This window comes from Saccostrea echinata, unplaced genomic scaffold (assembly GCF_033153115.1).
Source record: "Saccostrea echinata isolate AGI-Se365-2 ecotype Australia unplaced genomic scaffold, CSIRO_AGI_Sech_v1 ptg000054l, whole genome shotgun sequence".
NCBI classification, from domain to species: domain Eukaryota; kingdom Metazoa; phylum Mollusca; class Bivalvia; order Ostreida; family Ostreidae; genus Saccostrea; species Saccostrea echinata.
In genome coordinates, this window is record NW_026889803.1 from 56,743,352 (window position 1) to 56,870,934 (window position 127,583).

Here is a 127,583-nt window from a genome sequence, read left to right on the forward strand (position 1 = left end):
TGATTTGGGTGAATTCAAAAAAAATGACCAAACGCATATTTATCAACCCACACTAAAAATACAGGCAATGAAAATAGATTTCTATGTCTCAGCATATGTGTTTAGATAGTGTCTAAATACCTGCCAAATATCTCGTTGATATCTCAATTAACAAAAAAGTTATGCCCAAAAATGATGCTAAAATTGTCAGGAGTGCAACACCTTTTTGTGACATTTTGAAATTTCAATATTTTTTGGAGATCTGTGAAATAAAAAATAATGCTTCATGTTGAAAATAAAGACTTTACTGATAATATTCAAAGCATTGAGCTTTAAATGTGGACTGTAGTAACTTTTGTTTAATCAGGTTGTGGTCATGACTGATGTTTAAAAAAATGTTATACCATGTCAGGAGTGCAACAGAAAAAATGTAATGTTGCCAAAAAAACATCAATTGTAAAATTCTGATAGAAAATTAAGACAAAAAAGAATTTTGGAAGTGTAAAATAATAACTGATATACATTTTAAAACTTAAAAATGTTATATAAATCACAAGCAGCATTAATGAGAGTCAAGTATATGTGCATACCCCAAAATATCAGGAGTGCAACATTTGATATTTTGCTCCCAAGCATGAAAAAACTATTATCATTATATGATTTTCTGATTTTTATTTTGGAAAATAGAGACACAAAGAACATTTTTACCAAATAGATTTATCAATTACAGGATCTGTCTGTGCTTCAGATCCATATTTCTATGGTCAGGAGTGCAACACATTTTTTTTAAAGATTCAAGTTGTGTGACGAAAAGACTTCTATTCATGCTTAGAAGTATTCATTAATTAATAATGATCTTTTTGTATAATTTAATGCTAAATTATTGACAGTTTTATTATCAAAATACTTCCTTTTTCAATTTTATCAATTCAGATGTGTTTTTATCTTTTTTGTGATTTTTTTAATGAACATTAAAAATAAACACACTAAAACATTGTCATAAAATTCGAGTAATTCCTCCTCAACTTCACTGAAAACAACAGAACAAGTTCTTATGTAATTTTCACTTCACAATTCTACTTTAAAGGCCCCAGTGCTTTTGGTCAGGAGTGCAACAAATATGTTAGAACTATAAATCATCCAATAAGAATAAAAAGAAAGAAAAAATGATGAGTAGAATTTTTCTGGTGGGTTACTGTGTTTGTCTTCTAAAGGAAAATATGCTTTAAAATATATTTTATCTTCTAAATATACATTTAAGCTAGTTTTTCGGCATAAAATAGGGTATAATTCCAGATAAAATGCGAATTTTAAATATTTTCATCTGTTTTAATTATGAAGTATTGGACTATAAGTATTGCACAATTTCATTACCACTTGATGTTGCCAACACTTTATGAATTTTTGTGTTCTGTGGTTTTAATTTTAAACTTTACTGCAGTCAGGAGTGCAACAAAACTGCTTCATAATTACCGATGCTTTTTAACTATCTTTACTAAAAATTAAGTTGAAAAAAAATGCTTGATACTATTTGATGTTCAAAACACTATGTCTATCAACAAATTACAGAAATTTTACAGTCAATTCAGGGAATAGTTTTCATCATTTCACATATATTTTAAATACAATTTATATATATTACACTTTGCAAATAATCATGTTTTAAGGTCTTCAAAATATGAGAAACCTGCTGTAAACGATGAAAAATATCAACACGACAAATTGATTTACAAAGTAAAAATGGGTTATTGTGTGTTATAATTTTTAAAACAATGTTAAATAAAATACATATCAGATGTCAGGAGTGCAACACAATAATGTAACAGAGGGTTACTTCAAAATCTAGTAATTTTCGTAAGAGAACTCGTATATAACAATTCTTTTTTGGCTTAGATTTAAAGAATTGACCTGAACGGACAAGAAAGTAAATTTTGGGGAATTTTATTGCTTCATATTTTTTTCATATTAAAACTTTTCAAACCAGAATTGAAAAAATAATGTAAAATAACAATCAAAAAGCCAATTTTTTGTCACATGTGCAAGAGAAGATACTCATTCAAGGTCTAGCTTTAATCATTTATACCCCTTTTACCATTTTAAAGCATAAAAAACTATAATTTCTTGTGATTATGTATTTTAGAAAGTCTTTTAAGGTGTAATGATATTTTCTTTTTTCAAAAGAAATTTTACTAATAAAAATTCTGAAACTTTTTAATCCAACTGTCTATTCTATTGCCACTTCAGGATTTTAAACTAGAATGCATTTGCAATATGATGATATAAGTGAAAAATATGTTATAAGTAGTTGAATTTTGCCAAAAAAATTCAGTTTGGTGGTCATTTTTTTTTAATTCACCCATTTCACCGATATGTCATTGTTTGTTTATTGCAATTTTTTTCTCTTTTGAATGATTATCACAAATGACATAGATAACTGCAAATTTAACGTTATTAAAAAAGTCAACAAGCAATTAGATAAATCCTTCTAGTTGATTTTTATTGAATTTGAATTAAAATGTATTTAAAAGCCTAATTTATTTTTATTTTGTTCTATTTTGAGTATCATTACTGCTAAATTTAACTCCAATCAGCCAGATGATGTGATGAATTAAAACATCGTATAGTAAAATAAATCAGCATAATATCTTGTTGGCTAGATTTTCCTTCAAAGAGTGAAAATAAGAGTTAAAAAGGAACTGGAAAAAAGGCCTGACCTTCGATATTTCATCATTAATGAAATGATGGTAAGTATATAGATTATGGAAGATTACTCTTTATTTTTTGAAAATGAAAAGTTACCAACAGTACCAAAAATTAAAGATTACAAAAGATCTTTGTAAATCTTCAAAGAGTAATTCTGTTAAACTTGATTGTAAGTTATTTGTAGTATTAATTTCAATTTCATAATTTTTTTAAAATGTACTTCACAGAAGGAGGAAGAAGGCATTGACAAGAAAAAAGAAGTAAGTTACACTTTTTTCAGTTTAAACAAAATGAATTATTGTTATAGATTTTACTATATTTATTCCTAAACATATGTTTTTAAAATGTTTTTTTAACAGAAGGAAGAAAGCATTGACAAGAAAAAACAAGTAAGCTAAACCTTTTAAACCTGAATTTTAAAGATACATGAATACTGTAGTAATGTAAATCACTTTTTATTCGCAAGAACTTTATTTTTGCGTAAATACGTGAGACTATCCTGCTCGCGAAAATTTCATAGTCGCGTATAATTCTACTATTAAAGATTACACACAGTCATTCTACGATAAAAGGACCAATTCAGGGTATAAAACACAAAAAAATATTGTTTCAAGTAGCAAATCGAACATCATAATTCTCTAAAGGACATATCAGTGAACTTGAAAAAAAAATTGTTCACAAATCAGATATCGTTAACTTTTTACATCAATTTCAATATACCATTGATTTTAAGGTAATGTTATAGTGAATGCTTGAGCGGGTCTTATTATTTTTTAAAGAAAGCTGAATTTGAACATTTTTTGGTTTTCTGTTGTTCAGTATAGAACGTTGAAGTATGATTCTTGAAGTCTCGTATGAATCTGATATCTAGTTAAAATTTCGGGAAAAATATCGTTACGGAAGTTAATTTCCAGCGATAAAAGTTGAAATTCTCGACATTAGTTAAAATTAGAGTTTGTTTTAAGATGTTAAACAAAAGTATGAAGCATTTCGCTCCCCAAATAATAAAAATGTTTATACCTTTAATGCAAAAACATTCCTGAATTGCCGTTACAGAAGTTAATTTTTTAAAAGAAACAACTGTTTTTGTCTAATTCATCTTGTTATAACGAAATTTTAATGGTCTAAAGTATAGCTAAGTCGCAACCAGAATCGATCATACTAGGTTCCATGGTCACTTTTAGATACTTTTCAGTTCTTTTTGAAATCTGCATTCTGTGCGTTTAATTTAAAACAAAATCGTTACAGAAGTTAATTGATTTACAGCGACATGGTATGATTTCGTATGAAAGAAGATCCATGCATTTTACTTAAACTTTAAATGCATATATATATATATATATATATATATATATATATATATATATATATATATATATATATATATATATATATATATATATAAATATTTACATGTCCATGTATGTATGTTACGTCTTAGAGTTGAAATCAATCTTTAAAATTATAATTAAGATATTACAACGGTAAATGTATAAGCGACATAAAAAAGAATCTTAATTGGGCATGTTTTTGTAGAATGACTGACACAGAGCAATAACCAAAATTCGTAAAATATAAATACCAAACAAGTTTCACGATAAAAAAAGGTATCGTGAAACTTAAGTGTTCTGTAGCAATTTTGATGCTTTCGGAAAGTATACAGTGAAACACTCCAAACACCAAGAGAAATGTTTACACATTTTATCGTAATAATTCCTAAGCATGTGTTTGGTTAAGTTTTAAAGTTAAAATTTAACTTTCCCTTTAGTCAAAGACATGAGAGTATTTTCAGTATATATATACAGTTATGTCTTCTTCTTTTTTTATCTCTCCTGATTCAAAGATTAACTTGAGCTGTTCTGATTCGAGTGTGCCTGGCGTTCATCAGTTTCTGTCATGTGTTGAATGTAAACGTTTCACATTCTAGAACCGCTAGGCCAATTTCAATCTAACTTACTACAATGCATTCTTGAAAAAAAGGGGGTTCAGATCTAAGAAAGGCCATGGCCTGTTTCAAGGGCATATAATTCAGAGAAAGAAAAAAAGAGTAAAGTTGGCCTTAAGCATTATATTGTATCTAATGCAAAGTCTTGAAATCCTTGAATTTAATTTGATGACCAAAATAAGAAATTATGTACATCTACATGTATCTACCAATTTTTAGGTAAAAAAAAAGATAACTCAGGTGGGAGTTGTGGCCCATGGGCGTCTTTAAAATTCACTAGTATTTTAGAGCAGATATTTTAAGAGAATGCAAATTTAATTTTAGTTGCTGATCTTTCTTTTTATTTTTAAAAAAAGGAAGCAGCAATTACTGTTCAAGCATTCTACCGAAAATGTCAGGCACAGAAGAAATTCAAACACCTGAAGGCATGTGTTACTAAACTTCAATCTTTCATACGTGGATGCCTACTCCAAAAGCAATACATGAAAATCAAGCAGTCAGTGTGCATTATACAAAGACGATTCAGAGCATACCTTGTCATGAAACAAACTCAAAAGAAGTACCTTACTCTTAAAGAAGCTGTTATTACTATTCAAGCCTACTTGAGGGGTTACATTATGCGTCATAAATACATAAGAGAGAGGGCAGAAATTGTTAAGCTACAGTCAGCCACCAGAAAGATTCTCTGTCAGAGATATTATGCAAAATTGAAACAAACCGTCATTGAAGTTCAAAGACGATACCGTCAAAAAGTGTGTGTTTCAAGAGTGAAAGAGGAACACTTGACTACCAAGGGTGCAGCCATTACCATTCAGACAAGCTACAGAAGACATCTTCAGCAGCGAGACTACATTCAACGGTCAGTTGTAGTTCTTCAAAGTGCTGCTAGAGGTTGGAAAGCTAGAAGACAAGTAAAACAAAGAAAACTAGCAATTGTCCATATTCAGGCTGTTGTCAGAAAGCTTATTGCTGTACAGAGGTTTCAATATTTGAAGAAATACACCAAAATTTGTCAACAGCGGTATCAAGCCAAGTTACAAGGAAAATTGGTTCATCATCAGTATATGGCCCTTCGTCAAGCAGCTGTGACAATGCAATCATACTACAGAGGAATCCAGACTAGGAAAATGATGTTGCTGAAACAAGAAAGTGCCAGAAGAATTCAGTCGTGGTACAAAGGACGAAAACAATATATATTGTACAAAGAACTGCGAAAATCAGTCCTTATCTGTCAGAAAACTTACAGATCTAGTAGGTTAGCACAGTCAGATCGAAAGAAGTTCTTGGTCCTTAAAGGAGCAGCTCTTACTATAGAGGCATTTTATAAAGGTTACAAGACAAGATGCACATACCAAAGATTGAAGCAGGCCATAGTATTGCTCCAGTCTGCTTTTAGAGGTTTTCTAGAAAGAAGGAGGCTAAAGAAACATCATGAAGCTGCGATTTTGATACAGCGAGCCTTAAGGAACCACATGCACATTAAGCTTGTCAAGGTAGGTCTTAGATTAACTTTGAAAATTTGAACTGGTGTATTAGTTCTCTTGCTGTGGTCTTCGACGACGTCTTATCAAGAAACAATAGTTATTTCCATTCATATGTCGACACGATATATCCAGTGAACTTGAAATAAAAGATACCACAGAGTCTGACACATCTGTTTCATAGTTGAATATTTTATTAGAAAAAGACGTTAATGGTAATCTAACAACAAAACTTGATGATTCACTTTTCAATCGTCGACTTCCCTTACTTATGCAGCAATATACCCTTATCACCCCATGGGTGTATATCTCTCAGTTGATTCGATACGCAAGAGCATGCTCTACGTATGAACAATTTCTAAAACAAGGTAAGTTATTGACAAACAAGTTGACGAAACAAGAATATTAACTCTCGTTTAGAGTCATCATTTCGTAAGTTCTATGGTCGATTCAATGACCTTGTCAGCAAATACAATTTATCATTAAGTCATATGCTGACTGGTATTTTGCATACTAATTGTTAGGCTATTATTTACACACTGAATTGTCGACGAATTTTCCCGTTATTTCCCGATCATAACAAGGAGCACACGGCGGGTGTGACTAGTCGGCAGGGGATGCTCACTCCTCCATGGCACCTGATCCCACCTCTGATGTTTTTGGAGGTCCGTGTTTGCTCTGCTCCCGATTTGTATTGTTTTAATGGACTTTGAGCTTGAATACTTTTCGTTATCTCCATATTTCATTGGAGCAAGTTGTAGTTATGTAATACGCATGTTGATTTGTTTGTCATTCCCATTATCTAGCATGAATGAATTTCTTTTGTAGCAGCAGGAGAAAGCAAGACGAGCATACTTGTTGCAATTCACCAGGAAGATAGAGATTCACCTGAAAGCAACAGTCATACAGAGACGCTACAGAAAACATGCATCACTTTGTGAAGCCAAGAAACAACTTCACAGTGCCCTCATAATACAGGTAATGTTTTCAGTTAATTTGTGTTAAAAGTTGTATCATCAAATTTTTTGACTGAAATATCATAGATTAATGTTGGGAGTTCGAGGGTCAAAACTTGTTGAAAAAAGTTTATTGTCTTTCCAAAAATAGGTACATATGTGCTTCTGGTATCAGACTATTGGTTCATGACATGCAAAGAAAAAGTTTGAAAAGTTTTATTTAATTAATTATTGCAGAACTGGGTAAGAGGGAGATTGTGTCGAATTCGGTTTCTAAAGCTCAGGAGGTCTGTTCATGTGATTGAATCAGCAGCATTACAGTGGAGACGCATAAGCCATGTTAAAGAAAAGAAACAGGCAGCCACCAAAATACAGGTAACAAATATCAAATATGCCAATTGTACGAGTAATTCTATTAAAATAGTACATGTATTAGAGCTTTGGATAGAGATGCGGGTGTCCTATATAGTAATCACCCTGTCCATTCAATGTGGCACAGGAACTTGAGCTGTCGTTACGTTCTTTCTAAAAACAGACTTAAATATACTATATATATGAAGGATGGCAAGTCAAGACTCTATCATTTGGAAAAGGTCAAGGTTGGAATAAAGATCCTTGCGCATTTATGTAATACAAAACCAGTGGTTTATTATTTTTTAACATATATACTTCATTTTTACCTCTCGGACGATGGTTAGCTGAAACTTGTAGATTCTGAGTGACTTGATCAGAAGTCACAATTAAAAGTGGAAATTATTATTCCCCTCCCTTGCAAGTAAAGTTATGAGTTGTGGGGGATATAGAAATTAATTTGTCCCTCTGTCCTATCTGTCTATCCATGCAATTCATCCTGAAAATAACTTTGTAATGGAAAATCTATTGAAAGTTACACAAAGTTACCTCAAAGTATGAGGATGTGTTATGACCTTGACCAAGGATCATTTGTTCAAGGCTGGAAAATGTTTAATTCTCCATTCCTGTCATGGCCCTCTCTTGTAATGGGGAAACATGGGACGCTCTTAGAAGCAAAAAAAAAAAAAAAAAAAAAAAAAAAAACCTATCTCCAGAAGGTGTGCTGACTGTGATTTGACTCAAGATCATTTTGAATTCTTCAAGGTCACTGATAGCAATGTTGTAATACGTACTTACATATATTCATCCTTGCTTAAATACTTTCCAGTTTCAGCACACACGGCCATATTTTGAAGAAAACCTATTCTTATATTTGTTATTCTATTTACATTTCTTAATTTTCAGGAGGAAGAGATAGAGGAAGAAAAGGAAAAACCAAAGAAATTAAGTGTATGTTTTGTAACTTAATTTCTTTAAATGTAAAGTAGAAAAAATATCTTTTATAGTTAAGTTTTTTTTTTAATTTTAAAATTCAGATACTCTATTATTAATTAGTTAATGATGAACTAATTAAGTATATAAAATGCTAACATCAGTTAATCATTAACTTATCAATTACAGTGTATCTGAATTTTTATTTTTTTATTTATTTTCATCTTTTATTTAGCAGTTCATGTTTTCGTTGTCACTAAAATAGCAATGCTTAAATCCAACAAATATAATATTTTGTTTTGTTATTGTTGTCACAAAGTTCAAGGTATAGAACCTTTCTAGAATATCTAAAGAATTAGACTTTAAAAGTAGTCACACATTATTTTTTTTAAGTACCTAATCGAATTATGATGCCACCAGTAAAATCCTACTTAGAGCATCTTTTGACATCTGTATTTGGGTGAAGTTGGACCTGTCAATATTTTAGGAGCTTTACTTGATCATCTTTCTACATTTCAGAAAATGAAAAGATTTAGAAAATGGCTGAAACGCACTTTCTGTTGCTCAGGATAAATGTGAGTAAATTTACTATTATATGTTGTTAGATTTTTTTCCGCTGTTGTATTAATATTACATTCTCCTTTTCTCAACTCTTTATCAATTTTTGTTCTTATCCAGATAGAAAGTTGGCAATCATGATAAGTGAAAATTCATTCACAGATCTTGATGAATTGAATCAGAAAATGAGTGTCCTTGAAAGCAAATACTAATCCAAACATTGTAATTTTAAAATAAGGCAGTCTATCAGCCATGAGTACTGATTTCAAACAAATTAAATTAGTGATTTTCTTGTCAACCCTTGGCCTTTGACTATAAAACAGTGTTTCGTTTGACACCTTTTATCTATAAACTATACCCAACTTACATTATGTAAAATTGCTAATAGAGGATATGTTTATAAAAAGTAATGTTCAGATTAATAGATTGTCCTCTTTCCATCCCAATCTCTTCATCTTTCTCTCGTTTCCGTCGCCCGCGTGGCGCAGTGGTTAGAGCGTCTGCTCTAGAGTCGCGAAGTAAGGAGTTGATCCTTACGTCGCGGGTTCGAATCCCACTGTGGGACGTGGAGACCGGTCCTTCGGATGAGACCGTATAAACCGAGATCCCGTGTCGCAGTAGGTGCTGGCACGATAAAGATCTCTCACTGCTCAATGGCCGTAAATGCCGAGCATAGGACAAAAATTTGCAGCTCTCCACCGGCAATTGGTGGCGTCTCCATATGAACAACATACAAACAAATAAACTCTTGTTTCCCCTCTTTCTCATGTATGATATGATAAATATATACAGTGTTTTATTTCTTCTTTTTTCAGATGAAAAGCGGATACTCTGTCAAGAACTAAAGAATATTTATTATCATTCTATGTAAAAGAGATCTAAATATTAATGTATATCTATTTGGAACCCAGGAGGGGACACCCGAGCTATTTTTACAGGTTTTCGTTTCTGGTTTGGCTGATAATAAACTTTTTTTCTTTTGACCTTTTTTCTCTAAATTTATATAATGTGGGCCTCATGGACAAGAGGCTCGCATTGCAAAACAGCTTATTCTAAATTTGTCTTTGGCTTTTCTTTCTGGTAACGAGGCAAGTGAGGCAGATCCCTTGCCGAGTTACCAGAGCAAAATTACTTCAACAATTTTGGAACTTTAGGTCTTTCAGGGAGACCCATTTTAACCAGGGTTTCCCTGTCTAAAAGTAAGAAATTGTAAATACATCCATTTAGAGATGTTAAAAGCTCCGTTGTCCTCTCCTGTCTAAAAACTGCTTATATATAGTTTAAATGAAAATATTTCTGTCCATACTGTATGTGCTAAAAAGTTTTCAATACTTGATGCGTCCTTTTAAATAAATAAACCAATTTTTGCATACTTATTATCGATTTTTAGTTTTAAATCATGAATTCAAAATAATTGATTCAAAGGAAACTGATATTTTCAAGAAAAAAATCCTTACAAATTTAAATAAAGTTGTGATTAAAAATGTATGTTTGACTATGTAGAATAGTTATAAACTGTGTTCTTACTTGTTCACAGGCAAAAGTGGCTTACATAAATTTTATATGAAATTCCCATGATTTTCATGTGAATTCTTTGCATGAGAAAGAGACGAAAATCAAGACAAGTGAAATTTATGTGAAAACTTCAAGCCATTTTGACCTAACTTTCATAAAAATTTTACATGAAGAGCATATTGCATAAAAATCGTGCAAAGAAAACTTCACATGAAAGTTCTAAAAAAAAAAAATATGTGAATATCATACAAACTTATTCACGTGATATTCGCATGAATAAATATTTATATAATTTTTACATGATTTTCACACAATTTTCGAATAAAAAGATAATCACATGAATATCATATAAGCCATTTTCCCAGTGGAAGTCGAGAGGATGAGAATCCATAATTATGACATACATGTATAGATATGTCAGGTTATCATTGAAGTGATATACCAGGGGTATCCTTTCTGCATGTGTTCAGCCTCTACGAAGGCATCGTTGTTGCCTCTGACAGAAATATGGGCATTGCAGTACACTATTTATTTAGAAATTCACGGCAGTAATGCATTAGAATATAAATTCAGAAGAAAACACTTGCTGTGGCCTTACTCGATATTCAGATATATCGACGATGATAAATCATTTAGCAATAGTTACTTTCATTTACATGTCGTCACGATATATCCCAGTGAACTTGAAATAAACGACACCACGGAGTCTGCCACATCTGTTTCATAGTTGGATGTTTAATTGATTATAGACGATAAGGGCCAACTAACAACTTAATTGTATGACAAACTAGATGACTTCAACTTTTTCATCGTCAGCCTGATTTATATAGTAATATTCCACTATCACCTGCATATGGTGTTTACGTCTCCCAACTTACTTGATACTCAAGAGCATGCTCTGAGTACGATCAGTTTTTTTTTAACCGAGGCAGGTTACTGACAGATAAGTTGATGTTACAGGGATTTCAACAACCTCGTTTAAAGTCAGCATTTCGTAAATTCTATGGTCATTATATAATGACCTTGTTGCAAGTTATATCCTATCACTGGTTCGTATTTTGGCTGACGTGTTTCAACTCAATTATTAGGCCTTGTTTTTATACTAAATTTTATACTAAATTTGACTATGAAATGCCCCGTCTTCCCGATCAATACTTATGGCTCACGGCGGGTGTGACAGGTCAACAGGGGATGCTTACTCCTCCTAGGCAACTGATCCCACCTCTGGAATTTCCTTGGGTTCGTGTTTTATGCCCTTTTCACAGATCTGTATTGTTTGTAGAATTTTTGAGATCGATCACTGCTTGTTAACTTCGTTCTTTTTATTACTCATTTTCCATTCAGTTCTTTTGAATATTGGTTCACTCTTGACAAATATACAAGTTCCGAAAGTTCATTTGTTATTTTGGAGATTAGACAATAACCATGGAAATAATTATAAGTTAAAGTACGTGAACACAGACTTATGTCAGATATATTACAAATTGCGAAAGGCAAGGAGTTAATGAGTTAAGAAAAAAATACTTCAAGTACCTGTGCATAAAAGTGTGCATTATCAAAATATGGAACAGAGTTTGATGGAAATAAAAAATAGTATACTAAAGTGTCATTTTTAGAGTCCACGTAGCATTAATATGTACTCGTTAAATGTCTGAAGGTAGTGTATAGTACAATTTATAAGATTATATTATACAAGCATCAGGAGTACACGGGCACCTTACCCTGTCATTTACTGAGCATTACCCCCTACAGCTGTGATTTTATATTGACCTATCAGCGATAGACGTAGAATAAATTTGATAAAGACATTGTGTAATTAGGCTGTATTGCTGTAAATTTTTTATCTTTGGTTACCACGTGTATATTCATTATAACAAGAAACCTAAATTCAGGAAGTTGTACCAAAAGTAAATAGAAATATTTTTATATGCTATGTTGCTCTTTTTAATGTACGGAAGTGGGGGTCCTCTATCTTTTCGGCAAAAACAAAAATGTGTGTATACATATATACTAACAGGAAAAGACTGTTTCCTGAAAAAGAAATACCCCCGCCCCCGATTTAATAAGCCTGTAAAAGCTTCCTTCTTCAACATCATACTGTTTGCTTGATTTTTTTAATTGTATGATGGTTTTATGTTTTCTGCAAAACAGCTCCCTTCCTTGGAAAATCTACACCTGTTAGAATAAAATACATTAGTACAGGGGACTGATTTATTTTCCTAGGCTCCTTACATGTAAAACACAACAACGGTATTAAAAGTTACTGTGATGGCATAAAATAATTTTCAGATCAACACACCCCGTTACCTGGCTTTTGTACCATCCGTGACGCAAAGGAACAGGCATTACTGGAATTAATGCTAAATGGCGTTTGATTGTATCTATACATAATTACACATTTATGTGTGTTTGCAGGATCATGCTCAGTTATGCCCGGGGGCTAGAACATAACCCACTTTTTCATCTAGTGATAAATCGCTGATGGTCTATGAAGTTCATCACTTTAAAATCACTTGAAAATCGCCAAGTATTTATTTGATGGTGATGTAAACCAGTTGACAGGAAATGAGAGAAATCACAGGATGAGAACTTTTCTTAAAAAACGAAATTCAGGGTGTTTTTTTAAATTAACACAGAGTTCAGTTTTTATCATTTTAAGGGGTTTTTTTTTGGGGGGGGGGGTGTCTTAGAATTTTTTTTTTATAAGAAATTTTCCTTGTCAAAAAGATTGAGCATTTTAAAACATGTAAAAGTAACAATTAAAAATTCATACACTTGAATATTAATGTTGAATTAACAGAATATATGTAAAAAAAAAATGTGACATTGTCATCCTGATCTGTTTGTGTGTGTGTGATTTTATAAATATATCAAATTACTCGTCATAGTGTTTAGTTTGCTTGTCGAATACATTTCTAACCCCCCCCCCCCTTTCTGTTTTATTACAACAAACAAATGAATAACCCTACTTCAAGTGTTTTGATGTTTTTGTTACAATTTTAGAAAACCAAACACTATATTTGACGTACGTAAAATTATAAACTCCCAAGTTGGCGGGCAGTTCATGAACAACTTTGTATAGAATCATAAATTAATAAATATCTGATCAGAAATGAGAAAAACAAATTGAAACATGATTACTTGTAAACATTTAGAGTTTGTATTAAGCAATTTTAAGAACTTTTTATTCGTAATTTTTATGGATTCTATCAATAAGGAATTATTCCATCAAACCATGGAAAAACTTCTGATTTCCGACATTCTAACACAACCACAAATAGATCGGCCGCTCCTGCGGCCAATAAAGAAAAAAAGCACAAAATGTTTATATGTTGTTTCTTTATTCTCAGTTTAAGTTACTTGGTAATTAATTTAATAAAAATTAATATTTTATATTTTACTATTAATTAATTATCTTAATACTTTGTATATTAATAATCTTTATACAGTCTGTATTGTTGTAATTAATATGTTGTTCACTCACACTCGAGACACGAGACAATAAACTGTATTGAACCTCAACCTTGTCGTATTTTAAGGGTCAAAAAGGAATCATCCAAGGGACCACGGACATAGGTGTTGCTGGGGGCACCTATGGCACCATCCCAGAACAATTCCCCAGGCGCCAGAAGCGCGCGGTAATACGAGACAGAAAAAAGTTCAGCTTCCCTTCATGTCAGCATCCAGTGTGTGGAAGGTGTGGAAATGTGCTTTGTTGCAACCACTATTGAAATAATGACCACTATTGAATTAAATATTTCAATAGTGGCTGAGAGTGCATTTCAAAACCCAACACACAGTGCATCCTAATGTTTTATGTTTCGCGTTCAATTAGAAGTGCTACAGATGTCACAGAATTGGACATTATTCTAGGATGTGCTTCACACAGATTAAAGTTTCAAAGCCAAAAAGTGATGACAAAGGATCAGTTGCTAATTACATATTGTATAGCAGGAAAAAGACTCGGAACATGAAACGACTGTGCAAATAATCGAAAATAAACAAATACTGCGAGAACTGCCATTGAGTTCTCTTAGAGACAATCTGTTTCATACATTATGTGATACATCGCACAATCTACGAACTGAGCTGAAAAATTTTAAATTTTAACTATGCATGTCAAATAAAAAGAAGAAGAACATGACGGTTAAATTAACAAAAGCCGAATCTGAAATCGAAAAACTTCGAAATGTTCTAAAAATTTCCTTTTTCTCGAAATCATAAACTTTTAAATAAAACTTGTCTATAATTTTAGTTAGAAAAATAAAATAATGTAAGATAAAAAGATTGATAATTATTGCATGATTAAATAAAATTGTGTCAAAATTTAAAATCATTAAAATGTGACCGTCACACAACGTTAAGAGATAAAATAATTACATGAAAATATAAATAATAGAATAGAAAGCTATTTACGCACATGTACGTATACCCCATATGTACTAAGTTCAGCAGTGTTTGTTATCCAATCGCAACGGAGATGGATATACATGTAGTAACGCACGCTTGTGAGTGTGTATGTGGCCATGTGAGTTAATATGTCCTTGTGTGCGTAACGGAAGTGACGTAATTTGCACCGGGCTCGATGTCGAATGGTGATTTGATCTGTATTTATTCATCTATTGCGTATTCTAATAAAAAATAAATAATTTTTTTTTAATTTAAACGAGGGGATAATAAAACAACAATCAGTATTTTGCTTTTTCCAAGTGTAAATATTGAGTTGTGTGCAACCTGGTTCGAAATTTTCGCCAACATCATTCATTATTCATATAGTTATCTACAGTGAAGTCGCCAATGACGGGTTGTCTCAGTTTCGTGTCACTCGTATGCATTTTATGCTTACATATAGGCGCTTGGTTTCAGGATGGTCTATTTTGTGTACTATTGGGTTTTTCTAGACGCATTAAAATAAAAATAGCTGAAATTAGCACGTTTTAAAAATATCACATTACTGTATATAAAAAGAGTGAAGGTATGACAGTTGCCATCTTGGATTTCAGGGAGTGCCACTTAATTTTAATCACTCGGAGCTCCTCGGGTGGCTCCGCTTGTACCTTGCACACTAACCTCGGACGTAAACGGTGTTCTACCACTTTGCTGATAGTGTCATGTGATCGTACTTGAAATTCCTCCAAATGTTATACCTTTGAAGTCTGAGTTACTTTGTGGCACGCCCAATGTTCTTGCTTTCAAAGACTACTAACATAATGTTGTAATTAAAACCAATATGCAAGGAAGAATGAGACAAGTTAGAAAAAAACTTTTTGAAGCGAAATATGAAATGAGTTACAAGGCAGTTTCCGGCGGAGAAATGTATCGATTTGCACGATGCATTTTCCTCCACCAATCACATCCGAGGTTTGTATGGAGCGTAGCAGAGTCAGCCGAGGATTGCCGATTGCATTTTACATAGTCAGACATCGTCACTTCTGTTGCTCTCAGTTTCAATGCTAGGTATCGAGGACGTTTTGGTTTTGGTTTCAGTCATTTTTGGAGCTAGATCTCACCCGAATAGGAAAAGTGTAGATATAGAATATTAAAATCATGTGTGAACCGAGGCATCCCCTTAAATCCACTCTTTTTACACGTATATGCAGTAATATGATATTTTTTAAAACATGCTAATTTCAGCGATTTTTGATTTTTATTTTAATGCATGTATTCAGAAAACACCTAGAAAAACACATTAAACACAAAATGCACCATCCTGAAACCAAAGCGTCTAATATGGTTCACATGACATGGAACATATCAAAACTCAACATGTTAAATATTTAAAACCCAGTGGCAACTTTGTATTTACTTAAAATTATAAAAATATTCTCAAGGCAATATATATATATATATATATATATATATATATATATATATATATATATATATATATATATATATATATATATATATATATATATATATCCAAAGTCTCTTCTTTGTAATAGAATAAAAACACTTTAAAACACTTTTTGAAATATTTCAACCGTTACCGGCCTTCATCAGTCATGAATCAAAAAGTGTTTTAAAGTGTTTTTATTATATATATATATATATATATATATATATATATATATATATATATATATATATATATATATATATATATATATATTGCCTTGAGAATATTTTTATAATTTTAAGTAAATACAAAGTTGCCACTGGGTTTTAAATATTTAACATGTTATATATATATAAAAGAAGTAAAATTGTGTTTCCCTTAAAAAAAACAAACTTTTTATCCCCTCGCAACAAAGTTGGAGGGGATATAGTGCATAACGGAAGTTACGCAAGTAATAATTCATATCAGGATCGATATATGCTCTTGTGCGAGGGGATGCTGACCGCTTTGCGCGGTGTCCTTGTTATGAGATAGACAATAAGTAGGCGTCAATGAGAACAATTTACATCCTTATTTTCTGAAAAATACAAATAATTTGCAACCTGGCGAGGATAATTTCAAACTTAGTTTATCAACTGTTAAAGGATGATAAATTCATTTTTGTGAATTTGGTGTGCCATATTTATGCCTCGAGTAGCCATTTAAAAAAAGAAAAAAAGGTGTGTCGTCATTGAAACATATCGTGCGAATTAAGTGAAGCGATAATAATCAGTACCTAGCAATCATTGGTGCTCGACTAGGAGAGAAAATACAATTTAATTATTTCTTGTTGACAAGCTAATCTGTGATATTTACAAAAACAACGTTTCTGTTCTGGCATTCCGAAATGTCTTCAATTATAAACCACAAACATCGAAGTTTAACATTTTACAAAATAAAGATTAAAAAGAGTATTGAAGATTCGCTGCTTTAATTGATTATAGCAGTTTTACAACCAGCATACATTCTGTTGTAATTGTTATTTTAACTCAGAACTAAATTCTCAGAAGTAAAATGATTTGAAATAATTTTATCTATATACAAGATTTACAATGTGCATTAAATTACCAACATTTTCAGAACTCTAAATTTGTGCACATATAAAAACGAAACACAAACTTTTCAAAAAAAAAAAAAAATAATAATAATAATAATAAAATGAAATAAATAAATAAGTAATAATTAAATAAAACAAATAATAAAAAAAAAACACAACACCCCCCCCCCCCAAAAAAAAACCCCAAAACAAAACAAAAACAAAACAAAACAAACAAACAAAAAAAAAAAAAACAAAAATACAAAACAAAAAAAAATCGAAATTAGAGCTATTTTGTCACATTAAATGAATGCAATTTTTACCTATCTGTTCTTAGAGGTACCCATGACCAAGTTTTAGACAAAAAGAAATTCATGTTAAAATGTTCGTAGTATCTATACGTATAGCCACTTACCACGATGATGTGTATGATACACACACACATGAGATGTTTTATGTTTTCATATAGAGTATATAAGCAAATTGTACATGCCGCATTTTTTCTTTCTCTTTTTTGTTTCTTTTTTTTAAAATATATATTTTTTCATTGATGTAGATGTGTTGTAATTGTTGTTTGTTTATCAAATCTTCAATGGAGGAAATAAAGATTGAATGAAAGAAAGGTGATCTCACACATTGTAACTATTTAAAAAGTGTTATTACATGAGGCTGAACTTTTGTTACAAAAAATGTCTATCAAAATGATCTGTACTCGTAGATATGTACTATAAACGTAAGACCCTGTCCTCGGCGTAATGTTTTCTCGTGTACACGGATACCGACAGCGTAATCGATGTCAAGTCGCCGTGCTGCCTCATTCATGTTTTTACTTCCTATCCGTGATACCACGGTAAGACTGGTGGACATAGAGAAGTGCGAGTGTTAAAAACCTTCCTAATGACAATGAATATTTTCATAATTTTTGGAATGTTTTTACTAGGTGAGTTTCTAAATTTTGCTGGTCATGTGTTGCAAATGACATTATCAATTGTCTTCTGGAAGATTTTTATATGGTAAATATTATTGATTTAATTTTCCATGCTTTTATCAGAGTATTGTGATATACAATATATGTAACAAGGACACGGAAAGATTGTTACTTATAATGACTAATTTAAAAATCATTTCTGAAAGCTTTCCTGTCAGTTAGTTACATGTATGTATTTAAACGGATATTGTAAAGAAATAATCGTAATTCTCTGGGGAAACAAAGTAAATTTTGTAATCGAGCAAGCTTATGTTTGCGATGTAGATTAGATAAAACATGACTGTTCTTTTATTTTATTTTATTTATTTATTATTATTATTATCATTATTATTATTTTTTTCCGAAATCGAAAAAAATCTTTTTTTATATGAACTTTAACGGAAAAAATATTATTAGTCGCTATTGCTTACCCGAATCTTAATAAGCTTCTTTTTTCACGAAAATGATTACTGTTCTCAATATGAAAGGGGAAAATAAGTCTATTTTAAAAAAAGTAAAAAAAAAATTGCATATTTAAGTTAAAAAAAAAGAGGCTTTTATAATTTTTTTTTTTTACATACAAATGTACATCCTAATTCAACCCGAATGTTCCTAGTCGTGAGAAACATATAGTTATCAGTCTGGCATCTCCGCTCTGTACCTCATCTTTTTATTTATGTAATTTTGTGTAAGACTGACAAATTTATGTATAAAATCAATAGATAAATGCTGTTTGCTCATTTACGCAATTGGTGTCCCTGGCAGGTGTCGCAGAAGGCCTCGTATGTTACACTTAATAGCCGACATGAGTTCTTACACACTGTTGGAGATCTATTGCTTTAATTAACACTCGATTTCAATTATTGATGACAATTCACTGTTTACTTGTTCTACATAAACCTAAATTACATTAATAACCTACAGTTTTCTACCGAGAATGCCCACTTCTACTTGTACATACCTCTGTACGAAGACATTTATGTATTATTTACCATATATTATTTTTTTTCTTATAAAATATAGATAAAGCGGTAAAAATTATGCTTAAATATGATCATTTTCCCAAATCGCAAGGAATTTGAATTCGTATTTAGTGCAAGCAGTAAGAAGAGCGATGTAAAATTCATCTGTCACCAAACGAGTGCCATTCATCAAGACGTCGATTAGAGCAATCAGGCCTCATTATATAGTATTACTAGCATATCATACTAAATAATCTGTCATTTTATATAGATTTCTGTGGAAAAATGATTTGAAACGAGTAATTTTATGATAAAACCTCCGATGATTGTATATGCTGGTAAATTACGAAAAACGTGCTTATGTTTCTTGCACTACTATGCAGTCAAAACCACGTGAATAATATTTCTTACCAACCACCGTTAGGTTAACTTGGTGTTTCAGTATACAATCTCTCTAATTTTAAGAAAAAGATTATGATTCGTAACCCGGGAGAGTCTGAGGATATAGTTTCCTGATGATATTCAGCTGCTCATGTTTACTCGTCCCGGCTTCCGGAGCATCCCCTTTATGCTATCGAGGGGATTTTTTGCTGTATATACATTTACTCATTACAAACAGGAAATTTCCAAGTAAAGACACTGAGCCAGAATACACCTCTTGATGAACATTTCTTTCTTGTATTTCCTATTTGCAATACGTTTAATTACGCTGTTAGAAAAATTGCTTCATTACATAAGTGGAAGGTTATAAACTCGTGTAGTTAAATTGACCCTTAAATCAACTGAAGATCCCTTGATATTTTCTTTAAAAATATTTTTTAAAACGGATGGTTTTGAAAAAAAAAAAAAATACATTCTCGTTTATGTCAAAGCAGCTACTAATGACAATAGCTTTCTTTTCATTCAATATTATAAAATGAGACTCAACACCTGCAAAACTGCGTCTTTTTCATATAAAATTCCATAATACGTCCTCTAGATCTGCTATAGTAGAGCTTTATAATTAATTATCGTTTCACTTTTGATTCTCGTGGACCTTAAGCTTTGGAAGCCTTCTCCACAGCATTCTTTTTAAATCAAGCCCTTACACATGTACTGCAGTATAAGGTTTGCAAACTTTTTGAAGGTAAAGGGACCATGAAAATATTACAAAATCTGTTAGACACTAATACATGAATTTACATCATGTAGTCTATTTTATGTTTAACTTTTTCTTTGTGTGTGTGTGTGTGTGTGTGTGTTTTTTTTTTTTTTTTTTTTTTTTTTTTTTTTTTTTTTTTTTGCAAATTCAATCAATTTAAATTGTTGCCATAAATTTTGTTCATTTTCGACAATCAAAGCAAATCGAAGCTAAAATGATTTACAATATAATATTTCAAATTTTGAAATCTGCTTTTATTTCCTAAATGGTGAATGTAATGTCGTTTTCAAGTCTATAAAATGTGATTTGGTCTTTAGTTTGTTTACCTTATCATACCCTGCAGGATCGACCGAGTACACGTGTACCTTACAATGTCATTCATTGACAGGTGACCCCTAAAGCTGTAAAAATTTATGTATGGTTAGTCAGATGCAAGTTTCAATGAAAAAATGGCTTTGGTTGAGAAAAGCCAGCTGTTCTTAAATAATATTTCAAAATTATTTAACTCTACTAGACAATGTAGACCTAGATTAATATTAAGGTTTTACAATTTTTCAAAACGAGTAAATAACTGAAAATATCGTTATTAATTTCTTTTATGCTGAATCTGACCTGAGTCCCTTTTATCACGATAAACTAACACGAGTCGTGTTAAAATTTCCCTCGATCTTTCAAAGCACACAAATATTTGAAAGAACAGAAAACCTTGCACGAGGAAAGCTGATGTAACAGAAATGTGTATTGATTTTTTTGGTTTCCCCCTTAGGCAGAAACATAAACAACTTTTGATGTTTCAAAGCCAATTAAGATGTTAAAAACTTGTCCTGATGTAAAAAGCATGCATTATCACACCGAAAAAGGTCCAGACGATTTAAGCCCGGAAATTTACATCGCACTCAATTATCTTTACAAGCGCAAAACGCTAGCACACACATGGAAGCAGATTTTAATTAGAGCATCATGGCAATATGAACAAAATCTTTCTATAGAAGCACAAAACATAAGACCCCTTTCTATTGCATATTCCATATACAAGTGAAATCACTCTTGTTAAGGGCATTTTAAATTCTCTTACAATGGCTTATTGCATTTATTTCGACAGGTGCCTTTGCAGTTGATGTGCCAGAACAGATTCACATTAGCTTTGGCGACCGTTCGGATATCATTGTGGTCATGTGGTCTTGCAAATCACACATCACATGTCACGTGGTCTTCGGTTCTTCAGCCTTTCACATGATCAATAAGTCCAACAGTGAAATATCGACATTAAATTTAGACAATTGGAATGCATTGAAAATAATTCACAGAGCTGAGCTTTGGGTAAGAATTTTTTAATTATTAAATGTTTATGTGATTTCTTGGGCTATATAGTACGTACTGGGCCATATATAGAGTCATATTTTTACATGATGATTTTGCGAAGCCTATTATAGAATACTTTGCAATCTTTTAATATTCTGCAACATCATGTATATGGTTGTTCTTCAGGGACTTTCCCCTGGCAGACGATACTTCTATCAGGTCCATTGTTCCCAGCAGAATGGAGAGAAGACAAACAGTTCGGTATTTTCTTTCAAGACTCCAGATAGCGAAACGGTAAATTATCATGTTGTAAATTTTGCATTTACCTCCACCTAGTTAGTTCAAAATTAACAAGATAAAATTTTTCTCCATTTGAGACATACACAGTATACCGTATTAGCAAATTATTTTTAGCGAGGATTCAATATTAACGAGAGTGTTGAGGTCACTTAAATTGAATATCATGAATAATTTATTATGTTTGGAGGTAAGAGGTAAAAGGTGAAAATCTAGTAAACAAAAGAACAGGGACCCCTGGAAATACCGGAGGTAGGATCTGATGACTTAGGGAAGTAAGCATCCCCTGTCGACCAGTCACACCCGCTGTGAGCCCTAGCTATGTATTGATCAGGTAGACGGACTTACTTTTCCTGACGATATAAAATCGCTAAAATTTCTGTGAAAAATCATACGTTTTTGAAAAACAAATCGTTAAATTTGCGTCTCGCTAAAAATTCCATTTCTTCTTTGCTCCTGAACTTTAGAAGACAATCTGCATGAATTTTGAGAATGCTTATAAAGTCCTCACCAAGCTGCAAAATTTTCATCACTCAAGCCCAGGCCATTTTCGGATGGGACCAAAGGGGTCATGGCCTAAGAAACCCATGATACTCAGGTGACGTCAAGGCCCATGGGCCTCTTGTGCAAAAACTGCTGGGATTGAGAGGGGGAAAACATAAAAAATATGAAATTGTTGGTTATAGAGAAAAAGGATATATACTCTCTTTATATACTCATAAAAAAATCACGATTATTATTCGTCTTTCAATAAAAACATGTTTCATGTTTCGTATTTACCTATCGATAATAAAGAAAATAAGATAATAAGAAAATTATGGAGAAAATGGCTTCTGGGTTTGTATGTCAATTCAGAATTCACAAAATTTGATTCTGGACTGGACTGCAGAAGCTTCTACCGATCATGTCATATCCTCAGTTTTCCCATCATATTGTAGAAAAGAGAAGCCAGTTTTCTCTTGTATGGTGATCTTGGAGCAGTGGGTGGTATCCCTACATTCCCCGCTCTACTGGATGACATTACAAAGAATTCCTATGATGCAGTATGGCATATTGGTGACTTTGGATACGATCTACATTCTAACGGTGGGAAGGTGTGCATTTTAAAAAAAACATAGTTGTAGCTTTAATTCAAACATGGTACATATAAGAAAAAAATCTTTTGAGATGTCAAATTGCCTACATGTATTTGCAGGTAGGGGACGATTTTATGCGTCAGTTACAAGATATAGCAGCGAGAATTCCATACATGACAGCCCCGGGCAATCATGGTCAGTGTTTCTTAATTATTGAAATACATGAGTAATTAAATAATTCTAGGATTTAAGTATATGTACAAAGTCCATTGCAAAATAAAGGGCAGTTTTTTCTCTGTTTTGTTTACTGAAAGTCTAGCGGTGTTTTTACTGAAATTGCAAGGATTAAGATTACAAAATGATTCATTAATGGTTAATTTTCAGTCGAACCTCATTATTTCGAACTCGACTAGACCAAGCTTAAACTTCGATATATCCGAGGATTCGAGATAATGAGGGTAAAAAAGGTAAAGAAAAAGTGGTTGCTCACTTCGACATATCCCTTGTATTTAAAATATGGATGTTCGAGATAACGAAGTTGAACTGTATTTAGTTGTCACTAGACAATAAATCTGTCTTAATGAAGAAAAAGTTGTTAATTAATCTAAAGTTATGAATACTCACGTTTGTTTGTTTTCCTATTCTTTCAAAAGTGACTATATATACTATATCATCAGATAGACAAAAAATTACATTCTTTAAATATGTTATAGAATTTTAAAAAAGAATCAGTTATAAAATACTATGGTATTGTTAATTATATATCCAAGTTAAATAAAATATACGATAAAAGTTAGAGGAATATGATCAACTCGGATATCAGTTTTGGCCAGATATCTAGCTGTAGCCCATAGTTTATATGAATTTCTTGCGCGATATCATTCTTGAAGTTAAACTTCTAAAGATATACAAAATAAAATAACATTTAAGAAATGACGTTTGAAAAATTCACCCAAGTAAAATATTCCCTACTAAATGTACATTATTTTTAAAATCAAAGTTTTATGGCATTTTTTGTTTCTTAACTGACAGAAAAGTGTCAGCACAGTAATTATTGTTAACTGAAGTTTTAGAGTGGATCGCAATTGCAGTTTGAGCGTTCTTTAAAGAAACATCTGATCAAGACAATCTTAATCAGAATCTAGAATGAAATAATACTCAGGATATGCGTATTGTTGAATTAGTTCATCATGATCTAACATTGCTTTGAGAGGTTATTAGACACCGGAAAACATCATATTAGATAGTTACTTCTTAAACCGGAAGGAACAGTCTTATAATAGGAAGATGATTTCAAATTCGAAGTAGCCATTGTTTTGTGGGTTAAGGATTTATGACAGTCAAGATTGATTATTCCAGTGAGCATGTAAATGCAGTAGATTTTTAACCACCACGTTAAATCAATTCAAGTTATATTTTTAAGTTAATTATTATCAATATTTAAGCTTACATTACTCACAGATAAAACTTGACTATTATCGAGATAATCTTTGCTAGTTACCTTGAAAATGCTAAAGTAGTCAAAATATAGGAGAGCTAATTATTAAAAAGTTGAAGGAATACTAGCAAATAGCAAGTCATGTTGTAATCTGTTCCTGGAAGATTGTCTGGAGTGAAAACTTCCCAGTGTGCCTTCCGAGGCGACATTGTCAGTAATCGTCAAATATAATCTCTATACAACACGAAGAAATCCATAGCTTTAATGTAGACAAAAGTCTCCAGAATTAAACATGTGCTATCGGATAACATTATGACGAGCGCTATTTAAATTTTTTTTTTTTTTTTTGCTTTAAGTGACTTAAGGATAACTTCCATCTGTGTATCTGAAATGTGTTGTGGTGTAAAAGTCTCTACTGATCAAAAGAAATTTGAACCGTGTGGGAGAATTATTCTGGCACAAAACATTCATTAATTTTCCATTTAATATATACAATGAAAGATAAAAGTACCCATCTTCCCAAGTCAAGGGTTTCTGATCCACTCCGCTACATCAGAATCCCTTGACTTCGGAAGATGAAAAGTACCATGCCCGTTATAAACTATATGAACAGCTTTAAAAACGTAATATCAAATATATATTCACTGCTTTTGAAACCAAATAATATCTTTGTGACAGAACTGGAGAAGGACATGCATCACTACCGTGTCAGGTTCTCTATGCCGCACGCTGATTGGCCGATGCGTTACGACCGACTCTGGTACAGTGTCGACATAGGCCCCGTCCATTTTATTAGGTAAAAACATTAATAGATCTACCAACTGATTTATAATTTAATGACTATTGAGCAAGATATGCCTTAAAAAATTGGTGGAGACCATCGTATTTTGTTAAAAATTGAAGATCAAGATAATCCTTTTCTTATTTGTAACATATGTATTGAATTTATTAAACAGTCAAGGTTTGATTCTTCTTTCTGATTCATTGCTTTGCTATACTTGTTTATTCAGAAGATGTTTTTTGTGATATTAATAACAAAAAACAATCTTTTTATAATAATTTCACCCATTATTGTCTTTTCTCAAGCCCGTAGCAACAGTTTCAAAAGTGGGGAGGGGGGAGCAATTTAAAAAAAAGCAAAAAATGACCAAAAAAGTTTGCGTGTGTGCGGGGGGGGGGGGGGCTTTAACTTTAACTTCCCAAAATTATCTGACAAGAAAAAAAAACTAATTGACTATCAAAATCCTAGAATTTGCAAGTGCTCGACCTTACAGCAGAAAAAGTATGTAGGTAGGGGGGGGGGGGCAGCATCTAAAGGAAAATTAACTATAACAAAATACTATTAAATACTTAGAAAAAGGGGGCTGCCCCCACACTCATCTCGCGTTCTACGGGCCTGTTTCTAGTCAAAGTTTTGCGAAATAAATTTTGTACGCAATACGCAATATTATTTCAGCTTCGTCATTAACAAAATTGTAGATTGCTACTATGGACTTATATTGTGCAATGAAACATGTATATTTTTATTTTTCTTGATAGCTATTCAACTGAAGTCTTTTTTGTTGACAATCAAGATTATGTTTGCAAGCAATATAACTGGTTGTTAGAGGATTTGAAAAAGGCCAACCAGAATCGTCATAACAGACCCTGGGTCATTGCCATGGGCCATCGCCCAATGTACTGCTCAAACAAAAACATTGATGACTGTACTGGGCGAATCCTAGGCTACTGGGTCAAATATGGGTAAGTTCAATATTTTTAGCCAAGTTTATGTGAAGCTAGTTAATTCCTGTAGATTTATATGTTAATATCTAATAATACTGCATCTGTTTGATATTTAGTTCTTTTCTATTCTAAGGTTCATTATATTTGTTCATACTAAGCTATGGTTTATATTGGGCTCTGATGAAATCAGGCTACTATTATCTGTGGTATAACTACTAGTATGTTAGATATCAAATGTTGTATACATGACAAGCTACGCTTGTTCGCGTTCGGACTTGGGACATAAATTTTCAAGATCAAGTTCACTAGATAAGTGCCAATGGCATAAAACTTTTGCTACAACCATAATAAGGATTAATTAATTATAAGAAAACATTGCAAAGTCGTGATCATTGAATGGAAGGATATTCAGAACACTTTAGAATGCCTTTTATTGTCATTAAAGCATACATTTATCTATTCAATGAATTAAATGATATTCAAGCAACGTGTCGTCAGACCTTAAGTCAGATTGACTGTGCTGACAGTGTTAGTACAACCCAATTAAAGTCGTAGCTATCGGGGAAAATGTAGTTTCCAGTAAGCACAACCATCATCAAATTCTGTGTTAATATTACAATATAAGGAAGCAAGATATATAATAAAAACTGACATGTTGGCAATGCGCAATTATCATACAGACAAAAACTGTCAAGTCGTATCAATTTTCTGCTGTAAATTTCTGTATTTCATTTGTGTGAATTAAAGTTTTAAAATTGTTTTATAAGAGGCATTATACTTGGATTTGAGTGTCCATATACGCATGTTTTTTTTTCATGAATGTACATCCACTCCAAATAATTAGTTGCTTTTATTTTTTTTTCCATTATACAATATTACTTTGTACGGTGCAGATACAATGTAAGAATCGCGACAGGTATCTCAACCACTCGAAAGTATTAAAATTTATTTTTGGCGAAATGTGTTCCCATGAGAAAGATAGCTGTGCAGATGGGTGAACTGGAAGATTGAACTTTCTTCATTCTAAAAACTACAGAAATGTAATTCAATTGAATCTTCATTTTTCTCATTAATCAAAGTTTCCCATGGTTTGCTTTGTTATCGGAAATTATGGTTATTATCTATAATCCTAGGTTCCCGCACTTGAGGGTGTTGAGGCAAATTATTCCATTAGGCAACAATCTCATTTTTGTTCATGAATGTACGAATGCACCCGGTGAACCATCGATTTGGATTTCCGTATTTTACACATTATTTAATTTTTTATTAGATATTAACTTGATATAAATTACAGCATTCCGTAAGCCTGCAACAAGATATAAAAGTACACATACCACAAAAGCAGCAAGGAAAAATACCAAGTGCCCTAATAATAGTGTGGCGTACCGCTTCGACAGAATCTACAAAGATGTCAAAACGTTAATTAAAAATCACCTCCGTCCCTAACAACACGTTTATATTCTTTGTGTGATCATGTGAGAGAGTACTGATACAAGGTTTTCAATACAGTATCATGACCAAAGAAAGGTTCAATCGAATAATCAAAATAATATAAAAGATATATTGGATGTCACATAATTAAAGCTAAAAGACGAGATAAATCGATATGGTTAATGTAAACATCAAGTATTTTGAAATATGATTTCACTGTTAACAATAATCACTTCTGCAACTTTTCCACCATAAGTTAAACAGTTCTCCGTGAATCACGAAGATCAGAAAGGATGTTAAAGAAAGGGTTTCGTTACCCATTTAGCATTTTGGAATAAAATAGCCATTTAAAACTTTGCAGAAAATGCTTCAAGTCATAATGTCCAAACTGAATGTATTAAGGAAGGGTTATAAAGGCATAAAGAATTAACATTCATTGTCTTTAATACTTGACATTTATTGTATAAACTTCGATGTCATATCACACAACTGTAAGATAATATTTTCTAATTCTCGAATGTTTTTCCATTCAATTAGACTAGAAGATCTTTTTTATGCCCAAGGTGTGGATCTTGTTTTACAAGCGCACGAACACTCGTACGAGCGTCTTTGGCCGGTGTACGATTATGAGGTGACAGCCAAGAGTTATGTAGACCCAGAAGCACCTGTCCACGTGATATCAGGGGCCGCTGGGTGTGGGGAGAATGTGGACTATATGGGAGAACCCAGTAAGACTTTCATAACGTTATATTTGTGGATGTAAACTATATAATTGTAAAAAAGTTTCATTTCCCTCTGGTAATGAAAAAGTTCACAGAAACAGTCAACATCTGAACATGATTTTTCTTTTTGGCAAGGATGTTCAAAAATAAAAGTCCAGCATCTAGAATTTTGCCAAGAAAGACTTAATGACCAAAAACGTTGAAAAAAAATCAGAGAGTTACTGTCTAGTATTTAAAGATATACATGTAAGTTCTGTTATATAAAACCTTTCAGAGTACAATTTGAATGTGTTTTTTTTATATAACATTTTGAAAACATTTACTTTCAGAGCCTTGGTCTGCCTTTAGAGCTGATACGAGAAGTAGCCATTCCTACGGGCGATTAACGGTGGTCAACGAGACCCATCTCTTGTTCGAGCAAGTATCTGTAAACCTTAACACAACCATTGATAAATTTTGGTTGACTCAGCACCATCACGGTCCTAGGATTAAGAATTGGCAGTGTAACAATGGTTATAATAATCACCATACGTGTAACTGCCCGCTGCCTTTTCATTACGTCACTGTAGCCATATTTGCAGGAGTTTTCCTTCTTATCATTATTGCCATGAGTGTCTATTTTTGTACCAAATGTTGCCGGTGTTGCCAAACAAAAAGTTGTTTTGGGTCGAGTAAATGCTGTAGGGGTTCAAATAAATGCTGTAACTATACTACGCGCTTTTCATGGTTTCGTCAGGATAAATTGAAATCTAAGGATTCATCCGGTAGGTTAAAGTTGTTATCTGAAGATGTTGACGAAGATTTTATTATATGAAATTTATTATGCTTTTATTAGTATTTGTGTAGTATTCTCACACTGTTTTCTAATAAGCACTTTGTGATAATCATTTACATGTATATAAACATCGATATGAATTAAAACTTGTATCGGGATACTAAGCGTTTTTGTAAATCTTGTATCTGGATATTAAGCGTGTTTGTAAAGCTTGTATCGGGATATTAAGCGTGTTTGTAAAACTTGCATCGGGATATTAAGCGTGTTTGTAAAACTTGCATCGGGATACAATGTACTAAGCGTGTTTTTAAAGCTTGTTGTATCTGGATATTAAGCGTGTTTATAAAGCTTGTATCGGGATATTAAGCGTGTTTGTAAAACTTGCATCGGGATACTAAGCGCGTTTGTAAAGCTTGTTGTATCGGGATATTAATCGTGTTTGTAAAGCTTGTACTGGGATACTACATGTAAATGTATTTGTAAAGCTTGTATCAGGATATCAAGCGTGTTTGTAAAGTTGTATTGGGACAGTAAGCGTGTTTGTAAAGCTTATATCGGGATACTAAGCGTGTTTGTAAAGTTTGTATCGGGATATTAAGCGTGTTTGTGATACAAATCTAAAAGATGTTCATCTTTTTATTTTATGTTGATATTTGTATTTTTAGAGAAAACTTGTTGTTTTAGAAATGTTATGTATATGGAAAAATAGTACACTTGTCAGCAAGTTACTAACCCTAAAAGTATACATGTGATTAGATGGCTGCTATGTACAAAAGTACATGTAGATTAGTTTCCAATATCCAATTGCTATACCGCTTCTTTCAGAAGTACATGTAAAATGAACTGTATGTCCACTCTAGTAAGGACTGATCATTGTACGATTATCTTGGTCCCTTTAGAACTGGTGCTATCTTAATGACAATAGAACCATTTAGAATGATTATACACTGTATACCATCTTCTTGTCCCCAGATACTTATAGTAGTAGAAGTATTAAAACAATTGTAGTATGTTATCAATTACACACTATACATGTATATATTTAAAATAATATAGTATAGAATGATATAGATATCTTTGGACTATATATTATACCGTTTTGTTGCCTTTGCTAGTATGGTATCTTGCCTTTGTTAGTTTGGCATGATACTATGCAATGGCTTTGCTACTATGGTATTTTCGTACGATCTTTTCCCCTTTGCTAGTATGAAATGATCATACTATTTCATTACCTTTAATTTGTAGTATGGAATGATCATTCTATCTTATTACCCTTTGCTAGTATGGAATGATTGATCTACTCTATTGCCCTTTGCCAGTATTGATTGAATGATCAATCTGCTGGTATGAAATTATTATATCTTATTGCCCTTTGCAAGTATGGAATGTCTATTGAATCTTGTTACCTTTTTTTTAGTATATTGTACTTATATGGAATGATTGTATTGTACATTTTTTAGTGTGGAGTGATTTTTATTGTATACATAGTCCTAACATTTAGTTAAGTATATTTATTTCTGTTACTTAAATAGATAAATTATTTTTATTTAATAACTTAAGTATCAAACTCCATTTTATCAGACATGTCCTGCATACGTTTACGTTGTATCCTCACAAAGAAAATATGTATACTTTTCAGCTTGTCCAAAATATACACCTTCTGTACTTTTTCAAACATTTACAATCCAAAATATTATTGACTGTAATCATATCTCTAAACTTGAATTATCATTATAATATGGTAGTTCGGGTCATGGATTCAAATATTTGACGCAGTACATGCATATAAAGCGGAAACAAAGGGTTTTATTTAAACACCGTTATATACGTAACTTTTGTTAATATTTCTTAAATGGTACTTCTCTGTATTTTACTTGTCTTTTCTTGTTTCTTTTTCTACAATGTTTGTTTAAAAAATTTGTATTATATATTATACTTTTCGTGTGTATTCACCTTGACCTTGATGTAGGGAGAGAGCCAATATAGGCTATATATGCCTGCTGCCCTATTCACTTTTCTGTGAGAAAATTATGTATAAATAAGAAAAAAAGTAAAAAAAATATATCGTTTAAAAAAAATACATGCCTCATTAATTCTCTCCTGAATGCAAAAGACTGAGTATAATTATGTAGCAACAATGGTCACTGTGGGTAATTAAATCTCTGATGGAATATATTATCTGTATCAAACAACGAAGATTAATGTGCAGTACATGGTTTTTGTCTTCATTATCAGAAAGTTGTACTCAACAGCAGACAAAAGTGTAAACGCAGGTGAGAGCTGAGAGAGTGTAATTTTACCTTGAGAGTGTAATTAGATATTGACTTTACTGACTGCACATCATAAATACTCTCATTGTTCGTGAATAGTGTATATTTTGATATTCTAGCTTTGTTAAAGTTCTACCAAGAATTTATTTTGTTACTTTTATAATAAAAACAATTTGCCAAACCATTAAGTTATTAAGTTGTTCCTGTATAATCTTTAAATTTTTAGATCTACTTGTACACAAGTAGACTACACTGTGTATCGGTTCTTTATTTCGATGAACGGTGTTGCCATGGTTACTAAAAAATAGAATTTTCTGTGAAATTCTTTCAAAATGCTACTCCTCCTACAGCTTTAGTCCAATTTCAATATAACTTGGTACACAAGTAGACTACACTAAGATACATAATTCTGTGCATTGTTTTTTTTTTATTTCTCTGAAAGGATTGCCATTCTTTCTCAAAATATATATTTCTGTGAAATTCTTTCAAAATGCCACTCCTCCTACAGTTTTCATCCAATTTTAATATAACTTGGTACACGAGTAGTCTACACTAAGCAACATATTTCTTTGTATCGTTTTTTGATTTCGATGAACGATGTTGCTAAGGTTACTAAAAATAGAAATTTCTGTGAAATTCTTTCAAAATGCTTCACCTCATACTGTTTTAATCTCATTACAATATAACTTGGTACAAAAGTAAACTACACCAAAATACATAATTCTCTGAAATTCTTTCAAAACGCTACTCCTCCTATAGTTTCAGTCCGATTTCTGAATAACTTGGTACACATTATTAAATTACATAATTCTGTGTACTGGTTTTTGATTTTGTTAAAGTGTTGCCATGGTTCTCTTAGTCTTTGAAGATTATATAATGTACAAATATACAGTTTTTGTACCATTTTCATTTATCTATTATTTAAAAGTCTTCCTAAACTTTAAATCTATGAAAAATACTTTTGTATTAAATATTATAAAATTTCTTGTATAATTCTTTAATTCAATTGACCTTTTCAATCACATTATGTACAGTGATAAACTATCATAGGCGAATAACAAAGGGGAATAACTTCTTTTAGTAGAAATTAAAAAATTGACCAAAGGGTACAGAATTTCAAAATCTGGTAATTACACCCTTGCTTATTACAACTTTATATACTCTGTTTGCCTCCTAGGTGCCCAGGAGCAGAAAAGATTTTCAAAGATATAATCGTTTTTCACTATATATTGAATATAGCCCCACCCTAATTCTTATACCAGAGCCCCTGGCCAAGATATTCACAATTTTGGAAGAGGCACCCTTGCTCATCATAACCATGCACTTAGTAGTATGTTTCTTTAATAACAATGGACAGAGAAGAAGATTTTCAAAAAAAATGCATTTCTACTATATATATTCAAAAGAGCCTCACCTTAAGGTAAAGATCTAGTAAATGAAAGGTGCCTACAGATTTCTCAAATTTGAGAAATAAATTCCTTTAATGATGCTTTATAATATAGCTCAGTCAAATAAGATGTTTCGGGGCATAATTTGTGGGTAAACAAGATGAAAAATCATATTTTAACTGTCATTTTCAATGAAAAATTAAGCAAAACAGTCATGAATATGGGAGTTTTTTCCATATCAGACAAAATAAATGTATCCAGATTGCCTACAGTCTCTCAGAAAACGGTAATTTATATGTTCTCGGCCTCTTCTTTAAAATAATATCAAATTTAATATAGGTATCGGGATTACTTTTCATAAGATTTCAAGTTGAATTCCATGAAAATACCTTATTTTCTACATAATTCTATTAGAGCCATAAAGTACGGGAAAAAGAAAGTTAAAATTGATTATGACGTCATAATGGATCTAGCACCAAAAAGTTAGTCTAAAGTCATTTACTAGATCTTGACCTTAATACCACAATCCCTGACCCCGGGGTTATGACTTTCAAATTTTCTGAAAAGACATCCTTGCTCATCACAACCATGTAATTAGTTTTTCTGCTAAATAACCAGGGGCAGAGAAGATTTTCAAAATAAAAAAAAATGCATTTCAATTATATATTCAATAGACCAAACACTCCCACATGAACCCCCGACCCTGGGGCCACAACTTTCACAATTTTGGAAGAGCCATCTTCGATCATCATAACCATGCACCTAGTTTATCTGCTAAATACCCATGGGCAATTTCACTAGATAATCAAAAGAGCCCTGCCCTCACATCAGAACCCCTGACCCAGGGGCCAAAATATTCACAATTTTGGAAGAGGGGCCCTTGCTCATCATAACTATAGACTTGCTTTATCTGTTAAATACCTAAGAGCAGAGAAGAAGATTTTCAAAAAAATATGCCCTTTCACTATGTATTCAATAGAGCCTCCCATTCATGCAATACCCCTCATCCTGGGGCAACAGATTTTACAATTTTGGAAGAGGCACATTTGATCATCATAACCATACACCTACATTATCTGCTTTATATACAGGGGGAGAGAAGAAGATTTTTAAAGAATTTAAGCATTTTCACTATGTAATCAATAGAGCCCCACCCTAACACCAGAATTCCTGACCCAGGGGCCAAGATATTCACCATTTTAGAAGAGGGGTCCTGCTCATTATAATTATAAACTCGATTTATCTGCTTAATACATAGGAGCAAAGAAGAAGATTTTCAAAGAAATATGCACTGTCAATATACAATCAATGGAGCCCCCTCCTCACCCTGGAGCCACAAATTTCAAAATTTTGGAAGAGGCACCCTTGATCATCATAACCATACACCTACGTAGTTTATATAGAGGGGGAGAGAAGAAGATTTTTAAAGAATTTATGCATTTTCACTATGTTATCATTATAGCATCACCCTAACTCAAGAACCCCAGACCCTGGGGCCATGAATTTCATAATTTTGATTGAGGGTTCAATGCTTATTAAAATCATGCCAACAATTTGGCTGCTTGATGTCAAGGAGTAAAGAAGAAGATTTTTAAAGATAAAACTAATTTTGATGGTTTTAGCTCCAACCCTCAGGCCCCGGGGGGGGGGGGGGGGGAAGGGACCATTAAATTTACAATTTTTGTACCCCTTCACCCATTGATGATATATGCCAAAATTGGTTGAAATTGGTTCAGTGGTACAAGAGAAGCTGAAAATGTTCAAAAGTTTACGACCGACAGATGACGCACGACGACGGACGAAAACAGATAGCAACAGGTCACCTGAGTACGGAAGCCCATTTAGGACCTATCAAAAAATATTTTTGAATTCGATATAACGAATTGTCGAATTTGTTATAACGAATTTAATTCGTTATAACAATTTCTTTGAATTCGTTATAACGAATTTAATTCGATATAACAAATTTATTGAATTCGTTATAACGAATCAAAAATTTGTTATAACGAATTAAATTCGTTTAAACGAATTTTAAAACTTGTTTTAACAAATTAAATTCATTTAAACAAATTCTAAAATTTGTTATAACAAATTAAATCCATTTAATCAAATTCAACAACCGGGGCCTATAGAAAAATATATATGAATTCTATATAATGATTTGTAGAATTCGTTTTAACGAATTTTATTTGTTATAACAAATTTTAGAATTTGTTTAAACGATTTAATTCGATATAAAAAGTTTTAGAATTCGTTTGTTATAACAAATTCGACAATTCTTTACATGTATATCGAATTCAAAAATATCTTTGATAGGTCCCAAATGGGCTTCCGTACCTGAGTGACTCAGATGACCTAAAAATAGAAATATTTGTAAAATTCTTCCAAAATGTTACTCCTAATATAGTTTTTGTCCAATTGCAATTAAACTTGACCCAGAATGAGACTAAACCAAGGATCATTATCTTATTTATGGCTGTTGCCATAGTCTTTAATCCAAGTGCTACCTTTCTCTACATTTTTTTAGTAATAAAACAGTACAGCTACATTCTCGACAGAGACTTCTGGTTAAATAAGGAATTGAATCCCTTCTACATCTGCTGATAATTTTCGAATCGTTCTTTATTCAGTACGCGACTTAATTGTGGCAAGAAGGAGACACTACAGAGCAAGAAAAAAAATTATTTCACCAAACAACAATCCCATGGACATGTTGTAGAGTAGGATTTCCCTCATACCCAGCTTTCCCCCCGAAATCTGTACTATGGAGTAGGCTTTTCCCCTGAGTGGAAATCTCACACTAAAGCCAAATTCCCCCTTACTCTTTCTCAAAGTAGGATTTTCCCTCTTTTATCATTGCTTAAATTATATTGACAATATTGTGGCAAAACGTTTTTATGAAAGTCAACTGATATTTCATGGAAATACTCTAGAATTGTCGAATTTAGCATGAAATCTTAAAGTAAGTAGTTCAAATCATTGAGTCTCAACCCAAAATTTTAACTCATGGGAAATTGTAAAATTAATCCGGAGAGAAAAATTTTAGAGGGGAAAGCCTACCCTATAAGACCAGAACAAAATTCTTACTCAACATTGGTCTAAGAGAAATGCATTGTACTTCGAAGAACGAACACGTGGACATTATCATACTTAATATTCTTGAGTATGGAACCGCTGAAAGGAAAATAAAGTATTTAGAATCGAAGTAAAATATATGGTTAATTAATGGATACAATGTATTTAAAAAAAAAAAGTCGCCGTCAGTCGGAGGTTTTTACAAAGCTTGGATCTGTATCTCTCTGGTTTATCTGTCCGATTTTTTGCAACCAGAGAGCTGCAGCTAGGTTCCTTTCATCCATTCAATTCAGTACCTGTAGGATGCTGAAGGCCCTCCAAGGAACTATGCAAGACACCATTTACAACACAATGCAAAAGTGAATTTCTATGTTTTTGATATACTTTCCCTGTACTTACACATATGTATTCATATTTTCTAATCTTTTCTTTTTATTTGTTATCAAACATTTACCTTCCCGAGGTAATGCCTGTCTCACTACTAAGAGCTTTTTGACAGTACTAAGTATTGACCATGATGTCCCATCTGCTTCAGTGCTTCTACAAACCTACTGATCTTTACACCATAATATTCCGACAGCTTTGTTTTGAGTATTAATAGTACTCCGTACTTTTCTGCACTCTCTGATAAAGGATAACTGCACTTAACGCCTGTTTTTGGGTCTTTTTCGGTTGCTTCTGTTGCTTTTATATCTAAACCTTAATTCACTTTTGTATGTTTATGAAAGAATCCTGCCAATTTGGAACCAAATTTAAATCTCAAAATGATTTTAGACTGTGATACAATAAAATGATTCAATGTTTTTTGTCCTTAGTGCTTTCCAAATATAATGAATTTACACTTACCTGCCCTTGATTGAACATTAGATATGCATGAGAGGTGGAGCTAACATTGTAAATATGGGTCTAAAATTAGACTTGATAAATAACAATGACATGTTTGAAAAAAGAACGTGATCACTCTTTCCAATCTCCCTCTCCATTCCATATGGCACAAATAGACTTCTGACAAAGGTTTCAAAACGAAACTAACAATATGAGCACGTCAATGTAATTAAAGCATTGTATATCCATGCCAGATGACTTAACGTGTTCGAACACAATGTCCTAGTTAGCACAAAACATGCTACCTTACAAGTCACGTGACGGAATTTAGTATTCACAAAGTTACCTGAGGTAGGACATCACGCGGTTAATTATAATATTCAACATGTCACAATCCTTGGTTACAACACAGAGAGCGAATGTAAGAAGAAGCAGTTTTTTTCTCTTTTTAACCATGAGCGCATGTTTGTCTATTAATCTCCTTTTGACACATTATTATTTATGCAAATATACAACTGCTGTGAAACGGAGAACAATAGACAAACATGCGCTGACTATGTATAAAGTCAGTAAAAAAGTGGGCGTCCTCATTATCGTACGGAGATTCAAGAAACTGTGATGACCCCTGCCTTTGAAAACAGATTCGAACTTCGTAAATACACACTTTTATTAAACGTAATTACATAAAGTTGCAGATTGGATGTTGGCCATTCTTGCAATGAAAAGAAAAATGCTTGTTTTGAAAGTTTATTTTGTCGCAATTTTCGCATGTCCTTAAGTGCAGTCATCCTTGTTCTGATGGTACTAATGACTTTACGCTGTCCCAGAATAACTTCTTTTATCGACTCACTGGATTAGCAATAATGTGCTCATTTTGACTTGTACCATCTTCTAGCAGTTGGGATCTTCATGTTTTAAGTCTTACTCGATTTCTTCTTTTGATATTAGCATCTGTCCATATATAATCTCGCATGGAAAAATAAAATCTTCTGGGGTTTGTCACATGTCCGGTCCTCTTCATAGCTGAATTCCTGTTGCTTGAGTGTATTTGCAATTATTTCTTCTTTAAAGAGCCCTCTCAGGCTTCGCCTTATTTCTTTCCCCACTGTTTTTCTCCATTCATTTGCTAACCGCTGCAATTTTTTTTCTTACTTAACCCCTCTTTTCTACGGAAGCCCATTAGACCTATCAAAGAATATTTTTGAAATCGATATAAAGAATTGTCGAATTTGCTATAACGAATTAAATTCGTTATAACAATTTCTTGAATTCGTAATACGAATTGAATTTGTTATAACCGATTTGTATAATTTGTTACAACGAATTCAAAAATTTATTACAACAGATTAAATTCCTTTAAACAAATTCTAAAATTTGTTATAACAAATTAAATTCCTTTGAACAAATTCTTAGGTTTGTTATAACGAATCAAATTCATTTAATCAAATTCAGTAATCATGGCCTATAGAAAAATATATATGAATTTGATATATCGATTTGTCGAATTCGTTTTAACGAATTTCATTCGTTAAAACAAACTTAAGAATTCGTTTTTAACAAATTTAATTCGTTAAGTTTTAGAATTTGTTATAACGAATTTAATTGTTATAACAAATTTTTGAATTCGTTATAACGGAATCAACAAATTTGTTTTAATGAATTAAATTCGTTATAAAAAAATCGACAATTCGTTATATCGAATTCAAAAATATTCTTGATATATTCTATATGGGCTTCCGTACTTTTCACATTGGAAATCTCTCTCTGTGTTTTTCTGCCCTACTTGTGCTGCATGTGTTTCAAGATCTTTTCCGACATTTTGTCTAGAATTGTACCTTCGGTTACTTATACTATTTTTGATATTCTCGTTGGTTTTTGTGTTGCTGTTCGGTATGCATTAAATCAGAGCTGTCCAAGACCCTTACATGTATCTGCTTGTTCCAATAATGGTAATATTTAGGAGCACTGTTAATACAGCCATCTCCCGTCTTGTCGTAAGTAGCGCGTTCTTTCTTCTATCTCGGAAGTGTAATTTTTTATCCTAGACTAGTAAGTGGCATTCCTTTACTTCTCTCATTACTCCTGTTATTTGCAATTAAACAAAACCTGACGTAAAATATTTTGTTCTTCTCTCTTTTGAAAGATTCTGAATAGGTTTTGCACTGTGTTCTACGTCATATATGGTTTGTAGTATTAATTAAAAAGATAGCATGTTTTGATGCCAACCCATCTTGCCAAAGTTCCGTATTTTCTGAATCTATCTTGTACTTTAACAACTAATGGAAGCTATAAGCCCGACCCCTTTTTTCCGAGTATAGTATGTTGCTATAGTAAATTTTCCTTTTGATGCTGGTTGCCCCCCCCCCCCTTCCCACTTTTTGATGTAGTAAGGTCGAGCAGTGGCAATTTCCAGGATTTGGACAGTAATTTTTTTTTTGCTTGTCAGATTTTTTTTTTTTGGGGGGGGGGAGTCCCCCCCCCCCCCCACTTTTGAAATCGTTGATACAGGTCTGCATGTAAATCCTAACGTACACAGTCTTGGGTTCTTGATGATACATTATACTTTCGTCAGCAGCACCCTTTGAATAGCTGTAAATATGCATTATATGCAGGTGATTGGCTCCTGTTATTCTTTCCTTATCTAACAGATGATAGCTGCTTTACTGGATCGTGTCGCGTTTCACCCGTCCGCTTGTTCATAGCCGTTGATCACCTTCCACATATTTATACCTTTCATGTCTGGCTAGCTTTTTTGCGCATATTTATCTTTCAACTCTCAAGCATGCGCGGATCTTAAAGGAGGGGGTGTTAATTGTACATAGTAAAGTAACTAAAAAAATGACGTTGGACCCCCCCCCCCCCCCCTTCATTGAAAACGCAGACCCCTGTTGAGTTGGTAGGAAGAGTCAAACAAGTGAAGGAAAGCGGCTCACCTGGGTCAGTATCGATTGACATGAATTAAACAAGTGCTCTTGTGACTCAGTCCTTACTTCCCAAAACTATCTTGGTGCTGACAAAAGGCATCGCTTATGCAAAAAAGAAAATGCTGCAAAGCAGTAACTCAACCATGCATATATTGACTTATGTACCGGTATTTCATACAAATTGTTAGGCCATGGCATTATTTCCATACTTTACGCCATTAAACACAATCAAGACAAAAGGCACATGACAGGTGTGATCGGTCGACAGGGGATGTTTACTCCTCCATTGCATCTGATCCCACCTCTGATGTATTCATATGTCTGTTTTTGTTCTGCTCTCAAATAAATATTGTTTTAGTGGACTTTGAGCACATTTACTGCTCGTTATCTACACATTTCATTGTGCAATGATCGCACAAGGAAGAGTAGCTTTTGAATTCCCATTTCCACACCTTACATGTTAGAATGTGTGTTCGAGACCCCCCCCCCCCCCCTAGATTTACTACTTACGCACTATTTGGTACTTCCTATAAAAGGTTAAACTTCAGTAGCATTAGTGTCCGGCCTCTTTGAAACTAGAAGGAATGGAAGATTACTTTTCCCAGTGCGTCGACCGCGTGGCGCAGTGGTTAAAGCGTTCGCTCTAGAGTCGCGGAGTAAGGAGTTTATCCTTATGTCGCGGGTTCGAATCCCACTGTGGGACGTGGATGAGACCGTATAAACCGAGGTCCCGTGTCGCAGTAGGTGCTGGCGAAAAAGATCCCTCACTGCTCAATGGCCCTGAGTGCCAAGTATAGGTCAAAATTTGCAGCTCTCCATCGGCAAGTGGTGGCGTCTCCATACGAGTGAAAAATTCTCGAGAGGGACGTTAAACAATAAAAAAAACAAACAAAAACTTTTCTCAGTACAAATTTTCCCAAGAGTACCAAGAATTAATTTCAAAGCAACAATATCCCCTCCTAAATGTAACTTAATTACGACTTCAATAATATAATGTTGCTAATAAGCAACTGTATAATGAACGCAGATCATTAAATTTACTTTGTGTTGTGACAATGCATTTCCTCCAGAAATACAAATACAGAAATACAAAGGATGGTATGAAAACTACATGTAGTACGGCACCAACAGGTTGAATGCCCTACCTTAGAACCAATCCTGAATCGTATTGGCCTAAGGTTACCTTTTTTGTGGTTATATCCTAATACCTTATTGATTTTACCGAGTAAATGCCGTTAATGTGGTTTTTATCCTTGAAATAGTTCATTTTTATGTACATATCCTTTAGTGTGGTTATATAAAGTACTCTTATTGTTAAATCTGGCATCATTAAAAAAAACAAACACACAGTTGTTCTTTGATTTAAAAAGTTAAATATTTAATCTTATAGGTGTACGTGATGAAGATATTAAATTTGAGTAGAATATACTCAGTAATTTAAAAGGGTATTTTTCAGAAATGGACAAAATTTAATTTTTCTCTGAGGATATGCAATTAAGGAAAACTTGTCAGGCTAATTTATTTTAGGCACTTTTTTTTTTTTTTTTTTTTTTACAAAATAGACTTCATCTTTATTGCATCTTAGTGGAAGAAAAGTCCATTTGATTTAAAACCTCGTTCTTTTTGCATATTTGGCGTCAGTAAATTCAGTTTCGAAAAGGTTATAGGATGACATATTATTATGTCAAACAACAAACAAAAATTCAAAATATTCATGTTATCATTTATTAGCAGCATATCTATTTCTTTCTATAGTTTAATATAGTTTATTGTGGTGCCAAATTTTCTAATGTTAATCGCGTTGCTGCGTGTGTGTTTCTTCGGCACATTCAAAGGCATGAACTCATGAAATATAGGGAATACAAAGCAAACTAAGTATATGTAGCCCTGAAGCATTTCTCGTTTCAGCATGCGCCTTTCATTAAATGAATTTGCTGATTTATTTATAATATTCTGGCGATAAGGTGTCATAAAGATATAGATGTCGTTGTTATTTGCATTGTCTGTCAGCAAAATATCTTCAATATCTATTTTTAATTAACCCTACATTCACAGCAATGTCATCTGTGTACTGTGACCTGATATTCACACTGTATGCTACTCATATTTTATGAAAAATTAAACCCATGAAAATGAAGTTAATATTGCTAATAATCCTAATATCCTGAGATTTGATGAAGACCTTTCATTTCAAAGTCATCAAAAATAATGTTTATCGACCCAAGTTCTATTCACTACCTAGCAACACAACTTTTATATTTACGGCTAATATTGGGTTGATTCTTTTTCTATCTGTTCAAGATGCGTTTCTGGAGGTTACAGTACCGCAATCACAAAACCAATCCCTTTTCTTAATTTCTAGCTTTCATTCTCCTCTTGACTGTACGTACAACATTCTTTATTCAAAATTTCGCAATTATAAATTGAAATTGGTATTCATTACCCCTTCTATGAAACAGGTCATATGAAAGACAGGGGATTTGGGTGGGAATACAATATCATATTCACCTATACGTAATAAATATTAATTTAAATAAATATAAAGATTTGAAAGCACATGTGATCTGCATTGACTAAAGTGTGACAGAAGACTAGGATTTTCTTGTATCAAGATAAAAGCAATCCTGGAATTTGTCCTTCCAACATATTAGTATCTATTGCTCCTCCACCGTAATCCGAGAAAGTAACCTCGCCGTCTTTGAAAGGCACAGAGTGGTGGCCATTCTTTCCTTTCCACGACCAATCGGTGTCACCTAGCGTCAAACAGACGCGGTATTGACGGTCTGGCTGGATTTCCACAGCTTTTTGAAATTTGACCTCGTAATGCTTGGTTTCAGCATCGGATTCGAAACAAAAGTCTTCAAGAACTATTGTATTATCATCCTGATCAATAAGTTTGACATAAATTGTAACTTTGCTACTTTCATGGCTTAATCCATATGTAACGATTCCATGCATTACGCATTCTACAGAAGACTCAAAGACGATTATATGTTCTAGATCGTCTAGTACCATTTCTTCTTCACATTCTTCCATTCTCATTACTCTCTGGCAAACATTTCTTGGTTTGTGTTTAAACATTCTGTGAGATAAAGTCCTGCCAATGTCTCTCCAGGCTGGGGTTCTTACTTCTCTTTTCTCATCCTCTGTCAAAATACGTCTCTTTTCAATTGATGACTGAAAAAAACGAGCATCCATATTTTGAAATCGTATCTCGTACAAAATACCCGAATCTTTCAGAACCTTGCGGATCTCCTCGTCATTTTCCTTTAAACCTCTTCTTTTGCACTCTTCCTCACACCACCTCATAACGCTTCTATAAATAGTTTCCTCCTTTACCTGATGGTGGTGGTCATCTGCGATTATTCTTCGAACACACTCTGGTGGAAGCGTCAGGAAGTAGTCAGATTGTAGACACTGTTCCGTTCCTTGATTGATTATTTTCATGCTATCTGCCATCAGATCTTTCAAATCAAACAAAAAAGCTTGGTGATATATTTCTATAGCGTTTTCTGCTTCCATGAGGTTTGCCTTCGTTATAAACGTCTGGCAATTGTCAGAAAGAGTCTGAACTATATATTTTCTGGCTAAATACAGTATTGCCATGACATTATTTGCCGTCGGTTTAACGTCGTCTGTGTATAAATATCTATAAATTGAAGATACAAAAAAGAAATTATATACCCGTATGTACTACAATGTACATTGACTTGTACAATCCCTGAAAAACTGCACAGTGAGAATAAAAATGTAAGTGATCGAACCTGAGAAAACATTGAACAATTTCTACTTCCACCTCTGGTAAGGACACTATCGCTCTCCCTTCTTGGTCTCGCTCAGTCATCGGGCTCATCAACATAGCTTCAAACACGTGACTTCGTGCAATCAGAACAAAACTGTGACAACTAACTTCATCTAAATTCTCCCCAACAAGAAATTTGACGTCACAGGAAATCTCCTGCTTCAGCATGTGGAGAAGTGCATCTTTTAAGGACAGTGAATCTTGCCAAGATGAGGTTGCCATTCTATCAAATTAATAAATCAATTAAGTTAACGTCTTACCAAGAATAAGTTTTCCCCTTTTTTAAAAATAAGAAAATTCGGTTAACTGCAATTTAAAACTTCAGAAAAGAATGGAAACGTACAAGGCGAGGACAATCTCCTGCTCCGAGACAAGATATGTCTCAATTCTAAAATGCCATGGAAAAGTTTCATTTTTCAAAAATTGTGTTGACAATATCATCATTTAATTTCTTTATTTTATTGAATTATTGATAAATACTTCATTTTTCATAAAAGTTTTTAAGGTATGTGAAAAGAAAAAAAAAGTGCCTCACACACGATTCGAACACTCTGCAAAGCCTGGCAGTAATGCATAATTAAACGCATTAACCACTGTGCTACGGAGTCTTTTTATGAATGATGTGTGTCAGTATGGTTTACATAAACAAGTTTGTTGGAAGATAACTTTTTTCAGAAATGTTCGATTTTCATATAGAATGGGTTCAAACTCCATTTATTTTCTACATAAAAAAGATTTCTCATTCATTTTCCCGTCATTTATATGTAATGTAGAATGGAGACTTGACCCATTCATATTAGAAAATCATTTTTTATGGCTCCAGTAAATGCATTTTCCTTAAATATCAGGCCCGTAGGAAGCAATTTCACTTTGAGGGGCACAAACATACATTTTCGGTTGGGGGGGGGGGGGCACTATCAACAAAATTCCAAAAGAAGCAAAAAAAAGGTCATCAGACATTATTATTGAGGGGGCACAAGCATATAGTAGCTATGTTTTCTATAGTATTCTAGAACCCCCCCCCCCCCCTCCGGTTCCTACGGCCATGAATATGCTTAATTATAAACTTTTGGTTTTGAGAACTATTTAAGATCAATTAAAAACTTTGAACATAGAAGAAATTTAACATGCTTTCGTATATCAGCCCATAGACTCCAAATTGAAAGGGGACGATACCAAAACATTCCTCAACATGAAAGGTTTTGTCAGAGATGTAACAACAATTCAGTTGATGATGAAAAACATTTTTTATTCTGCTGTAGTCATGTTAAAGAAGAAAGGGCCATTTTGTATAAGATGATAGAAAAATATTGTAAGAATTTTGATAAGATGGACAATGACCAAAAACTCATATGGCTAATGACCAATGAAAATGTTGACAATCTTACTCAAATCTGTAAAATGATTCAGAACAATGGAATATGATTCCTGAAGAATTGTATCGTTATGCATTACATTTCAAGTTATATAACAGGATCTTTTATAAGCTGTCTTGGCTACCTTGGGTACAAGACTGACAGTCCATACCATCAGACTGTTCAAAAAGCACCGTCCCTTGGTACCCAAGGTAGTCAGGCCAACAAGTTAAGTTTTCCTTCTGTAAGCTGCCTTGGTTGCTTGGGGTACAAGACCGAGCAAGCTGGTTCTTCTGAAATACATATTGCCAGACTGTTCAAAAGGCATCATCCCTTGGTACCCTATGCTGCCAGGCCAGCAATATATATATTCCCCACTTCTCCATATATAATTTGTAGAGCCACAAACTGATCTGCTTTGTTATACTTTCATTATGACAGTAATTTTATGATTACTTGCTTACTGTAACTACTGCTTCTTAATCTAGTCTGTTCATTGAAGTGTACAGCAGTTTGGTTTTCCTTTATATTGCATGTGATGCTTATATTTCATTGTATGAACCATACCAGTAATTTAATTTAATTGTAAGTTGAGAACACTTGCAAGTGAGGATCAGGTCAATACTGCACCCAATGCTGCCATTACTTGTTATAATCATGATTGTATTGTTTTTAATTGTACATGCCCCTTGAGGGCCCTTCATTGGTGAATAAACATTTATATATATATATATATATATATATATATATATATATATATATATATATATATATATATATATATATATATATATATATATATATATATATATACATAATGTAAACTTCGAAACACAAATTGTCAATCAATTTATTTAATAAAATAAATAAACCTAATGTGTTCATAAAGATAACATTACTGACAACATAATTTTTGAAAAATATAACTTTTCCATGAACTTTGAAAAATTGATATTATATATTGTCTCAGAGCAAAGAATTGTCTCATCCTTGCAGGCCCTCAATCTTTAATGTACAATTGCAAAAATAATCCTATCTTATTTTTTGTTTATCTATTAGATAAGCATTTTTTAAACCACTGCATGTGCATAAGTAATGATGATAAGTCTTTTCTCAAACAACACAGGATTTTGTTGTACATATCAATTTCTAAAATTGCTTTATCATGAAAATATTTCTGGAAAATACCTTGACATTGTTTTTATTTTCCTATTCTTTTCCTTTTCACCAAGTATGATACAGACTACTGCAAATGTTATTATTTTACCTCGACAATTTCACTTTTTTTCTTTTTAAATGTGTGCAAAACGAGAACACACTAATCAACCCCCTATCTTCCCTTTCCTTCTATTGATCGCCGAGATTACCTTAGGCCAAACAAAAAATGTGTGGTTCCGGTTACACTTCCAAAAAAATTGGGGTAGGTAGGTAGGGATTTTTTTTTTTTTTTAACAAAATGATTTTCTTAATTTTTTCTAAATAATACAATGTACCTATCACTGCTTTGCAAATTGCATTTAGATGTGGTGTGATAATATACTAGTCAATATTGGTAGGGGACACCTACATGCTAGCTTGCTTTGGATTTAACACCATTAAACACTTGCACTATGTTTTGCAAGGAGGCCGTCATTGCTGAAACTAAAACTTAAACTGGAGCCATTGATGGAAATTGGGGGAAATTCCGGAAAAAATATGAAAATTGCCAGAAAAAAGTTTAGGGTTGGGGTATAAAATAGGGAAGGTCGGGTAACCGGAACCACACATATTTTTTTTTTATTTGGCCTTAGTATACATTTATTACAGAAACAAATGTCTGTGGTTTGAGCTCTATTGAACGACACAGTATTTTACAAATAGGCTGTTTTAAAATGCATGGGAGTTGGGACAACTATTTATAGAGAGATTTGGGGGGGGGGGGGGCAGACAGAGGACAAAGTAAAAAAACGGGAATCAGAACACTGCAGAAATGGGAAGAAAATGTGAACAAACTTATATCGGAATTAAAAGGTCCTGTGGAAATGATATATTTTGTGACTTCCTTTTTAAAAAAGAATACTCACCTTTTATAAGACCTTAATTAAGAGTCTTACATAAATAAATCAACGTAAATATTTCACCCTGGTGCATTTTCATTTTAAACCTACTTTCATTTTCGGTTCATTTAGGAACGAGTTAATCAATAATCTGTACAGGTCATGTGACACATTTGTTTTCGTTTTTGGAATGGAGCAAGAAGACGAGATGTGAACGATATAATACAACATGTAGCATGCACTGAAGAATTTAAAATCAAAGAAAAGGACGGTAATAATTTATATCTAGTGTGTTTTACTCCCTGACAATTACATTGTTAGTTAATGCTCCATGATTGGTCAGTAAGCAGGTAAACACGACTGTTTTTCAGCTGGTACAGAACAATATTGTATTGCATTTGGTCAGGTGATAGTCATATGCAAGACAATTTTGCATTTTACATCTATGTGAATGATAATAATGAATATGTAGCAGTTTATATTTTATTAGCCAATTCATCACTAACCTGTAAATGATGTGTAATATTTTTAATTAAAATGTGTCTAAATAGGGTGCAATACATAGATATACTTCCTTGTGACAAGCACTAAAGCATCAGATTTTGATCTATTTCCATATAAATGACTTTTCTTTCTTTTCTTGTACATGTTTGTTTATTAATCAAGATGTGTATAACTTGTAGTTGATTGGAAAGGTTTTAAAAAAACATGATTCCTTTTGAAAAGTGCTGTCATTATTGATTGATGTTAATTAATTGCATTTATTTTTCCCCTCAAAGGTAGCCATGTCTGTGCCAATTGTGCCATTTACTGGCAGCAGGCAGCAAGTTTCCCCTTCACCTGGACCACAAATGTCCTCATCTCCAACATTGGTGTCTTACCCTCAGAATGACAAGATTATACACGACATATCAGGTAAATAGGCGACAGTATAAAAACCTATAGGAATATTATTTAGTTAATTAATGAGTGCCAGTATTAAAATTATATGAATGAAATTTGATTAATTAGCCTTAAAGAAAAGAAAAAAAGATGACCTAGTAGGTTACTTATTAAACACTCATGCATATGTAAATATTCGTTAATCAGAATGTATCGCGGATATGAAGTCGGACTTTGAAGACAATCACCAGCCGATTACAGATGACAGTCAGCAACTACAGAGATTCTGTGCCAAGCTGGAATACTTGTTAAGAGCCGATATGAAAGGTCTCTACTACCTTTTTTGAAAATGTAGAAAATCATGAGATGTAACATTTAACATTCTTTCACTGACTTAGGATTTGCTTTGATCTTGTTAATTTTATGCATTATGTTTTTTTTGTTTTTGTTGTTGTTTGAAGATAAATACTCAATGCTGGGGAAGAAGAAGGATTACTGGGATTATATTTGTGACTGTCTGGGATCCACCAAAGGGATCAATGATGGGATTAAGTATGTCAAAACTCTTGGAGATGTAAGTGTTTTTAAGGTTCCCTGTAATACAACATTAAAAGGGGAAGTGAAAGTGTTCATTACTTTGTTTTCATATTCTTGAAAAACCATGTTCTTTTGAAATAAAAGACAAATTACTTTCAATTCATTTTTGTATTCCATCTGTAACTTTTATGCAGTACAAGACATCGGTAGGTAAAGGAAGAGCCTTTCTGAGGTTTTGTTTGATGCACAACAGAATGGCTGACAGCATACAGGCATGTATCATGAATGGAAAAGTTACAAGGTACTACCAACCTTATATATGTGTGCAATGCACACTATTCTGTTGTATAAAGTATCATTTAAGACTTTAAAAGAGTTCATTACATACATACCTGATTTAAGTGATGGAATATCTTTAGAAAAGCTAAAACTAATTCCAGCTTTATTTAAAGCATTGGAACAAAGAAAACAGATGTTAAGAACTTATTTCAAGATGAGAACCAAGAATTTCAATCATAAATAAGTACATGTAATTTCATTGAAATCAACCATTACAGATTTAATGCTGACTTATGGACAGTTCATACATTATTTCTTTGTTAATATCATTGTATTAATTTATAGTGATTATTTCCACCCAAAGTCAATCTGGCTGAACCATGACAAAAGCAGCAGCTTAATCAGTAACCTTTATGACCTCAGTGAACTCCAGTTTGATTTGGCTCCAAGGGGATATGACCTTGACAATGCTTGGCCATCATTTGCGAAGTATTTTTTAATTGTAAAAGATGCAATAATAGATGTAATCTACTTCATAGATATTCAAATTTTTTTTTTTAATTTTCATTATATTTTGAAATATTCTGATACATTTAGGAAAACTCAACAGGGGAACCACCACTGGAATCCACCAAGTAGAGCTGATAGTATGAGCAGTCTTATCAGTATACCAATACAGGTTAGTACACATGTATTACACTTTCCAAATTCAGCTTTCTGGAGATAAAAGAAAAAAATGATGTTAGGTAATCTTTGAAGATTTTTTATTGAAATTAAAAATGTATGTTAAAATCTTTTTTTTCAGGTAAATAATATGTTTTGTCTAAAATGATGTCTACGTGTATACAGTAAAACATGTTTATAGTGAATTGCCATGGACCAACAATTTTGATTCATTATAAGCATAATTTGTTATATTCCTACAGTGCACAACAAGTTTTCAAACAATGGGGAATAAAAATCACTTCACTGTTACCGTGAATCAGCTATATCCATGATTTACTGTATATCTGTGAAACATCTATTCACACATGTTTCTCTCATTAATCTTTCAGATTAGATATCTTTTTCTATTTTTTATGATTGTCTACTGCTCCTTTGTTAGCCAAACATGACACTCTGCACCTCTCCTCTTTTCAAATATTAATGCCTCAATCTTCCAAAATGAAAAAGAAGAGAGGAGCAGATTATCACCTTTGGTCAGTAAAGATGTGTCTACTGTAGCGAAATTTAAAAAACGGGGGAAAAAAACTGAAAACATGTTTACACACAGGATCGTCGAGGTGAGTCATTCAGTGAATCATATGATGTAGAGAACAGTTTGAGGCAGGAGTATGATGACCAGATCGAGGCTCTAGAACAGCAGAAGAAAAGTCTACAGCAATCTGTAGTCCACTCTAAAACAGACCTCGAGGTCCTTCAGGGGCAGTATAGTGAAATGAAGGCACAGCACGAGGCACTTACAGCAGAAAACAAGGAACTCCAGAGGAGGTGAGGCATTACTGTAAAACACACTTTATTCAAGAGAATTTTATATCTGCATAATTACGTGAGACCATCTGCTCACAAAATTTTATTCTCATGTATATTTGTATTATGGGAGGATTCTTGAATTTTTTTTCCTAGATTATAAATACAAAAAAACTTTCTTTCAAAAATAAGGTGTTGTGAAATTGGTGATCTAGAGAATGGTGTTTGTAAGGAACCTAAGGTTTAGGATCTAAGATGATGAAATGTAGTAGATTTTGAATTCTAGTTTTCATTTTACTTGAATTGTTAACATTTTGCTGTGTTGTATTCTAGCTATGATAGGATGTGTATAGAAGTTGAATCAAAGGAAACTGAAATCACAATGAAAGAAGAGGTTCACCAAAGAGAAATAAAAAGTGTAGAGGAGGATCTAAAGAAGAAAGAAGAGGTGGAGCTATTGCTTCAGGAGAAAATTTCTAAGCTGGAGAAATCACATCAGGACAGCCTTGAGAGCCACAATTCCAAGATCAAAGAGCTCAAGAAGAATAATGGGGATCTCCAAATGCAGGTATAGATTAACTTTTGTAAGTGTCAGGCTTGTTTTAAATTTTATTTGGGCAACAAAAAAGATCACCTCCATTCAAAAAAAAATATTGCTGATTCTCTCAACAAAGCAGTTTTAATTTATTTCTTTTTAACTTAGGATGAATTTGTATAACACATTGTAACTTGGCAAATTCTAATATGAGATAGAAAATTGAAATAAGTCCTACCACCTAAAAATAAAAAATGTCTAGTAGCCAAGGGCAAACAAGCAAAATTCTGAGTTACATCCTATCGTTTTAATGTATTTTTAGCTCACCTCGACGAAGTCGAGATGAGCTTATGCTATACCCCCGGCGTTGGCGTCGGCGTCGGCGTTAGCGTCGGCGTCCCGGTTAAAGTTTTAGGAGCAAGTCCCATTCCCAAGTTACTATAAGCCCTACCTGGACCAAACTTGCATGGATGATGCATCTAGAATGGACACTGCCACACTTGCTTCGGATGCTGGATCTGACCTAGATTTTCCAGATGAGTGACCAGGTTAAAGTTTTTGGAGCAGGTCCATTCCCAAGGAACTATACGCCCCACCTGAACCAAACTTGTATGGATGATGCATCTAGGGATGGACACTACCACACTTGCTTTGGATGCTGGATCTGACCTAGATTTTCCAGATGAGTGACCAGGTTAAAGTTTTTGGAGCAGATCCATTCCCAAGTAACTATAAGCCCTACCTGGACCAAACTTGCATGGATGATGCATCTAGGGATGGACACTACCACACTTGCTTCGGATGCTGGATCTGAGCTAGATTTTCCAGATGAGTGACCAGGTTAAAGTTTTTGGAGCAGGTCCATTCCCAAGTAACTATACGCCCTACCTGGACCAAACTTGCATGGATGATGCATCTAGGGATGGACACTACACACTTGCTTCGGATGCTGAATCTGACCTAGATTTTCCAGATGAGTGACCAGGTTAAAGTTTTTGGAGCAGATCCATTCCCAAGTAACTATAAGCCCTACCTGGACCAAACTTGCATGGATGATGCATCTAGGGATGGACACTACCACACTTGCTTCGGATGCTGAATCTAATCTAGATTTTCCAGATGAGTGACCAGGTTAAAGTTTTCGGAGCAGGTCCATTCCCAAGTAACTATTGGCCCTACCTGAACCAAATTTGCATGGATGATGCATCTAGGGATGGACACTACCACACTTGCTTCGGATGCTGAATCTGACCTAGATTTTCCAGATGAGTGACCAGGTTAAAGTTTTTGGAGCAGATCCATTCCCAAGTAACTATAAGCCCTACCTGAACCAAACTTGCATGGATGATGCATATAGGGATGGACACTACCACACTTGCTTCGGATGCTGGATCTGACCTAGATTTTTCCAGATGAGTGACCAGGTTAAAGTTTTTGGAGCAGGTCCATTCCCAAGTAACTATAAGCCCTACCTGGACCAAACTTGCATGGATGATGCATCTAGGGATGGACACTACCACACTTGCTTCAGATGCTGAATCTAACCTAGATTTTCCAGATGAGTGACCAGGTTAAAGTTTTTGGAGCAGGTCCATTCCCAAGTAACTATAGGCCCTACCTGAACCAAACTTGCATGGATGATGCATCTAGGGATGGACACTACCACACTTGCTTCGGATGCTGAATCTGACCTAGATTTTCCAGATGAGTGACCAGGTTAAAGTTTTTGGAGCAGATCCATTCCCAAGTAACTATAAGCCCTACCTGAACCAAACTTGCATGGATGATGCATCTAGGGATGGACACTACCACACTTGCTTCGGATGCTGGATCTGACCTAGATTTTCCAGATGAGTGACCAGGTTAAAGTTTTTGGAGCAGGTCCATTCCCAAGTAACTATACGCCCTACCTGGACCAAACTTGCATGGATGATGCATCTAGGGATGAACACTACACACTTGCTTCGGATGCTGAATCTGACGTAGATTTTCCAGATGAGTGACCAGGTTAAAGTTTTTTGAGCAGGTCTATTTCCAAGTAATTATAAGTCCTTCTTAAACCAAACTTGTATAGATATTGATCTTGGGATGTACACTAACTAGAAAAAATATGATGTGAGATTTGCCTTACTTATAGATAACCTTCGTCGAGGTGAGCTTCGTAATCTTTGATTACCTATGTTTTCCTTTACACTGTCGTTTATTAAAAATTTAGTGTCAAAATGTTCAATGATACGTAATATGAGTAATGTTTATTACCTGCAGGTGTTTCCTTGTATTTAAATTTGTACAGGTATCATTGACAAATAAAACTCATGGACATATGTGTACATTTAGTGAAAGTTTACTGAAGGGAGTATTTTCCTTACTTGTATATGTACAATGTGTAAGAAAGATTTAGAGTACTTTTTACTGAAAACTTTTGCATGGTAGGTTCGTACACTGATGTCTGATCTGTCCACCAGCATAGAAAGTGAAACAAAAAAGTCAGAATTGATTTCTAGTCAGGACAACAAGATAAAAACACTGGAAACTAAAAATCAGGAACTGCTTCAGAAAGTGGAAAACATGATAACTACCAAAGACAGTGAGGCATCCGCAAAGATGGATTCTGTCAATCAAATGCAGGAACTGGTAGGAAATTTGAAAGAAGTGGAGGCTGAGAAACTGAGATTAGAAGTCCAGTGTGAGGAATTAAAGAAAGAGAGTGATTCAAGGAAGCTCTGGATTGAGAAAACCGAGAAAGAAAAGGCTGAAAGTGAGGAAAAATGGCAAAATAATGTGAATGACTTACAAAGACAGGTTAAAGAATTAAAAGAAAGTGCATCTTTGGAAAGAGAAAATAATGAACAAAGGGTAAAGGAATTAGGTGATAAATTGAGTGATTTTGTGACTAAATTTGATGGTGCTGTAGAAAAACTTAAGATATTAGAATATGAAAAGGCTGGTTTGGACTCTGAATTAATTAAGAAAAATTCCTCTCTGGAAGAGAAGGAGAAACAGGTATCTGAACTTAACAATCAAGCTGAACAAATGAAAAATGAACATGACTCAAAAATAGCCAACCTCAGTGAAAAAATTAAGATTCAAACAGACATTGTTAAGGAAAAAGATGAACAGTTAGATGAAAATTGTTCTAAAATATCAGGTTTGGAATCATCATTACAGGACAAATCAGACATCTGTTTAAAATTAAATGAAAAAGTATCACAGCTTTCTCATGAAAAAGATGATTTTGAACAAGTTTGTGCTAATCTAAGGACAGAACTAAAGCATGCCAATGATAAGAATGAACTGGTCAGTAATTCAAAGGAAGAAAATCAGAGGCTTGTGGAGGAAAAATTACAGGTTATTGAGGAAAAGGATAAAATGATAGAGAGTATGCTGCATTCAGTGAAATGGGTTATATCAGAGGATGGAGAAAATCAGCTAGGGAAGGTGAGATTTCTGTAATGCAAATGTTAATTGTACCTTGTACATATTCTAGATAAAGAGTACATTTTTCTCCAAATTGTGAAAATTATGTATTTTTTGAAAACTAGTCTTTAACCAAACACAAAATTTTGGTGAAAAGATTGACCTTTATAGTAATTTTTTTTTTGTCATCTGCAAAGCATCTGCCAGTTCTTCTGTATTGAATAATTAATGTCTTATGTACTATTTAATAATTAAAGGAAACTATTTAGTACTTGCATTGCCTGCCAAAGGGCCTTTTAAAAAGTACCAAAGTTGTGAAACTTGATCTTTGACCTAAATTTTAAGAATATTTAACATTCCCAAAATACATTATATCATTCCATATTGCATGTCCCAAGTCTCTTAAAAAATATACCAGAGTTTTTGACCATGCGACCTTGAACTTATTCTTTTGATTTATTTTTTCTTTGAACTCTGGTTTTATCTCTGATGGGTACAAATTTCCTCTACTGAAATATCTTTAAAAAACTGTAACCATGGTTACTGTTTTAATAATAGCATATTTTATTTTTTAATTTCTTTTCATAGGCCCCATCTGTTGATGGAAATCCTGAATTTTCTTCTGTGATTGGAACATTATGTGAACAAATAAATTCAGTAAAATGTCAGTTAAGTGAAGTTCTATCTGAAAAATCAACTGTTCAAAATAAATTGACTGAAAGCAATCAGACCCTAAAAATCCACAATGCTCAAATATCTAAACTACAGGAGGAAAAACTTAGTTTACAGGGGGTTATTGAAACCTCAAAGAGTCAGCAAGATGATCTTCAACAGAAAATATTAGAGAAGGATAGGACTTTGTCAGAAATGGAAAACAGAATTAGAGATTTACAGCAGAGACTAGGGGAATCTGAAACTACACTTCAGAAAACGATAACAAAATGTGATGAATATAATGCTCAGAACATCAAATTACAAGAGGAAATTGTATTAAAAAGTAGTGATATAACTGCTTTAAAAGAACAATCTTCAAAGACTGAAGCAGAGCTGCAGCAAAGCTGTAAAACCAATGTAGATAATATTGAAAGTAAAAAAGCTTTAGAGGAGAAAATTCAGCAACAGGAAAAGGTTGTGTCCTCCCAGTCAGAAAAAATAAGGGAATTACAAAGCAGTAAGGCAGCATTAGAAGAATGTGTGAAAAGACATGAAAATGAGGCTAGGCAGTGGAAGGAAAAGTATGATGTAACATCAACTGAACACGGACAACAGTCCAAGAAAATGGAGAAACTCCTGGAGAGAAATAAGGAACTTCAAAGAGGTACTGAGGAACTGCAGAAAGAAAAATCTCAACTAGAAGAGAAGAAGAAGGCGGTGCAGACAAAGCTGTTTGACTTGGAACGTGAATTCTCACTGGTTCAAGATGAAAAGAAGAAACAGAATAAAGAACATAAGACAGTTTTAGATCAGATGGAGAGTGAGAGGACAGACCTGAATGTGAAGCTAGAAGAGGCTCTTAGTGAACTTCATACCTTCAAAGAACAGCTGAATGACACTTCATCAGAATTAGAAACCGTGTATAGTGAAAAAGAGAAAACAGAAACTGAAAAACTCGAGTTAGAACAGCAGTTAGATAAGTTAAGAGAAGAGTTTGGACAAAGTGAAATACAAAGAGAAGGCGCTGAACATGATCTTAGGAATATTCAAGAGGAAAGTAGAAAACTTATGGAAGAAAAGGAGAAATTACTAGAGGATATGGAAAAATTGCAGCTGGAAAATTCAGAACTTGCACAAAAAATGGAAAAGCTCAGTGAATCAGAGGAGTTGCAACAAAGTAAAAATTGTGATTTACACAAAAAACTGAGTGAATTGGAAGAGGAACTGAAAAGAAACAACAGTGAATGGGAAGGTGAAAAACAGGAAGTAGAGAATAAGATTCAAGCACTGGGTAAAACGGTTTCTGAGATGGAAGTAGAACGGAACTCTCTGCAGGACAAAGTTAAGGATCTAGAAAGTGAATTAAGTGACACATCTCAGAGAATAGAACAATTAGAACACTCCTTAGAGGAAGCCATGTTAGAAAATCAGACAATGAAGCAATGTAAGGAAGAAGACACAGAAGCACAAACAAAACTAAACTCAGAGATTGAGACCATGAAGCAGGAAATCACAGCTCTTAACTTCCAGTTAAGCTCTGATCAAATTGAGCATGAGAAATCATTACAGGTAAATATTAAGTGAAAATAAGGTTACATACCGTTTGCATTCTCATTTTATACCCATATAAAACTATATTATCCTCATGCAAGTTACATGAACAGTGTGTTTCATATCAATTGAACTAATTTTACTATTTTTTCTCTCACGAATTTATGATTCTTAATTTAACTTACTGTAAAATCACTTATTTTCGTGGCATCAAATTTTCATGGTTTGAAAAAAAGATATGGGTTCCTTGGGATTTTATTTCATGGTTGAAGAAGTGTAGTAGTGTCTAAATCAAATAATATGAATTTGTAGATCTTTTCATACCACAAAAACAATGAAATTTAACCCCAAGAAAATTAGTAATTTCACAGTTGTTCATTTGTTCTATTCCCTGCATCAGAGCAATGCTGCCAAAGAAGCTGATCTAAAGAGCTTTGAGGAAAAACTTCAAGAGAAAGATGTAAAGGTGCAGGCCTTAGAGAAGGAACTAATGACACTGAAGAGGGACAGGGAAACAGAAAGTGAAAGTAGCAGGAAGCAGGTAACATTTGTTGTTTGTAACAAGGAATTTTCTCTTAGAGTTATACTACTGTGATTGAAGTCACTTCATGAGTGTTTGGAAAGCACATGAATGGACAGATGTTGTATGAATAATGACTTTAAGGTAATACCCTTGTGTAAAAAATTAAGCTATAAATCTTTAATATGCATTTCCATGTTTTACTATTCATACAGTCATTATAATCAATTTCCATTCATCAGATGAAATTTTTATTTTTATTTCTTTACAGCTTGACGACCTGAAGTCTAAGTTGATAACAATGGAAAAGGAAAAAGAGGCACTAGCTGAAGAATTAGCTGAGGTTATTATTTCAGAAATATGTCTTCACTGAGTTAATCAGAGCTTGAACATGTTGTAGAAAATGCATGCCTTTCTCATTGATTTGTTTGTTGCTGTTGTCATGCATTTGAGTGACTTGATTGTTGAAATTAAAATTTCTGTTTTGAATATTATTGAATAATGTTTTGATCTTTTTTTCAAATATAATTGAGAGTTTACTTCAAGTGTCAGTTTCAGTTATTATTGCTGTGTTTATGTTGGTTTGTGTTATTGTTCCTGCATTGTATTACATGTAATTTTTTTTTACAGAAAAGAAAAGATTTAGAAACAAAAGAGAAAACATGTGTTCAGTTAAGGGTGAGGGCAAAGGTTGCTATATGTTGATGATCGAGATTTATATAAAAGCATTTCTTTAATCTTTCAGCATGAAGTGATATCTAAAAATAGTTCAAATGGTGTAAATAAAATTCTACATATTGATTGAAAAGAGTTGCTCTTATAACATGTATTTTTCAATGTCACATTGTGTACATTTATGTTGTTGATAACTCAGAATTCAATTTCATTTCAGAAAAAAGAAGAAGAAAAGAATGATAAACTTAAATCTATAGAAGAATCTAAGGACAAAGAAATATCACAGCTGAAGAGTGACATGAAACAGTTAAAAAAGAAAATTGTACAACTTACAAAGTGAGTTGATTAATATATATTTACATCCACTGAATATTATTTCCGTTATTTAAAAAAAAAACCATTGCCAATAATCAGTCCAAAAACAACACTAAGCAAGCCACCTGCATAGATTTCTTAAGCAACAACTGTTCCATCAATTATGCATACAATGACATACACATCTATAATACATATTTAATATATTAAATTTACTTTGAATGTTATTTTTTAAAAGATATAAATAAAAACAATAAAATGTCTTTCTTTGCTTGTTAGTACAGGAATTAACGTCGCAGCTATTGCAGGAAAAATTCACATAATCTGCTTACACGGGTTATGTATTTTTTCTGCAACAGCTGTGACATTAATTCACATACTAACAACCAAAGAAAGCATTTTATTGTTTAAGTATAGTGTCTGACTTGTTACATGGTGATAGATCTGATCTAAACTGTGAGGTCAACATCTTTGATGTCTGACTTATGGTTAGCACAATTTATAGGTTTTTGCTATAAGATAGGCCCTGTAATTGTTTGTTTATTTACATAGAGAGAAAGATACTCTTTGGCAGCAGACAGATCGACTTACTTACGAACAGAAAATGCAGTCATCCGCAAAGTGGATGGATGAGAAAACAGTCACGAAATGCCTGGGCTGTAAACAAGAATTCACGTTCATGGTTAGAAAGGTGCATGTTCTGTTTATTTAAAGTTTTTATTTTAGCTGATTTCCTGTGAGTTTTAAGTCGAAACTATTTTATGAAAGTTTTGCTTTTTTCCATGAGATTAGGAAGATTTTCAATGTTCAACAAAATACAGTACAATGAATATATTTGAGCCTCTGAGGATTATTTAATTACAGTAAAACACGCTTATAACAAAGTGCCAGGGACAGATGATTTTGCTTCATTATAAACATAATTCGTTTGTATATACGTTAGTTTCAAAATATATTTTAAAATCACGGGGAATGAAAATTACTTCTTTGTAAGCGTCAATTCATTATAAGTGTGTTTAACTGTATTATATTGCTTTTAAATGCACGAACCTATGCTTCTCATACATTTGGTTTTGAGCACTATCACACTTTTGGAATGCCACAATTTTTTTTGTTTGTTTGTTTTTTTTTCACACATACATATATGTAGGTAAATATTGTTTTCTGATCTTTTTGAAGTCTGTGTTGTGTACAAAATAAAATCTTACTGCATTTTAAAAGAAAACAAGTTGACAATATGTTTGAATGTTCTATATTGTATATACGTGTAGATGAACTTGCAAGAAAAGATACTGTATAAATGTAGTTAACTGTATAATGATTCTTGATACATTAGCCACACATTTTTTTAAACTTTAATTAAATGGTTAGTTTTATTTCAGCACCACTGTAGGTTATGTGGAGGAGTCTTCTGTCACAACTGCAGTAACAATTATGTGGACTCTACTTATAGCAGGTGGGTGGTTATTACTTATGTATATGTTGACATCAGTATAAAACATGTCCGTGATTAAGAACTCGAGAAATATTTCAACTTGGATCCACCATAAATTTCAGTTTAGATTTCCCAGAATTTAACAAGTTAGTATTATATGATAATATTTTGCTGACATTTTCTTCCTTTATATATACTTTGTTAATATTTATTATTGTTCTGAGTCTGTCAAAAAATTGATTGTTACTTGTAATTTCTTCTTGGCTTGCCATTCAAAATTGAAAACTCAACATATTTATACCCCCTGCAAACAAAGTTTAGGTGATATATAGGAATCACCTTATCCATCTGTCTGTCTAACTGTTCATCTGTCTGTGCAATCGTGTCTGGGCCATAACTTAGTAATGGAGAAACATTGGAAGCTCATACGTGAGGTACAAAGATTGATGTGTCGTAACCTTGACCCAAGGTCATTCTGGCAAGTTCAAGGTCACTGGCAGAAAATTCCAGCATAGAACTCCCTAATGGAGAAACCTTGGAAGTTCATACTTTATTCAAAGATTGACTATGACCTGAAGGTGTGTCATGACCTTGACTGAAAGTCATTTGATCAAGTTCAAGGTCACTTTAACAAAAATACTTCAAATTCATCACAAGTTGACTGCAAATTCATACACAGATTACAAATTGAAATTAAAATCTAGCTCAAAGTAAAATATATATTTTAATGCATATTAAGCTTTGGACAGCCTTAACATAGCTGTGGACCTAAGATCATTGTGGATCATTCAAGGTCACTGGTAGAAAAGGTGTAAGATTTGTATCCAGTTCATAATTCTCTCATGGATAGGTATTGGAAGTTGATACTTCAAAGATTACTTGGATCTGAGGGTATATTATAACCTTTACCCAAGTCATTCTGGTAAGTCCAAGATCATTCTGGTAAGTCCAAGGTCACTGGTATAAAAAAATGTAAAATTCATGTGAGGTTCACAACTTCTTAATGGAGAAATATTTGGTGTTCATATTTCATTCAAAGATTTTAAGACCAGACAATGTCCCTTTTTTTAAATCAAGTTCATTCTGGCAAGTTGAAGAACACATTTAGAAAATTGTATCTGGGCACTTAAAATATAGTGCAGCAGGGGGTATAATTTTGTGAACTTGCTCACAGTACCTCTACTTATGTGTATATACATGTATTTATGAATGCTCTCCAATGACATGCATACATGTATCAACATATTTACATACATAAAAGGTGTATAATATATATTTGAAAAAATACTCAGTTATCATGTATATGAACATGTAGTTGTATATACATGTACAGTTGAACTTCAGTGTCTCAGATATTAAAATCTTGAATACTAAGGATATATCGATGGAATTTGAAGTCGACCAACATTTTTTTTATCTATTTTAACCTCAATATCTCTAATCTGCAGATATCTCAAATTTTTTCTCTTGGCTCCATCGAGTTTGAGATAATGATGTTTGAATATATTTGTATAAAATGCTGATCTGTAACCACACATACATTAACATAAACATATAGAAGTTTATATTTGTAAATACTCTGTAATCACAAACATTTATGATGTGTATTTTTTTTGTAATTACTCCTTTATCACATATATCAACATATACAGTTGTACAGTATGTATATGTGTAATAATATATAGGTGCATAAATTTGTAAAAACTGTAACCAAATACATCAACATGTACACGTAGGAATATATATATATATATATATATATATATATATATATATATATATATATATATATATATATATATATATATATATATATATATATATAATTCTCCACATCGCCGATTACTGGTACGTGCATTCATCTGCAAGTAAATGGTATAAAATTAACAAAACACTGCATAATATTTTCATTAATTATATCTGAAATTTAATTATGATATAACCCTTTGTTTCTTATTTTTAATTAGCTTAAGGCATGATAGGTAAAAAGTTATGTACAATACTTTCTTTTTGCATTGCTTTGCCATTGGTTTCAGTAACTGGTTCTACATCTCTACATTTGCTTTTAATTGAAATGCCATCTATGGCTTATTGAAGAAACACACTATATTTAACAAGCATTAATGTCTGCTTCACTGTGTTATATATCAAGTTCCATTTTCATTAAAAGTGGTAATACATGTATGTATGTACATTTAATCTACAATTATGTCAGATCTGTATAATGCATGAGATTTAAATTGACACTTGCAATAGAGAAATTAATAATTATCAAATGTATTAAAATTGCTATTGAAATCATTAAGCAATTCTTCTAAATGCAGATTTGTACAAGGACAAATCAAATTTAAAACACTAATTTAACCAACATCACTTACACTGTATAAAGAAAGCAGGATGTAGTTGTTCCAATTGCTGTAAACATCATTGAGATTGCTGTTAATGTCATTATGATTGCCATAAACATCAATGCAATTGCTGTCAATATCATTGAGATTTTCTTTCAGCAAGAAGTCCCGAGCCTGTAATCTGTGTTACCAGAAATACACAAAGTCTGATGCTCTGAGTTCCTCGATGATCAGCCGGCTGCAGGAGGATGAAGGACTCGAGGACTCAAGTGAGGAGGAGCAAACCTCAACTAAACTCCTCAGTAGTCATCAGAATGGTATTCACTTTTAAGAGAGTGTGTTTAAACATACATGTATACCGGGCCACACATGAATATTAGAACCTTAATTTAGTTTAGTTAATATAAAAGTACTTGAAAAAATTGAAAATGTTTAAATATCTTTTATAAATGATATATCAGATGTTTTGTGTTTATATTTATAATACTTTTAATAATCCTGACATTTTATATTTAACTTGAAGATAATTATCAAATATACAGTATTTTGAATTCTTCAAAACATTGTCATTCTAATACATGTATCCTCATCTATATCAATACTGTTTAATAGTAGATGCAGGAATTCCTGTGCCTAACATAGACAGTGCTAGTAAGAACCAGAATGAAACAATAACAGATGCAGCCCAACCCCAACCAGTCCTAACAAATCCTCCCCAGAAAACCTCCACTCCAATCAAAGGCTCTGATGTTCAAACAGCTGCTTCAGCAGTTCCTGAAGGTGATCCACAGGATAGCAGAAGAGTGGAACCAGATGAGGTCATGATACCAGGTCAAGTGGCTGCCAATATATCAATCTCTGTTGTCGGACAAAATGAAACAGATGAGATCAAAAGGGTCAAAAAAGGAAGTGTTGGGTAAGAATTCATTTTAAAATGTGTCTCCATGTAAATGTTACTTGTACCTTGTGTCTGGCACTGGTATCTTGCCATAACTGTTGCTACTAGAAGTTCTGCCTAATGCCTAAATGAGGAATGATCCTTGAATTACTAGATGCTTGATGTACAAGTATATCATCTTATTGCCTGCATGATATTGATTTCAGTATCTTATAAATCAGTTGCTCAATTTATTATTTGTATATTTTTATGACATGCTCATTGAAGCATTTTATGGATGAAGAATCATGATTATGATGAACATAAGGCTACTGCTGTAGGACATTAAGATTTACTACATTTACTGCTGTAGGACATATGGATTAAGTACATTTACTGCTGTAGGACAGTAGGATTTACTACATTTACTGTTGTAGGACAGTAGGATTTACTATATTTACTGCTGTAGGACAGTAGGATTTACAACATTAACTGTTGTAGGACATTAGGATTTACTTCATTTACTGCTGTAGGACATTAGGATTTACTACATTCACTGCTGTAGGACAGTAGGATTTACTACATTTACTGCTGTAGGAAAGTAGGGTTAACTACATTTACTGTTGTAGGACAGTAGGATTTACTACATTTACTGCTGTAGGACAGTAGGATTTACTACATTCACTGCTGTAGGACAGTAGGATTTACTACATTTACTGTTGTATGACAGTAGGATTTACTACATTTACTTCCGTAGGACAGTAGGATTTACTACATTTACTGCTGTAGGACATTAGGGTCTACTACATTTACTGTTGTATGACAGTAGGATTGACTACATTTACTGTTGTAGGACATTAGGATTTAATTACTACATTTACTGTTGTAGGACAGTAGGATTTACTAGATTTACTCCTGTAGGACATTAAGATTTACTACATTTACTGCTGTAGGACAGTAGGATCTACTACATTTACTGTTGTAGGACAGTAGGATTTACTAGATTTACTCCTGTAGGACATTAAGATTTACTACATTTACTGCTGTAGGACAGTAGGATCTACTACATTTACTGTTGTAGGACAGTAGGATTTATTATGGACAGTTGGATTGACTATATTTACTGCTGTATGACAGTAGGATTGACTACATTAACTGTTGTAGGACAGTAGAATTTAGTACATTTACTGCTGTAGGACAGTAGGATTTACATTTTCTGTGTAAGACATAAGGATTTACTATATTTACTGTTGTAGGACAGTAGGATTTACTACATTTACTGTTGTAGGACAATAGGATTTACAACATTAACTGTTGTAGGACAGTAGGATTTACTACATTTACTGCTGTAGGACAGTAGGATTTACTACATTTACTGAATTATGTTTTTAGGGATGGAAGTGAAGGTCTGTCTAAGGATGAGATCTTCCACCTGGTGAGTGATGAGGAAGTGGCCCGATCCCAGAGTGTTTCCTCCTCAGAATTCCAGTATCAGGATCCAGATCCCAAGTACACACTGACTCAATATAAACATTGACTTCATTTAAATGGACTACAATGTCTTTTATTGTACTCAGTCCATATGAATATGGATCAGTGCTTAAGGTTTTGGAAACACTGGATATGAATTTGATATTTCTTGCATGGCATTCTTATTATAATTTTAAACAATTTTAGCTACAAGTAGCTTGCAATGCAATTTGTTTATTTGTTGCAAAAAAAATCTGCCAATATTTTTTTTTTAAATTCAAAACAAAAAAAAAACTTGAAAACTTTTATCATTTAAATAAAATTAAAGGCACTGATGCCATGTATTATATATGTACTTGATCTCATGCTGTTTTCATGACTTGTTCCATAAATAATTTTTAAAAAAATTGTGAAATGGAGAAGAGCAATTCTACAATTCTGTTATTTATAAGTAAAAATAATTTTTCAATTTTTGTAGTGTCACAACTGGCATAACCATAAAGGCAGAAGAACTGGAAAAAGGGGAAGTGAACAATTCCAGTGAATTCTGGGTAAAGGCTGGAAAAAGTCATGCCATACCTGTAGTCATTGACAAACAGAATACCGTACTATGCTGGGAATTTAGATCTCATCCTAAGGTTTGGATGAACAAATTATACATGTACATTCTTTTAAAAAGAAGTTACTTATTAAATGCTAGTTGATTTATATATTAAATTGTATAGAATCCAGATTCATTATCTCAGTACATGTTTCTCAGTTTACTCTCAACATTGAATATATTCTTCTAAAAATTTACACATCTCGATATGCCTAACATTGTCTGAATATAGGGGTGTGCAATATTACCGGTATATTGGTATATTGCGGTATTACCCACCGCGATAATATATCGCGATATGAAAATCAAATACCGGTATTTTACGATATTTATAAAAATATATAAAAATTTCCTTCATTTTAGAAACTGCTGAAATAATACTTGTAACTTCATCAGGGATTTTCAATTTCGTTAAAGAACCAATGTGAACAAAAAAAATCACTGATCAATGCAGTGGTGACTGGGCTTAATACTTCGTCAGCTTTGAGAGAGAGAGAGAGAGAGAGAGAGAGAAAGCTTTTCTTTCACTGTTGTAATTTTCATTATCTTACTTTAAAATAAAATTAATAAGACTTTAAAATAAAATTAATAAGAAGGAAAATATATAAAAACCCATTTTTTACTGGGTATATACCATGTTGACCCTGGTTCATAAAATCTCACGTGGAATCCAGGTGATCGACGTCGCGATGAAATGTTAAATTCAATATACGTGTACATATTACAAGTAAATGGCCATCGATGTTTTCACTTGATGCAGTGTTGCATTAATTATCTTTTAATAACTTTCATGCCATTTTAAACACCTTCATGCTATACCAGGAACATGTATATTAAAACAGTAGATATAGGACAGTCCCTGATCTTAAGTCTTTATGTGAAATGAGGTTGGGTTAGACTAATATACCAAAACGCATGAAAATAGGTCACAACCTTTTTCTTTAATTTTATTCTGTGACCATAATAAAAATTTCATATAATATGCATTGTTTTAATTTTTAAGTGACATTTTATGCTACTTCACCCCCCACCCCCCCCCTTCCCAAAGAAAATTTAAAAAAATAAAAAAATAAAGACTGAGATAAAATGTTAAAACCTATATGTACATGTACTTTATTTTTATTTCAATGTGAAAATACTCCAAGAGAGACTCGAGTTCATTTTTGTTTCATTATTTTACCTGTTATTTGATTAAAAGTAAAGTGTTATTAAAGGTGCTTAGACACAGATTTGAAGTTAATATTTTCTTAAATTTTCTGTATAATATCACGACTTATATATTGCAATAGCATTTCACACGAAAATATAATTAAAAACTTATTTTATCTGGAAATTATTGGAACTACGAATTCCTGGACGCGTTTGATTAACACATCCTTGCACTTTCACAAATTTTATCTTTATCCATAACATTTAAGAAAAGAAGCGATTTTGTTGTGTATTAATGAAAAACATTATATCTATAATCCAGAAAATTCAGAGTAGAAATGTGCGAAAGCAAACCCCTCACTAATATCGTCAGCCCGTGCTCAGTGTTGTGTACAGAGTTTAACAAATTGAATACACCCGTGAAACGTAAACTGTTTTTGTAAACAGGGCACGAGCTCTGTTATTGTTAATGTTTACGATTCACCGGGTGTGTTCAATTGTTAAAGTCTGCACACACCACTGAGCACGGACTGACAATACTGTGAGTGGGTTTTGCTTTCGAACATTTCTACTCTGAATTTTCTGGATTATAGTTTTAATATTTTTCATTAATACACAACAAAATCGCCACTTTTCTTAAGTATTAAGAATAAAATTAAAATTTGTGAAAGTGCAAGGATGTGTCAATCAAACGCGTTCAGAAATTTGAAGGTTCAATAACTACGAGATGAAATAAGATTTTTATTATATTTTAGTACGAAATGCTAAAGCAACATATAAGTCATGAAATTTTACAGAAAATTTGAGAAAATATTAACTTCAAATCTGTGTCCAAGCACCTTTAAGTGCAATGTCTTATTTTCCTTCTTAAGACTTAAACACTGTTAAAGATAAATTCAAATAGTCTTTGAACTTGATAGCATTTCAAAGTTTCTGCTCAAATTTATTAATGATAATTAATTTACAATATATCGCAATATATTGCAATATTCAAAGTAAAATATTGCAATATATCGCAATATGGTTTTCACCCGCAATACCCAACTCTATCTGAATATATTTTAAAATGCAGTTTTACATATTTATCATGGAAAAATTATCATTTTGTGATCCCAGTGCTATAATTAAAAAGGATTTAATAATTTTACCCTGTCATTTAGCATGAAAATGATGAGGCTTTTCATGTTTTATCTACAGAGTATACTCACCAATGACATCTGGAATCTATAGGTTTATGTTTAATGATATTTGCAACTAAGAATCATATGAAATTTTATTACATCAGTCATAGTGAAGTAACACTGAAGTTATAATTTACAATTCCTTCAACGTCTCCCATACATTTAAATGTTTATAAAGTATGCATCAATTTATTTGACTGCTTTGGTTACAGGATGTGATATTTAGTGTAACATATGTGGAGTTTGATAGACCAGACCCTGCCATCACTCATTGCCTGGTACCAGCATGTAAGTGTGACTCTCATAAACAGGCTGTTCGTGGGGAACTAACAGCCAAACAGACAGGGATCTACACATTGTTGTTTGATAACACCTACTCACGGTAAGTCATAAAATCAAGAGAAAGTCCTTGATCAACAATTAGATAAAATAGAAATTTTAAAGCATGGTTTACTTTTAAAGCCATTTGTAAAGGAAGTATACGGTTTTATTTTCAGGATAACTGCCAAAAAAATATGTTACTCCTTGTGGACTAGGCATCTTGGAGACTGAAATTATCCTCTAGCGTTGTTAGAATTATTTACCTAAGTATTCATAGTTCTTGACATAAGATAAACAAATTTTTATTATTTTATTTATATTACTACCCATTTGTGATAATTGTATTTTGATTAAAGAATACATTGTATTGGGAATTTTAATTTAAATAATTTTAATCTTCAAATACAAGAATGTACACAGTGTACTTTTAATAGAAGATATTTATTTGTTCATACATATTAATTTTATATTTAATTTTATGGGAATTAAATAAACTGAAACTTTGGTTGTCTGACTTCATCTTTATTGCTTTTTTTTAAATTAAATAAATATTTCTAGTATTTATGAAGTGATAAAGAAATAGGTAAATTTTCCCAAGCTGATTTTATCCTGAACATTACATAAATTTCTGTAGAGTTAGTGTATTTTATTTTAGCATTTTATACACGTAGTTATTTTGAAAATTGTAAAAGTTAAAAAGATAAAGTTTATGAAAAGACTTGACACGCATGCACAGTCGGGCAACCTCGTAGGCCCTAGCCATAACTGGAAGCTAAATTCATTACAAAGGCGTTATTTTAATTCCTTAAAGACAAGTCGTAATTCTATTGGTATCATCTAAAATGAAGTAGAACAGACAAAAATTTAAATTTGTATGATGTTGGTGACAAACATATTGCCGTCCTGTACAGATTAGAACCAACTCTGCACAATGTTGTCTCCGGATGCAAAATAATACACATATTGTCAGCGGCTGCAGTATATGCTTACTCTCACCTCACATATTGTTGCCTCGCCATAAAAGTGAAATGGTTATTTGAAAATAATGCCGAGAATTATATCTTATATTTTCATAACATCGCATGTTCACTGAAAGATAGGGCTTTTAGTTTGCACAACTGTAGTGAATTTCCTTTTTTAACTCCAGTTATATACAAATCCTATAGAGAGGTGCAAATAACATGATTATTATTGATTTATAAAAGGTCGTCGGCGACAATATATGATACGAATATATGATGCGAGAGAGAGATTATTTGCTTCGGTCATAACAACAAAGCATATTATTGTCGTCATATAACAAACAAATCTCTAATGAAAAAAGGGAACACTGTACATTTATTGACTGGGTTCGAGGGCAACATGCGTTTTGTTGGACCCAAGAACCAAACTGCCCGAGGCCGTTAGGCCGAAGGCAAACAGTTTGGTTCGAGGGGTCGACAAAACGCATTTTGCCCGAGAACACAGTCAATAAATGTTTTATTATACCTTTTATTTATTTAATATTTATTCTTTTTTGTAATACATGTATGTTTTGCTGGCTTCCATACCAATGAATGGAAATAAGATTTTGCTGATCCCGCCCACAGTGTGACGTAAGCAGTCCAATATCTCGTCCACGGGTCCAATTTCTCACTCTGCGGTCAAACATCGATTTTTTATGACAGCTCAGTAAAACATTGGAAATGTTAAGACTTTTTTTTAGTATAGATTTATATAGGAACTAATTACAATGAATAATACGCAATGATATACACCGATAACTGTCGCAATGATATACACCGATAACTGTCGCTTTTTCAACCAAAAGAAGACCAAAAAATATATGCCAATCTACATGTATGCATCTATTTTTTTGTACGTTAACAATACAAATATTGTGGTTAGCTTTATCGTCAAAATCTAAACCAAAGTTTAGAGCTGTTAAATAAAGTTTATAAATCTCAAAATCTGACAAACGATGATTTCCACTGATTACAGAATATGATTGTTGCACAGTTGTTATCATCACGCTCAGTAATTAGGGTTCGCGTTTGATTTACCTAAACTATCTTTTAGAGTCATGAACTATAGTTTCACAGAAATTTGTTCAGTTTCGATCGTCTAACTTTGTTTCTCAAATAAAATTATGTTTATCATTTTTGGTGAATTCAGTGCCTTACATAGCTCGTTTAAAGTCTTAAACTATAGTTAAACATTCGTTATCTATAGCTTACAGTTGTTTTCCGTAGTTTACTAATCGTGAAACTGTTTTCTCAACTGAATAAACCATGTTTTACAGTTTTACACTCTCAAATAATTGATATTCTCAAGTAAATAATATTAATAATCATTTTAAATACACAACTTTCCCATAACTACATGTATATCTTGTATCACATTCCTTAATTATGGCAGTATACATGTAGATATAGAAAGTGGTGTGTAATTTGTATAATTATGAAAATTTTAACAGAATTGACCATGTAAAAGTATAATCACGATATTTTCGAACAAGTTGTGAGAACAAACTCATAATTGCCTATAGTCTCTTGTACCAAGCACTCTGTTTTAAATACATGTATATTAATTTTGTCTATTTATCTACCTTTAGAATAAATTAAATAAAAACTTTTTAGAAAGAATAAATATACATGTTTATTAAAGTATGTAACTGCTTCGTTATAACGCCTGAGTGAATTCTAATTTAGAGCACTAGCTATTAAATAAAGAATAAAAATACATGTTTATTAAAGTATGTAACTGTTTCGTTATAACGCCTGAGTGAATTCTAATTTAGAGCACTAGCTATTTAATAAAGAATAAATATTCATGTTTATTAAAGTATGTAACTGTTTCGTTATAACGCCTGAGTGAATTCTAATTTAGAGCACTAGCTATTTAATAAAGAATAAATATACATGTTTATTAAAGTATGTAACTGCTTCGTTATAACGCCTGAGTGAATTCTAATTTAGAGCGCTAGCTATTTAATAAAGAATAAATATACATGTTTATTAAAGTATGTAACTGTTTCGTTATAACGCCTGAGTGAATTCTAATTTAGAGCACTAGCTATTTAATAAAGAATAAATATGCATGTTTATTAAAGTATGTAACTGTTTCGTTATAACGCCTGAGTGAATTCTAATTTAGAGCGCTAGCTATTTAATAAGGAATATATATACATGTTTATTAAAGTATGTAACTGCTTCGTTATAACGCCTGAGTGAATTCTAATTTAGAGCACTAGCTATTTAAGAAAGAATAAAAATACATGTTTATTAAAGTATGTAACTGCTTCGTTATAACGCCTGAGTGAATTCTAATTTAGAGCACTAGCTATTTAATAAAGAATAAATATACATGTTTATTAAAGTATGTAACTGTTTCGTTATAACGCCTGAGTGAATTCTACTTTAGAGCACTAGCTATTTAATAAAAAGCGAAAGAATGAGGGTAACGAATAATGATCGATTTTTAAAAAAAACTACAACCAATGTAAAATTGTGTACACGAACCCCTGGAAATCATAATAATAATGATAAAGTTTAGCATTCCATCCGTTCTTTAAAGTAAAGATAAAAGTAAAAAATTAATGATTGCTTATCATAATATTTATTTGTTCTATATATACATACATACATACATACATACATACATATATATATATATATATATATATATATATATATATATATATATATATATATATATATATATATATATATAGATCAGTACTTTTATCATGTCACGCTCAATCATTTCACACATAAAATTAGCTCTAAAACCTTGTGGAGGTAGTTTCGTTTTCTGTTTTTACATTGACCCCCAATTCCGTTCCTATTCCGTTCGTAGTTTTTATTTTGACCTCCGATTCGATTGCTGGGGTTTCCTTGGGAGTGCTGTCTTCAGCTGACTTCAGAGTAGAGCTACACAGTCTGTCGATTACCACAGCACCGATTATAATTGTCATTGTGTTGCTTGTAGTCCGGATACGATCACTATATAACACCAAAAAGTAAGATTATCGTAGGTGTTGATTTGAATATGATAGAATTAGGAAAGAAAAAAATTATATTTGTGTCCGTCAATCACAATTTACTTAAAATGTTTTGAAAAGCTAAATGAAATATTTTAAAATGTACTTACTTGTACCATTCCAATGCCATGAGTAGACCTATGTTGTTTACTTGAACATCTAAGGAAGAGAGGACGACTAGAATGGAGACAATGCTGGCACTGGGAACGGAGGGAACAGCCAGGGAGCCCACGGATGACAACATCCTTAAATTTTAACGATAATGTGTGTAATCTATGTACATAGCTTAAACCTATTTTGTTTGGTTTGTTGATTTAGATTAAAGAAAAAGTCAGTTGCAAATATGTATATATATACATGGAGTATAAACGAGAAAATGTGATGTTTTGATGAAAATGATATAAATATCATCAACAGAATTTTATCGATCTGTTTTCTTATAAACAAAAGCATGTAACATATCAATTATAAGATTTCAGATTCAATATAAACAAAATGTATCAAAAAATAAATGCTGTTATATGCGGTACCTAAATAAATGATATATTTACCCAATTAAGAGTATCTTAGAGGCACCTAACGACATTCCTTCTAACTGTACCATAAACAGGGCAGATAAACAGATGAATATACAGCTTCCCAATCGCTCCAAAGTAGCTCCTACAGGAACAAGGAAATTGGAAATCCTGGTGTCAACGTGTAGCTTAACATCAAGTGTTCTGAGCATTTCTGGTATTCCAATTGCACTAACAATTAATAAAAAATGTGATATACTTTCCTCATAAAAATATATGATTCATTTTTTTTTCACTCGTTTCAAATGAATATGCAAGCAATTCGTTTTAAGAGGAGACGGGTTAAAAATATTCTATATGTGATCCGATATAAAAATTTGTCCAAACTTGTCATTTTAACGTATCCCCTCTCTCCCCTTGGAGAATTAATGAAATTAACACCCGTCAAAGTGCATCTCTATAAACATACATAAACGTTCAACAAATGTGAAAACGTCAGACTCTATTAACTACATGAACGTACGTGCTGGGCGGCCCAAACACAGTTAACCAGGGACGCAGGCAGGTGCCAAGGAAGTAGAAAGGATTTTTCCTTGTAGCTATGAAATAAGTAATCGGAATTAGGACCAACTGATGAAAAATGATTCCAACAGAATGAGCCAGAACAAACATTCCAAGACTGCTGAAGACGTTTTCTATGTCAGAGGCTTTTAGAATTGCTGTAGCAATAAGGCTTGCAACTCCAACAGGGGTCATCCTGAAATAAGGTATCAGAAAATATATTATACATGTTGTGTCCTGCACCTATCCTAACTATGTTTTTTTTATACATTTATCAGGTGCAACACAATAAGTAAAAACAAATACATGGGAAGCACTTGATGAGAAGTTTTTTTTATGAAAAGTGTAATAGTTTTTTAAATGAGCAATATTTGTTCCGAAAGAAGATTCTGAAGTAAAATTTGATGTCCACTCCGCAGAACTATTGGTAAGAGCTTAAAATTGATTATGAAATTTTTAATATATCTTCAAATAATAAGTGTGACTGTGTGTATTATTAGCCCTTTATTTATTTAAAACTTGATCAGCTTTCAAAAATATAGCAGGAATATGGTTACTAAACGTATATTTGGATTTGTCAGCACATAGAAACATGATAACATTAATTGAAATAAATTTAACTCACCAGATAATCCAATTTAAGAGATGAATAACAATAATGGATATGGTTTCAAAAAAATCTGTTAATGGATCAGCGCGTTTTCCTAGCTTACTCGCTGCGATACCAAACAGAATACATGCAATGATAAGCCCTAAAATACAAGGATATGGCATATAAAATATGTACAATCGTTGTACAATGCAAAAAATCAATTCCTTTTCTAGGCGGTAACTTTCTTTTGATTATGTCAAAATCTTAACCTCTTTTGTCGGGTTTTGAACAACTGTCTCCAGTCATTTTTAGCTCTACTGGTCAGAGACCAGAAGAGCTTATGCGATAGCAAGGTGTCCGGCGTCCGTCCGTCTGTCTGTCTGTCTGTCTGTCCGTCTGTCTGTAAACAATTTTTCAAAATGCTACTCCTCCTACAGTTTTGGTCTGATTTCAATATAACTTGGCACACAGGTAGACTACACTAAGATACATAATCTAGTGCATTGGTTTTTGATTTGGATGAGCGGTGTTGCCATGGTTACTAAAAATAGAAATTTCTGTGAAATTCCTTTAAAACGCTACTCCTCATACAGTTTTGGTCTGATTTCAGTATAACTTGGCACACAAGTAGACTACACTAAGATACATAATCTAGTGCATCGGTTTTTGATTTGGATGAGCGGTGTTGCCATGGTTACTAAAAATAGAAATTTCTGTGAAATTCCTTTAAAACGCTACTCCTCATACAGTTTTGGTCTGATTTCAATATAACTTGGCACACAAGTAGACTACACTAAGATACATAATTTAGTGCATCGGTTTTTGATTTGGATGAGCGGTGTTGCCATGGTTACTAAAAATAGAAATTTCTTTGAAATTCCTTTAAAACCCTACTCCTCATACAGTTTTGGTCTGATTTCAATATAACTTAGCACACAAGTAGACTACACTAAGATACATAATCTAGCGCATCGGTTTTTGATTTGGATGAGCGGTGTTGCCATGGTTACTAAAAATAGAAATTTCTGTGAAATTCCTTTTAAAAGCTACTCCTACTACAGTTTTGGTCTGATTTCAATGTGATTTGGCATACAAGTAGACTCTATTAAGATTCATAATTTAGTGCATCGGTTTTTGATTTGGATGAGCGGTGTTGCCATGGTTACTAAAAATAGAAATTTCTGTGAAATTCCTTTAAAATGCTACTCTTCCTACAGTTTTGGTCTGGTTTCAATATAACTTGGCACACGAGTAGACTACACTAAGATACATAATTTAGTGCATCGGTTTTTGACTTCTATGAACGATGTTGCCATGGTTACTAAAAATAGAAATTTCTGTGAAATTCCTTCAAAATGAAATTCCTCCTACAGTTTTGGTCTGGTTTCAATATAACTTGGCACACAAGTAGACTACACTATGATACATAATTCAGAGCATCAGTTTTTTTTATTTTGATGAACGATGTTGCCTTGGTTACTAAAAATAGAAATTTCTGTGAATTTCTTTTAAAACGCTACTCCTCCTTCAGTTTTTATTTGATTTCAATTTAACTTGGCACACAAGTAGACTATATGAAGATATATAATTCTATTTATTGCTGCATGTTGCAAAGTTTCGAATCCAAGTGCTACTTTTTCTTTGTTACATGTATATGTACAGACCAGTAGAGCTACAGTCTCATCAGAGACTTCTGGTTATATTGTGCATTGAGATAAAGAATACTAATTATGATCTTATCGGTACGTACCTAGTATATTAAGACCACCGGTGGAGGAGACCGCTTTATGCACAACTGTTATAGAACTATTGGTCCCGTTCACCATTAAAACTCTAGTGGATTGGGAGTATCTTGTCTGAGTCTGCAATAAGACCCAAATAAAAAATAAATCAGATTCTTTATCATTAAAAAAAAAGCAATTATGTTATTTCTCACGCTTTAATACACGAGATAAAAGTAACTTTATGTTTCTTAAAAGAGTGTTGATTAAAGATGTAAATAAAATGGTATGAAAATTTATCAGAACGTTGAAATTAATTCTGCAACAGCGCTGAATTTAATTTTAAAGAGATATGTGTTTATGTCACCTAGTTAATTCGATATGCAAGAGCATGTTCTTCGTTCGAACAATTTCTAAAAGGAGAGATGCAACTGACAGCTATAAGTTGATGATACAAGGATATCACCAATCTTGTTTATTGATCTTATCGATCTTAAAGTCAACATTCTGCAAATTGTATGGTCGATACAATAACCTTGTTTGTATTTACAATCTGTAATGTTGACTGGCATCTTTTATACAAATTGTTAAGCCATTATTTTAATTCATACTTTCTAGTCAACGGATTTCTCCGTTTACCCGATCATGACAAGGAGCACGCATGGGGTGCTTACCTCTCCATGGCATCTGATCCCACCTCTGATATTTTCAGGGATCTGTGTTTGCTCTGAGTTTGTATTGTTTAATTGGACTTTTGAGCACGATTCCTGTTTGTTATCTTCACAATGGTGTAAAATCTAATGAAAGGATAAAGTTTTGAACAAAAAATATGTGTTACATTTCGAATAATTCGTACCTTCTGGAAACAAGCAGTAACCAAATTATCAGGAAATAGATTTCTGGGAAAAAAATATACAACAATGTTTATTTTGAGTTTAGAGTTTCGTCATTTACGAGAGAAAACTAACAGAACAATTTGATAGTTTTTTTAAATAGACTATTAAAAAAATTAACAAGCATTAAACAGTACTGTATTAAATGAAACTTTCAAATAGTTATTCCAGAGTATTTCTTTTAAATATGACATCTAGTTTGTCATATAATTTAATAAAATGGAGGAAGAAAATTATGCACATGTATGTATATCTTACCTGATCATGTCGGCAAACAAGTCGCTAGTTTCAATGTCGGTATGTATAGAACCACTATAATCTGATCCCGATACCTTTACATCCTTACCTTTATAGAAAAATTATTCTGATTACTTTTTTTAATTACATGAATATAATTACTCAAAAGACTAGAAGAGCACTGAGCACTGAAATGTTTTAAAAGAGAAAGAGCACTGAAATATTTTATATCAATATACATGAATTATACGGAGTAAAAGTCATTTTTATTACGTCATTTTATACCTGGCTGAATGATTAAGAATACCAGGATGGCGATGATAGCTCCTATTGTGTTGGTGATTACAATATAACCAAAGGACAAGGCACTTATCCTGCCGTTAGACTTCGGATCCATACGAGCTGTGCCTATGATGTAAAATATATAAGAATATCGTTCTTTTAAAGTCCCTTACTTGTAATTTTGGCGTGAGAATGTACATATTGTTTTAAATGAACTGATTCTTGATTCATGGCCGTAGGAACCGGGGGGGGGGGACCCCCCAATAATTTTGCCGATGTATAGAATACTATAATACTATAGAAAACATAGGTACTATATGCTCGTGCCCCCCTCAATAATGACGTCTGATGACCTTTTTTTTTTTTTTTTTTTTTTTTTTTTTTGCTTGTCAAGGAATTTTTGTAGTTGATAGTGCCCCCCCCCCCCCCAATTGAAAATGTATAGTTGTGCCCCCTCAAAGTGAAATTGCTTCCTACGGGCCTGTGATAGAACATGATATTTATCATATTAACAATGCAAAGTAAATAATGTCGCATTTGTTTTGAATCCAATTTGTTTTGCTAATCATACAATGTAAATGTGTCATACCTGTAATGATAGTTGACACAACTAAAGGAAGAATTGTCATTTTAAGCATCCTCATGTAAATTTCTCCCGGTAAACCTTATTAAAAGATTCGAATTATCATCATTCATGCATAAGTTTACTGATTAAGAAAATAAGAAAATTTTATAATTAAGTAGTAAAAGTGTGCATAAGAAAGACAATGATATGTCAAAAATTAATGCAAAATTTTTTTAAGTTTCAAAACATACCAATCCATGTGAGAGCATCATTTGAAGGTTCCACGACTCTAAGACCAAAGCCTAAGGCGAACCCCACAACCACACCAACCAACACGCTAATGATAAGTCCATTTCTTGATAAAAATTCGTAGCAATTGGAATGTTTAACATTCATCTTTCATGCTTTTCTACTACGTACAACTGGTCAGCAGGGTATACCAAATGGTCAGCAGAGCATTATGACCTTTCTCCATCCATATTGCCAATGGTGCAATTAACCAATATCTGCCCTGACAACGGGAAAATGTAGACACACAAAATATGTATCATTGTGAATCAAAGCTATCATCAGTGTTTGCACTGATTTGAATAGCCCCCTTTATATTAAGTTCTTCACCGATTAGATAGTTAATATTAAACTTGAGAAGCGGGCTTAGTCATTATCATAAACAAGTGCAGTTTTAAAGTCCAGTGTTAGTTCTCGGAGAATTGGTTCACCTTATGCATAAAATGACCTTGTGCATTTACATTAAGTTACTTGTCATCTTTACAAAGTTCCAGAAATTAGAAGAGCAAAGAAAGGAAATTCGCAGGATCAGGAGCACAAATAATTGAGGAAGACAGCATCCTACATGTATCTATCCAAGTTGTACATGTTGACTTTGAAAATAATTAAATTTGGGTATTTATGCCTTGTCAACCAAGAGCTATTATAATTTTATCATTTAGTTCAAAAGTAAAGTATTATGAAATTCTGCAAGAGACCTCTCATGTCAAAGTTGTTAAGATTAGATTAGCCAATGTAAGACATTGAAAGCTGAATAAAATCAACGAATAAAAAGAAAGCTATCTCTGTGACTTATTCAATGTCGTTAAACCCACTTTTTCCGAGCAATGACTTAAAAAAGAAGCTTCTGTTCACGTAAAAGTGAATCACAACGTTCTGCCTTCGCATTCACTTTCCCTTTTCTCTCATTAAGATAAAATTATACAAAAACGTGTTCAAACGAAGGGGTAAATCAAAAAGCGAATAACGTGCAATGGATATGAACTAAATTAGTTAAATCCCTTAACAGTTATAAATACTAGAAATACATGCAAAGTAATTTTTAAAAAATGAATATCCATGTCATAATAATGCAATAATTAATAATGAAAAACACCATGAAATTGAGATTATTTTATTATATTACATACCAATAGAAAATTGTATTCAGACAACGATGTTTTATTAAAAATCCGGTGTATTAGAATTTAAGAATCCAATTTCTGAGTAATGTTTTTCTTTATTTTTCAGTTGTGCCATTTTTAAAAATTAATTCGAAAAAGTAAATTCAGTTTCGGCACATTTAAGCATTTTTAACGAATGCTTTGTTTTAGAACAACACATCTTTGAGAGTCAACGAAATCTGTGCATTTATTTTTCAGAAATTTTGTGAAAGACAAGGTTTAAGTAAATTAAGTTTATTTAAGCAATTTCAACAACACAGTTTACTTTATCTATGTGCAAAACAGCCAAAATATTTTGCATCATATTTTTGATTATATGTATATCCAGTAACGCATGAAAATCTAAACCTTCTACTTTTTAACAAAAATATGAAAAAATTATAAAAATTAAACAATTACTCTTTACCTGTAATACTTAAGATCAGTAATTCATGTAAATTGTAAAATTTCTAAATGCTTTGTCCATTTATCGTGTCTTAAAAGGACTTGTTTAAACAGATAATTTGAAGAGATTTGTCAGTATGGCAAGAATTAATAAATATACAACTAAGAATATTTCGCAAAACTACCTTAGGTACTTTTTGTTTTTTATTTATATACAATGAAGAAAATTCTCAGCAGCTAACAGAATTGTTATGTACTGTGTATCTATGTTCTTACTCTCTCATATTGTTATTGTTATAACGAAATAAATGTATACTAATTGCTTTCTGGCACTAACCAAATAATTAACTAAGAGTGCTCGCAAAGAGAATCTCTGACATTATATCTGCAAACCGACATGTAAATACTTTTAAAGATATACACGCTATATAAACTCGATTTTTTTTATGTGAAACAAAATGATTAAATGATTTGAGAAACATGATGTGTAATAAAAAAATAATTACTTTCCGCAAAGTTTTACTAAATAAGTCGTTGTAATTACAAAACAATTAAGCAAGATCTGCAATTAAGAATTCAGCCTATTCATGAATATTGATGAAGGACGTGCGTAAACAGTATATAGACACGCATGTCCGCGGGAAAACATAGACAACGAGGTACGTTGCATTTTGACTACGATTTTGGATAAAAGTTAATATCTGTCATTACAGAGTAGATGGTTAATACTGGTTGTTTTCAAAGATAAGTATCTTTAAGCATAAAACGTATGCCATCCATGTCAAAAGTTATTTTGTATACCAAACGGCCTACCTCGTTTTCTTGGCGCCATTTTTGTTTATCAATCTAAAAGTAAAGACAGTGTCACATGATGCATGAATTTAAATAGAGGCATTACTTTCCTAGTAGGATAATAAATAATTATAATTTGAGATCTTTATAATGCGTTCATTTCCAATTGTGCAATTTACAATATTTTCGTAACTTTATTTGGTAAACAAAATATAAATTACCAACTTTATTTTTAACTGACGCAAGTTATAGCGTATATATCTTTAATATTTCTATAACACAGCATGGACGTTGATGCAATCTAGAATTCATTCACCAGACTTTACGAATATTTAAGCAGATTGATTTTTAAAACTTTAATATAAATTGATTTTAAATCGACAGAGTAAACATATTGTAAATATAAACACAAAATACGAACAGGCGACAAAATGATATCTAAGATTGATGGGGAAAACAGTGGACATGTGAGGGCTTTTATTCATATATATTCGTTATATACAACAAAAACGTTAACTGTTGTTAATTACAAAATTAAGTAAGCACAAACAAAATTAAATATTATGCAGCAAAGTAGTGATCAGACTGATTATACACTATTTAAAAGCAGGTCCTCACATAATAAAGCTTTAATATGAATTTGCTCTCACGTTATACTGGTAATCAGTCGAATTGGCTTCAAACGATGTACATTGTACTAACATGGACTAACTTTTAAGCTCAAGTGAGAAAAAATGCCCAAGTGATCTTTCCCGATCACATTTTATCCGGGGTCCGTCTGTCTGTAAACTTTTTAGCTCACCTGAGCCGAAGGCTCAAGTGAGCTTTTCTGATCAAAGAGTCGTCTGTCGTCTGTAAACTGTTCACATTTTCGACTTTTTCTCAAGAACCACTGGGCCAATTTCAATCAAAATTGCCACAAAATATCCTTGTGTGAAGGGAATTCAAGTTTGTTCACAGAACGTGCCGCTCCCTCTTTCAAGGAGAGATAATTAAGAATTCGTGAAAATTTGTGGCATCTTTTAAAAATCTTCTCAAGAACCACTGGGCAAGAAAAGATGAAAATTAAGTGAAAGCTTCATTACATACTCTAGATTCAATTTTTTTCATATAATAACCTCGGGGGTAGGGCGGGGCCACAAGAGGGGGTCAAAGCTTCGGAAAAGTCAGGCATTCAGAAGGTAGATGAAGAAGTTGAATGATGAATCAGCAATAAAGAAGTTAAGGTAATCCATCCTAATAGCAAAAGATTCAATGAAATTGAATACATAACAGATGTGTAGGTGTTGAATACTCAGTATATTTATACATAATTCCCATTTATTACTATAAGTATGTAAGGGTGGGATGTGTCCTAATTTATGACCTTGAAAAAAAGTGTTGGCAACATCAAGTGGTAACGAAATTGTGCAATATCTATAGTCCAATGCTTCATAATTAAAACACATGAAAGTAGTTAAACGTGGCTTTATATCTTGAATTATTCCCTATTTATGTAAAAACAAACAAAAAAAAACTAGCTAAAATGTATTTTTAGAAGATAAAATATATTTTAAAGTATATTTTCCATCACATGACAAACACTGTAAGCAACTGAGGTCAACCAGAAACATTCTATTCATCAATTTTCTCCTTAATATTTATTCATAATGATTTTTTGATCAGCAATAATTCTAACATATTTGTTGCACTCCTGACCAAAAGAATGGGAGTCTTTAAAGTAGAATTGTGAAGCGAAAATTACATCAGAACTTGTTCTGTTGTTTCAGTGAAGTTGAGGTGGAATTACTTGAAGTATATAACAATTTTTCAGTGTGTATATATTATACATTCATAAAAAAATCGAAGAAAAGATAAAAACACATCTGAATTGATAAAATTGAAATAGAGAAGGATTTTAATAATAAAAATAATAAAATAATAATAATGAAACTGTCAATAATTTAGTTCTAAATTATTCAAATAGATCATTATTAATTAAAGAATATTTATTAGCATGAATAGAAGTCTGTTCATCATATAAATCGAATCTTACAAAAATGTGTTGCACTCCTGACCATAGAGATATATATCTGTAACACAGACAGACCCTGTAATTAATAAATTTATTTGGTATAAATGTTTTTTGCATCTTTATTTTCCAAAATAAAAACCAGAGAATCATACACTGATAAAAGTTTTTCATGCTGGGGAGCAAAACATCAAATGTTGCACTCCTGACATTTAGGGCTGTGTCAATGTATCGAATATTCAATACGTATCGATATTCAGGAATGTATCGTATCGAAAAAATAACTTCCAATATGTATCGGAAAGGCAGTTTTCCTTATAATTCTGTAAAAATGTAGGGAATTTCAGTTACCAAAGATTATTTTTAACTGTCTTGAACTAAAACTGGTCAATAATGAAATAAACATTAAGGAGATAGCACATCTTAGATAACTATTACAAAATACATAGACAACTATATTTTAACATGTTATGTTAGACTCACCCAGTTTTTATCAAATTTATGCAATAAATGTCATTTACAAGACATTTTTGAAAGACTTAATAAATAATCCAATATATCGCATATCGCTTTATAAAATATCGTATCGTATCGTATCGAAATATTTTGCTTAATACACAGCCCTACTGACATTAATTGATATGCACAGATAATTGACTCTCATTAATGCTGCTTGTGATTTATATCACATTTTAAGTTTTAAATTGTATATCAGTTATTGCTTTAAACTTTGAAAATTCTTTTTGACTTAATTGTCTTTCAGATTTTTAAAATCGATGTTTTTTGGCAACACTACATTTTTTTTCTGTTGCATTCCTGACATGGTATAACATTTTTTTCAACATCAGCCAAGACCACAACTTGGTCAAACAATAGTTGCTACAGTCTACATTTAAAGCTCAATAGTTTGAATATTATCAGGAAAGTCTTTATTTCCAACATAAATCTTTATTATTTTTTCCACAGATCTTCAAAAAATATTGAATTTTCAAAATGTCACAAAAAGATGTTGCACTCCTGACATTTTTAGCATCATTTTTGGGCATGACTTTTTTGTGAATCGAGATTTCAATGAAATATTTGGCAGGTATTTAGACACTATCTAAAGACATATGCTGCAACATAGAAATTTATTCCCATTGCCTTTATTTTTAGTGCAGGTTGATAAAATGCATTTGGTTATTTTTTTTAATTCAGCCATAAGCTTGTAGATTCTAATATTTTTACATATAATTTAAACGTAAATGATATTTTTTTCTTCATTCGGCTTATGAACAGCATTGTTTTCATCACCTTACAACTACTAAGAGGTACGTACTAATACATCGCATATGAAAAAATGAACATGCTGCACGTTGCCTTTTTAGTGGTCGTCAGAAATCTTACGGTTTGAATCTTGACTGAGATTCGGCTTTTGACAGCTTCAGCGAAAGCTTCAGTTCGAATATTTACATGTAGCTAAGCCGAATCTCAGTCTAGATTAGACTTTTTATGATGTACACGGAGATTCAATTTATAAATGACTTGTTATAATTTATATTTCATACATTTTGATTGTTTAAACTTGTCTTGAATTATCTTAAAATACAAATACCTGCCGTTGAATCTTCCAATCAGATCTTTTGTTTGAAAGGAATATCTGAACTGTTTTGTACTAAATTGTGATACAGTTGTAAAGAGTCGACCTTCTGAGGACTCTGCTTGTGAATAAATTGTCATAGGGTACACGTGTGAAAATACAGAGCACTTATGAGACTATGAACCCCTGTTCGAATTGAATTAATTCCTTAGCGGAGAACATTTAACACATATCATTAGCAAGGTTTCCATCAATATAATGATTTTATGTTTAAACCGTTCCCTTCAAAATGTATCCTTCATTATATTTAACTTAATATATTTAACAGAAGGTCCATTCATTTAGCTGGGATAAAATGTTCAGACACGTTTATGTAAGTTTTGGGGTAATCATTTCAAATGGTTAAATGTATTAAATTCGACTAGATTTCAGAGAGTAGGAGTGAAGCAAAGTAAAATATACCGTATGTACGTAACTATGTATCTGAATATAAATCAAAGTAGTGTTAAATCCTGGAATGCGTTACTTTAGATTTGCTAACAAGGGCGGAGGCATTCCGACAACAAAAATTGCGTGGCATTTTCTAAATATTGTCAGGAAATAATAAGTAACAACAAAACTTTATGATAAATGTGATGACTTCAAATTTTCTACCGTCAAATCCCCTAATATATGTAACAATATACCATTATCATAACCATTATCACCTGCATATGGAGTTTGTGTCTCCCAGTTGATTAGGTACAAGAGCACGTTCTACGTACGAACAATATCTAAAATGAGACAAGCTATTGACAAATAAGTTAATGATACAAGAATTTCAACAGTCTCGTTTAAAGTCAACATTTCGCAAATTCTATGATCGATATAATGGCCTTGTTAGCAAAACAATCTATCGTTATGACGAATGTTGACTGACGTTTTTCATACAAATTGTTAGGCTATAATTTTTACTGTTTTTTTAAGGGGATGCTTTCTCCTCCATGGCACCTGATCCCACCTCTGATGCTCGTTGAGGTCCATGTTTGCTTTGTTACCAATCTGTATTGTTCCAATGGACTTTTGAGCCTGATTACTGTACGTTATCTTCATATTTCACTTTAAGGTTTGTTTTTTCCTTTTCATTTCAGTAAACTTAGACTATTAAAGTGTTTTGGTGCTTAAATATGTGATACTGCACTTGATTTTCGATGACTCAAAATTAAGATCTGATGAAATTAACTTTCATCACTCTCAAAACAAGATAAAAAGGTGTCGTAAGGTAACCACACTTGGCATGAGTGATGCAATAATTTAGTGAATATGGATTAATTTTTGTATTTGAAATATTCGCGATCATGGAAGGAGTTGATTCCACAAAATCAGCTGTGATTTTAATGCAAAGACATGAACGTCCGTCTACTGCGAAAAAATACGGTGAACATAACGATCCAAAAACTAATGAATAATGAACACCTGGAGCACCCGCTAATCCATAATGCACATCTGGAGAACAAATGGAAATATGGGAAATAACTTATTCATCAGGAACATTGGGAGCGTTATGTTAAGTGATAGTTATAGTGGTGATATATGTACTTTAGTTTTCAGGAATAGACATTTATGAGATTGTTGTAAAAAAAGATTCATTTTATGTTTTTAATTTCCTACTTTAGTTTCCCATAGGAAAGTTATTTTTCATGCATGGGTTGTATGTTTGGCAAATGAAAGCATCTAATGTTTTCCCTGGATGATAATGCAGCATTTAAGGTGACATTATGGTATATGGGGATTAATTCTACGGATTGTAATTTTCACGTTTTTTTATCGTCTGACACAATCGCTGCTTTGATGAAATCACGGAATTAGTGTAAAAAATAAAATAAAATAAAACTACCTATTATTATTCCCCCGATCCGTGGCAAAATTGATTTAATGAAATAATAGCTTTGACGATAAACTAAGGTCGAATGACTTCCCTGATTGCTACAACGATGAGTGGTATTGTACTACCCACCCCCACCCACCCCTCTCCCCCAATTGTTATAACAAGAAAAATCCGAATTCTGTCACCCAAAATTCTCCTTTTCGAAGGAATATTGACATCATATCGAAAACCATCAGGTGACTGTGTTTAGTCGACGAAATAATATCCCCTATCTAAAGGAAGTCCGAGACTTACATGAATAAATAAAATTAAAAAAAAAAGCTTACTCAAAATTTCTATAAAATTAAGTTACAAGTGCTTGGGGTAGGTAGTTAGCGCGGGTAAACAACATCCACGACCCTTGTGTTTTGATCAAACAACTAGCGTTGGCTTTAAACTGCTATTTAACGATAAATTCAGGTCATTATCTGCAGATTTGAATTTCAGAAAAACATATTTATTAAAATAATTGAAGATGTACAACTCGTAATTATTGAATGACTACGTTATATATACCTACTGGTAGTCTGGACTCAAATCTCCCCCCCCCCACCCCTCCCCCAACCCCCTAAAGCGAAAAAGAATATTACTTTATTTCAAATTTATTCACTGTTTCTTGAATTCGTGGAATAATTCACACCGTGAAGATAGTGAATACTTACACTACAAGTTATTTTCCCCCTACAGTACTGTTCAAGAGGCCAGTGAAAAGACAATTCTAATTACCCATGAACCAGAGATCTTGACCACATAGCTCATTAAAAAATGAAAATCTAATTCAAGAAAGTGGAAAAATTTATATCTATTTGGTATAATTTTAAATCAAACCTTAATAATTATGTATTTCCAACACTCAATATAACATTTAATCTTCAAATCCACAACAGTCATGTATAATACCATTGCATGTTTCTAAAGATATACGAGGGTTGATCAATCCAAAAGTCAACTGCTATAAAAACTTTTAATTGTCGAAAGTTTCAACAAAACGTTCCATAGTAATACGTGTATCTATTCTGATTTTTGTCCTAAAATTTCATTAAGATATTTGCAATACTTAATAAAATACTAAACTTAACACAACCTTTGGTCTAGTCTTTTGCCGTACGGCAAGAATATACCGACATCGTTATGATGTTTCTCTTCAATACTTATCTCGAATATGATGATATATAACATTTACGCAAAAAAGGAATGAATTTAAAAATAACGTTTAGACAAAGTTCAAATAATTTTGATATTTCAACTCAAAACAAGACGGTTTATACCAAAGAAGTAAATAATATGAAAAAGAATCATGTGAGAGGCTAAAAAAGTATATGTGGATGAACTAAAAATGAGTGCCAAAAAGTAACGTCATTACATCGTCGGTAATAGTCTTGCCGTGCGGCGAAAGACAAAACCTAACGCTGTGTTTAACTTAATGTTTTAAAAAAAGTATTTTACATAATCGAATGAAATTTTAAGGCAAAATTCAGAATAATGAGGAATATTTGTTTGTGAAATTGTGTTGATAACATTCTATTAATAAAGATTGTGTTGATAACATTCTATTAATAAAGATTTTATAGCAGTTGTGACGTTACTATTGAATCAACTCTCGTATTTAGTTTCTGTCAATCATTACATTTAAAAAAAAAACAACTATAGACTTCGAAATAATGAATAAGTCTTTGATAAAATTGTATGCAATAAAGTTATCTTTTGACAATAATCAAAATTGGTTCCAACATTTATGCAATGAGATCTTTCTGGGCATGAACAAATACATTAGGATAATGGTTTGTTGTCAAAGTAGAGGGGGGCACAAAAAGCGATCAAAGTTTTACATAGGAATACAAAGGAAAAAATCTTAAAAAATCTTCTTCTCAAGAACAGCAAAGTCATGCACGATTGGTCATATTTATATAGAAGCATCCTCAGGTAGTGTAGATTCAAGTTTGTTCAAGTCATGACCCCCGGTATAGGGTGGGACCATAATGAGTGATCAAAGTTTTACAAAGGTATGGAAACATCCTCAGGTATTGCAGATTCAAATTTATTCAAATCACGAACCCTTGGGTAGGGTTCGGTCACAATAGGGGATCAAAGTTATACATAGAAATATATATAGAAAAAAATCATGAGGAATCTTCCTTCACAATAGAAAATCAAATGTTTATTAAAAAAAATCTTTAAAAATCTTCTAAAGCCTTGATTATTTAACGAAAATGATATATATGCATCTTCAGTTAGTGAACATTCAAGTTTGTTCAAATCCTCCTCCGGGTGGGGAGGGGTGGGGGTGGGGGGTTAGGATGCAACACATATATTTAAACTTTTCAATACTGAACTGATTTTTGTGTTTTCCTAGTCAAGTTTTCAGATGAGCGATAGGGCCCATGGGCCTCTTGTTTGTTTGCAATCTTGTCAATATCATTTCCTGAACAAAACAACAAAGAAATCATTGTTATTCTTTTTTCATGAATAAAACATTTCCAACATAGTAAAATTGTAGATAACCAATCAGAAGATATGCAAATGGAAGAAGCAATTGTCTGCGATGTCAAAAGCTGGGTCTTTAATTTATCACGAGGAAAGGTTGTATAAAGTGTTGGGAAGTTTTAATGCTATTAATTATGGCAAAATTCTGTGATGAAAGAATTTCTAAAAGTTCTTTGAAGTTTTTTTTCAATATCCATATTTGATGAACACCACTTCTAGAATACGTTGTTGCACAATACTGATGAAGTTTCTCCTTCACTGTTGTTAATATTTCTGAGAGGAATAGAGAAAGAGGATAGATGGAACATTTACTGGACCACACATATCTTCATAAGGATTTTTAAAAGGAGTTTTTGAATCCAAGTATGGTAATTGAAATTCAATTTGGTTGCTCGGAATATTGAAAGAAATTTAAAACCGACATGTATGATTTTGAAGAATCTCTAAGGAAAGTAAGAGTATAAATTGGATTACCAGTTGTAGAATTCTTCTAAAATGCAACTGTACTAAGGAGCTTTACGAAGACTCGTTGTTAGGTGGTACCAGTACATATTGATCATGTAACCTTTTTATTTGATTTATTTACTTTTGAATCACTGAGGATCGAAGGATAGATGGTTCGCATTTCAACTGCCACTTGACTGTTAAATACGAGATTTCAATATCCATTCTATACTTTTGCTGAAAAAATGTGAATATTTTCTCCTTCATATTTGACATTTACACAAAGTATTATGAAAATGATTTTTTAACTTGTGCTCTGTTTTAAATATTGAAGATAAGTATTTCTGCCCAAATAGATGGAATTACTGAAATTCACTTTTTATTTGCGAGATCTTTATTACCGCCTATAATTTCGGAAGATCGCCTGTTCGCAAAATTTTCATTTTTATATTTGTATTCTTAAAGATTATATACAGTAATAACCAAAATTCGTGAAAACTGTACTTCCAACACCAGATAACTTCAATGCAAAAATAAAATGGTCTCAAAATTTTAGTGATCTATAGTAACTTATTTTACAATGTATATCAAAACCTGAAAAAAAAAAGTGTTTTGAAAATTTAGAAAACAATGTCGTAAAAAGATATTTATTTTGTTCAACCTAACTATAATATTGCATAGTCAGTAAAGTGGAATTGGGAATTTTGGTTGAAACTGGTTCAGTGGTTTTGGAAATTTTGACAATGTACAAAGTTTACAGACGACGGGTGAAAGACTGGGGGCCGGACACGACCGGAAAAGCTAGAGCTCAAAACCAAAAAAATCTTCAATGCACAGTGTTACGTGAAATAAGAAAGACAAAGATTGCAGATCATATGATAATCTTGTTTTAGAAGTCTCTGTAGCGTCCACTGATATTATGAAAACAGATTTTATTGTTTTCACATGACCTCTCCTTCACAAAAAACAGCCAAATAACTACTTATTTTGCCTAGAATTTAATGTGTATAAGACATGGTGTAGCATGTCCAAATGCAGCAAAATCTTTTCAAATTTTTAAAATACTGAACAAATTAATCTACTGGAAGCCACAGACTTCTGATTTACAAGATTTCCTATATATATATATGTAAGACTCCAAAGTCCGATGGTCTGCGCCAAACCCCGATGGTATGATGTCTGTACGGACGCCAAAGTCCGAAAGTTTTGTTAAGGCTTCCCGAAGCAATGTTAAGGCTTCCCGAAGCTTTAAATGCGTTCAAAACATAACACTGCATTGCAAGGTCGATTTTTATTTTTATTTGTAAGTTATGTACTTAAGTTCTATTTATATAGAGAGTTCTCTAGCCTATATATAAACGTATTTATTACGATATCAAATGACCTCGTTGATCACGTGACGGTCATTTCTACTTTTTTGAAGAGTTTCACATAAATCGCTTCGGCGAAGCTGATTAACACAATTGTTATTAACTTTTTGTCAAATAAATAAACTCGTCACATCCTTGTGAACCCGAAATGTGCTTGGGAAAATATTTCACAAAAAATTCAACTTACCGACAAATTTGAGGGTATTTTCAACTCAATATTGTCATCTGTATTAAAACAAAGCCATCACACATTTTTCCCAAGCAAGATTCAGTTAGAGGGGAAACTCCTCTTACAGATTTTCACAAAAGATCTCAAATAAATCCTTATTAATCACCTGCGCCAGGCTTTTTATACACATATTACGCAGGGGTAATAAGGAAGCATACAAAATATTCTACCTTGACTTAATCAGTGCTACATTATGACGTCATAGTAGGCGAGATGACGTCAATTTTAGAATACAAGTTTTCGTAATATTCGTATTTAGAGATGTAATTTAACTCTAGAAAATGAATAGAAACGTGTAAACATTAACAAAAATAAAATGTTTTTATTTTGTTATGCTGTATCTGTCATTTTGATTAAAATCTACCACCGATGACGTCATATATGTACTTTAAGTAACTTGGGAATTGATCATGTCGTGTAAAGAGAATTTGGCTACGACGGCATGTACAAAGATACGTAAAATGGAGTTTAAAAGCAAACATTCTGAATATTTTGTGAAATTCATATGGAGTTCAGTTACTAAAGCAGGTATGCTAATTTATTTTCATCGATTGTATTCTATTCGAAGACAGTCAGCTATATACGTATCCCGGTCGGCCTTTCCTCTGTCATTTGTGACAAAAATAATGCAGCAGAACAACAATAAGCTGTATATTTCAAAACATAAGATTTGTACAGATGGAAAGTTTCCCTCCTAAAATACTTGGAAAGTGCTGCTAGAATCCCGAGTTAAGCATGGTTTTACGAAAAATCTCGGTTTATATGTATAAAATTCAAAACATCGGGTAAGGTTTCGTGCGAATGTGTGGAATTATTATTTGACTGACGGGACAGTGGGATTCTAGCAGCACTTTTTAGGCAAAATAGATGTTTTCCAACTATATTATTTACTCAAAGAAATTATTACACTTCGGGGTATTGTTGTTCTGTTAGCTTTTTTACTAAGGAACATTTTGCTATTAATAGAAGTCACGTGATGCCGTGGTGGTGGTGCACGTCTTTGCATTAGACACTCTTTTATCTTTATGCAATAGATAATAATAGTTTACATTTATCAGCGGTTTTGGTAAATTATCAAACTTAATTTTTTTTAAAAAGTCTAAATTTCCAGAGAATTGACTTATATGCTTCCTTAACATACCCGCGTATAAATTCAACTTCTATGCACAGGTATAAAAAGGGTAAATGTCAAACGTATAATTTCGTATATGTTTTGAACACGCTGACTTTTAAACAAGATTAATAAAGCAAAGCTATCTAAAATATTCGGGTATATAAGATTTAAAAAAAAAAATGATTAAAACACGTTTATTTTACACTACCTTTCTGACACTTTATATGCCGATTGAAATAAGGTGTAAAGTTTTTGACACTTTCCCCATCATAACAATTCATGTTTGCCGTGACTTGACGTCATTTTCAATTATGACGTCATACATTTGTAGTTTAGAGATGTGAAGGCACAGAGTAAACTGCGATATTCTCTGGGAAGCCTTAACGTACCTTCGCGATGGTTCGTTTCCTATGAGACGCACTGCGCTAAAGTGCGATGGTGTGATACGCCAAAGTCTGATGGTGCGTAGAAACAATCAACGTTTATGACTTCACAATATTCCGACGTCAATCCTTGACGCCGTTGTCCTGCATTCAAATGCTATCAATTCAATATTCGTCCTCGCATACAATTTTACTGATTTTGCTTATTGCTTGCACCCACCAGAGTTAGTCCTCAAACACCACTCTACTGATCAGGGTTAGTCCTTGCACACTACGGGACTGATTATGGGATAGCTCTGCACCAACCTGAGATACTTAGGGTTAGTCCGACTGATTAGGGTTAGTCTCGAACCCACCCAACATATCTAGTTTATAGTTCTTACACACTTTTTTGACCGAGAAGGGTTAGTTTCGCACCTATCCAAGAGATTAGGGTTAGTCCTATTATATCCTATAATATTTATTTTTGTATTTATTTAAGACCTTGGCATGGCGCGGCATCGCAATTCGGCGCGTAGTACTATGACGTCACAAATGTAAATTGTGTTGGCGCCATCGGACTTTGGCGTGTCAAACCAACGGGGTTTGTCGCAGACCATCGGACTTTGGCGTGACCATCGGTCACGTTGGTCCGATGGTCTGCGCCAAACCCCGATGGTTTGACACGCCAAAGTCCGATGGTGCGGAAAAACGATTGACGTTTGTGACGTCATAGTACTACTGCGCCAAACTGCAATGCCGCGCCATGCTAAGGTCTTAAATAAGTATAAATAAATATCATTATGCGAAAACTAACCCTAATCTCTCGGATAGGTGCGAAGCTAACCCTAATCGCTCGAAAAGTGTGTAACAACTATAACCTAGATATCTTGGGTGGGTGCGAGACTAACCCTATTCACTCGACTAGTGTGCGAGGACAAACCCTAAATCTCTCGGGTTAGTGCGAAGCAAGGCCTAACCCTAATCAGTCGAGTGGTGTGCGAGGATTAATCCTAATATCTCTGGTGGGTGCAAGCAATAAGCAAAATCAGTAAAATTGTATGCGAGGATGAATACTGAACTGATGGCTTTTGAATGCAGGACAACGGCGTCAAGGATTGACGTCGGAATATTGTGACGTCATAAAAGTTGATTGTTTCTTGGCACCATCGGAGTTTGGCGTGTCAGACCATCGCACTTTAGCGCAGTGCGTCTCATAGGAAACGAGCCATCGGACTTTGGCGTGACCATCGGACTTTGGCGTTCGTATCGACATCAAACCATCGGGGTTTGTATCGAGCAGACCATAGGGGTTTGGCGAGACCATCGGACTTTGGCGTCACCTCGGACTTTGGAGTCCTACATATATATATATATATATATATATATATATATATATATATATATATATATATATATATATATATATAGTTTTGATTGCTAGTTGAACTGCTGTCAAATCTTTGTGATATTTAATCCATTATCAACAATAACTTTGATCTCCGATTCTTTTGTAGGATCTTCATCGAAACTGTCGTTTGTGGCCGATCTCAGACTAGACCTACAGAGTCTGTCAATAACAACAGCCCCAATAATGATGGTCAAGGTGTTGCTAGTAGTTCGGACACGGTCACTGAAATATATTTTGTTTTCTTTTTATTTATAGCACTTTGTTACTCAATACATTTTTATGAAATATATCAGAACAAAAGACATATTACACAAATAAAAAAAAGGACATAGATAAAATCTAGATTATGATTATTTCAAATGACAGATTTAATTAAATGACAAATTCTTACTTGAACCACTCCAAAGCCATCAGAAGACCTATATTGTGCACTTCAACATCTACGGAAGACAGGACGACCAAAAGGGAAACAATGCTGGCACTAGGGACAGATGGAACTGCCAGAGAGCCCACAGTTGACAGCAGACTGGAAAAATAATGCATGGTCTAATGTTTAATCTATAACTGATGAATATTCTGAATCGACCAGAATAATGTTACAGTATTGTAGGTAAACGTTTGAATTGAGTTATACAAAGGCCTGTATATGATATAAAGAAAAGGAATAATTGAAAATGTCTTATATTTTTAAAAATATTTACCCAATTAACAGAATCTTAGATGCATCGATTGAGATTCCTTCCAATTGTACCATAAACAGGGCAGATAAACAGATGAATATACAACTTCCCATTCGCTCCAAAGTAGCTCCTACAGGAACAAGGAAATTGGATATCCTAGTGTCGACATGTAGGTTAACATCAAGTGTTCTAAGCATTTCCGGTATTCCGATAGCCCTAAAAAGTAAATTACTTAGGATGTATTATAATGATTCGCCTCAATAAAAATATACATGTAACTTTAATTAACGTTTGTTTTTCTTCAAGTGAAATGTCACTTGCAATTTATAAAACGAGGCAAAAAATTGAAAAACAAGTTGATGAAACAAGGATATCAACAGTCTCGTTTAAAGTCATCATTTCGCAAGTTCTATGGTCGATACAATGACCTTGTCAGCAAATAAAATATATCATTAAGTTGAATGCTGACTTACGTTTTTCATACTAATTCAGGCCATTATTTAAACACTGAATTATCTAACGATTTTCCCGTTTACTTGATCATGACAATTAGCACACAGCGGGTGTGCCGGTCGACAGGGGATGCTTACTCCTCCAAGCACCTGATCCCGCCTCTGATGCTTGCACTGCTTCCGATTTGTATTGTTTCAATGGACTTTTGAGCTTGATTACTGTTCGTTATCTCCATATGTCAATAAAGCATAGGATTAAATATGAGTAATAATTTATACGAATTAAATTATACTAAAAGTCTTTATTATATATTTGTTAAATTATACAGGATTTGTGCATCCCTGATATGTACACAGGCACGCGCCCTGTATTACACACCCAGTATCAGCACCCTTTATTTCACCCTTTATCACACCCTTTATTACACCTTTCCGGAACATCTCTGTATTTTTCATTCGGAGTACCTCGGATCTTTTTCTATTGTTTATGAAATTTATTTAAATTGTAAATTTTCATCAGATATTTTATGTTACTCAAAATAATTATTTGTTTAATTTATAATTATTTCATTTCTTATCACTGTATCCATTGCCTTTGGAAAAAATAATGAGAGAGGAAATTCAACAAAAAAGAACATATTCAATTATTTAAAATTAATTAATTTACAGGTTTATATATGATTTTTGACACTCCATATCAACCCTCGACCAATATCAGCCCGTGGCCTTCGGCCCTCGGGCTGATATAGAGTCTCGGGTTGATTTGGGATGCGATACATATTTTGCCATGGATCATTCTCTATTTAACAATTATTTATGACTTGGCAAAATACTTTTCAAGGTATAATTTATCGATAGTCGTCATCATATGAGTACCTTTATGGTAGAATTTGGCTGACAAGAAGATTAGACAGTCTTAGATTATAATATTTTGGGAACACTGTTTCGAATACGACATAAAAACTGATATTGAAATTGAAATTGTAAGATATCCACAGATATCATAGACTTTGAAGTTTACATTTTGTAAAAACGGATAATCACGAAATCAATTAAAAAAAGATTCCCCGACATTTAAAATATTTTTTTAATTCAAACACATGAGCTTCCGTGTGTCTTGTATCATCTTATGTTTGGACACCGGTTTAACTTTAGTTAAGTTGCCGGTAAAAGGCCATTTTCTTTTAGCCATATTCGATTCTTTTGATAAAACATTACCTTATTTTGAGTTTGTAAGAGAAAATTCAAAAATGCTTTATCCTAAAAAAAACTTACGTGCTGGGTGGTCCAAATACGGTTAGCCAAGGCCGAAGACTGGCACTGAAGAAATAGAGAGGGTTTCTCCTGGTTGCTAAGAAATAGGTGACTGGAATAAGGACCAACTGGTGAAATGTTAAGCCAACTACATGGGCTAGAACGAACATACCCATACTGCTGAAAATGTTTTCTATATCATACGCTTTCAAAATGGCTGTCGCTATCAGGCTTGCAACTCCAACAGGGGTCATCCTAAGTTATATAAAAATATATATTTGCAGAAAAATATTTTTCATACATGTAAGTAGGGACAGGATGCAATATATATAGCCCCATGCATATATATAATAAAATTTTATAAAGAAGTATTCGTCTTATCTACGCATATTCTTATTGTATGTTATGGTGTTTGGATCCTGCAATCAAAATTCTTAAAATATTTTGGTAGAGTATATATCTAATATCTATACACATAGCTCTATTTAAAATTAAAACGGAAAAATGGAGGGTCATTTAAATGACTTTTTCCACTGTAATTGCGTCTTACATATAAATAACGTTTTCGGAATTTTTCCTTTCAATAAATCATGGGACCAAATAGTCTTATTCTATCTGACACATTGAAAACTATAATGACGAAAAAGTTTCAAATTCATTATCAATTATGTGACCTTTTGCACTCACTAAATGTCATTTTTCTCGGAATAAAATTTAACAAGCAATAAAATTATTTAAAAATTTTAAGATATATTACTGCATTTCAGTAGAATGCTCAAAGGTTTGTTATATATATTCAGAAAAGAAAATTAAAAGTGGTGGAAAATTATGTAATTTTTTGAATATTACAAAAATACGTGATTTTTAAGCTAAATGAGGGTTTTCTTCTTTTTAGATTTTTCTAGAGGCAACCTTTTTGACAAACAAGTTGATGAAACAGGAATATCAACAGTCTCGTTTACAGAAATCACTTCGCAAGTTTTATGGTCGATACAAGCCTTGTCAGCAAATACAATCTATCATTAAGTCAAATGCTGACTGATGTTTTTCATACTAATTGTTAGGCCATTATTAACACACTGAATTGTCTACGGATTTTTTCCGTTTTTATTCCAAATCATGACAAGGAGCTCTAGCCGGGTGTGACCGGTCGGCAGGGGATGCTCACTCCTCTATGGCACCTGATCCCACCTCTGATGTTTTGGAGGTTCGTGTTTGCTCTGCTCCTGATTTGTATTGTTTGAATGGACTTTTGCAGTTTTTTTCATTTAATTTTTCGACAATAATTGTGAAATAATATCAAATGCTATTATAGACTTCGTAAAAAAGTTCTATTAAACGTTTATCTGGGCTTTATCTGTTATATTTTAAATTAAAATCGACTCAAAGATACTTACAGGAGGGTTAGAGCTCTAGTAATGTTGTGAAAAATATTACACATAAGAATCTTGTAAGAATTTTTCTGAAAACGAGTAAAATCGTAATATTTCTCTTACGATGAAAATTTATCTTAAGATTTTTTTTGTGAAAAAGGGGTACAGGATTTCCAGAACAGGAATCCAAAAAAAAAGAAATCTGCTCAAAAGCTCAGGAACGACCCCCCCCCCCCCTCTCTCTCTATATATAATGAATTATACTCTAACCAACTCTTTTTGCAATTACTAAATTTATTATTTTTCAATGTTTAAAACATTTAGAATCTCGGTATAATAAAAGAAATTTCACAGAATAAAAGTAATAACACTTACCAAATGATCCACTTTAAGAGTTTAATAACGAGGATGGATATGGTTTCGAACAATTCTATGAAAGGTTTCACCCTCTTTCCTAACTTGCTGGCAGTGATACCAAATAACAAGCTAGCAATAATAAGTCCTATATGGAATAAAAGTAGAAATTGAGAATTAATGATAGATGGATGGCTAGTTAAAAGTCATCAGATTTCTTCATTTATGTGCAAATCTTAACATCAAAAGCATTGAGTCTACTTGCAGTGACGTTTAACCTTAAACTAAAAAAATATTAATTTCTACAAACGAATTACATTTAAATTCTACATTCATTTAAAATGTAGCAATAACGTAAACATTTCAAGAGGGCTGGATGATCATGTTCACTTTTAGACTATTCAAACCTCCTAGAAAAGACGAGATCTGTATAAAAATTCAATATTACAGCTAGAACACCTGATTTATTCTTTTTTAAATAATTGTATATGGCTAGAAAATTAATACTAATTTCATAATTTTAGGGGGATCTTTTGGGAAATTTCTTGACCCGCCGCCTACTTTATTCAGCGAAGCGTAATTCGACTTTCATACTGATTTTTAAAGGGTCTTCATTAGAAATACACTTGTGGATTAGGAAACTAGAGTGACCTTTCTGTATGGTTGCACGACCACATAAATAATGTAGGGAATCTTCGAACCCCACATTGTGCCAATGTGAATGTGGTTGGACATTTTAACAATATACGTAGACGTAAGAGTCGTCATGGACATTGATCATACAATGTACCAAATATGCAAGAGTAGATTTCGAGATCGATCACTCTCTGTTATCTTCACCTTTTCAAATGGATGATAAAGTAATACTCAGTATAAAGTAATACTCAGTATAGGGCCTTTTCGTCATCAATGAAGTATGTGATGTTAAGTATAAATGGATGATAAAGTAATACTCAGTATATGGCCTTTTCGTCATCAATGAAGCATGTGATGTTAAGTATAAATGGATGATAAAGTAATACTCAGTATATGGCCTTTTCGTCATCAATGAAGCATGTGATGTTAAGTATAAATGGATGATAAAGTAATACTCAGTATATGGCCTTTTCGTCATCATTGAAGCATGTGATGTTAAGTATAAATGGATGATAAAGTAATACTCAGTATAGGGCCTTTTCGTCATCAATGAAGCATGTGATGTTAAGTATAAATGGATAATAAAGTAATACTCAGTATAGGGCCTTTTCGTCATCAATGAAGCATGTGATGTTAGGTATAAATGAATGAATTGTTTTTACCCAGTATGTTTACTCCTGATGTTGAGGAGACGGATTTTTGTACAACTGTAACCGAACTATTGGTACCGTTCACCATAATCACTTGTGAGACATGGGAATATTTTGTCTGTGTCTGAAAATAAATTAGTTATCATCTTGACTGCAACAAGTATTTAAGGTTCAATGATCAAAACTGGTACAAATTTAAACTGATTTCAAGAAGCTGGATTCGGCAAACACTTAATAACACCTTTAGTGTAGAAAATCTCGAAAGAGTCTTATTACTTTAACTCGATTATGAATTATAATCAAATAAATCTAACCTTTTGGAAACAAGCCGTCACTATATTATCTGGAAAAAAATTCCTGCAAAACATAAAATCGTTAAAATATAGAAGAAATAATAAGTATAACTCGAAGGCGATTGACAATTCAAGTGTTGAACTAAAGAAAAAATGACCTTGTTTCGTACCTGATCATGTCGGCGAACATATCGCTGGTTTCAATATCCGTCTGTATGGAATCACTGTTCTGGGAACTAGGGATCTTCAAATCTTTTCCTTTAAAATATAAAAGAAAATGCTATAAATATTTGATGGTAAAAATACTCTGCGAATCGAAGATTTATTTTTTTAAAAAAAGTATCATAAACAAACAGAAAGATTAAAATTCTAAAATACTGCAATCCTTTTAATAAAGTTTAAAAAGAAATAAAAAGCAATATCAGATGAACGTGTAATTTGAAAGTTATGAAACACACGTGCAAATAATATCATGAAATATAAAGATAACGAAAGTAAACATGTTCAAAAATCCAAATAAGCAATACAAACTAAAAGCATAGCAATCAGAGGTTTGATCAGGTGCCAGAAGGAGTAAGATTCTCTGTCGTCCGGTCATATCGTCCGTTAGCCATTGTGTTGGTAGATCTGTAGTCGGTTCAGTATGGAAATAATGGCCTAACAAAATCTGTATCAAAAAAAAAACGTCTGCCTCATTTGATCTATTGACAGGTTGTATTTGCACACAAGGTCATTGCATGGACCGTAGAGTTTCCGAAATGTTGACGTTTAACGAGATTGTTGATCCCCTTTGAACATCAACATATTTATCAGTAGCCTGCTTTGGTTTAGTGGTCTTAAGCAGAACATGCTCTTGCATGTCAGAGGAAAGGATTTTCTGATCGAAATTCGTTGTCGTCGTTGTCGTAAACTTTTCACATTTTCATCTTCTTCTCAAGAATCACTGGGCCAATTTAGACCAAACTTGCTACAAATTATCCTTGGGTAAAGGGAATTTAAGTTCGTTCAAATCAATGGCCATGCCTTCATCCAAGGGAGGATAATTATGAATTCGTGAAAAATTAGTAGCATCATTTAAAAATCTTCTTCTCAAGAACCACTTTGCTTGAAAAAATGAAGCTTATATGGAAGCATCCTCAGGTAGTTTAGATTCAAGTTTGTTCAAATCATGACCCCAGGGATAGGGTGGGGCCACAATGGGCTATCAAAGTTATGCATAGGAATACATAGGAAAAAAATCTTTAAAAATCTTCTTCTTAGTTAAATTAAAATGGAAACATCATCAGGTAATGTAGATTCAAATTTATTCAAATCATGAGCCCAAGGAGAATAGAGGGACAATAACAGGGGATCATAGTTATACAAAGGAATACAAAGGATACATCAATAATTTTTTTCCTTAAGAACAGCAAAGCCATCATTTGTCATATTAATTTGAAATCATCCTTATGAAGTAAATACTCAAGTTAGTTCAAATCCCCCCCCCCCCAGCCCGAACCACTTTTCAAGACTGAACAGATTTCTGCATTTTCCTAGCCAGAGAGCTCGTGTGAGCGATGTGGCCCCTGGGCCTCTTGTTTAAAGAACATATAAAATTTTTCATTATTTCAATACCTGGCTGAATGCTCAAGAAGACAACTATTGCAATAATGGCTCCTATTGTGTTGGTAATGATGATGTAACCCATAGACAGGGCACTTATCCGCCCATTTGATTTTGGATCCATGGAAGCAGCTCCTTGGAATGTAATACAGATACATGTATAAAGAAAAAGTTTTAGATAGAGATCAGTGGAAGGTGCAAAATTTGATATTCTGTATGATTGTTTTTCTTATCTGTTATAATGGTTTGTTTCTTACCTGTTATGATAATTTATTTCTTACTTGTTATGATAGTTTGTTTCTTACTTGTTATGATAGTTTGTTTCTTACCTGTTATGATAGTTTGTTTCTCACTTGTTATGATAGTTTGTTTCTTACTTGTTATGATAGTTTGTTTCTTACCTGTTATGATAATTTGTTTCTTACTTGTTATGATAGTTTGTTTCTTATCTGTTATGATAATTTATTTCTTACCTGTTATGATAGTTTGTTTCTTACTTGTTATGATAGTTTGTTTCTTACTTGTTATGATAGTTTGTTTCTTACCTGTTATGATAGTTTGTTTCTTACCTGTTATGATAATTTGTTTCTTACTTGTTATGATAGTTTGTTTCTTACTTGTTATGATAGTTTGTTTCTTACCTGTTATGATAGTTTGTTTCTTACTCTTTATGATAGTTTGTTTCTTACCTGTTATGATAGTTTGTTTCTTACTTGTTATGATAGTTTGTTTCTTACCTGTTATGATAATTTCTTTCTTACTTGTTATGATAGTTTGTTTCTTACTTGTTATGATAGTTTGTTTCTTACCTGTTATGATAATTTCTTTCTTACTTTTTATGATAGTTTGTTTCTTACTTGTTATGATACTTTGTTTCTTACCTGTTATGATAGTTTGTTTCTTATTTGTTATGATAGTTTGTTTCTAACTTGTTATGATAGTTTGTTTCTTACTCTTTATGATAGTTTGTTTCTTACTTGTTATGATAGTTTGTTTCTTACCTGTTAAAATAATTTGTTTCTTACCTGTTATGATAATTTGTTTCTTACCTGTTTTGATAGTTTGTTTCTTACTTGTTATGATAGTTTGTTTCTTACTTGTTATGATAGTTTGTTTCTTACCTGTTATGATAATTTGTTTCTTACTTGTTATGAGAGTTTGTTTCTTACCTGTTATGATAGTTTGTTTCTTACTTGTTATGATAGTTTGTTTCTTACTTGTTATGATAGTTTGTTTCTTACTTGTTATGATAGTTTGTTTCTTACCTGTTATGATAGTTTGTTTCTTACTTGTTATGATAGTTTGTTTCTTACCTGTTATGATAGCTTGTTTCTTACTTGTTATGAAAGTTTGTTTCTTACCTGTTATGAGAGTTTGTTTCTTACTTGTTATGATAGTTTGTTTCTTACTTGTTATGATAGTTTGTTTCTTACCTGTTATGATAATTTGTTTCTTACTTGTTATGATAGTTTGTTTCTTACTTGTTATGATACTTTGTTTCTTACCTGTTATGATAGTTTGTTTCTTACTTGTTATGATAGTTTGTTTCTAACTTGTTATGATAGTTTGTTTCTTACTCTTTATGATAGTTTGTTTCTTACTTGTTATGATAGTTTGTTTCTCACCTGTTAAAATAATTTGTTTCTTACCTGTTATGATAATTTGTTTCTTACCTGTTAAAATAATTTGTTTCTTACCTGTTATGATAGTTTGTTTCTTACCTGTTTTGATAGTTTGTTTCTTACTTGTTATGATAGTTTGTTTCTTACTTGTTATGATAGTTTGTTTCTTACTTGTTATGATAGTTAGTTTCTTACTCTTTATGATAGTTTGTTTCTTACTTGTTATGATAGTTTGTTTCTTACTTGTTATGATAGTTTGTTTCTTACTTGTTATGATAGTTTGTTTCTTACCTGTTAAAATAATTTGTTTCTTACCTGTTATGATAATTTGTTTCTTACCTGTTAAAATAATTTGTTTCTTACCTGTTATGATAGTTTGTTTTTTACCTGATATGATAGTTTCTTACCTGTTATGATAGTTTCTTACCTGTTATGATAGTTGACACAACCAGAGGAAGAAGCATCATTTTCAGCATCCGCATATAAATTTCTCCTGGTATACCTTTGTAATAAAAAGCAGGTTCTAGTATGGCCAATGTGTTCTAACTCAATGTACTTTGCCGAGAATATTACCAGCAGAATTCTATGGTGCAGTAGTCATATTACTTACAACGCCAGTAGCTAATAAGAGGGGTATTTTTTTTCAATTCCTGAATCTAAACACTCGTTTTGTTAAAGAAATTACGATTGCTGTTATCCTTTAATTTCTTTGCATTGTGACCTTATATCACATCTGAATCTACTAAATTTGTTAGGAGATTATGCAGCAAATGCCTTGACATTTTGTAGGGTGGATTCAAAAAAAATTTACTGGGGTGTCGGGGTGGGGGGCTCTGCCATTGCTTTGAGTTTTACTTTAGCATGATAAACACTAAATTGAGGGGTAAACCGTACCAGTTTATAAAAACCCTACTGTGAAACAATAACTTACCAATCCAAGTGATAGCATTGTCTGAAGGTTCCACGACTCTCAGACCAAAACCAAAGATAAATCCTAAAGCCACCCCAATCAGCACGCTAATTATGAGACTGTTTCTTCTCAAAAAGGCACACTTAGAATGTTTTCTATTCATCTCACATCTAGGATTGCTTTTCTCATGAATGGTTTCTTCACTGAGAAGCAACTGCCCAGTCGTCTACCAAGTTGAAAAAAGGAAAATATATATGCATATATAAAATGTATATGTATTAAACAGCTGTTAATTGCTGCAGAATACTGTGAAAGGACTTAATTTTGTGGGGTTTAATTTTTGTTGTTTTCGTGGTAAGAACATGTCCTGGCATGAAATATTAAAATTTCGAACTACAGTATCATGTTTGTTCCTCAACTACGAAAATCCCCACAAACCAATATTTTTTTCGTCAAACCACGAAAACTTGACACCTCAAAAATAAGTGATTATACAGATATGCTCTTTGGCTCAAAGTATGTATTGATTTACCTCATTTCCTGATTCATTCTCTGATGCCTCTTGGTGGACAGGGTATTCGATAGTCCGAGAGATACTGGTACCAGGTCTCTACAATTAACATTTACAAATTAATTAGATATATATATATATATATATATATATATATATATATATATATATATATATATATATATATATATATATATATATATATATATATATATATATATATATATATATATATATATATATAGTAATTTCACATAAATCACATTTTGCATCACTGGACTTCCCTGTCCAATTTGCTTGACAATTATATGTTCGGTCATATTAGTCACGTAGATGACTCTTTACTATTGTTTTTGTCCGTGATCATGCTTGATGTCGGCAGTCGGTCCTAAACTTTTTGAAAATTTCGCTTATTTCTCAGAGGAAGGGTCGTACTTATCCAATTTAGGTATACACGAAGGCTGTTCGGAGAGTTCGCGGACTTTCGTCATAACTTTTTTTTACTTATTAATACGATATCCAAATTTGATAGACACGTTTAAGCAATAAATTCTAATGGTATGTATTTAAAGTATCAAATATATCGTGATATATTTCACACTTATTCAAAATTTAAAACTGCTAAAATGGGATCACGGAGCAGGTCAGAATTTAGTAATTCACAAAATATGCATTTCATAATGTCTGTAATCATATCCCTGTAAAATGGAGCAAAAATGAAAAAAAAACAGTCTAGACGTTCATAGTAAGATCATATGCCAAATTGTGGCTTAATAGTTTGGTTTGTTGAAAAGAAATCAATTTCAGAAGATAGCCTGTCCTTTTTGAAAAAAAAGATTACGTCATAGAACGTCACAGATCAGAGACTAGCAACATTTCGTGTTGCACCCAGAAAAACTTAAGGACAAAAAAAAAAAAAAAAAGAAAAGAAAAAAAGAGAAAAGAAAAAAATCTGAAAATGAAAAATCGGTTCAAAAGAATTTATAACGTCATTGCATGGCCGTAGGAACCGGAGGGGGGGGGGGCACGGTGCCTGCATTGAATGAGAGATGGACGCTTCACTGTTGTGGATCTGATAAAAGCAAAATTACACGGTTAAAAAAATGAAAATACTAACAAACTTATGCTACTAAACCATTGTAAGAAAGCTGAATGCAGAGTGATATAGAATTGGTATGGCGCCAGACCATGGGTAAAGCGGAAGTCTTTTTGAGAAACTCCTTGTGTTTTTGACGTTACTGTGCTGTCAAGTGTGCTTCGTGGTAACAAACCACTGCCCCCCCCCCCCCAACTTTTTTCCAAACATAACTTTTTGAAAATGTCCTTTGACCCCCTCTCCCCAACTATTTGAATTAAGGTTTTTTTTTATTGCTTTTTTGTTTTTTTAATCAAATATCGATTTTTGATCTAGCCCCTTAGGAGTGTGGCCAAAACCATCATAATAATGCACTCAAAATTACTAAAAAAAAAAGAAAGATCTAATATGCAATGGGTCCTTCACTAAATCGTAAAATTCATTACCCCTTTGTTCAGGCCCCGTGATTAATTGGGCGAAGGTGTTCATATATTGAAACAAGTATTACATGTATATCGTAGAATGTGTTCTTTATTCCTGAACATCAAGAAGGCAAAATGTTTGCATGGATAAATGAGCATTTAGCCCTCTACCAAAATAGTGAAAATCATGACCTCAGGGATAACTTGGTCATATGTTAAAGATGCAATAGAAAATATTTTTAATGTCGGACACAAGCAGTCAATCTAATTGTTTGATGACCCAGGGTTTGGTAAAGTCGGTCACACACTGAAACTACATTAAACCTAGTGAGTTTTATCCAGAACAAGGTTTGTCTGATTGTAATGCGCAGTTTGCCAATTCACGAAATTAATGCTCACTGGGCAAAAAGATAGTGATAATTTGATCACATTTTGAAAATATATTACATCCTTGAAATTCTTTTTTTAAACATTGACATCTAGAAGGCAAACCGTGGGCATGAAAATATTCAGCAACAAGCAAGATTTTCAAATTCGTGCCCCTGGGGTCCATAAATTAGGCACTATAAAACTTTCAAATGATCACATCAACAGACAAGACTGTACAACATGTACATTTTTTGTCTTAAACTCTGATTTAAGGAACTGATGCCCGCTTCATGATATTAAATATATTTAGCAAAACAAATATACACACATACTTACCATGATCTTATTTGTCCCTTGTCTTGACATGTTGGTTTTTAAAATTTAATGTTAACGCCAAACTTTTGATTTACGCTTCCTTTAATACTGGCCTATTTAAAATAAAATGAAAGTTCTGTCTTAAAGGGTTTTATTACCTTTCAAAATATTCATACATCACAAAGATTACTTTACCTGCTGTTAAAAAATCATCCATTTAAATTTTTTAAAATAAAATAAATATATTTTTGTTATTTCAGCGAGTTAAACATTAAATCTCGCAATATGCAAATTTTAATCGGCGATTTTGCGCGCCATTGCTCTGATATCATGGGTGTGTGGTCAAGCGAGAGGGCGAGAATGCATTTGTTTCAATTATTGCGTTTACTAGACCCTCACCAAACTGGTGATAATATTGACAGTTGGCATGGTCACCAGGTGTAATGTGTTGCATTTGAATACACAAAAATGCACGAATTGAAAGAGGGATGGTGATTTTTCCCATATTCCAAAGGGACTCGTGGCGGAGGAAAATATGGACTATTTTTCGTAAACGTGAAAGGGCTTTAAGGAGGTTCTATCCTGAGCTGTTGGCCAGATTTGTGTCTGGACTTTATTTCTAAAATTCTGCATTATAATTTAGTTCTTACTTACAATAGATTTGGATTCTACAATACCAATCAACCTATATTCAGTTAAAAACCCATGATTTAATTCCACACAAAAAGCATTAAGTGAGGAATTATTTTATGCGACGGAAGGTTTTTTTTGGGAAGAAAATGATCAATTTTTCTCTTTCGAAATATTTACATTATTGTTCAGTTTGGATTTCTTTTTTAATGCAGGTTGCGCACAGAATTAGTGCAGTAAGATATGTTTTGCTGGTCCCTAATAATATATCAAATTATCTACTAGGATAATATAGTATAATAGTATAAATTCTATTATATTCTGACAAATATAGCATAAATATTGTGAAAGTCCAGAAAAAATAGCTCAATATTTTAGATTAAAATTAGCAAACTTTTTAGTAATATCTAAAATATTTACATCATAGACCCCACTTTTAAATTTGTTATCTGAATATATAAGTTAAATTTGATCATTCTGCTTAAATTCAGTAAAATCTTAAGACTTTGAAATTTCATTGCTTGTTAAATTTATGCTAGAAACATTTTGTGTGTGCAGAAAGGCCAATATATTGATTATGCAAAATAATTTGAAACTTTTTCTTAGTCACAATTTTAATGTGTCTACTCAAAATGAAATAAGACTGTATTTGGTCCCAAGATTTATTTGGATAAAAAAAGAAATATTGAAGGAAAAAACTGATTTGCAAGACGCAATTTCAGTGCAAAAGGTCATATTAAATGCATCATAGCGCCAAAAGAAACGCAATGGCTGCCTTTTTCTCGTTTGTTTTATTTTTAATAAAGCTATGTGTGTAGATATTAAAAATGTATAATTAACGAAAAAATTCTTAAGACTTTTGATAGCGGGATCTAACCTCCTTAAAGTCTCTGAATCATGGTTTGTGCTCTGGCCTTTTCTCCAAGCGTCAGACTCGGAGGAATCCTGCCCATTTGGAATATATCGGCTATGCCTGGGCTCAGATTGGTCGCTCTCCTCATCTTCAACGATAATACTGCATCCTTTCGCCAAACACTTTACCATAGACAAGTTTCAATATTCCAATTATCACAACGGTTCTGCCCGCCAAAACTCAAAGGGTCTTCATAGTCACTGACCGACAAATCATAAAATATATAGGAAGGAGGAACATAAAGACACGAACCACTTCTTCGATGTCTTGCATGTGTCAAAGGTAGTTATACAACATGAACATTTGCCAACAAATTTTTTATATGGTAGATTTTTTTATTATTCACGACTTGCGTGACCAGAATGAAAAGAATGTCTGACAAAATATAGCAAATAAAAGGTTTTCAAAGTCAAGCTATTCAAATATAACTAAAAAGAATGTGTGATATTTTCGTAACTAAAATATATTTGTCGTACTTTGGCATTTCTAGTAAAAGCCTTAATTTTACATTTAAATTGTTATTGGGTGGCAGCAATGGTGACCTAAAAATGCGGAAATAATTCTACCTTGTTAAACATGTTGCCAACCAGCATGATTTTGAACATGACTAGAAAAATGCTATTACTAATTAAATATTGAATAATATAGTAACATTAGTCGAACAATTTTGTAAATGTGAATAAGTTTGATTATGAAAATTTCAGCATGTAATTTTGAAAAAAAAAATTTGATACATCAAACTTACAGGACTGAGGACCCACAACTCTCAGGGATGTTGTGAAGAAATTATATTAGAAATGTAGCAAGCTGTCAACCCTCCACCATGACCATGAATACCACTGAATGCATTTACATGAAAATATGCTCCGTCTGTTGATCGAAAATCAATGTCAATAAAGATCTGAATATCATATTATATTGTATTATATTTAACTTAGGCTTTACTTTTATTTTTTTTCTTTTATACATAATCCAAAACTACATGTACATGTAAATGATACTTGTTCTTTGAAGCATGCATAGTATCACATGACCCTCTTCCTAATCAATAGAGATTTTAAATGCAAAGACCCTGAATTTCGAGATTTATATCTCCTGATTTCGACTGTACAAGACTTTAAAACGAACATAATATGTATGTAATCATGAGAAAATGCGTTAAATTAGAAAAAAAAAATTAAAACAGTTGTCTCTATATTCCATCATTGTTTCATCAAATTATACAGAATAAATTTTCAAACTTGGGAATTTTGAATGTCACATACATGTATATCCGCAAGAATGACCATTTTGTGCTACATCTTTTGTATTTGGTAAGAAGGTTCCTCTTTGATTCAGGATAAAAATATATTCATTATGTCACATCTGTGCAATTCCTGCTCATGACTTCTACTGAATATATCTTATATACCCTGGGACTCGATCTATACACCATTATAAAATATTATGCTTGAGAAAATTCCTATTTCAAGGCAGAATTTAAGGGTGACTACCCCCATAGTTGCATGATGCAAGGATTTAAAATTAAAAGAAAAATCTGTTATTATTCAGTTAGATGGAAAATGTTTAAAGACCATAAACGTCTTTTTCTTATACCCCTTTTTCCATTATAAATGAAAATGCTAAATTATTTTGTCTGTTTCAATTGGTTGAATACACAATGACTAAGCATGAAGATGCCACATTTGCAATTACTTTAAACACTAAACTAGATCAAATTTTAATTTTTCTCCATTGATTTATATACACACATAAACTGTTCATAAATGCATTTCAGTCTGTTACTCGGATGCAACATCGGTATCTCTCTTTCTGTCGAAGGTTTGTTAGTACATGTAGTAACATTGTCTGAAATACCGCCCCATTAATCGTTGTATATTTCCGATGTTAAATAACTTAAGATAAAAATTTTAATGTGCAAAACACTCAGAGCGCACATGAATAAATTTATATAAAGCCCATTTCTATCAAATGATTTAAATTTCCCTTTTGAGTTTAATATATTACTACATTAAGTCATTCAGAAGTCGTCTTTGCCTATAATGACAAACTATGGAGTGCATGACCAGTAGATATCTGAAATGTAAACTTTGTACATCTTTTTGGATGTTTATAATGATATATTTAAAATGAGAGAAGTTGAATATCAATATCATAAATCCCTTAAACAATACGAAGTTTATAATAGGAAAATATGGACCCGTGGAAACACAAATGAAGAAATCAGTTGCCATGAATGGGTAGGCATATCCGCCTTGCACCTCTAAAAATAGCATGAAAACTATGAAATACTAATTTGTTAAAATCTTCAGTCGACAATCAACCTCATGGCAGGTTGTTTTTGCAAACAAGCCCATTGTAACTACATGTACCATAGAATTTGCAACATTTTGATTTCAAAAGACATCGTTGATACCCATTTTGTCAGTAGCCTGCCTCAGCTTAAATTATGATTATGTTCAGAACATGCTCTTATATCATAGACACTATTCAGGTGATAATTGTATATTTATAAGATAAAAACAAAACTCGATTGATCGATTGATTGTATGTTGTTTTACGTCTCATTCGAGAATTTTTCACTCATATAAAGACGTCACCATATACCGGTGAAGGGCTTCAAATTTAGACCTTTACTCGGCACTTAGGGCCATTTAGCAGTGAGGTTTATTTTATTGTGCCAACGCCTACTGTGAGTACCAGAGCCTCGGTTTTTAAGGTCTCATCCGAAGGACTTACAACTTTCATTTCAAAGTGCCGTGCACTTGGCGAAGGAACAGTTGGTACCTATTTTTAATAATTTAAACTCAATTTTGCTGTGGAAATATTGAAAATGTTTAAAATTGGAATATAATTTGAATAAAGAATGTATGTATCTTTCTTTTATGTAATTTGTCAGTATTTTGGACTTCAAAATGTAGAATTAAAATCAAGTTCTTCTTGAATACAATTTCAATAATAAGCTTTACAAAGATTTTTTTGTAACATACTGGAACCAATACAAACTGATCATGTTATCTTATTCTTTTCTCACTTCTTTATAACAAAAGACATGATGGATGAAATGTATTTCCTATCTTATTTTAAAATACTAGATATTATTAGCCACCTCTACTTTCTATCCATTTCAAACAAGTGTCAAAGTCTTCATCTTTATATTTGCACCATTCTCGGGTATAATCGTCAGCAGAATTAATAAAAGTTCTAAAATTCTGTCTCAAATTAAAAGAATGGGGTTCCCTTATTTAAGGACACTTTAATATTTAAATTAAATGTACAAGGTACATGCATCTAATATAAACCTAATGGGGGTGGGAAAAAGGTCTGAATTACTGAATCAACTGAAGACTTTACCATTTTCATTCGAAAAGAAAACGACGTCATTACGCATAACACTAAATAAAATTGTTTTAGTACAATAGGATTTCTCGGCAGAAAACATGAAAGAATAACGCGGTTTTCAATATGTGTTTTTATGTTATGATCTTCAACATCATAACTGACTCTTGAATTAAAGAAACAATAATGTGAAATTCGTAGAATTTGATAAGAAATATTCATGCACAAATCTGAATAAATATTTCCCTTTACTTTACTTTATAATCCATACAGGGAAATTACTTTAACAACCTTATTCATTTAAAGAACACTATGCAATCGTGAAGAGATATCTTTCCTTTACATCTAACTGGAACCACGCAGTCTGTCCTCTTAATGTCTTTTCTATGATGCTTAACTACATTGCAAATGTGTGCTCTTTACGATAATACCATATTTACAAACTAAACTATCTCTAATAGCAAATACTTGATTTCTCGTGTATCATATTCTAACGAGTTTAAAATGTAGTACTTACATGCCTCTATCTTAGTCCTGGAATATTTTATAAACTTTATCTAAAAATATGAAATGTATTAGGCAAAACTATAATTGATGATGTTTTTATGTCCTTTAGCTTCAAATGCAAACTGAAAAGTGTTCACAAAATAAATAATATATAAAAAAAACTCTTGACAAACAGAATACAGGCATATACGTATCTTGAGAGATTGTTGGTTATAAATACCAGTTAAGTAATATAAAGAACTTCGGCTTTTATTTCTTCAACTATTTAAAATTATTTAATTTAATTCATTAAATTACTCATTTTAAAGTTCATATACTACATCATAAAAAAAACTTTTTGAGTTATATAAAATTAATTGTCCAATCAAATTACACTAGACTAAAGTGTGATATACTAGACTTCCGGATCAACAAAGTTAAAAAAATAGTTAATAGTAAGTGAAATACAGTTCAGTTCGACATATAAAACAGCTATTGAATCCCTCAAAAAGGAAAAGGACCAGGAAATAATTATATACGACCAGAGACATTGAGGGCTTGAAGACACAAACTATTGGAATATATGTATAGAATGTTAAATAAAATGTGACAAGCAGAGATAATCCCTAGAGGGAAGGCCTTATTGTCAAACTATCGAAGAAGGGAGAATATTAGTCAATGCAACAATTGGAAAGGCATCACACTGGTATATGAAGTCAGCAAGATACTAGTTGAGACATCTTTAAAAGAACAAAGGAGGCAATAGACAAAGATCTGAGATTCGAACAAGTCGGACTAAGATCAAACAGAAGCTACGCAGACCTAGGCCATTACATGTATTTAAACACTGAATTATCTACGATTTTTGAAATTCGAGACATATTAGTTGGATGATACAGGAAAAAGGATTGGGCTAAGGATAAATACCAAGAACACAAACTTAATGAAGGTTATGAGCAAGAAACGAGTTACTGTTACAATCGAAGAAGATATTGAAGAAATGATCAGTTTATTTATCTTTGTGGTACTGTGAACAAAACAAGGGACAAAGACATTAAAAGCAAAATAAACAATGGAATAGAGACTTTCAAAATTCTAAGACCAGCAGGAAATCAGCAGCATCATTAAAGAACACCAAAATTAGAATGTATAACACCCACGTGAAATCTGTTCTGTTTATGGTGCAGAAACCTGGAGATTAAAAAAGTTTAAGATAGAAGAATTAGAACTTCCCCAGCAAGTGCTACGATACATGCATGGACTCTGGTGGCCTAGAAAAAAAACAATAGGAGGTTCGTTCTGGATACTGACCAACCAAGATCCAGCAGTGGAACAACTCAAAAGAAGAATATAGGAACGGATATATAACACTCTCAGAAAACCTGTCAATACAATCACCAGACAGTTTCTACAGTGGAATCCTCAGGAAAATCGGGAAGAAGTTCGTCCGTTACACATGCAGCTGGAAAAGATCAAAGATAAAAAATTATAAGAATCCGGAAGATAGAACGAGGTTATGAAAACAACTCAAAACAGGGGCAACATAAGTAAGGGAACTTGACAATGGAAAAGTAAGTTAAAGTCATCACGTTTATCATAAAGTTTTATTGATCTGTTACAGGGATGGGGTAATTGAAAAAAGTAATTGTAATTGGCTGTAATTAATTACATTTTTTGAAGTAATTGGAAGTAATTTGTAATTGAACATTTTTTCAATTACTTGTAATTGTAATTTTATTAATTACACTGAAAAAATACCATGTAATTTCAATTTCTTTTTCAATTACAATCAATTACTTTATGTAATACACATTCATGATATATTGTCACCACTACCTCCCCATTTTACTGTTTTTTTATTGTAAAACATATCCTCATCCTCAATCCTTCAATTAAACAAAATCTTAAGTTAATGTTTACAAAACAAATAATTAAATGATTGGCTTGGTAATAATAATCTAGTTTCTTTCTAATCATTATGTCAATTTTGATTTGTTTGATTTATATTTATAAATCTGAATTTTGAACCACCCTTATTAGGTCTATTCAGCTATGAAACACACATTTATTATATTTCAATCTTTGTTGTTTGATCAATAATAAAGAAAAAGAAGGTGTGTGTCATTAATTAAGTTCTCTCTTGTTGGGAAGAGATAATTGCCCCTAGATCACAGCTGTAAATTGCAATCAAAACATATGAAGTCCTCTAAAGAGATATTCATTCCATGATTTAGAAGACAAAGCCAATGCAGATAATTATTTCAATTTAAAATGCTCTGCTAGCTTTAAAAAAGAAAAACTTTCAATTTGATAATTATTTTAACATGTAAACAAATTTTTATGAATGAATTTTCTATCTGTACAAGTATTATTTTTGAAGTAAAATTGTTCAACATAAATAGCAATTTAGGATGTTCAGCTTCTGTATATTCATTGACAAGGATTATAACAATTTTCAAAAATATTAAAAATGTAATTTGTAATTCAATTAATTACTTTTGCAAAGTAATTGTAATTTAATTAATTACACGTCTTAGAAAGCCTGTAATTTAATTGTAATTCAATTGAAGAAAAAGTCAAAGTAATTGTAATTTAATTAATTACTTTTTAAAGTAATTGACCCCATCCCTGATCTGTTACTATTAACGTCTTTTTCTAGTAAAATATGAAACAGGTGTCTTTTAGTTCAAGTTCACTTGGATACATTTAGTCGACATATGCATGGAAGGAACTGTTGTTAATTGATAATACTTCGTCGATATATCTAAATGTCGAATTGAGAAGGTCTCAGCGGATGTCTTCCTCTTCTTATGTATAAATTTTCGAATAAATTCTACTTCAAATGAATACAAAAATAGGTCTGCTAATAACGGGGTGCAATTGGGAATTCCGACAGATTGTTGGAAGACCTGATCTCCAAAACTACATAGATATCATCAATCAGAAACTGAAGCATCTTTTTAATATCTACTTCAGAATATTTGTGAGGACAATCAGAATGTTTTTTAACAAAATAATTTTGCAAATGACCAATGACAAGGTAATTAATTTACGAGTTCCATTTTTATTGAAAAAGCAGCTGTCTATGATGTCAAAAAACTTGGACTTTAATCTACCTTTGGAAATGGTTGTATAAAGTGTTGAAAAGGCGTACATTTTGATGTCATTGATTTTGGTAAAAGTTTGTGATTTCAAATTTTCTAAAAGTTTCTTGGAGTTTTTAACTATCCATATCTGATTTACATCACTTCTCGGATATATTGTTGTACAGTACCCCTGAAATTTCTCCTTCACTGCTGTTAATATTTTAGTAGTAAAGAAAAGGCTTGGTAGAACATTTACCTGAACCCGCTATGTATCTTTCTTTGTAAGGATTTTTATGAAGTTAGGATTCCAGTATAGGTATGGTGATTTAAATTCATTTTGATTGTTGGGAACATTAAAAATATTTAAAACTGACGTACAATTTTGATGAATTTCTTCTTCAGAAGGGGAGTTATGGGTATAAGTTGGATTACCACTTGCAGAATTAAATCCCAGTTCATCTAAAATACAATCAAAATAATGAGCCTTACAAACAAAGACAGTTTGTTACCAAGTTTTTCAGCTGGGACCAGTGCGTACTGATCATGTATTTTATCTATTACTTTTTCACTTCTGCATTATTGAAGACAAAAGGATAAATGGTTTTCACGCTTAATGCGAGATTTCAACATCCATCTGATACTTTAAAGTGTCAAGGTCGTCTTTTTCATTTTTGACCCATTGCCTGGCGTAATCTTCCACAGAATTCACAATATTTATGAAAATCTGACGCCAATTCAAGATCGGGGTTTCCTTAAATGTTGACTATAGTTGTAGGGTGAAGAGGAACATGAACACATTGGAGGATTATGTTTCAAATTTCGATATCTAGGCACTGTAGAGTTTTTTTTGTAATTAAAAAGTTTGGAAGCAATAGTCGATGCATATTTGTAAGAAATACAAGGTGAGGACTTCCACTCGAAATATGATGCAATACAAGACTGGATCCCTTTTGTGATTAAGACTATTACTTATATTGACTTCATCAATTCCACTGTTTGCTAACTGAAGTTTAAGGAAGAAATGGTTTTTTTTATCAGTATTTTCTTAAAACGTGGAGGTTTAAAAAGTCTATGATTTGCAATATCCATAATCACAGATCCGAGCCTGTATTTTGGTGTCGATTTCAAGAATCCAAATATGGACTTTCCCTGATTTTTTCAAATAGACTATTAAAAACTTTCAAAGGGACAGAGTAATGTTTGGTTCGAATGTGATGAAGACTTAAATGTTTATTTACATAAGGTAGTAGTGTATCAAAGGCGACATCGTGCTTAATAGGTTTATTGTAAGACCGATGTCCGTGACTACGCGTACGTCTCTGTTTATTGTTAAAAAGTCTCATCCACATTCACATTGTTACAGTGTGGACTTGAAAGATTCCCAACACTATCGACATTGGCATTGTTACCATAGAGAAAGGCCGAGTTTTCTAATCTAGTATTACTCTTCTTCTCTACGGAAAGGTGTACTCAATGATTGGCTTTTAGTATGGTGGTAGATCTTTTCTAGAATTCTTTTAATGATAAAATATAAAGATCGGGTAAATTAAAGTGTTTGTATAGAAGCTGCTGCCCCCCCCCCCCCGTTGTTAATTTGAAATCTATACCCCGATATTCTTTTATTAAGTGAACTCTGGATTCACCAACATATATAGAAAAGGTAAACTTTGTTTTCCCATTGAAATGCATCGCTCTTTATTTTACACATGGATCTGTTACGTAATGTATGCAGAATAACTTCAACACTGATTCTGTTCCATATTTTGATATTGTATACTTTTATTCTTAGGTACTTAAAGTATTTATTTCTGAATTTATTAACTCCTTGCCTTTTGTTGATATTTGAAATATATCTGACATAAGTCTGTGTATTTCTGTTCACGTACTTTAAATTATAATTATTAACAACATAACTTTCAGAACTTGTATAATATTCAAGAGTGAAATAATATTCAAAACGAATTAATAGAAAATGAGTAATAAAAAACTGAAGTTTGTTAACTTAGCAGTGACCGATCTCAAAAAATCTACCAAAAAATCTGTGAAAAGGGCAAAAACACGGGCCCCCGGAAATTTCAGAGATGGGATGGTTAACTGGTCACACCAGCTGTATGTATTGATCAGATAGACAGAACATTTCATAGTCAAATTTAGTATAAAATTTAGTTTAAAAACAAGGCTTAACAATTGGTATGAAACACGTCAGCTCAAATACGAACCAGTGATAGGTAAGAACTTGCTAAAAGGGTCATTATATAGTGACCATAGAATTTACGAAATGCTGACTTTAAACGAGGTTGTTGAAATCCCTGTAACACCAACTTATCTGTTAGTAGCCTGCATCGGTCAAAAAAATTGATCATACTCAGAGCATGCTCTTGAGCATCGAGTAAGTTGGGAGACGTAAACACAATATGCAGGTGATAGCGGAATATAACTATATAATAAGGTTTCGATGAAAGAGATGACGTCATCTCGTTTGTCTTACAATTAAGTTGTTAGTTGGCTCTTATCGTCTTTAGTCAGAAAAACATCTGTGAAAACTGCTGTGAATTTCTAAATACATAGTGTACAGCAATGTCCATATTTCTGTCAGAGGCAATAACAATGCCTTTGTAGAGGATGAACACAGAAGGATACCCCTAATCTTATCACCCCAATGATAAGCGGACTCATACAGCTGTATCTACACATGTGTGTCAAAGTTATGGATTCTTCCTACTCTCGGCTTCATTGAAATTTAACAAGTATGCAACATAAAGTCTTACGACTTTCAACTTTATATACAACCATTCCCCACGATAAATTAAAGTCTAGGTTTTTTGACATCACTGACAGCTGCTTTTTTTTAAAAATAAAAATGGAACTCGTAAATTTACTTACTTTGTCATTGGTCAATTGCAAAATTATTTTGTTAAAAAACATTCTGATTGTACAAGTACATGTACTCTGAAGTTGATGTTAAAAAGATGCTTGAGTTTCTGATTGACAATATCTATGTGGTTTTTGGAAACCAGGTCTTTCAACAATCTATTGGAATTCCCATGGGTACCAATTGCGCCCCGTTATTAGCAGACCTATTTTTGTTTTCATATGAAGCAATATTTGTTAAAAATCATACGTGAAAAGACAAAAACACTTGCTGTGTATGGTCTTCAACTCGACATTTAGATATAACGACGATGCATTGTCAATTAAGATTGGTTATTTCCATTCTTATGTTGACACGATATATCCCGGTGAGCTTGAAATAAAAGATAACACAGAATCAGACACAAATATTTCATATTTAGATATTTTACTAGAAAAAGACGTTAATCTAACAACAAAGCTTTATGATAAACGTTATGACTTTAACTTTTCAATCGTCAACGTCCCTTACTTATGAGCAATATACTTTTATCACCTGCATACGAGGTTTTTATCTCTAAGTTGATTCGATACGCAAGAGCATGCTCTACGTATGACGAATTTCTAAAACGAGGTAGGTTATTGACGAATACGTTAAATATCAGCACAAGAATATCAGCAGTCTCGTTTAATGTCATCATTTGGTAAGTTCTATGGTCGATACAATGACCTTGTCAGCAAATACAAACAATCATCAAGTCAAATGCTGACTGACGTTTTTCATACTAATTGTTAGGTCATTATGTACACACTGAATTGTCGACGGATTTTTCTGTTATTTCCCGACCATGACAAGGAGCATACGGCGGGTGCTCACTCCTCCATGATCCCACCTCTGATGTTTTAGAGGTCTATGTTTGCTCTGCTCCAAAATTTGCATTGTTTAATGGACTTTTGAGCTTGAATACTGTTCGTTATCTTTCATATATTTCATTCATAAGGTAGATGTTATACATGTACCATACTTACGAAAAAGCTTTCCGGTCTGACAATAGAATACAATGCGCTTAGACTGGCCCTAATTAGTAAATGAGACAATTTATCACTTCAACCTTTGTAAAAAAAATTATAGTGCTCACATATAGACAATAGTTTATTCTAAAGATACAGTGGCGCTTCGGTAATCCGGACGCCATTAATCCATGGAGCGTATAAAATACCAGAGTCTTCCTGATGCATTCCAGCATTTTGCCAATATTTATTTTAATGCAATAAGCACTTTCAATATTACACAATGCACAGGTTTCCAGATATTCAACGTTTTACATTTATATATCAAATATAATGTTTGCTCTTGGTCGAGGTCAAAAGTTCAAAGATTGAACCCCCCCCCCCCCAAAAAAAAATCTAATTGAGTTATCTAAGGTTTCTTCAAGCCCCCCCACCCCACCCCACCCTCTCCTCCCCATCCCTCTCCAAACTTAATGTGATGAATGTTGATTGAGATTTGATTATCAAGTACTAGTATATATTCATTGCACCGTAATAAATTAAATACTACTTATATATAATATTGTTTCAAGCAAATAATGCGGCTTTTGTTTAATTTTTGATCTCGGACAACAATTTATCATCTGCCCCTAACTAATTGAATTTGTTTTGTTTTTTTCCCCCTCAAATTTCGACATTAATCTTTTAATCTTTTTTCCATTAAGATTTAGATATCACCAACATTGCATCGGTATAAGAAAAGTATAATATGTTTCCTAGATAGTAATTATGTGATAACTGTAATTTATTCCCTTACACGAGTAAATCTTTCAATAGAGAGGTAAATGTTTCATTGATCAATATTTTAGATACATTTTGGTCACATTAAGGATTGATTTGAGCCTTTCAATCATAACATCGACAAAAATCTATCTTATTTACCACCATACGTGTACAGTCACGTAATTCGTAAGGAGTAGTTCAATGTACATTTTCTAAATTGTAAAGTTACCTACTTCACCTACAACCTCTACATTTTTAGACTGTATAATTTAAACATTTTTTTTTATTTCACTATAATGCAGTTACTCTTCACACATGTCAATATTACTAATTCGCAATATCTCTTCTTTAGATTGTGGAGTTACCTACTTCACCTACAGCCTCTACATTCTAGACTCTGTTTAATTGTCCCCCGCTTTCGCAAAAGCGAGGGGACAATAAATCTCATTCGTCTGTCAGTTTGTCTGTCACAAAAACTTTAACCTTGGTCATAACTTTTGAATGTGAAAATTTCACATGTACATTACCTTTTTCAAGACCTTTTCAAATATACTCAACTTTTTTTACCCTGTGACCTTGACATTGAAGTTTGACCTAATTTCAAACATTTTATCATAGCTGCTAAGTTTTGAAGTAGCGACAATGGAGCATAAATATTTGACACGTACCTGTATATTACATGTGACAATCATTTCCAAATGTACTATGATTTTTTACCTCTCGACCTTGACCTTGAAGTGCGACTTAATTTTCAAAGATTTGAACAATGCTGATAACTTTTGATTGAGAGAAGATAAGGCATATACATTTGACACGTGCATTTCCTGTTTCTAGACCTTTCCGAATATACTCTGGTTTTTACCTTGTGACCTTGAAGTTTAACCTACAGTTTTTTTTTCAGATTACTTTTACATTGTTCATAATTTCTGAAAAGGAGAAGATAGGGCTTTCATATTTTTACTGTATATTACGTATGACCAAACTTTTTAGAAAGAACTATCATTTTTGACGTCATGACCTTGACCTAGAATTTTGACCTACTTATCAAAATTTTAAATTTTGCCATGATAACTTTTGCTCCAAAAGAGTAAGGCGTTCATTTATTTTTTTTCACCTGTGCATTACTTGTAACAATATCTTTTGGATTGTAGTATGATATTTGACCTCATGACCTTGATCTTCAAGTTTCCTTCAATTTACAGAAGCTTTAATCTTTGCCATAAGTTGCCATAACTGTTATTAATTCAATAATTCATGTCTCTTTTGATCCACCGACAAGACAGAAAACACAAACGAGACAGTTACAATATGCCATAAATAACTGCATCCTCACCATTGAGACACCGAAAGCGTAGGACCACAATTCTTCGAATTTGCTTGTTTTACTTTTAGAAATGTATCAGAGAAAAAGTAAGCAAAAGTCAAATAAAACAAGAAATTTCCTTTAAATTACATGTGCGATTCGATCAAAAGTTAAAAAAAACTCTTTTCCACCAACAGAGACCTTTTTTATACGCTTTTTAATGACGCTACATGTGTCCTTTCTCACATCTTTTATTTATGCAAAGTGACGACTTTTCGTCATGTTACAGATTTTATTTAAGGAATAAAAAATATCACAAAGGACACATGTAAAACTCCATGAAACCGAATGTATACTAAATTGTCAGCATTCATTCTTTTTTTTAAAGATATGTATTATCCTTTCAGACAGATTTTTTTTTATTTTAATAAACTTTGCAATATGACAGAATACATTACAGTGGTCCTATTGCAGAGTTTATTTGATAAAACAAAATCTGTCAGAAAGTACAATATGTATTTGTCTTTACATGTTTGTCACAAGGTGGAAATTTATATTTATAAAAAATGAAAGAAAAATGATCACTTCTCAGTAAAATTATTGTACATGTATGTATATTTATTAATGGATAACAAATTGCTATACATACGCTCAAATTATGCATAAAAAATGACTTTAATTTTTCTCTTCAATTCACGCAAATGGTTATGTGCATAAAGTATGATAATGTAGCACACATGAGTTCATATGTCGGTACTTTTAAAAATTCATCAAAAATATCGCAAGTTTGCATATATAAAGATCCACAGCCCACAGAATTAATTGGTAAACATATTCACCATCGAAGGAAACTGAAACAAAGGACACATTCCAGTATCTCATACGATTTCACCTCCTCTTATTATTAGTCCCCTACCGGTGAAACCGGAGGGGACTATAAGTTTCCTCTGAGTCTGTCCGTCCGTCTGTCTGTCTGTCTGTCTGTCCGTCTGTCCCTCTGTCTGTCTGTCCCACTTGGTTTTCCGCACTTTTTTCCTAAATGCTTACAGATATTGAGCTGATTTTTGGTATGCGAGTGTATATTGATAAGTTACAGATCAAGTTTGAATTTCGTTCCACTTCGTTGATTTTTGAGGGAATTACGGCCTTTTTAATTTTCAAGGGTTTTCCGCACTTTTTTTCTAAACGCTTGCAGATATTGAGCTGATTTTTGGCATGTAAGTGTATCTTGATGAGTTACAAATTAAGTTTGTATTATGTTTCGCTTCAATGATTTTTTTAGACGGAATTACAACATTTTAAATTTTTTCATGTGAACCAGATTACACTTACCGGTAGGGGACTAGTATTGCTAATGCAATACTCTCAGAATGCTTGTTAAGTTTAGCTACAGCATGCCTCAAACTTTGTCAACATCTTAAATGTATACACAATTTCCATCCGATGCTCAATGAAGAAACTCTATCGATACAAAGAAATTTATTCTTCTTTACATTCAGCTGTATAGCAATCAATAGGAAGCAGGGTGACATAGTTCCAAAATAATTCCAAAGACATTCACACGGTACAGAGTGTGTGTGAAAGAAAACTCAAAAAACAAAGATTATTTTGATTTGTTTATTCACCATTTTATTTTTTTTTACAAGAAGAAAGATAAAAAAAAATATCATATAAAATTGTTACATAATTAATAATGAAGTATTCAGGTAAATACATGTACATTCATTGACATTCTAGTAGGGAAACATAGCGTAAGAGAGATGAATGTCGCATACAGTATGTATTTTAAATGTGTACACGTCGAATACAAGTAGAAAATATGAACAAAAATGGCACCATATATCACAGTATGAGGTATTTAGATAATATATGACAAGAAAAAACTATCGAGTGCCCCACACGTGTAGTTCTGGATATTGGTCTTTGTTTAATAAACCACACCCCTGACATTGTTTCCACTAATTTTGATCGATTCTCCTTTAACTACTGTTGGTTCGTAGCCATTTCGTCTGTTGTCGTGAGCATGCGCCTAAATACAATAAAATATAATATAGAGACAGCTTTGTCAACTAAGCACAATGTACAATTATCATTTTAAACATGAGTACCAATCAAAAGACAATATTCTGAAGTTTTATTTTAAAAACAATGTCTAAGCTACATCACGACTATTGCGTTATTACAAGCGAGATCTTTCAATGACGCTTGAGACAGTTTTGGCACCAAAAACCAGAGGTAGTAGATGTTTTGTGTTAAGTAATTTGCATGTCACTCTGTCATTATAGAATCAAATTTCTAATAACGAGCAACAACCTTTTCACTAAAGTTCGTCTTCCTTTTATGTCTGCAAACACAGAAAACGATGAGGGCAATGATGATGATGAGGATGAGTGCCCCTCCCACCGCGATCCCGGCCACTGCCTCCGCGGTCAGAGGACACGGTTTTGTACCATCCCCACAATGGTCGAGTCCTGAGCAGCGCAGGTTTTCGTTGATACATCGCTGGTTGTTACAAGTGTATTCATTGGATGCACAAGGACCTGAATTAAAAATATTGAACATTTTAAAGATGCGAAGAAAAGAACAGATTTATCTGTTTAATATTTTTTTTCCAAACTAAAATTCATTTTTCTTCTTGCGTAACCAGTGAAAAAAAAAATTAACTGTAAAATTTAAAAGAACCTCCGAGATCAAGATGGCACAATAGAAAAATCTTGTGGTTTTTTTTTTTTTTTTTTGTAGCGAATAAAACAAAGGATATTGGAAGCAAATGACCAACATTAATGAATCTATATGGACATCTATTCATCTTTCGATATCAGTTGCTAATGAACAACTACTACGTCAATGTACGTCATAGATTACTCTTACCATCTTTGTAGGCAGTGATGAGGAGATCAAATCCCCGCCGTGCTACGTTGGTTTGACCACTGACGAATCTCAGAAGGAGAGGGCCCTGCTGAGTCACGAAAGCCTGACCTGGTCTGGACTGACCACAAATTTGTTGAGGTGTACCTATGAATGAAAGAATATTCTAAATATATTTCTGAAAATACAAATATGCTATACAATCTCTAAATTCCCATGGCTCATGATATTTTTTCGCTTAATAAAAAGTGCCTTTTTTGGGTATTCTTAATTATTGTTGGAATATTCTCATTTAAGTTAAATCTAGAAAACTGCTAGGAACAAGAAAGTTACCATAAGGTAAATATATGACTCAGTCAATTTACAGGTAAAAATATGACTCAGCAATTACCTTGAAGAAGTCTAGCTGACACTTGGTCTTGACCATCTATAGCAATCAGAGCGTCCACACACTGTCCAGTTTGTAGCTGCTGGATGTCTACTTCATTGAAGCGGACGACAAGTTTTTTGCCCGGCGGAGGCTGAATAACCATAATACAGTTGATGTTTCGGGTATAGGCAGGGTTTCTTGTGAGACGAAGTCGGACTGCTTCGTGAGATTCCGTGGCCAGATTAATAACATTGTTGACATTACATCTCTCCTCCATGTAATCTATAATGGAAAATATAGACTCAAAATGAAATTTGAGACATGGCATAGCTAACTTTGACAACAATCAATCGATGTAATTTAAAGGACTTCTGTAAAATTGTTTGATTTTGAATATCTTACATTCTGGAATGGCGTTGATGAATGTAAAGCTGGTTACAAAAAGCACTAATAAAGCCTCCACAACACAAAGCATCTTATATGATACAGCAAGCATATTGTTATTTTGTTCAAAGCACTATATTTTGCACAAATCTGTCGATGTAACAAACGATGTTCAATGAAAAAAAAATACAATTCCTATTCCATAACGAAAGCGATTCTGAAATTAAGCTCAGTGGTCTACTTGTCCTTGTCCTTATACTTTCAAATGTCGAAACTTTGATACCGGGTTATTTTTACAGGTGGCTTTATATATGCACATTATATGACTAATCTTTTTAGATTTGATGGATGCGTAATGCAAGGAGCTACACTAACGGCTTATTCATTTTCGATAAATTGATCTATGTCAATCAATATGTGAATGGAATTCTGGCGATGAGAAGTACTACAGATTTGTAATCAGTTTAAATTGTTTTATGTTATTCGTCAGACATTGGACATGATGCTTACGATGAGCAAGTCTATTACAATTTCAGGTCAATGTACTGTTATGCATAATATTGTCAACAGAACCCTAGGGCAAATGGTATCATCAAATCAAACATGTATTTTTCAGTCATGTATTTTTGTAAAATTTGTTCAAAATATGCCCCCGAGACACATTTTTCCACTTTCATATTTGTAAATTAAACATTTAGAATTAGTCATTATTTCAATTTTTTGTAGAGTTTCTTGTACTAAGGAAACATATGAAAATATATGTGATTTTCAATACTTTTGCGAGATTCATTTTCACTAGGCCTTCAGTAGTCAACATCTTATCATACATGTTAAGCTGTTATGATAGCACAATTAATTACAAGTCAACAAATATTTCTTTTTAATTTTTCTTGTTTTTAGACTTACAACAAATTTTGTAATCATATGAAGGCAAGATTTCTCTTTCAACTTTCCTTTCCTGATAATAAATAATGATATATTTATTTTTTTTCTAAGAATGTATGAACTCTATATATTTATATTTTCATATGTGAGATTTATTTTTATATATAAATAAATGAATAGATAAAGAAATAAATAAATAATTTAATTTATTTATTTGCATATCGTTTTGTGTTCAATCGACTATATCCGGTTGTTTTTGTGAAATTCGTTGAAATAAAATTTCTGACGATAAAATATTTATGAGATTTATAATTTCATGTTCAACAACTTGACGTTTGGAATTTTTGGAATACGATATCTTTAATTAAAATAAAATAGATTATTAAGAGAGTGTTAGTCGAAATATATATGTACTTATTAGATAAAGAGAGCGCTCGAATAAAAAAATCCACTGGTTTATATGTAATTTGACCACGATATTTATAGAAAAATATTAAAGTAATGGAATCAAACCCAAACGGCTATCAAAATAGGTGAGTTCAACATTCTTTTCATGCTGAATAACTCCAGTCGTTATATAGAAGATCCAAAATTATAATTATTTGCATTGATCCAGCGACAAAACATAAAAAAATGATCATTTTTTAAAAAAATAACTAAAATATTAATTTTAAAATCATTCCCTCAAAACATGAGATATTAGCAGTGGGGAAATTAGGGGTGGGTAGCTATTTTCAGTTTTCTTTCTTCCGTTTTTTTTTTTTTTAATTCACACAATTCTGGCCAGCAACATGGTCACAATTCTTTATGATACACTCCCAGGAAATTGTCCCTGTTGTCCTGACTCGACTATGGACGAAGATATTTACTTTTACAAAAATACTTTTCTTGGCCTAAATCTACAGAATTTAAGGTTAAATAGAGGAGTGATAGGAATGACAGGTATGTTATTAATTAAGGTAGCCCAGTGACTTCTCCGTTAGTAATCAGATCTATTCAGAGAGAGAGAGAGAGAGAGAGAGAGAGAGAGCATAAGTTGATATTTAAAAAAAATATATCTGCTGTCTACATACAAATATGTAATCATATGAATTCCAGTGAAATGAGATGTATACCTGTATTCTACCCACTGGCTTTCAATAAGGGACTATCAAGTTACGAAAAAACAAAAACAACGGAACTTTGAAGAGGGATAACTTTAAAGAGTGTGTAAAGCTTACTCAAACGCATCCTGCACCCTGTGTGACCTTCAGACGACAAGCTAGACATATTGTGGGTGGTCTTACCAGGGTGTTTTTTTTTCAAAACCAAAACAATGTCTCCTTCTTTTTTATCAGATGTAGTAAACGCAATGCTATTGTGAGCGAGTTTATGTTTCATTCAAAAAGTTTACTAAATCTTCGCAGGGGAGCACCAACGCAGGTTACATGTATCCATATAAATATGACGGTGCACACTGTTTCCTCAGACAATCTAATTTATTAAATCGCTCTTTTAAAGCTTTCTTACACTAATTTTATCAAGTTGCTGAAAATCTGCTTGAATCTTGTTGAAAAAACATTATTTCTTTATTCAACAGCCTTAATAGTGTTTCAGTGTAAATCGCCGGGATAGACATTTCGCATTCTTGCCCTGAAATATAACTTCTAGGAAAAATATAACATCTTCTCACCAACAACTTTTGTTGAAAGGCAAAAAGGATTCTTAATTGTCAGCATGGCGATAGTCCTCCCAAGAATCAGTACCCAGTTTAGTGTTTTCCTTCAGCAGGATAGAGGGGAAGAAATACCACTGAATGACTTCTCTTCAACAGACAGGAAGGACGAATTCAGAGAAGAAACAATGGGTCACTTTGGATGGTCTTCTATTCATTCCAACCTTGTTCAAAGCAATGAATACAACTATTCAAGTAAAAAAAGAGGATAAATTTTGAAAAAGGAGTGTAATAATTTCCCCTTCCTTCCCAATGGACACGAAAGACTAAAAGAACGGAGACTTTCATATGACTCTATTGTACTGAATATTATCAGATGTGAGATCTATTTATTTATTTATTTATTATTTATTTCCTTGGTTATTTATATGCATATTGTTAAGTGTTCAAGTGTTGCTTTTATTAATACTTGACTCGTTGAAATAAAATTTCTGAAGAAGAAAAAATGAGATTTATATTTTCGTGTTCAACAAACAAGATAATTCAACTACATGTACGACCTCATAGGTTTCCTATGTCTTTGTAAATGGAAAATGTGATTTTCATTCTGAATTTGAGCAAATCTAGCAGAATGGTGGAATAAGAAAATGAGGGCCCTATCATCCAGCAAAATTATCATTTTTGATGTTAAAATATTTTTTTAATATTCATTCAAAATGTGAACGTTTATTTTTGAAATTACTACATAATACCACAATTAGACATATAGCTGTGAAATGTTTCGTCTTTTATCATTGTGATATTTTCTTGTACTTATTTGAATAAATTCTTAATTGTTTATTTCATATCCCTTGAAGCAGGATTAAAACATTCCATTAGAAGTAACTCAAAAAATAAAATTGATACTCATTACGAGTCATTAGGTGTAATGCAAACTGGCCCAAATATGCGGTCCTATCCCATTCTGGCCGTGGTTGAATGATAAGGAAATATGTTGAAGCTCATTAAATATTGACCAATGCAAGTTAAGCATATGCATAGTTGGAAATTGACCTTTAACGCGACCTTTCAATACCCAATCGCAGTTTACCTAACAATTGTTGCATATTATTAATTGCAATAGAAACTATTAGTTTCATAGGTTTGACATGACGCCACACATTACGGGCGTAGGTGTTCAAAATTGCGATTAGTTAATGTGATGAAGCAATAATTAAGCTATATGTATATGCAGACTCTGGACCATAGCTTGAGACGATGTAGACCTGTGTAGATGCCTTAAAGGACTTATCGCATGAATGTACAAAAAATTTTATGAAAAACATTATCTACAACCTTGTTATTTAGAATACTGAATACAATAAACGTTGTTGAAAGCATATTTTAAGAGATATTGAGAGGTGAAATTCACGGCAAATATTGCAAATACGGCAATATGCATATTTCAGTCGGATTTCAGCGAAATACTGCTCTGACGTCATAGGCGACAATTCAGTGATAATTCAGTGATAGAGTAGAGAGATGAGAATATACGCACTATTTACAGAGTTATCAACGACAAATGCAGCTTAATTACGAAAAATGCTGAAAAAATTAATTCCTAACGTGCTTTTCAATTACTATAGTAACATTAACTAATTCTAAGGTATGAGGCTTTTGAGATATTTTCTTTTTTTATTCCAAACATATAGAATCTGTAGAGCTCTCTGATTACGATAATCTTTCGTGATCGAAAAATTACTTATCAAGACCGCCATCCTTTACAAAACATATGAAGGTATAGATACTTGCTTAAATTAATATTATGTTAAAAACGAAGAATAACGAAGTAATTTAATATTAAATTTGTGAATCAAATAAGTAAATACGTGTGATAAGATGACAAATCAAATTGTATTGTGATGGCGAGTTTCTTCGTCTTCGCCGTGTCTCCCTCGCTATCGTCGCTGCTATTTTTTTTTAATGTTAACAGATTTTCTCATATTTTTTTCTTGCGGACAATTTCAAAATATTAGGTTGGATATTCAATTTCATATCGTTAAAATCAGTGATTTGGTCGTCCACAACGCGAAAATGCAGGTTGTGTCCCTTATTTTTTCTAAGATTAACGTGAAGAGCTGATCAGCCGTTGTCGCCTTTGACGTCACAGGGTCACGTGATCGCTATCTTATTAACTTAGTTTTTTAACTCAGGGGTTTTCATTTGAGTCATTAATAATAAATAATTAATTGGTTAATTACCGCGGTTTATCCGCTGTGAAAACACAAACTTTATAAATTGTGGTCATAAGGAACGTTTTACGCCTTTAATTTAAAATAATTTGAAAACACGCGAGACCGACCGTGGGTTTCTGACGAGGCGTTGAACACAGGTAAATTTCAAAGGTTAACCCCCCCCCCCCCCTACTAAATAGGATTTTCGAATCTGGGCGGTTGTGTTTGTTTGTTTGTTTTTTTAAACTTGGACCAAGGGTTTCTAATCTGCTACTCTCCATACAAACCCTAGGGTTTATGAGAGGAGTAGCGGATCAGAACAGA

The 127,583-nt window shown here is 32.6% G+C and overlaps 7 protein-coding genes and 1 long non-coding RNA gene across 11 annotated transcripts; 4 read left to right on the forward strand and 4 right to left on the reverse strand.

Moving 5' to 3' along the window:
* The first annotated feature begins 2,658 nt into the window (after positions 1 to 2,658).
* On the forward strand, positions 2,659 to 3,072 carry LOC133205998 (uncharacterized). Its single transcript, XR_009723688.1, has 3 exons — positions 2,659 to 2,723; positions 2,910 to 2,942; positions 3,042 to 3,072. It is a non-coding gene; the product is annotated as an uncharacterized LOC133205998 (long non-coding RNA).
* Positions 3,073 to 5,193: 2,121 nt separating this feature from the next.
* LOC133205038 (abnormal spindle-like microcephaly-associated protein homolog) lies at positions 5,194 to 7,254 on the forward strand. The gene is made up of 3 exons (XM_061340781.1): positions 5,194 to 6,120; positions 6,940 to 7,086; positions 7,240 to 7,254. Exons 1-3 carry the CDS (start codon positions 5,245 to 5,247, stop codon positions 7,252 to 7,254), a joined length of 1,038 nt encoding a protein of 345 aa, XP_061196765.1. The 5' UTR covers positions 5,194 to 5,244.
* A 10,950-nt stretch (positions 7,255 to 18,204) lies between these two features.
* Positions 18,205 to 29,243, forward strand: LOC133205201 (acid phosphatase type 7-like). The gene is made up of 9 exons (XM_061340960.1): positions 18,205 to 18,275; positions 21,508 to 21,725; positions 21,894 to 22,001; positions 22,943 to 23,098; positions 23,200 to 23,275; positions 25,197 to 25,314; positions 26,058 to 26,261; positions 28,212 to 28,402; positions 28,726 to 29,243. Exons 1-9 carry the CDS (start codon positions 18,233 to 18,235, stop codon positions 29,208 to 29,210), a joined length of 1,599 nt encoding a protein of 532 aa, XP_061196944.1. The 5' UTR covers positions 18,205 to 18,232; the 3' UTR covers positions 29,211 to 29,243.
* A 12,303-nt stretch (positions 29,244 to 41,546) lies between these two features.
* LOC133205674 (BTB/POZ domain-containing protein 2-like) lies at positions 41,547 to 46,924 on the reverse strand. Its single transcript, XM_061341527.1, has 3 exons — positions 46,874 to 46,924; positions 43,418 to 43,678; positions 41,547 to 43,302 (listed from the first exon to the last, which is right to left on the reverse strand). Exons 2-3 carry the CDS (start codon positions 43,675 to 43,677, stop codon positions 42,261 to 42,263), a joined length of 1,302 nt encoding a protein of 433 aa, XP_061197511.1. The 5' UTR covers position 43,678; positions 46,874 to 46,924; the 3' UTR covers positions 41,547 to 42,260.
* A 111-nt stretch (positions 46,925 to 47,035) lies between these two features.
* Positions 47,036 to 67,526, forward strand: LOC133205670 (FYVE and coiled-coil domain-containing protein 1-like). 4 transcript variants are annotated; one of them, XM_061341514.1, is made up of 23 exons: positions 47,036 to 47,117; positions 47,626 to 47,761; positions 47,936 to 48,055; positions 48,190 to 48,302; positions 48,460 to 48,566; positions 48,890 to 49,033; positions 49,142 to 49,223; positions 49,818 to 50,035; positions 50,348 to 50,582; positions 52,983 to 53,987; positions 54,555 to 56,189; positions 56,572 to 56,712; positions 56,963 to 57,034; positions 57,322 to 57,369; positions 57,584 to 57,702; positions 58,234 to 58,372; positions 59,064 to 59,137; positions 61,624 to 61,781; positions 62,077 to 62,380; positions 63,734 to 63,850; positions 64,290 to 64,449; positions 66,955 to 67,124; positions 67,240 to 67,525. In XM_061341514.1, the coding sequence occupies exons 2-23, from the start codon at positions 47,632 to 47,634 to the stop codon at positions 67,292 to 67,294; spliced, it is 5,346 nt and encodes a 1,781-aa protein (XP_061197498.1). In that variant the 5' UTR covers positions 47,036 to 47,117; positions 47,626 to 47,631; the 3' UTR covers positions 67,295 to 67,525. The 4 variants fall into 4 exon arrangements, with proteins under 4 accessions (XP_061197498.1, XP_061197499.1, XP_061197500.1 ...); XM_061341515.1 differs by having other exon boundaries at positions 62,080 to 62,380; XM_061341516.1 differs by having other exon boundaries at positions 58,234 to 58,363.
* Positions 67,527 to 70,784: 3,258 nt separating this feature from the next.
* Positions 70,785 to 76,955, reverse strand: LOC133206011 (excitatory amino acid transporter 2-like). Its single transcript, XM_061341917.1, has 11 exons — positions 76,702 to 76,955; positions 76,475 to 76,549; positions 75,889 to 76,011; positions 75,625 to 75,712; positions 75,330 to 75,372; positions 74,503 to 74,614; positions 72,786 to 72,912; positions 72,123 to 72,356; positions 71,636 to 71,830; positions 71,195 to 71,329; positions 70,785 to 71,046 (listed from the first exon to the last, which is right to left on the reverse strand). The coding sequence occupies exons 1-11, from the start codon at positions 76,844 to 76,846 to the stop codon at positions 70,827 to 70,829; spliced, it is 1,497 nt and encodes a 498-aa protein (XP_061197901.1). The 5' UTR covers positions 76,847 to 76,955; the 3' UTR covers positions 70,785 to 70,826.
* A 15,065-nt stretch (positions 76,956 to 92,020) lies between these two features.
* LOC133205671 (excitatory amino acid transporter-like) lies at positions 92,021 to 106,117 on the reverse strand. The gene is made up of 14 exons (XM_061341519.1): positions 106,013 to 106,117; positions 104,527 to 104,618; positions 102,346 to 102,423; positions 101,835 to 102,039; positions 101,331 to 101,405; positions 99,294 to 99,416; positions 97,850 to 97,937; positions 97,701 to 97,743; positions 97,399 to 97,510; positions 96,122 to 96,248; positions 94,395 to 94,628; positions 92,689 to 92,883; positions 92,379 to 92,513; positions 92,021 to 92,209 (listed from the first exon to the last, which is right to left on the reverse strand). The coding sequence occupies exons 2-14, from the start codon at positions 104,554 to 104,556 to the stop codon at positions 92,032 to 92,034; spliced, it is 1,623 nt and encodes a 540-aa protein (XP_061197503.1). The 5' UTR covers positions 104,557 to 104,618; positions 106,013 to 106,117; the 3' UTR covers positions 92,021 to 92,031.
* A 14,513-nt stretch (positions 106,118 to 120,630) lies between these two features.
* On the reverse strand, positions 120,631 to 122,676 carry LOC133171530 (low-density lipoprotein receptor-related protein 12-like). The gene is made up of 5 exons (XM_061306292.1): positions 122,526 to 122,676; positions 122,145 to 122,405; positions 121,757 to 121,900; positions 121,199 to 121,425; positions 120,631 to 120,914 (listed from the first exon to the last, which is right to left on the reverse strand). The coding sequence occupies exons 1-5, from the start codon at positions 122,617 to 122,619 to the stop codon at positions 120,813 to 120,815; spliced, it is 828 nt and encodes a 275-aa protein (XP_061162276.1). The 5' UTR covers positions 122,620 to 122,676; the 3' UTR covers positions 120,631 to 120,812.
* Between the last annotated feature and the right edge of the window lie 4,907 nt (positions 122,677 to 127,583).

What these genes read in the sequence shown, in the direction of transcription:
- LOC133205674 (XM_061341527.1), bottom strand. Translation starts at nt 43,677, where the DNA reads ATGGCAACCTCATCTTGGCAAGATTCACTGTCCTTAAAAGATGCACTT. An exon ending in ATTGTTCAATGTTTTCTCAG is followed by an intron (nt 43,303 to 43,417) that starts GTTCGATCACTT and finishes TTCAATTTATAG; the next exon opens with ATATTTATACACAGACGACG.
- LOC133171530 (XM_061306292.1), bottom strand. Translation starts at nt 122,619, where the DNA reads ATGCTTGCTGTATCATATAAGATGCTTTGTGTTGTGGAGGCTTTATTA. An exon ending in CATCAACGCCATTCCAGAAT is followed by an intron (nt 122,406 to 122,525) that starts GTAAGATATTCA and finishes TTTCCATTATAG; the next exon opens with ATTACATGGAGGAGAGATGT. An exon ending in AGACGAACTTTAGTGAAAAG is followed by an intron (nt 120,915 to 121,198) that starts GTTGTTGCTCGT and finishes TATTGTATTTAG; the next exon opens with GCGCATGCTCACGACAACAG.
- LOC133205038 (XM_061340781.1), top strand. Translation starts at nt 5,245, where the DNA reads ATGCGTCATAAATACATAAGAGAGAGGGCAGAAATTGTTAAGCTACAG. An exon ending in TGCACATTAAGCTTGTCAAG is followed by an intron (nt 6,121 to 6,939) that starts GTAGGTCTTAGA and finishes CTTTTGTAGCAG; the next exon opens with CAGGAGAAAGCAAGACGAGC.
- LOC133206011 (XM_061341917.1), bottom strand. Translation starts at nt 76,846, where the DNA reads ATGAATGTTAAACATTCCAATTGCTACGAATTTTTATCAAGAAATGGA. An exon ending in TGTGTCAACTATCATTACAG is followed by an intron (nt 76,012 to 76,474) that starts GTATGACACATT and finishes TTTACATCATAG; the next exon opens with GCACAGCTCGTATGGATCCG. An exon ending in TTACTGCTTGTTTCCAGAAG is followed by an intron (nt 74,615 to 75,329) that starts GTACGAATTATT and finishes GTCTTATTGCAG; the next exon opens with ACTCAGACAAGATACTCCCA.
- LOC133205670 (XM_061341514.1), top strand. Translation starts at nt 47,632, where the DNA reads ATGTCTGTGCCAATTGTGCCATTTACTGGCAGCAGGCAGCAAGTTTCC. An exon ending in GATTATACACGACATATCAG is followed by an intron (nt 47,762 to 47,935) that starts GTAAATAGGCGA and finishes TTCGTTAATCAG; the next exon opens with AATGTATCGCGGATATGAAG. An exon ending in GCTTGGCCATCATTTGCGAA is followed by an intron (nt 49,034 to 49,141) that starts GTATTTTTTAAT and finishes TGATACATTTAG; the next exon opens with GAAAACTCAACAGGGGAACC.
- LOC133205671 (XM_061341519.1), bottom strand. Translation starts at nt 104,556, where the DNA reads ATGTCAAGACAAGGGACAAATAAGATCATG. An exon ending in TGTGTCAACTATCATAACAG is followed by an intron (nt 99,417 to 101,330) that starts GTAAGAAACTAT and finishes TTACATTCCAAG; the next exon opens with GAGCTGCTTCCATGGATCCA. An exon ending in TCTAAGATTCTGTTAATTGG is followed by an intron (nt 92,514 to 92,688) that starts GTAAATATTTTT and finishes TTATTTTTCCAG; the next exon opens with TCTGCTGTCAACTGTGGGCT.
- LOC133205201 (XM_061340960.1), top strand. Translation starts at nt 18,233, where the DNA reads ATGACAATGAATATTTTCATAATTTTTGGAATGTTTTTACTAG. An exon ending in AGACTCCAGATAGCGAAACG is followed by an intron (nt 22,002 to 22,942) that starts GTAAATTATCAT and finishes ATCATATTGTAG; the next exon opens with AAAAGAGAAGCCAGTTTTCT. An exon ending in TACATTCTAACGGTGGGAAG is followed by an intron (nt 23,099 to 23,199) that starts GTGTGCATTTTA and finishes ATGTATTTGCAG; the next exon opens with GTAGGGGACGATTTTATGCG.